Source organism: Balaenoptera musculus, chromosome X (genome assembly GCF_009873245.2).
Source record: "Balaenoptera musculus isolate JJ_BM4_2016_0621 chromosome X, mBalMus1.pri.v3, whole genome shotgun sequence".
NCBI lineage: Eukaryota > Metazoa > Chordata > Mammalia > Artiodactyla > Balaenopteridae > Balaenoptera > Balaenoptera musculus.
In genome coordinates this window covers 93,131,521-93,275,699 of record NC_045806.1, presented here as the reverse complement: position 1 = coordinate 93,275,699, position 144,179 = coordinate 93,131,521, and the positions used below count along the sequence as shown (strand labels likewise).

Sequence of the window (144,179 nt, the reverse complement as noted above, 5' to 3'; positions counted from 1 at the left end):
GTTTAAAATTTTTCATTTATAGTTTCTATTTCTCTGCTGAGATTCCCAATCTTGGCATTCATTTTAGGTATACTTTCCTTCCTTGAGCATAGTTACAATAGCTGCTAAAAGCCCTTGCTTGCTAATTTCAATATGAGTCATTTCAGAGTTGGTCTTCACTGAAGGTTTTTTCTCTAGGGAATGGGTCATATTTTCCTGATACTGCATCTATCACATAGTTTTGGATTGTAACCTGGGCTTCATGAATGTTATATTGTGGGAATTCTGGTTAATGTTATATTTCCTTGGGGAATGTTGATATTTTTGTTTTAACAGGCAATTAAATTGGTTGGACTTCAACTACAAACTCTGACTCCTGGGTGGCAGCTTGATCTCAGTTCAATTCTTTTATCCTCAGCTGAACTTCTTGGAGTCCACTCTGTACCTCTAAAGTTCAGAGGTTAAGAGAGATTTGGGAAGAATTTATACACAGAATTTGTACCTTCTCCTCTTTGCTGCTTTCGTTTCTGAGAGTCTTCCCACACTTTCTAGCAGCTGTGGATGCCCCAAACTCTACCTTGTGGTTACTCAATCCAGAAAACCTGCCAGTTTTCTATCAGAGCATTAGTTGGCTCAATACAGCAAGGACTATGGCCTGCCCTCAGCAAGAAACTGAAAAAAGGAACATCCTTTGCCACTCTCTTTGACCAAGTGTTGATCCACCCTCCAGAATCTGCCTGCATTCTATTGCATTCTAGTCTCTTGATGGAGTTGTTTTTCAAACTTTGTCCAGAGTTTATATTTTTATCTTCAGGAGGGTTGGTCCAATAGGTGTTTAGTTGGTCATTACCAGAAGTAGAACCTATTAGTTTCTCCAAAAATATTTTAAGTTACAGAAATAATGCATGGCTATATTCTTTATTCTCCTTATTAAAATTTCAAATCATATAGACAGAGCGAAGGTCCCTCTTGGCCTTCCTCATCTTATTACCCTACCCCAAGGTAACCACCTCTACCAGTTTGATACACATCCCTCCAAATCTTTCTCTATGAAGTAAAATATATATGTATATATACTAATATAAAAATTGGGGATTTACTTATGTAAATGACATAGGTGGTATAATATGGAGTTTAAGAGCATAGGTTCTAGTGTCAAACTGCCTGAATTCAAATCCCCATTTTAGCACTTACCAGTTATGTATCCTTAGAGAATTTCCTCAAATATTCTGTGCCTCAGTTTTATTATCTGTGAAGTGGGGATAATGATATTGCCTACCTCATAGGCAGGGTTGCAATATGGTAATAATTAATACATATAAAGTACTTGGGACAACGTCTAACATATATTAAGCCCTCAGTAAATGCTAGCCATTATTGTTATTCTGCAACTCACTTCTCCCCCTTAATAATACCCTGAATATTTTTATCCTGCTGCATATTATTACATATTATGGCTGCACCAAGATTTTTTTGCCTATTACCCTACTGATGGACATTCAGGTTGTTTTCACTTTTTTCCCTCTTTTATGAAATAGACCACAATGAATATCCTGATACATGCCTATTTTATGCACATAGAAGAGCTTTCTTCTAAGAATAAATACCTAGAAGTAGAATTGCTGGACCAAAATAAGTGTACATTTCAGTTTTGAATGTAATGTGGAACAAAGCAAATGAATATTTGAGTGATATTCCAATTCTATCAACACTGCTGTCCTTGACAACAAGGATACTCGCTGTGGGAAAAGGGAGGTATAGATGTAAAGTAGAAGAGGTTAATAAAACCCCGTGTCATCCTAAGTATGAATTAGAATGACCAGTATAAACTCACAGGGTATTTTACTTAAACAAAATACACAGTGACCAATCCAGTAGTAATAAGCATTTTTAGTGCTCAGAAAGTGGTCTCAAAATAACACTTTATTTGGAAAATAGGACTTCTTGAAGAAAGAGCTAATCAAAGCCTTTTCAATGGCCTGCAAGGCCCAGCAAGATCTGGTCCCACTGTGGTCCTTATCCTCCATTACTTTCCCCGCCCCTCATTTTTCTTTTGTCACACTCACCCTATTTAATAATGCAAATCACCCCTTGACCCCAGCACTGATTTCCCTTCCACTTCCACTTTTAATTTTTTTCCATGGCACTTAGCATCTTCTAACATACCTATACATACATATGTGTGTGTGTATATATATGTGTGTGTGTATTCATATGTATATGAAGTTTTATATATATAAAACATATCAGTCAAGTATTGCCAAATAATTGTATGTTAACAAACCATCCCAAATCTCAGTGGCTTAAAACAACAATCATTTACCCTCAATCACGTATTTGTTGGTTGACTGTGGGTTGGCTGCAAACTGCAATTTGGGTCTAATTCTCCTTCACTTGCCTCTCATCTGTGGACCAGCAGGCTACCCGGCACTTATCTTTCTCAAGCTTATGGCAAAAGCACAAGAAAGCAAGCCCAACTGCACAAGCCTTTGTTCACATCACCTCCACCAATATCCCATTGGCAAAGGAAGTCTCATGGCCAAAATCAACATAAATGGGATACTGTAGACCAATAGTACACTTTATATCTAGTAGGAGGAACTACAGAGTTACATGGCAAAAAGTATAGATAGAAGGAGGGTGAAAATTTGAAGGCAGTAATTAAATTTACCTCACGAATTGTGTTTATTGTTTATTTTCTGTCTACCTCAATTGGAATATAAGTTTCACAAAGGCATGTTTTGTTCACTGATTATTCTTAATGCCTAGAATAGTACCTGACACCTAATAGGTGCTTAGTAAAGGTTTCTTGAATTAATATGTGAATGAAGTATTCCTGTTAGAATTAATGGCTCCTTTCTCCTTGCTTCCATAGCACCTGGTTTAGATCTCTCAGGTGACACAGTGTATTGGGCCTTGAATGTGGCTTCCTTAGAGGACGCTATAGGACTGTGTATCTATTAGTATGTCCATATTCCCAGCAGCAAGGGGGAAAGGGCAAAGACCTCAAGCCTCAGCTTCCTATCCTGAACCCTGAGAAGGCACTGTAGTTTGGGTGGGCATTGCCTGCTGCTCTACCACCTATGCAATATACTGCTTGCAAAAGCAAAGGGCATTTCTGACTCAAAAAGAACAACTACAATCATAATGTACAATCAGAAGAATGAGAAATGCGGAATTATTCTTTCTATCCCCAAGCAAAAATTATCTGTGCTGTCTCATCCCTGCCAGATTGAGAATCTGACCACTTCTTACCACTCTGCCACATTGGCGCAAGTCATCATCATATCTTTCATGAATTATTGCAGTAGGATTCTAACTGATGTTCTTGCTTCTGTCCTGGCCCACCATAAGTATATTCTTAACACAGGAACCACAGTGACCCTATGAAAACACAAATCAGATAACACTTCTCTGCTCAAAATCCTCCAACAGTTCACCATCTCCCTCATAGTTAAAACCAACATCCTGGTTATGACCTTCAAAGCCCTTCATGATTTGGCCCCGTTCCCTCTCTGACCTCATCTCCCTACCGCTCTCCCCCTCACTCTCTCGTCTCCAGCCGCACCAGTCTCCTTGCTGTTCCTTGACCACAGCAGGTGCTGCCCCGTGTTAGGGCCTTTGAACTTGCTGCTCCTTCTGCCTGGGACACTCTCCTCCTAGATATCCACATGGCTCACTTTCTTGGCCCCTTCAACTGCCACCTTCTCAATAAGTTTATCCTAGACTCGCAAACCTCACCCCACCCTCATCATATGCATTCCCTATCTCCCTCTCCGCTTGATCTAATACGGTATACGTTACCATCCAACATGGTACATATTTGCTTATTTATCTTGTCTATTATTTGTCTCCCCTCCTGCCACTAAAATGTGTGCCTCACGAAGGCAGAGATTTTTGTCCATTCTTTTCTGTTTTGTTAACGGATGCTCTCCACAGCCTATAACAATGCTTGGCACATAGCTGGTGCCCAATAAACACTTGTTGAAAGGATGAATGAATGAAAGAAAGTAGAGGGTAAGTTTTTTATTGGTGACATTTGCTCTTTACTGAATGTACTAGCTCAAACCTAGGATCTCCTTCTATTTTTGGATCAAGTCAGTTATCAAAGTGGTTAAAGGCATGGGCGCTGGAGTACAACAGGCTCCATGTACAAGCTGCATGACTTTGGGCAAGCTACTTAACTTTCCTGAGCCTCAGTTTCCTAATGGGACTCATGAGCCTCAAGTGAGATAATTCATTAAGGTGATAAGACTATCTGCAAAATGGGTCAAAGTATGCTTTGTATGATTTAACTTATATGAAGTATCTAGAATAGTCAAACTCATAGAAGCAGAGAGCAGAACAGTGGTGATTGATAGGAGTGGTGGGGAGGAAGAAATGGGGAGTTCCTAGGACTTCCTAATCGATGGGTGTAAAGTTTTAATAATGCAAGATGAGCACATTCTAGAGATTTGCTGTACAGCTTTGTGTCTATAGTTAACAATATTGTATTGTGCACTTAAAAATGTGTCAAGAAGATAGATCTCATCTGAGTGTTCTTACCACAATAAAATAAAAACTAAAAGAAAGACCCAACAAAAAACCCCAAATACGGAATAGCCCCATAACTGTAAAATAAATTGATTCCTTAATTTAAACTTTCCAACAAAGAAGAAAAAGTGTGCTTTGCAAATGTGGAGAAACAAAATAGGCAAGGTAGCTCAAAACCATTAGGATAAGAGGTCCTAATTTAGATGTCCAGGTCGAATGAACATCTGACCTAACTGGAACCAGGTATCAGAAGCCAACTTCTTTGACTTGTGAGAGTAAACGAAATAAAGCATACTTAGCTCAATGTTGGCACATATTACTATTACAATTATCATTATTCAATAACAATCATTCAAGTACATATGCATTTATTTGAGGTTTAAGGAACTCTACTGCCTAATAAATATTAGATGCTGCGTAAATATTTTTTAATGTACGAAGGAATTCCAATTTGAGCCAGGTTGAGCTGCTTATTAACACATATCTACAGCCCATCAGCAGAATTTTTTTCCTTTGGCACATATGAGCTGTAACACAGACACCAAACATACTTTTCAGGAGCATTGGAGGGCAGGAAAATGGTGAGAATAATACAGTCAGCATTTTTATTTATGTTTCTGAAGCAGCTGAAAAATGGATCAAATTGTTAACATTTCTGGAAAAGAGATAAGACCAAGGACGTACAGAGTAAAGACAAATGTTTTACTGTAATTAGAGTATTTTCAATTCAGTTGAAATCTATCTGACATCAAATATATTTTGGCAATGGAAGAGGGGAACGGGGAGTCCACTTTCAGTGGGAATTCTTGGGGGCGCAGTGTCCTTGATGTGTCAAAACCCAACTGGTACACAAATAGGAAAATTGATATAAAATTGCTTCTGAGACTGCCCTTATGACGCCCAAACAACCAGAAGATCTAGTCAATACAATGACAAAGTCACTTGGAGCTCTTTGCTTGGTTACACATAGTCAAAACATGTATTTGATTTAATTTTTCACTTCTCAGCCAGCTCCTTGGGTGACGGGGGAGACGAAGCCCAATTTTGCTTTCCTTTTCTTTTCTTTTTTTTTTTTTTAAATCTGATGCCTTACTTTTGGAAATGGAAACATCTGAGTCTCAATAGGTCACAATCAATTTGTCATCAAAGCACAAAGAACCCAGAAAGCTGGAGACATTTTGAATGAAACCAAGAATGCCAACCTTCAGCTTTCAGAATCGTTCTTGATGGAGAATCAGCTCACTCTGATTTGCACATAATCACATTCTTATTCTTATTAATAAGTGAACCTTGCATATGAATAGCGCTTTTTGTCCCCTTTGCCCCAAAGGAATCTTTCACGCATTATCTCATTCGCTTCTCAAAACAACTCCTTGAGATTAATTAAGTTAAGTAAAACTCTCCTCCCATTTTACAGATGAGGAAACGGAGGCAGAGAGCCAGTTAGTGAATTCCAGAAGGTCACAGAAGTGTCTAGTGATAGTGTTTAGAGTAGAACCCAAATTTCCTAACTGCTAAAATTAGGAAATTTTCTCTAAACCACAGTGCCTCCTTACACCATGACTACTTTACACATTTTCCTGAACCTGGCCATCATGGCAAGCCTCAGGGAAAGAAAAAGTATTTCTGACAAAACTGTACAAAATTATTTGACTCTTATAAAAGCCTCCTTTAGGGGACTTCCCGGGTGGTCCAGTGGCTAAGACTCCACGCTCCCAATGCAGGGGGCCTGGGTTTGATCCCTGGTTGGGGAACTAGATCCCGCCTGCATGCTGCAACTAAGACCCGGAACATTTATTTAATAAATAAATATTTTTTTAAAAAGCCTCCTTTAAAGACACAAAGATAGAAGGGAAGAGCAAAAAAATGAGAGACAGAGGAAAGGAAAAAAGAGAAAAAAACAGAAGAAAGGGAAAGAAGGGAAGGTGGGTAAGAGAGGGAGGGAGGGAGGGAGAAAAAAAAGAAACTTTGTATTTGCGTCTAATCTGGGTGTTACAGACTGAAAGATACATATATTTTTGTTTCCTATTCTTGAGTTCATGGTGATTTTTTTTCTCTCTCACATGGCTACTGAGATGGAGATTTCCTGATATTTATTTACCTGCTAAGATAAAATGGAGATAGCCCAATAAAAGAAATCTTTTTGCTGTTAAGAAGATACTGTTAACCGGTTTGGGAGTAGAGTCAGGGTAGGCAGAAATGAGAGACTGGTGCTCTGAGAGTCAGGTGCAGTTTGGGTTCATTTTGGGGGTCTTTGTGTTCTTTTGTATTCTTGATAGCAGTTGTGGCTCCTTTTGAACTTCTACATTTGCATGAGGCTTAGAGCTCTTTAATAATAACAAATAAAATATGAAAAAAAGCCTCCTTTAATTAATTAATTCTTCTTCCCAGCCTCCCACCACCTGCCCTTCCCTACCGTCATTCCCTCAGAAACTCATGCAACTGCAAAATCTAATAAGTAATTGCTTTAGGCATGAAGGGCTTTCTCTCAACTGTCTCTCTAATTGGTTGGTTCTTCCCATTTAAAATACAGTTTCTGAATTGTGATGTTGTCTCCTGGATGGAAGCCTGGAACCCAAAAAGGCTATTAGTGGAAAAACTGGTGAAATCCGAATAAAGGCTGGAGTTTAGTTAAGAGTAATATACCAATAACATTAATCTCTTAATTTTGGAAAATGTGCTATAGTTGTGTAAGATGTTGACATTAGGGGAAACTGAGTGAAAGGTATATGGGAACTCTCTGCGTTGTCTTTACAACTTTTCTGTAAATATAAAATTATTCCAAAATAAAAAGTGTATTAAAATATACTTAAAATATCAATGGGAAGAAATATACAAAAATACAGCTAATAAAGAGAGTTGTACTAAAGTAAAAAAAAAAAAAAAAAAGATAAGTGATGTCCATGGAGGGCATGAACTATATATTATCTGTTTTCTTGTGACACCTAATGGGAGAAGTGAGTCCTGGAGAAATGGGGTAGTAAAAAAAAAAAATATATATATATATATATATATATATATATATATATATACTTAAAATAATAAAAAGTGTTTAAAAGACTGTGCTTTTAAAAGGTACAGTAACTTTGAAATTAATCTGTAGTATATCTCACCCAGAACCATATGTATTTTTTAATCTTTTTTTTTTGTATTTTTTAATCATTATCAGTAGCATATTTCTACTTTTTCTTTTACTTTTTTGGTAACTCCCATGTTGGTGGGGGGGGTGAATAAAAAACAGTATCCCCAAATAATTTTCAACCTTTCTTTCTCCTTTGAAACATCGATCATAGTTGCCAGCAAATGCTTCTTGGAGCTGTAAGCACATGGTGTCAGTCTGAAGAATAAGCTTTGTATTGACACTGGAAGTTAAATTAAAGGAGTAGAAATCAGCAGCTGGCTACCCACTGGCTAAAGAAGATAAACAGTGAGTATCACGCACCCCTCCCTACCAACAAGCTGCCTGATCTTTTCCCTAAATCAGTTCATAAGCCATAGACTGAAAGGAAAGAAGATCCTCAAAGCAAATCCCACCTTTAAATAATTTTGTAAACTTATAAACCACCTTCCTTCTTCTTATAAACACACTTCACACCCAGAATCTCCAGTAAAATTCTTCGTTTTCAGCATTTTGCCTCTAAGTGGCACTCGTCAGTATCATGAGGTACTTAATTGTGACAGAGAAAGGGAAATACGTTAAGAAATCTAGATTGGGTTGCTTTGGCACTAATGGTGGTGTAACTTCAGCAGAGTCAATGTTCTTTAGTAAATGGGGAGATAATCTAAAACATGACTAAAGGATACTCATGGTAATGCTGAGCCAGGAACCACATTCTTTCTTAAATTTTCTCCACCCCACCTTTCCTGACTTCCGAGCAAAACTATCAGGAGAAAGAGGAGGAGAAAATAGGCTAAGTGATATACTGTATTTTTACTATAAAGACTCTGTTCCGACAAAACAAGTTCTTTGAGATGCTCTTTCAGTACCTGGGCTCAGCTGCAAGGAACCACCCCCACCCTCCTCTCCCCCTCGGACCGCTCCTTTTGACCAATGAACGCCATGCTTAGGGTCTAATTAGGTAAAAAGGCTTCGAGTTTGCATCTACATAGTTTTTGATATATTAACCAAAGTTACGTTTTCCTCTAGGCGTTTCCTGTTATTCCATTACCTGTCTCCTATGCAGGCTGATTCACTCAGCATCAGCATCCATTGCTTCAGAGTAGGGCCATCACAGCATAAATAATGGGAGAAAGGAAAGAGTCAATTACTGGCTTTTAAAGTTCACATAGAAACCAACCAAATGCCTGTCCGTGTGAGTCTGGATGAGTAAGCTGTGATATCTTCACGTGGTGGAACATTGTACAGCCATCAGAATAAATGATCTAGAGTCATGCACGACAATGTTGATGAAGTTAGCAATATGACATTAGGTGAAAAAAACGAAGTCCAAAACGATTTTCATAAGACATGATACCCTTTTCATAGAATGAAAAACAACCATGGTTTTAAAAATTAAGAAGTACTTTCTGTAAGACATGTAAACGTATTAAAGTTAAATCAACACGAAAGCAAAAGCACGGTGAGCATGGGATTCAGGATCATGATTACATCAGGTAGGGTTGGCAGGGGGATGTAGGGGTGTGGTGGGGGAAGGAACACATGGTTAGATGTAGGTTATTATTAAGGTTCTAAATTTCTAGCTTTTGTTTTGAGCGGGGTTGTTTGGGGTGTCTATTACAATTATTAAAACTAAATAACTAGTTAAGTCAAAGAGGGCCATGTGTGGAACACTGATGAGGTGCCTCTTAAAGCAAGGATGATGAGGAATCCATTTCTGTGAACCTGAGGACTCATTAAACAGCAACAAACTTAGAGCAGAGATAATCATTTGAGAGCGACAGGTTTTGAGTTTCCTTATCCCTTAGCCTGAGTCTCTGGGCATTAAACAGAGGATGTGAGGAAAAGAGTCTTCTGCGCTCCTACATCAATGTAAAGATCTTCCAAATGGGGTAGTCAGAGAGGCAGCAAGGAAAGTGGGAATGAGTCAGCGTAGCGAGCCCCGAGTGAGGGTTCCGTGTCTGACACTTCCCTGGGAGGGATCCTGGGGGCAGGAGGAACCATGAACTTCCGAGCTAGTTTAGGGAACCCGAGAGGAATCTGGTCCTGTGGGCCTGGGAAGGGCACCGGAGTAGCTCGCCATAGTCCAGATTATGTGGAATTGGAAAAAATGTCTACAGATGGGTCTGAGGCAGCCCCATTGAATTTCTTGCAACTCCAAAGAGACAGGGGGGATGTCCTGTGTCCCATGGGCCCGAGGGGCATGGAAGTGGTTGAGGGAGAGCCGGAACTGGGGAAGCCCTGTGGTGGAGAAGAAAGGCCAGTGCAACAGTGGCCTGCTTGAATCTACAGCCAAGGACCAGAGAGGATGCTGCAGGTGCAAGTAGATGCCAGCATCTCCACCGCCAGCCCCCAGCCCCCAGCCCCCCGTATCTTTCCAACACCATTCTGGGCAAATTTGAAACCCTTCAGAGCTTACATACAACTTAGAAGAAAGAGGAGGGGCCAGAAATGATCTAGAGGAACAGAAGTGACTAAGATTGAAAGTCTACTACCTGCCTGAAGGAAGACTTGATATAGAAATGAGGTTTCATTATGGAAGATTTAAGAAGATTACATTTCCTACACAACTGAGCTCATGGCCTGAGATAAGAAACCTCTGCATGTATAAGCTATCTAGTCAATCCCTTTGGATATCTGGGGATATGAGATACGGAGGCAAAACATATAGATTAGCCCAGCCTTTTCGCCATAACTGGCCTTGTGGCCTTTGACAAATCTCTGGGCCTCAGTCTCATTCATATAAAATAAGGGTGATGGCTAGACCGTGACAGTAACTCACTGTGTGACTTTGGACATGTCTCTTTCCTTCTCTGGGTCTGCAGTTCCTCATCTGCAATACAAGGGAAAGAGGTGCAATCTATACATTCCTTTTAGCTCCAACCATCTATAACTTAACTTTCATATGGGCTTCTTTGGACTTTGAATGCGCTAGATACAGCTAATATCCCCTGGTTTCACTAACTCTTAATATGAAGATAACTCTTATTTTTTTCTAAGAAGCTGACAGCCAAATTGAGTTTGTAGAAGGTCATTTATCCACATCTACGGCCTGTCACTCAGATGGCCAGAAACAGCTGAGATGTTAATATTTAACCATGAATAAGCAGCAGGATTCCTCTGCAGAGCTAAATACAGTCAATTTTTGTTATTTTTCTAAATATTATTGGCTTGGCTGTCTCTGCTTGAGAATGGTTTCTAGGGTCATGAATATAATCAGTCAGCCCTCTCCTTCTAATCCAACCTCTAAAGAGAGAAGGTGGGTCTATTTATTTTTTTTAGGAGTCAGTGTATAATTTTTGGCTCCCTGCCTATTCTATTTATTTGCCTGTGAAACACCATGAAGATGGGGAGGTGGTGAGTGAGGAATCTAGGGATAGGCGAGCCAGAGGATTCACTATCAGAGAGTGTGGGGAAAAGGAAAATAGAGGCAGTAGTTCAAACCAAGACCTGTGTAGGCATATGGCCTGCAGTCTTGAACACATGGAGCCACAGATTGGTGGGATAGTGAGCGGGTAAGGGCGTGGGTCTTAGATTCAGCAGCCGTGAATCTGAGTCCTGGCTGTACTCCTTACTATGTATGTGACCTTCCGATTTGTAAAAGATGGGATGACAATAATAATACCTACCTCATAGTGTTGTTCTGAGGCCATTTTATTATTTTTTTAACAGTTTTAATTTTATTTATTTATTTATTTATTTTATGGCTGTGTTGGGTCTTCGTTTCTGTGCGAGGGCTTTCTCTAGTTGCGGCAAGCGGGGGCCACTCTTCATCGCGGTGCGCGGGCCTCTCACTATCGTGGCCTCTCTTGTTGAGGAGCACAGGCTCCAGACGCGCAGGCTCAGTAGTTGTGGCTCACGGGCCCAGTTGCTCCGCGGCATGTGGGATCCTCCCAGACCAGGGCTTGAACCCGTGTCCCCTGCACTGGCAGGCAGATTCTCAACCACTGCGCCACCAGGGAAGCCCTCTGAGGCCATTTATAATACATGTAAACGAATCCATGTAAATCATTCAAAATACATTCAAAAGAATACATGGAAAAGTACTTAGCATCATGCCCAACACACAGTGAGTACCTAATAAATGGTAGGTAGTGTTCTGATTATTAATAATAATGATTATTCCATAGAATTGCAAAGCTAGAAGGAACCCCTGAGGTCACTTAACTCAGTCATTTGATGGTACAGATGGAGAAGCCAAGACCCAGAGAAATGAAGGCACGTGTCTGAAGTCAGACAGCTAACGACAGCACCAGGACTGGTTCCGGTCTCCTGAAGTGGGTTCCTAAGACCTTTTACCCCTTTCACCCCACATGCATAATTTGGCAGAATTGTGATGAGGGTCACTTTGGTCCTTTGTGTCCTTCCACCCATCCTTTCCCCATTCTGGTCCAAATCAAAAGCCTAGGTGGTTCCTATGTGGGGGAGATTTCAATCTCCCAGAGCTGGCCTATCCTTAAGGAAGGTCACGGCCAAGGAGAGTGGCAAGAGCAGCCGGAATTACCTGCTTCCCTGCACACTTCCTGCACACCCACTTCCTGCCAGCCCTTGTACTAGATGCCGTGCTCTCTACCCACGGAACCTGCGGTAATGCCGGTGCTCACGGCTTCAGGGTTGCCATGAGGAAGGAAACAGATTCTTGGTGTCTTTCTCATGAAGATCCTGGGGTGCTTTTATCAGTAAGTTTCTCCTCATCACCACCAGCAATGAAGGTATCATTTTGTGATGTACTTAGGGTGATTTCCAAAATAGTTACTTTCTGGTCCAGCTTGGGTAATAACCAACTAGAAAAGATGCCAGAGGCCCATGGGCACAGGGTACTGAAGGCCTTCTGCTGTGCCAGCTATGAACTCTTTAGCTGTGGATCGTGGGGAACGCTCGAGGGTCCCTTGGGAGGGGCAGGAGCAGTGGAGGCTGCAGGGGACACCTGGGGAAGCTTGAGACAGCAGCACTTTACCCAGCGGCAAGGAACTCTTTCAGTGCTTTAACAATGGTACAGCCGCATCAGAGCGTTCTGTTCAGTCAGCCTGGAGGTACTCAGGGCAGGCTTTAGGCCTGGGGCTGACAAAGAGAACCAGCCAGAGGTGGGGCTGGCACTCTAGAAGCTTACATGTTAGACAGCTGTGCCCACACCAGGGCTCTAAGACATCTGGGCAGAAGGGGAAACCCCTACCTGCTGACACGTGAGCACTTTACAGCAATGCCTTGTCCCCAAGGTTGAGAAGTCTCCTTGCTGCCACTGCCTCCGCCTTCGAGAGCTTCCACTGGCAAACACCTCAGGAGTCTTTAGACATTGTACTTACTACTTTTAGATGAGGAGTCTTTTTTTATTTTTATTTTTAAATTGTGATATAGTTAATTGAACTTTATATTTAAATCAACTTTAATTGAAGTTGATTTATAATACTGTGTTAGTTTCTACTGTACAGTAAAGCGATTCAGTTATATATGTAAAATATATATATTCAGTTATGTATGTGTATATATATATATTTTCAGATTCTTTTCCATTATAGTTTATTACAAGATACTTGTTGTTTATGTATTTGATATATAGTAGTTTGTATCTGCTCACCCCAAACTCCTAATTTATCCCCCCTCCCCAATAGAGGAGGATTTTTTTGCAATGCATTGGTCTGCTATTGTTTTGCGTAGGAACTGAGAAGAAAAGCACTGGTCTGTAGGGGACACCAATATCTTTTTTGACCCTGATGATCTGCCCTAGATTCACTCTCCTTCTCCTTGTCTTATGTGGTAAGGTGTTCCAAGAAATGGCGGTAGCACTAGCTCTCAACGATGACTCTCTGGAGGCATATTTAGTCCCTGTCGTTTTGAAAAAAGTCTAGCTTGTCAAATGGGTGGCCCGAAGATGATAATTAAATTAAATGAAATTAATCCCAAGCACTACCATTATGGGATTGGCTGATTCCATAGGTAGCTAAGACCCACTGACTACCATTTTCCCTGCTGGACTCAATGACATTTTGGTTATGGATGAGTAAGTAGTAAGAGCAGCACAGCCCCGTCCACAGAAGGAACTCTTCTTTACGCGTCGTGTCAATCAAGGGGCAGGACAGAGTCCCCGTGTGTGCTTAGGCCTGCTGGCCTCCCCCCCTGAATGCTCCTTGCTGTGCTGTGCCACAATTAATCAGACTTTCTAGGTTTTAGTTAATTTCAGGACCCCAATAAATTGGTTTGTACTGGCATTAGTCCAGCCCTGATCATTTCACAGCTGTGTGCTTGGGAACTGTGGCAAGTTTGCACAGGACTTAGCAAGCACGGAGCGGGGGGGAGAAAGCATAAAAGGAACTCTTGTTTGGCTTAAGTTCCATTAATATTGGGGAAAGCTGAACTCTAAGTGACAGAAAAGCATGGCTGAGCACGTGGGCTTTGCAGCTGGGAGGGGGTTTCTCTGTGTTTCTTCCACCCTCCCCTCAACCCAGGGTGGATTTGAAAACACTAAAATTAAATAAACCCAAACCTTCGTTTGACATTTCTCTTTGTCTGATTGTTCTCAAGTTTTTGTCTCTGATTTCACAAGAGTCCCCCGAGGAATAAGCACTGGAGCCCATAATCTAGTAAAAGGTTCATTTGGGTTTAGGCTTTTTATTTTTAAAGATATGATTCTTGGAGATTTTATTTTTTTTTCGATTACAGGCAGCTTTTATGACTGAGAGGTTACCAGGAAAATTCAAAGGCAGCGAGACGAGGGGTCCCTAATGAGTATAGACATTGGGGCTGACTATGTAAATTAGCTGCTGTGGAGAATAAGCCCAACAAGCAAGTCTTGCAGGATTTCAGAGGCTCGGCAATGTCTCTGGCACTTGGGTTCTAGAATGTTCTGTGGCCACAGAAACACAGGTTGGAAGGGGCCAACAAGCTGAGTGACTTGGCACCTGGAATATGATTTTACAATCAAAGACTGCTAGAGCTTGAAGGAACAGATGGGGAAACTGAGGCCCACAGGGAGGTCAGGATGTGACCCATCCAAAGCAAAGTCAGGACCAGAGCCCAGAATCCTAATTCTCAGTTCAAGGATCCATCCAGGTTCTGATGCTGCTTCTCTTGTGGCAAGAACATATTTTCTCTAATATGAAAAAGGAAAAAAAAAAAGATTCGGACACTTGGTTACAGGGCCAATGTGAGAGTGGCTGTTTAGATGTTCAGATTTTCTTGGCAAAACTCCCTGGGCGTGCAGATTCTCTGTTAGGTTTTAAAACCATCCAAACACAGGGAAAACTGGAGATGAGTGTTTGACTGTGTCTACATGATGCCTAAACAGACAGTTGATTCAGTCAAAAAATATTATTCATGTTGCTGGTTTGGCAACACAACCCATTTGTGGACTGAAGCGTCCACTTTTTAACTCCTTGAGAGGCAGTATGAGGTAGAAAAAAATGTCTGAGACTGGCTGTCAGAAAGCCAGGCTTCCAGACCCAGTTGAGCCACTTACCCACCCCCTGCCCCCTCCCAGGCCTCAGTTTCTCCCCGCGTTAAGTTAATCAGATTTGGACTAAGTTGTCCCAAAGGTGCTGTAGAGTTTTCACCTTCTAGAATACTGTTCTATGCACACTCAGTCATTTTCCAGTATGGGATGTGAGAAGAGGATGTCCCTACTTGTGGTCTTTGCCATCTGCATTTGAGGTCAGCAGCCCCGCAGTCCTAGTGTGAGAAGAGATTTCTGGATGTAATTCACAGCCTATTTCTATTTCACTCCCAACTTGGCTTCTAAATAGGCAGCTCACTGCTCTCCCTGGTCCCCTCCCTTCTCATAAGGAGAAAAGGAGTGTAGTATTCGGCTGACAGGCAGGACTCAACAGCACGGTCAGGGGGCCTGTACTTTGTCATCTGACCTCGTCAAGCTAGTGCCAACCCTTCATCAGTCCACACCTCCCTCGCACATTACCCATGCCCCCAAACTGGATAATTGGCCTGTGGGATTTTTAAAAAGAGGTAGGGAACAAGGAAGTAGTGTTGACTTAATGATGGGTTCCATGTCAGGTGTTGAATCTGACTTTTTCTCGTTGATTTCTGACTCTTAGCCTGTGAATAAGATCTCCTGGCTCACACCCCTGACCATCCCACTTACTTTGCTGAAGCTTTTTAAAGTGGATCCGAGTGGTGTTCTGGTGCCAGGTCTCATCAGCTTGGGAGAGGCAATGGCGCGCATCTCTTACCAGCTCTGCATTAAGTGACAACATACTGGTAGTTTGAAATCGGCCATGTTGGGGATATTTATATATCAGAAATTGGAAATTGTTATGAATCAGGATTATTTTTCTCCCTAGAGAGCCACTTGTTAGACAGTTATGACTGTACACCATGGTTCAAATTCAAATGGCCCTAGAAGCTAGAAAGGTCATCTGAATGAGTAAAGCAGGCCTGAGGGTAACAAAAGGGACACAGTAAGGAGTGGTGGGGACTGTGGCAATTGATGAGCACATATGCTATGTAAAAGCAGCAGCCACTCCCCTGTTCCAGCCTATGTTACTAGGCAGAGATGTCAGCCCAGTGTTGCCAGCAATTCTAATTTTTCAAGAGGAACTGGAAATCAAGGTTTTTGTGTGAAATCTCCTAATAATAAACATTAAAGATTGTTTGGAACCAATTCAAATTTTGAAAAAAAAAATCCCTGTTCAGTCCAAGCAAAACATGTGTGCAGGCTCTTGTCAGCCTTTGGGTCAGCAGTTTGCCATCTTTGCTCTCTAGATCCTCTGTTTCCTGCTCTTATTCCCTGGGTTATAACGCTGATGCTGAGTCGTCAGCATCATTTCCTAATGAGAAACAAACTTTCTTTCCTTGAGAACTGAAAGATCAGGGAATTTGAATGTGAGAATATCCAGGTGGCTTCTCACGATTCTACTCTGGCTTGTGTCTTGTTTTCTAGTCCATGTGCCATGAAGATGGAGAAGAGGATGTTTGTTAGGCCCAAATCTGCATCTAATATTTTATGATGTTCTCCCGGCACCAGGACCTTACCCGGTGCTGATGCACCTGTGTGTGAAAACAGAGTGACTTCCGTTTTGGCATCAGTCTCTTGACTGTTCCACTTAAAGGCAGGTTGGCACTCTACTCCCCAACTCCCCAACTTACTCCCTGCCTAGGAGAAAAGGGTGGAAAATTGGGCTAGTTATTGGTTTTCTCTTCCTGCTTTTCTCCCCACTCTCTTCTAAAGACAGGGAAACTGAAGCTTGAGTAGCTAATAAAGGACTTTACTGCGTGTGGAATAGCTCTCACATTTGGCCTAAGGAATGGGGGCAGGGAGGAAAAGTGAGGATGGAAAGAACTAATAGGTATCTACTATATGTCAGGCACTGAGCCAGACCCTCCACATATATTAGGCCACTGAACCTCCACAGCAGCATTATCGTCATCCTCTTTTTACATAGAAGGAAACAGACTCAGAAAAGTTATATGACTTGTTGGGACTCAAACCCAGGAATGCTTGATTCTAAAACCATGGTTAAGACAATGAGATAGGCACTTCTGTTGGTTCTGCTGAAGAATAATAGTGGATGCTCTGCTACCTAGCTTTGGAATAAAGGCAAATACTGTGGGAGGTTCATGGCAGTTCTAAAGAACTGTGGGTACCTTGAGGTCCTATAGTAAGCTATCTAAGCAGATGCAATTTAAAGTGATTAAATGCTCTATAGCAATAGAGCTTCTAGGGAAACAGTTTCTATTCCGCCATATTGCATTTTCTATGCACAGTATAACACTTGGGCATACTAGATCTCCAGTTTGTTTTTACAACGTCCCTAGTTAACAAGGTTTACGTACCTTTGTGAGACTGCTTGAAAATTTAGTTAAACTACGTGAAAAATCCTCAGTCAGAAGTGAATGTGTTTTATGCTCTGCCCATTTGACTCATTCATGGTTATTGTGGGCACGCTACAATTTTGAATCAAGGAATACACTCCCTTTCATCTTTTAGATATTTACTATAATCCTGCACAGTATGATGAGTTTACCTCAGTTTTTAAAATAAATATGTTCCCGAAATTTTCCATAAACCAAATTTTGCTGTTTCATTGGCCTTTATGATAAATCTGGAGATGTGCTCCTTTGGGAAGAGAATCACATAAAATGCTCCCACAAATATCTTAAAATCAGTTCAAAGGAAAATCATTTCCTTAAAATACTATTCAGATATAACACAAAGCACAAATAAAAAATATCTTGGGTTATTTTTGTTTGATACAGTAACTGAAAGGCATAAATGGAAAATGACAGCTTAACTAAGAAGAACACATTGAACCAAAAAATAATGGCTTCTATTAATTCTATTTCCAAGATTCTATAAGCTGCTCTGTTTACTTTTCTGGTTTTCATAAAGTATGAGAAAACAGAATTGTTTTTACTGGTGGTATCAGCAGTCAGGATTGGGCAGATTACGCTGCAAAAAGAAGCAACCTCCAAATCTCACAAGCTTAACACACAAAGTCCCATTTATCACTCACTTTAGACTCCCAAAATAATTCTGATGGGGGCTTTGCTCATCTTAGTCACTCAGAAACTCAGGCTTCATTTCAATATATGCATTCATGATTCCTGTGGTAGTGGGCAGGGAATGGGGCAAGTTGTTATGCACTAGCTCTTGGTTTCCATCCTGAAGTAACACATTGCTTTTCCTAAGATTTCAATGGCCAAAGCAAATCAGATGGTAATGCTCAATCCCATAGCAGGAAAGGGGGTAAAGTTCTACCATGAACCTGAAAGGAAGAAAGACGGAAATATTAGATGAACCGCAATAATGACAACCAATTCTGTGTTATAGCACTTTTTAGAAATGATCAACAGGAAGAAAATACAACAAAGACAAAAACTCAGTAACAAACATGAATACACACAAGTGATAAAGGGGCTCATATTCAATACAGCTTAAGGGTCCTAAAAGGTCAACTTCTAAATATTGAATCAAATATTTGATTAATACAAACTTTAGGTTGGTCTGATTTTCTGTATAAAGAAATAAACATACACCATAATATACTCCTCATTAATCTTTATGTGTCCTGCTATTTTATTTGAAAGTTAATCAAATAACCAGAGTTTTCCAGGTTCAAACGGGATAAGAAGCATTTAAAAAGGCTAAAATATGTATTCTCAGAACATTGTTCAGCACTAATCATTCTGTAATACCTCCATTTTCACATTCATTTCTGCCACTTTTGACAACATGGATGGACCTTGAGGGCATTATGCTAAGTGAAATAAGTCAGATAGAGAAAGACAAATACTGTATGATCTCACTTATATGTGGTATCTTTAAAAAAAAAAAAAGCCAAACTTTGAAACAGAGAGTAGAATGGTGGTTGCCAGGAGCTGGGGGATGAGGGAAATGAGGAGATCTGGTCAAAGGGTACAAACTTCCAGTTATAAGATAAATAGGTTCTGGGGATCTAACGCACAGCATGGTGACTATAGTTAGCATATAGTTAAATATATAATATAACTGTATTATATACTTAAAAGTTGCTGAGAGAGTAGATCTTAAATGTTCTCTCCACAGACCAAAAAAAAAATGTAATTATGTGAGGTGATAGACGTGTTAACTAACATTATTGTGGTAATCATTTCACAATATATACATATATCAAATCATCATGTTGTACATCTTAAACAACTCACACAATGTTCTATGTCAATTAAATCACAATAAAGCTGGAAAAAAATAAAATGACTGTGTTCTGCAACACGCTGTATACAAGATCAACACACAACAATTGCATTAATATATACTAGCAGTGAACCCTGGAAACCAAAATTAAAAACACAATAACATTTGCAATTGCTCCAAAGAAAATGAAATATGTAGGTATGAATCTAACAAAACACATACAGAATCTATACGCTGAAAACTAGAAAGCATTGCTATATGAAATCAAAAAAGACCTACAGAAATGGAGAAACATATTGTGTTCATGGATTGGAAGACTCGACAGATTAGAGCTGTCAATTCTTCCTAACTTGATCTATAGGTTTAATGCAATTCCTATCCAAATCTGAGAAGGGTGTACTGTAGACATAGATGAGCTTATTCTAATATTTATACAGAAAGGTACGGGACCCAGAATAGCTAAAACAATCTTGAAAAGGAAGAATAAAGTGGGGGGAACAACTCTACTTGATATTAATCCTACTAATGTCTATAATGATAAAAACTGGGTGCTGTTGATGGAGGGATAGACACAGAGATCGATGAAACAAAAGAGAGAAACCAGAAATAGACCCATACAATACCCAACTGATGTCTGACCAAGGTGTAAGAGCAGTTCAATGAGGGAAGGATAGTTTTTTAAAAAATGATGCTGGAGCAATTGGACATCCATAGGCAAAAAAGTGAACCTCGATCTAAATCTCACACCTTATATAAAAATTAACTCCAAATGGATCATAGGTTTAAATGTAAAACTTAAAACTATAGTACTATAAAATATAGGAAAAAAATTTGGATCTAGGGCTAAGCCAAGCGTCCTTAGACTTAATGTCAAAACAGAATCCATAGGAGGAAAAACTGACAAACTGGACCTCATCAAAATTGAAAACTTTGTTCTATAAAAGCCTATGGGAAGAGGATGAAAAGACAAACTGCAATCTGGGGGAAAGTATTTGCAAACCACGTATGCAACAGAGGATTAGTACCTAAAATATATAAAGAACTCCTAAAATTCAGCTGTAAGAAAACTATCCAATTAGAAGATGTCAAAATACATGAAGAGACATTTCACTGAAAAGGATATACAGATGTTAAATAAACACACGAAAAGATGGTAGCTATCATTAAGCATTAGGGAAATACAGTTTAAAACCACAATGATATATCGCTATACCCCTATCAGAATGGCTAAAATAAAAAATAATGACAACAAGAAATGCAGACAAGTATGTAGAGAAACTGGATCTCTCATTCATTCCTGCTGGGAATATAAATAGTACAGCCACTCTGAAAAGCGTATGGCGGTCCTTACAAAACGAAACATGCACTTACCATACAATCCAGGAACTATACTCTAGGGCATTTATTCCAGAGAAATGAAAACTTAGGTTCATGCAAAATCAGTAGACAAATGTTCATAGCCCCTTTATTTGTAACTGCCGAAATCTGGAATCAATCCAGATGTCCTGCAATAGATGAATGGTTAAATAAGCTGTGATACAGCCATGCCATGGAATACTACTCAGCAGCAAAAGGAACAAACTCTTGATACTGGAACATCTTGAATGGATCTCCAGAGACTTATGTTGAGTGAAAAGAGCCAATTTCAAAAGGTTACCTATGTATGATTTCCATGTAATATTCTTAAATGACAAAATTATAGAGATGAAGAACAGTTTGGTGGTTGCCAGGGAGTAGGAAGAAGAGGAGAGAAGATGAGTAACACTGGAGCCCCTTGTGGTGTTGGCACTGTTTAGCATCTTGACTATGGTGGTGATCACATCAACCTACACGTGATAAAATTTCACAGAGCTATACACACAGGCAGATGGGTGCATATAAAACTGGTGAAATTGGAATAAGGTGGATGGATGGTATTGATGTCAATTCCCTGTTTGTAATATTGTACTATAGTTATGCATGATGTTACCACTGGGAGTGAAGGGTATTTGAGATCCCTCTGAATTATTTCTTACAGTTGCATATAAATCTATGATTATCTCAAAATAAAACATTTTTTAAGAATGAATATGAGATGGTCTATGCTCTAATCTCCATTTAATAAGTAGAGAAAAATAAGGCATAGAGATAATAATCAGTTTAGCTTGAATAAGATCTGGTAGGAAGTCTAGGTTAGGACCCATGTTGGAGTTCCCAATTCAGAAATCAAGACTGGAACTAATACAAGAACCAACAGCATTTACACTAATGAAGAACCTTTTAGAGAATTCCAGCACCCCCTTATACAGTTGCCAAGTGTACAAGAGATCCTGAGCAAAAACTGCCCAGTTGAAAAGAACCATTCGATCATAATAAATCATTTTAAGCTTTTAAGGTTTTGGGATGGTTTGTTATGCAGTAATCAGAGTACTACATCAAGCAAGGGGAGCCAGTGGTTGTAGCCAAATAGATGAGCTCTTAAATCTCAGTGAGTCTACTGATTTTAAATGCTAAGATCCATGTTTGTCCCAGGCTGTTCCCTGAAACCCATTTTCCTGAATACTCTCTCAGCATGTTGAGAGTGATGATGGGGGTTGGGGGATGTAGATACAAAGGAAATTGAACAACCAGTCCTTGGCCTTGAAGAACTCAGTGTAGTGAGACAAAACATCAGTGCCTTAAATGGCTTGAGAACAGTTATAAGGCAACAAATCAGCAAGTTCAAACTAATATAGTACAGCACAGATTGAATGCATGTGGCAATGTAAATGTATGGCTACCCAAGCAGCAGGATGGAGCTAGACATTTTGGGCCCTGAAGGCAACATTTCAGAAAGGGCCCCCCTTTCTTTGTTAACAGTGAAATAATCATCTCCAGCAATTCAGGGGCTAGTTGGGTGATATTAACACTTGTGAAGGAAGAAAAAGGAAGTAACTTCCAGGGACAATTATTCTTGTTTTAAATTTCCTTTGTTCTCTCTTCCAGATGTATGATTTTTTTGGCAAGTTAAAGTTTCCCTGAGCTTCAGTTTCCTCATCTATAGACTGGAGATAACAGCCAGAGAGTAGTAGATTGAAAGTCAGGAAATCTGAACTGGAATCTCAAATCTATCATTTACTAGCTGTGTGACCTTGGATACATTACCTCTCCGGCCCCCTCCTCCGTCAATTTCTTCTTCTGTGACAGGAAGAGGTTGAGCTAAATGGTCCAGAAGGTCCGCACAAACTCTAACACTTGAGGCCACACAGAGATCATTCAGTTTGTTGTGAGAGTTTAAAAAGTAATGAAGCAACATGGATGGACCTAGAGATTGTCATACTGAGTGAAGTAAGTCAGACAGAGAAAGACAAATATCATATGACATTGCTTATATGTGGAATCTAAAAAAAGGGTACAAATAAACTTGTCTACAAAACAGAAATAGAGTTACAGATGTAGAAAACAAACTTACAGTTACCAGAGGGTAAGTGGGGGGAGGGATAAGTTGGGAGATTGGGATTGACATATACACACTACTATATATAAAATAGATAACTAATAAAGTCCTACTGTATAGCACAGGGAACTCTACTCAATACTCTGTAATGGCCTATATGGGAAAAGAATCTAAAAAAGAGTGGATATATGTATACATAAAACTGATTCACTTTGCTGTACATCTGAAAGTAACACAACATTGTAAATCAACTATACTCCAATAAAAAATTAATTAAAAAAAAAGTAATGAAGATGTATATGAAAGTGCTCTTAAATATAAATGGGTACTGTCTCTCAAGGCAACGCTTTCAGGCCCTTAGAGGATTCTGGTAATTCGTTGTAACTATACTTCATCGAATAAACACAAATTTGGACTAGTCTGTCCCAGGCTCACCAAGGCATCAGCAGCGCTATTGTGATTTCAAGGATGGGTTCTTGACCCAACTCAAAATCCTAAGGACTGTTAGAACGGTGATGGCTGTGGTGGGCCACTCTAAGTTTTCTTCAAGACACCTAACAGTTAGTGGAGGCCCTTTCCGTGGGGCTTAGGAGCCCTCTGTGGGCGAAAGCAGGTTTCTAAGTCGTCCCCTGTTCCTCCACACACACACACCCATCTCCATCCTGCCTTTAAGGGCACCAACGCTTGGTCACTTCATTAGCCGCGACGTGGATCTGGGAGACGCCCGGAAATGATAAGCAGCCTGCTAGGGCATAATTTTCGAGGCCAACTCATCCTGCGTCCCGCGCACCGGCTCAGGACCAGGCCAGGTGCACGCAGAGAGGCCGTCGTGCGGGAGGAGAGGGGGTTGCGGGCTTCCAGCGGGGAAGTCAGAGGGTAGCCGGGGTCTTCAGGCCGCGCGCGAGCGGCGGGGAGCTCCTAGGTGCATCCAGCGCAGAGGTGGGTGGAGGGGCCGGAGGAGATGTGCGGTCCCTTTAAGACCCCAACGCTCGCTTAGCCAGAGGAGGGGGGTGCCGTGTGGGCGCTGCGTGATGGGAAAGTCGCCGGCTGAGCCTCACACTTTCTCCCGATTTCTTAACTTTCGGGTCGGGGGAGCGGGGAGAGAGCGGCGGTGGCGGGGCGGAGAAGGGGTGCGGGCTTGCAGCGGCTGCTTGCTTGCGGAATTCCCGCCCGCGCCGAGCGGCCGGCCTCTCGGGCCAAGTGGGGAGCGGGCGGCGGGCGGGCAGGTGGCCCCGGGCCGCCGCGCCCGCGCCTTGGCTCTGCCCCCGGGAGCCGAGCGAGCCGCTGTTCCCTCGTGGTGTGAGGGCGGTGATGTTTTTCCTCCCACCCACTTTTGAGTCCCCCCTCCCCCCTCGCGCGCACTCCAGCTCTCGCCACAACCTGCGAGTCCCCGTCCTCGGAGGAGCGCCCCGGGGAGCTCAGAGCGCTTGCACGCGTGGAAGACGGAGGAGGCCGGTGGCCAGGTCAGTGAGCGGTGTCCGGCGGCCGTTTCCCCTCCCTTCCTTTCCAGCCTTTGCACAGGTGGGCCGTCTTCCCCCAGGGCGCCCAGAACTTCCCCGACCTGCCACCCTAACCCGCTCTCCGCCGCAGCTGCCCGCGGCCCAGCTGGAGGTGGAACCCAGGGCGCCAGACCAAGGCAGGTCGGAGGGCCCCGGATTCGAACTCACCACTCGCCACTCTCGCTCGGCCTGCGTAGTTCCAGGCTCTGGAGCTGCGGGGAGGCCACTTGGGTAGCTAACTAACGGGTTTCTACGGTCCCCTTAGTGATCGCATGTGTCCCGAGCCTTTTGCTGGCTTGCTGAGGTGCCCTGGCCCCGTAGGTAGTTCATACGTGCTCAAGTTAACCCAACAGGGCGGACTGGGCGAGGAGCTCCTCTATGCTCCCTCTGGACATCTGCCTCATTTTCCGGCCCGGACCACTGGGGTCTGGGCTGGAGACGCTAGGCTCGGGGAGCAACGCAGTGTTGCCAGAACTTAGGGCCTAGAAAGCCTGCCTTCTGGTCCCTGCCGGCCCTGCCACTAACTTTATGAGAATGGGCAATTGAGTTCTCTGGGCTCCAGGGTGCCCATTTTGAAGGTGGAGTTGTTGTGGGGAATAAAATGAAATGATAGATAGCAAAGGTGTTTTGCAAGCCAAATGGCGGGGCATTGTTCTTCAGTCATAGCAGCGATGAAGGCATCTCGACTCAGACCAGAGAGACACCCTGGCCTGAAGCTGTCAGTTCACCAGTGAACCGAGCTTTTCTTGTTGGGTGGTAGACCGGGGAGAGGATTTTAGCTGATGGACACGGGCCTGAGAATCCAGTGTCTTCACATTGTTTGTTGGAAAGAGAATTGTTACACTGGAGGCTGTCCCACAGATGATAGCGAATGTGAGATTGCAAGGGCATTGAAGCCTCTTGGCAGGATTAAAGAAACACTGTGGGTCCTGAAGAGCTGGCCGATGTGCTCATCCCTTAGCCTTCCTTTGGGATCGTCTCTGGTTCTGTTCTACCCAGGAGACCTCTCCTGTGAACCGACAGACCCCTGACACTTGATGGCCCAGATTGCCTTGCAGCCCCAGCCTGGCAAGGAGCCCTTGGTCCCTTTGCTTGATGCAAATGAACTTTGTGAATTTCTTGTTTCACGGAGGCACCTTAATGGATACATTCCTTTAGGTTCTGACCTGTTTCTTTTTCTCTTGCGAAGCCCACTCACCCTCTCCCACTCTGCAGTGTTAGTCCCAGAGTTTTGTTTTCTTTGTTGTTTTCTTGTTGGGGCCTGGATGCCCCCAAAATATGTCAATGGCTACATTTCTAAGTAACCTGTAAAAGAGCCAGTGCAAGTTCAACGGCACAACGGCCTGTGTGAAGCAGACAGAGAGTTAATACCGAAATAACTCCAGTTAACTGGGTCAAAGTGTAATTTGAAAAATTAAGGACAGTTTGGCTCTTTGCAAGTGTAAGAGTGGGCATGCTTGCTGAGCAATGCTTGCTGGTGTTTATTGCTGCAGCCCCAACAAATGTCTTGAACTGCCCCCCTCCCCCAAAAGAAAAAGTTAAAGCGATAAAGAGAAATTGAACGGAGACCTGGGGAGGGAACTCTTCCAGGTTTATAGCTCCGCACAGAATACAAAGGCAGGACTTCAGGATCTTGTAAATCAGAAGTGATTATTTATAAAGAGATTCCTTTTCTGATGTTCTACATCCCAGCCGGGGAGGCCACACAGATGACAGGAACGCCAAAAGAGATTAATTGCTCTCTAGTCACCAACTTTTCTCTTTGCTCATACCATTAGTTGAGACCCAAGAAAAGCAAAAAAAAATTCTAAGAGCCGTTTTCTTGCCAGCTTGAATTATGAGGCAATGCTACTGTTCACCGAATCACCCAACTATTGTACAAGAAAAACAACCCGGTTGGTTCTTGCGTGGGGAGACCCGAAAACCGTGGTTTCAGAAATCCCCCCTGAGACCCATTGCGATTGTGATAAATTGGATTTCAGCGGTTAAAAAAAAAAATCTTTCTCATTTGGAGGCTTGGGGGATAAGCTTATTAAAGTAGGCTCAGGAAGAGCCTCGCTGGGATGAGGAGCTGTGTTAAAGCGTTCGTGGAAATGATTTGCTTCAGTGGAACCTGGTAACTCTCAGAGGACAGAGGTAGACATTCCAGTGATTGAAGCTGGGCCAGAAGCTCACAGAGGGGACCAAGACATGAGAACCCAGGTCTTTGGAAGGCTAGGAACACGTCCCAGGAGAATTTATCCTTGTTTAAGGAGCAGGGAGGACGTAGAGAGGCAGACCAGTTCTGCAAATCCTGGCTGATAGCATAACTTATTCTCTATGGACAGTTTTTCTTTGGTTGCATACTCGTAATTTGAAACAATGGATTTTAAATTACCTGGCCAACTTCACAGCGTTTAAAGTAAGAGCCGTGGCATCCACATCATGGCCCAAAGACAATTCAGCTCTCCGGAATGATCATCTTGCATTCCATCCAGCTCGCTATACTCAATATTTAGGTTGGACCCTCTGAAAAGATCGTTGAGCTCAGTTCCCATCCAATGTTAACCCCAGATGGAAATGTGGTGTTTCTCGAATTATTTAAATATTTTCAAATCACCCATTGGAAGAGTTTTGCCAACTCTAAAGTCTATGGAAATGACCTGTGTTTGGATATGAGCTATAGCAAACCTTCCGTGTTCTGAGGCTCAAAAGGTTTAAGATTTCCACCCCTTAGACTGGAAATGCATGTCTCCTATTTTTAAGAATTGTAGGTGCTTTTTTGATGGTCTTTTGCATGGTGATGCAATGTGAACACATTACCTGTTTAAGTTTGCCCACTATCCCTTAAAAATGGTCCATTTTAAATTTCCATTTCACAAGGGACTTCATGTGAGAGGAATATGCCTAAACCATTCAGGTGTTTAAATTGCATCCATTTGCTAATTACATCTATCTTTTCTAACATAAGTACCCAAACCGAAGATCCTTATAGATCTCATAGGAGACACAGAAGAAACATTGATCACTCGTGCCTCATCCCTGAAGGATTAGTAATAACGGTAGTCTTGAAGCTAAGATCAGTTAACTTTCATTTCAGAAATTGTTTGGGTCACTGCCTATTATTTTTGTTTGCCAAAATGGCCATTTTGCAAACCCCAGTTTCCCTTTTCTCCCAAAGAAAATCTCTTGAGAAATCAACTTTAATTCCCTTAGAAATGAGGATTTCAAAATTTATTTTTACTTTCCTATGACTTGCCTGCAAGGATTTAGCCTCAGCGTTGGATAGGAATGTATGTTCATCCACTTGAATTTCTCCCCACAGTCTTTGCAAGACAGGAGAGGCAAGTTCTCTTTTCTTAGCAGAAAAACAATGCTTGCACTTATGTAAACTCTCCAGCACTTTTTCCCCAGCAAGTTAGGAGCCTAAGCATCAGAGATCTCCATCAGTTCCAGAGGATCTGTTCTAAGTCTTTTCTTCTGCTTTCTTCCCAACAGCTTGAGTACACAGGGCCCTGAAAGTTTCAAGTTGCCTTTTGCAGTGGCCAGAATGAGAAAAAAGTGGAAGATGGGAGGCATGAGATACATCTTCTCCTTGTTGCTGTTCTTTCTTTTCCTAGAAGGAAGCAAAACAGAGCAAGTAAAACGTAAGTGTCTTGAGTTTAAAAAACAAGATACTTTCTTGTAATTTCTTTGAAAATGTGATTATAATCTGAAGTGATTGTGATTTAGCCCAAATGTGGCCATGCCATTATTCTAAGAGAAGAAAGTGAATGTTACTGGTTTATGCCTGAGTTGGTAAAAGAATGAGAGCTTTGAATCGGGCTAACTAAATTTGGGGCTGTTTTTCTGATTATCATATAGTTTTCATCTCATAGAACACATGACACATTAGCCTATTTTCCTTTTCCTGTTCTAAACTGTACAAATCTCATTCCATTTTACGTAATTCTTGAAATATCTGACAGATGAGCTGGATTTTTTCCCAAATTTCAGACTCTTCAGCAAAGGTTTTCAGTTTATGAAAAAGAATAACACCAAAAAGAAAAAAGAAAAAAAAAAGAAAAAAGTAGAGCAGGCTCTGCCTCTTCCCTTCTGCTGAAAAACGAAGAAGGAAAAAACCTTCACATGAACTGGGTTGAGATGAAAAATCCTTTGAGGAAATTGAGATTCCAGGGACCGTGAGCAAATTGGATGCCATTTATTGAAAGGAACGTCCCCGCAAAGCCAGGGAATATTTCTAGAAAGTCAGCGATCCGTGTGATGGGCTGACACATTGGAGAAAGCAGAGTGGCAGGAAAGGGGGGTAATTAACCCTCCTCGCAGCCACATTTGGGAGATTTATGAGTAACCGTTGACACCTCTGCTCTTGTTAGGAGCTTTCTGCTTGCCTTTGCCCACTGTGAGCCTCACCTTCTTTGGGCCACTTGCAGTCACCTCTGAGGTGGACCCTGGCCCTAAATTTGAAGGAAAAGCCATCGCTCTAGTTCCCCTTTTTGGCTGCATCAAAAGAAGCACAAAGTGGAACTGGTCCAAGAGGGGCATTCTCTGCTCCACTGAACTTATTCATGAGAAGGAACTGTGCAACTATGCTTGGTAGGAGCTGAAACAGCATCTGAAGCCCATCACTTAAACATTTATCTCCTTTATCAGCATAAGTTAAATATATCAGGCATGAGGCTTGCTGACAGGGAGAACAGTGCCAAACCTGTTCCATTGTTACCTGTGTTTCTGCCCCACTACGATTTTCATAGTAAAGTGAGTCTCCTTCCTGGGAGAAATAGTGCTTTTGATTAGGCTTTTAAACATGAGTAATCCGTGGTGATATCTAGTATGATCGAGGCACAGAAGGAAGTTTAGCAGGACACGGGATCGGTAAGGAAGCTTGGATCAGCCTCTTCTCTTGCAGTCCTCAACCGACCTCCTTCTCCTTCTACTTGAATATGTAGTCGACCTCAGAACCCTCCTCTTCCAGAAGTCCTCCTTGATTTAAGTGGATATGATAGAAAAGTTGTCCATCCATTCTCAGCTAAGCTCACAAGCAGCTGGGCTTAAAAATCCTTCCTCTCTTAGGAAGAAACTTCCCTTCTGGACTTATTGGCAGCATGTGGAAGCTTGCAACTGTTAGAAGACCATCTCTTCTGGGAAGCCTTCCATATTCGTGAAGAATTGAGGAATATTGTCCATGCAACTTAGAGCTTAACTGACAAACCAAAGAAAAATATGATTGAAAAATGATTGACAGACCGCCAAAACTATCACTCTCTGACATTTCCTACTGCTTATGAGCCTGTCCCAAGCCCCTTTGATACTCAGTTGGTGTCAAAATGATCATGTAACAGATGGCCTAGGGGACCAGTTCTGGTCTAGTGCTTCAGGCTTATAGTCAGATAATGAGGCTAAGGTCATGGTCATTCCCTGAATGAGCCACTCAGCATCATTCTTTGTGGCCACACCCAAGCTAACCGTCTCGAAGACATGTGCAAAGTTACCTCCACTAAAAGGAAGCTCTCAAAGCAAATGCCCTAGGTATGCTGCCTTGATACACACACACACACACACACACACACACACACACACACACACACACTCTACATGCACAGAGATTTATATTACAGCTCTAAGAGAAGTTAGAAGCAGTGGGGAATGATTACATAAATGATCCATGTAATGTACTATTATGCTACCATTCAAACACTGCTTATTGAAAATTTGATAGCCCGGGAAAATGCTTATATTAACTTATTTTAAAGTTTCTTAAATTATAAAATTAATAATACTCATTGTACAAAATCATATGAAAGTATCTGAACTTCATAAAGAACCTGTATCTCTCAACACCCATCCCACTCCCCAGGGATGACCGTTACTAATAGTTTGCTGTGTGTTCTTCCAAACTCTTTTCTCTGTGTGTTATAAAAACACATATAAATGTCTGTAGCGTTTTTTCTTTTACAAAAATTGGATAGTATATGTATTTTTTTCTGTAACCTGCTTTTATTCAGCAGTGTGTCCAGGACATCCTTCCATGTCAGAACATTGCAGTGTAACAGTACCATATTCTTTCTAATGTCTACATAGTTCCCAATTATATGAGTGTGCCATGGTTTGTTTAACCAGTCCCTATTTGTAGATATTTAGGTTGTTTCCAGTTTTTGCTATTATTATAAGTAAGGCATTAATGGATGCCTTGAGGCACTTAGGCAAGTATTTGTGAGTAACTGTTAGGTCAAAGTGTATGTTCAGTTTTAATCTTGGTAAGAACTGTCAAATTTCCTTCAAAAAAAGTTGTATCAATTTATGCTTCCACCATCTTTGTATGCATGTCCATTTCTAATTCCTTCACTGAAAGTATTATTAATCTTTGTATTTTAGGGCCAGTTTAATAGGGGAAATAATATTTCAGTTTTGTTGTGATATTTTCCTATTACTGGAGTATCTTTTCAATTATTTTTAATTCAATTGTATTTCTTCACTGAATTGGCTTTCATTTGGGTGCATGTCTTATTGATTTGCAAAAGCTTATTTATTAACATAACATCAAATGTTTTTATTAACTTTTGTATTTCACATATTATTTTCCCAGTCTGCCATTTGATTTAAACTTTGTATAAGTTGTACTTTCCCATACAGAAGTTTTAAATTTTCTTGTAGTCAGATCTGTCGTTCATTTCCTTTATGGCTGCCCTGTGCGGCATGCGGGATCTTAGTTCCCTGACCAGGGATTGAACCCGTGCCCCCTGCAGTGGAAGCGAGGAGTCCTAACCACTGGACCATGAGGGAATTCCCTCCCACTCCATATTCTTGTATTTTCTTCTACTGCTTCCATAATTTGGGGTTTTACCCATAATTCTCTGTTCTATCTGAAATTTATATTCATGCATGGTGTGCAATAGGGAACTAATTTTTTATCTCTGGGTGATAGGTGCACGACTGTTACTTTTGTTCATTTTTGTACTTCTCTTTATTACAAAGTTTCCACAATTGGCAAATACTACTTTTACAACAGGTAAAAGTCCTTTAAAGTAAAAGGGCATCTTGTTTCCCATATTTCTACCGTCGAGTTCTAGAGAAGGGTATAGGTATGGGAGTGGAAGGAGTAAAAAGAGGTTTTTTTTTTTTTAATTAAAAAAAAAAACTAGAAAAACTTCAGGAAACATGTAAGTGTAAGGTTAATAAAGCTTCCCGTCTCTCTTTGTTCCCTGATACCATTTTACGCAAGGAAGCCAAGGTTTTTGATTTTTCACGGGCTGGTTCGAGTGTAAGTTTCTAGGTCAAGGCAGATGCTCTTGTAGCCTGTTTGCTCTCCTGTTTTAGGCATCAGGGTGGAATGAGGGGGAATGCTGTTATGGTCAAAGATGCTCACTCAATTGGTGTAGAATCTGAGGGGGTCTGGAGAAAACGCTTTAATTGCAGAAAGCTGTTTGCACCAGGAAAAGTAGAAGTGGGTGCTACCACTTGCTAGTAGCTAATTAGCCAGAATTCCCTTGCTCTCACAGGAGGGAAAACAGGTTCAGGAACCCAGGAAATACTGACGGTGCATCACAGTGGATGAATGAGCCATTTATGGCTTATATAAAAGTTTGTTACTGTCCAGAAGCAGCAAGGTTTGAGGTCTTTAGCCGGGATAAGGTCTTTGTGTAACTCCATTATGCTCTGTTGTTAAAGTTGTAGTCAAAAGAGGCCAGGAAGCTCTTTTGAAGTTCAAAGAAGCATAACATTCAGTGCTTAATATTCATGCAAATATAGGACAAACAGGCTGAAGGGTTTGCCTCTTTTGGCAATTCTGACTTAGGTAATGAACTATTGATCAAAGTGAGGTCGAAGAATTGAGTTGTTAAGAATATTCAATTACGTATTTCAAATGGACCAGCCTGTGCCAAGGCTGGCAGTCGTCCTGGGGAGAGAAATTGTTCGTGTATTTCATGGCGTCCATTCCTGCTTTATAAGGTGAGTTAGCTGGATCTTCCAAGGGACTAGATTCTCATTCATTTTTCTCCTCAGGAGAAAAGCTTCCAACATTTGTATTTGCTTGAAAATAGGCCTCTGAACTTCCCAGGAAGGGTGAGTCCCCACAAGAGTGAAGGGAAGGAAGAGGATACTTAGAACATTTGAGACATGGGGACCATGGCTTTATGGGGCCTACCCAGCCTCTTTATTGTGAAAGCCAACGAGAAAGGCTTGAGTTTTGCACCTCTAGATTCTCACTTGGACGTTCGAGGTGATTTTTTTGACAAGAGAAAGAAGCTAGCAGAAGAGTAGACCCGTTGACATCTTAGGGGTTTAAATAGATGGAAGTAGAATAGATGAAGAATACCTTAAAATTAGATAGCTTAACGCTTTTCAAAGTATGTTCATAATTATTTTTTATACTGGGCGGGGGCCCAGTGGGGTTGGGTATGGAAGCTCTGGAGTCCATGTAGATCCAAACCCCAGCTCCGTGACTTTCTTACTTCCCTTGGGAACGTTGCTTAATCTTTCCAGCTTCAGTGGTCTTATCAGTACAGTTGGGGAAAAATAGCGCATTGACCGTCAGCATGGTCATTTGAAGAACTGGTGAAACTGCTCACACAGAGTGCTTTGCGACAGTGGCTGGCACACAGTCTTTAAAAAGTGGTAGCGATTCAAGTAACTCTCTTGCAAGCCAAATGATATGATCCCCTTAATTTTCAGATGAGAAACTTGAAACCCAGTGAGGTCAAGTGACTTTGTACAAGGCCAGACAGCAAGTCCAAGGCAGCGCCAGAATGAAAACCCAGGTCTCCAAGTTCAGTGTTCTGTTCACTACACCAGTTTGTGTCTAGCAGTTCTCTGAGGAAGCCAGTGCATTCTCTTGAACAGAAGCCCAGTCCTTTGCACATGGCAGCCACTTAACACATGAGATGAACCGAGTAAATGAATAAAGAACTCTGTAACCAGAATTCCTAAGAGAGGCAGTATACTATTGGGGAGTTCAAAGACAGAGACTAGGGCTAAAGTTATTCTGGAACCTAAATAAGCTAAGCCAAAGGAAATTTGTGAGGAAGGTTAAAAATATGTGCCTTTATGTCCACACGTCTTAGATTTCCCTGACTTCTCAGTAGGATTGGAATGTCCTCATAGTCTAATGGCGAGTGGACTGTGCTTTAAGTCAGGGGAACCTGGTTTCTGGTCAGTTCTGTTGCTTGCTGTGTGGTATTGGTTGAGTCATTCATGCTCTCTCTGAATTAAAGATTCTCTACTCTCTAACTGAGAGGAATTCTTGCTTTCTGGACAGCACACTAAAGGATGCCAGAATAGGGGTTGTGGAGGTGGGACAAGGGAAACCAAGGCTCTGGTTTTAGGTACTTGGAGCACACCCGGACTTTTATCATTGACACAAGATTGTTGCAAAGAGTATTTTATTCATTTAAGATTTATAGCCTGCCTACTTCTAAAAAGATTAGATACAGGTTATATATGAAAGAATAGTTGCAAGATGACTTTTTAAAAGATGAAAAAAAAAATGGAGGCAATCTGAGGAAAGTAGAAAGGGTAGATGTTCTGAACACCTGCTTTGGTACATTATTCACATTCTAAATTGGCTTATGATTCCTGAAGAGATAAAAAGAGAAACTTTCCATTGGTGGGCAAGAGAAAATTACAGTTTCATCTATAGAGATTTATTTCCCACCTCCCACTTACTCAAACAGTATTAATGATGGGATGTTTGCATGAAGCACATTCTGGGTGGTACAAAGACACCAACTGTAACCTTAATTTCATAGAAGAGAGAAGAAGTGTGTTCGGCATTTCTTTATTAACCCTCTGTAAAGAAAGAGGGCAAGTATTAAATTTTAACTCAGTAAAAGTCTTTCTGTAAGTGCTAAGGAAAAGTGGTCCAGATATTTTAACTTTGGATGATATAAGTTAATTGAAGGCTAGAACATGTAAATGTTATACAAATGGTTGTTTAATATGTCTACTAGACTGGATTGTCAATTATCAGGTGCCCTAAGCAAAGTTTATATTAACGTGATTTTTTCTATTTAAAAACAGATGCTCATTTTTTAAAAAAAATATACCTGAGACAACTCTTTATTTATTTATTTTTGGCTTTTGGGTCTTTGTTGCTGCACGTGGGCTTTCTCTGGTTGTGGCGAGCAGGGGCTACTCTTCCTTGCGGGGTGCGGGCTTCTCATTGCGGTAGCTTCTCTTGTTGGTGGAGCATAGGCTCTAGGCGTGCAGGCTTCAGTAGTTGTGGTGCGTGGCCTTCAGTAGTTTTGCCTCGCGGGCTCTAGAGCTCAGGCTCAGTAGTTGTGGCGCACGGGCTTAGCTGCTCTGCGGCATGTACGATCTTCCCGGACCAGGGCTCGAACCCGTGTTCCCTGCATTGGCAGGCGGATTCTTAACCATTGCGCCACCAGGGAAGGCCCATATGCTCATTTTTTAACATTCAGAAGTACATAAAAGTATTAGGAAAACAAAAGTCATTGGTAATCTCAACATTTACGTTAATCATGGTTAATTGGCATATAGACTTCTAGTCTTTTTTTCTATGCTCAGCTGTACATACATATTATTTTATAAAAATGAAGCACTGTCTTGTAGTGAATTTGGTTTATTATGCCAATTAACGACTGATTCTCTAAAATGCACCTGTAGTGGAGATATAACTCATGTTGTCTAAAGCGAAAGCTGAATATTTTAGATGCCAGTTGCAGAACATGCAAAGTTGATTCTGTTGTGAAAAGTTCGAGAGCACAACTTGAATTCTTGACGAAGCAGAAAGTAAACCCCTTTTAGCAGAGACTTGTGCAGCTGAGGTGCTGATAGAAAAAACAATTTGTTTTTTTTCGAAGAAGAGCTTTGATTTTTGCCCAAAGTCCTATGCCAGATGACAAGTAAGAGATGATTTTAGCCAGAAAAATTATTCAGATCAGGTTTCACCAGCTGAACAGCCTTTCTGTAAAAGGATCTCCCATGGCCTCATAGTAAAGACTAATGAGAATACCATCAAGTCCCAGTTATCCATGTTAATGGGAGATAGAAGGGCACAATGAATTGAAATTTCATGGAAAATCTCCATTTCTCAACTTAGCCAATAATGTCGCCTTGTTCAACTGTCAAACCTCTTTGAAATATGGACTCTTTTCTTCTCATTGAGTCTGCCCACCTGCTAATAGAAAAGCTAGTAGAAAAGGCTGGTAGTGGGAAGGCCATGCTGTGCATAGGCCACTCAATATATATTAAGTTGAATTGATTTTGGACGAATGATCCAACAAATAGGAATAAGATAATTAACCCCCAGATAAAGAGGAATAAGCTGTATACTCAAAGTGAAGAACTTGGCTTTTTCCTGACTTTCCTTTTTCATTGGCTTCCACAGCCTGGACGTGAAGTCTTAAAGCCCTGAGGAAATCTGACTGAGACTTCAATTCTAGAAACCCAATTTCCAGAGAAGTAGGACCCTTTTTTTCTGTAGTAACTACGACATCCTGCCCTTCCTCCATTCTGCTTCAAGTTTGATGAATGACAGAAGGAAAGTACTTGGGCTTTTAATTTTTCCTTCACTATTATAGTAGTCTTTTTTTAAAAAAAATAAATTCTTAAGGAATTTGTTTACTTGATTTGTCCTCTCATATAATGAACAGCAAAGATTCATCTCTCCCTTTCTACTGACTGTATGTGTTATAATAAAATAAATATTATTGTAATACTTACATGATGATGTGTCTACGGTAATAGCTCTTATCGAAAACAGCTCGTGGGAATATTTTCTTGCCTTTAGACTGGTGATGAAGTTATTGACCTTTTGACCTAGTCCTGGGTGCTAGACAGTAATGGTTAGGCAAAACATTGATGGCATAGTGGCACATCTCTGTTGTTTACTTTTTGTCATCATTGTTTCTGTTAACAGGGGCCCCTAAAGTAGCAGGGATTGCCACTTTTAATTAGGGCCAGCTGAACCATTTGAAAAATAGCTATGATGATGCAGGTTGAAGGTCCATCTCAAATGTTAGTTGGAATTCCTTTGGGATCAAGTTCTACTCAACAGATACCATGAGTTAGTGGTAAGTCATGAATCCTCCAGCTGGTATCTCTCAGGTACTGGCAAGTGATAAGCTTACTTTTCTTGCCTATATCTCCTAGAAGTTGGCGAGGCATCATTGTTTCAATAAAATCAACTCACTTGTGCTTCTTGTACAAGATGATATACTGGAACTTTAGGTGTGGTCAGTGATGCTGTGTAACTCATGAAGTTCACTCCTGGGTGACGGCAGAAAGTTTTTAAAAGTTCAGACTTATAAGCATGTGCTGAAATGGACTTCATCGTAGTTTCTGAAAATTGATCATTGTTCGGTGTACTCATGGAAAGATCAGCTATAATTGTGCTAACCGCTCAATCTTGGACAGCCATGGTAAAAAAAATGTCTTAAAGATTATATGTAATGAATGTAATTGCTATGTAATTGAAAAAAAATCAGTGTCAGTAATTACAGAAGCATTGTTTAATAGCACCAGTGACGTTACTGTTTAGCTCCTTGTCTCTGCCTTCAGTTCCTGAATTTGCTCCTTCCAGGAATAAGTGGATTTCTGTCTGGGGCATAATTGGCAAAATCCCATGTTTCTGAGGTAATAGGACCAAGGTACTTGATGAAGACCATTATATTTGCATTTATGGTCGGGTTTCTCTCCAAAGTTACTGTTTGAGTAAGATATTTTCATCCTCAAGATGCATAGCTTGTAAGACACTAGTATCGTAATATGAGATAAATGCCATGTGAGTATTATGAGGAAAGTGCTGATAGGTATAAAGAGAATGAAAAAGAACCTTTAGCTGGGGTACTCTTGTCTTCCCAACTAGATTTCATAGCCTTTGAAAGCATGGGCACTATTTCATACTTTATGATTTATCATTGAGATGGATACCAAAAAAATGCAAAATGAAGTCTGCCAGCTGTACCATCTCATATAATCTATTTGAGCATAACTTGACTTCACTACAGACAACACCTGATTCTTTAAAAGGTGAGCAAAGCTGTGTCTCAAAGGTAGGGTGGAAGGGTATTTTGAGAAAAAGTTAGGCCAGAATGTGTGGAAGCCCATTATTTTTCAAGTTCTGAAAGTGGGTGACATGCACCTTACAACCATGTAGCAAGACAGGCAAAATGCTATAGTGGTTCCAATCCTTGGCTCTGAGGCCAGACTATTGAGGTTTGAATTCCAGCTCCATATATTGACTAGTCATGTCAACTTAGGCAAGTTACCAAACCTCCCTGTGCCTCAGATTCCGCATCTGTAAAATGGGGCTAATAATGCGATCTACCTTGTAGGGTTGTGGTGAGAATTTAGTGAATTTATGGATGTGAAACCCTTAGAACAGAGCCTGGCTCATAGGAAGTGTTCAACAAATTTTGTTGTTGTTTTTGTTATTACTATTATCATCATTCTCATCTGGCTCTATGTTTTTCAGGACCTGGTTCCTTGGCTCCTTTTTACATTTATCATCTACTTCCTTAGCCTTTGAGCCAAATTTGAGAAGGAAAATTTAGATCACTCAGTTTCACACATTGTCTAGCAATACTCTTTAGAGGCTGAATTTGGGGCAAACAGAATCTATTGGCTAAAGCAAGTTCTTTGAATTATCTGTGGTTTTCATGAATAGTGGTGAGCTCAGGTATACTGAAAGGATCCATTTAATAGTGTCCATGAAATAACCTGTCTTAAAGATATTTCAGAGAAATGATAGCAACTTGCTTAAAAGGTATATGTAAAGAATACCCTCCTTGTGGCATCGCTGTATACTGTTCCTTTGGAAACAGACTTTCCTGCAAGTTAGAATCTTTAACAATTTGGATGTGAGTATTAAAAATATATAAATGCACTTGAAACCCATTTTTTGATAGCATGTCTTATTTTAGTGCTTGCTTAATCTTTCAGGGGTCCTTATCTTTTATTATCCCATTTCTTTTTCGTCAAGAAAGGAATAAATCACACAGCCATGTAGATCACATCGCTGATAATGAAAGCTCATCCAATTTCATATTTTTAGTAGGTAGATCTGATGTCAACTTCTGAGTGAGCTAATTATTTCTGACAGAATAATCCAGAATCAAATACATAATACACAAGCTTCCATCTTAATTTGCGATGCGGATTTAAATCGACAAAGTAATTTCTAGCTTACTTCCATCCAAGGTAAGTGGCTGAAGAACCATACTAGTAAGACAATTTATGCTAGCCTAATAATGCCACTTAAGTAGGCTCCTTCATGGATTTGCTTCTAAGCATATACTCAGATTCTTTTTGAAATGTCTAGATAAGTTGTATATATGAAATACAAATAACTTAGGTGTTTGTCATTTAGATTATAAATTTATTATAGAGAAACAGTCATTCTCCTCTCACCAACATGTGGAAGTTTGCAAAAGGTGCCTCATTTAGATGTTTGTTTTGGGAAATTCGTGATTGTCTCTCCTCAGTTAAAGATGCAGGGATTGTTAAAAATCTTTCCTACTCCATTCTAGAACACCATGGAGCAGAAGTCTAATTTGTGTGTGTACCAAGAAAATTGTATTCCTAAGACTTGGCTGAAAAATATACAAGTTATGTCTACAAAGTAATTTTGATTTTTCTGAGTTCTTTTAATTAATAAATGGCTTTGAGCACTTGCATTTAGTCCAGGAATATAGCTTAATATAACAATATTAATAATAATAATGGTAATATCATAAAAGGGGAAATAAAAAGTTACTAGAAATGAATATGTATTCAACCTTCCTGATAAAGAAAAAAAGAAATATTGTTTCCACTTCCCTCACCAAATTTGCAAAGTTTTAAGCAATTAAAATATCCTGTGTTCAACATTTTCACACACTGCAATTGGAAAATAAATTAGTGTAGTTTCTCTGGAAGGCAGCTTGACAATGCAGATCAGGAGTTTAAAAGCATTGAAAACCTTTGACCCAATAAATCTACTTCTAAGGATTTATATTAAGAAAATAACCAGTATTGCATACATTGGTTTATATCCAAGAACATATATATTTTTAATTTATTTATATTTTGGCCACACCGCATGGCATGTGGGATCTTAGTTCCCTGACCAGGGATCGAACCCGGGCCCCCTGCAGTGGAAGTGCAGAGCCTTAACCACTGGACTGCCAGGGAAGTCCTTATATACGAAGATATTTTTCATGGAATTTTTTTAAAAAGAAAGAGAAGGAAACAATTTGATAACCCCCAATAGGGGATGGGTTAAGAAATTATGGTTCAACTATGTTAGTGGAGAATCATGTTACTAGGCATGTGGTATGGGGGAAATATTTAATGGCACAAAAACGTCCACAATGTGTTAATTTTAGAATGTAGTTTACAAAATGTATTGGGTTGGCCAAATAGTTCGTTCAGGTTTTCCCATAATGGAAAAACTGTAATGGGAAAACGGAACGAACTTTTTGGCCAACCCAATATACTGTATATGCTGTTAATTTTATAATAAAAAACTTTATACACCTTTATGCACAGAAAAGAGACTAGAGACTAGAAAGAACTTCCAGTTTTTGGTCTGACATGTAAAGAGCTTCGAAGTTGTCACTCCCATAAGCAAAAAGCTTAAGGAAGTGAAAATCAACAACTCCTCTTAAATGAATCAGAAAGTTGAGGTCACAGGGCAAACTGCCTTGTGTTTTTTACTGTGAAAACTGGAAAGACAGGCTAATACAGTTACCACTGATGGATCGTGGTAGGAGCACTTAGCAGGTAATTGACTAATTGCTGGCAAAGGAGCATGTTCTAGCTTGGGAGAGAAAAACTCTTTCTTCATGAGTTTTACCTACAGGATCCCCACCAGGTTCTCAGGTTTGGTGAAAAATTCCTAACTGTTTCAGGTAGAGGAGGAAAAAGGTAACCATTCTGAAATAAGCCCAGAGCTCTTTGTTCTCCATAACTAAGGCCTGGCCTCAAGGGAAGTGATTTTACCAGAGCCTAACTGATTTTTTTAAAAATAAATTTATTTATTTATTTATTTTTATTTTTTTTGACTGCGTTGGGTCTTTGTTGCTGCACGGGGGCTTTCTCTAGCTGCGGCAAGCAGGGGCTACTCCTTGTTCTGGTGCATGGGCTTCTCCTTGCAGTGGCTTCTCTTGTTGCAGAGCATGGGCTCTAGGCACACGGGCTTCCGTAGTTGTGGCACGTGGGCTCAGTAGTTGTGGCATGTGGGCTCAGTAGTTGTGTCTCACGGGCTCTAGAGCACAGGCTCAGTAGTTGTGGTGCACAGGCTTAGTTGCTCCGTGGCATGTGGGATCTTCCCAGCCCAGGGCTCAAACCCGTGTCCCCTGCATTGGCAGGCGGATTCTTAATCACTGTGCCACCAGCAAAGTCCCTGATTTGGGTTTTATCAGAGCCTAACCAACCTGGAAGAAGGAATATATACCCAACTCCACTAACTGTCCTGTCTCACCTACATTGATGGGGAGGAGCAAAGTTAATTAGCACTTTTGAAGGTCACAGCTCAGGGACATGGATCACTAAAAGACTGAGAGCTAATTATACAATTATAGAACACTTCTCCTTCCCCCACAATTTACTACCACATCAATTGGAGTCCTGTATAATAACAGGAGATTGAAAGGACTGCAAGCCTTAGACACTATTTAAGAAGGAGAACTAGGGAAACCCAAAAACAGTGGGGGGGGGATAAACAAAGACACTAGGCAAATTTTAGCCTCTGACACCATGGCTACAAAAAAACAGTAAAATTAGCCTAACTCCTAACTAGATTAACATAGAATCTCACACTAATGCTGTACTTACCTCAGTTACTTTTCCCCAGTACATCGTGTCCGACTTGCAACAAAAAATTACGAGGCATGCTAAAAGACAAAAAAATCAATCTGAAGAGAAAAATCAAGCATCAGAACCAGGCTCAGATATGGCAGATATTTTGAAATTATCAGACTTGGAATTTAAAATAAATAAGATTAAGGTACTAAGAACTCTAATGAAAGAAGTAGGCAAAATGTAAGAGTACATGGGCAATGTAAAGAGAGAGATGAAAACTCTAAGAAACAATCAAAAGGAAATGTGAGAAATCAAAAACACTGTAACAGAAATGAAGAATTCTTTTGATGAGCTCATCAGTACACTGGCCATGATTGAAGAAAGAATCAGTGAGCTAAAGATATGCCAAGAGAAACTTCCCAAGCTGAAAAAAAAATTTAAAAAATTCAACAGAATAGTCAAGAACTGTGGGAAAATTACAAAAGATGTAACGTGTATGTAACAGGAATACCAGAAGGAGAGGAGAAAGGAGCAAAGGAAATATTTGAAGTAATAATGGCTGAGAATTTTCCAAAAGCAATGACAAACAGCAAAGCACAGATCCAGGGAGCTCAGAGAACACAAACCAAGATAAATATGAGAAAACCTACACCTAGGCATATCATATTTAAACTACAGAAAATCAAAGACAAGGAGAACATCTTGAAAGATGCCAGAGAATTTATGTCATAGAGTGTTCTGCCTTTGTTTCCCTCTAAGAGTTTTATAGTGTCTGGCCTTACATTTAGATCTTTAATCCATTTTGAGTTTATTTTTGTGTATGGTGTTAGGTAGTGTTCTAATTTCATTCTTTTACATGTAGCTGTCCAGTTTTCCCAGCACCACTTATTGAAGAGGCTGTCTTTTCTCCATTGTATATTCTTGCCTCCTTTATCAAAAATAAGGGGACCATATGTGCGTGGGTTTATCTCTGGGCTTTCTATCCTGTTCCATTGGTCTATATTTCTGTTTTTGTGCCAGTACCATACTGTCTTGATGACTGTAGCTTTGTAGTATAGTCTGAAGTCTGGGAACCTGATTCCTCCAGCTCCGTTTTTCTTTCTCAAGATTGCTTTGGCTATTCGGGGTCTTTTGTGTTTCCATACAAATTGTGAAATTTTTGGTTCTAGTTCTGAGAAAAATGCCATTGGTAGTTTGATAGGGATTGCGTTGAATCTGTAGGTTGCTTTGGGTAGTATAGTCATTTTCACAATGTTGATTCTTCCAATCCAAGAACAGGGTATATCTCTCCATCTGTTTGTATCATCTTTAATTTCTTTCATCAGTGTCTTATAATTTTCTGCATACAGGTCTTTTGTCTCCTTAGGTAGGTTTATTCCTAGGTATTTTATTCTTTTTGTTGCAGTGGTAAATGGGAGTGTTTCCTTAATTTCTCTTTCAGATTTTTCATCATTCGTGTATAGGAATGCAAGAGATTTCTGTGCATTAATTTTGTATCCTGCTACTTTACCAAATTCGTTGGTTACCTCTAGTAGTTTTCTGGTAGCATCTTTAGGATTCTCTATATGTATTATCATGTCATTTGCAAACAGTGACAGCTTTACTTCTTCTTTTCCAATTTGGATTCCTTTTATTTCTTTTTCTTCCCTGATTGCTGTGGCTAAAACTTCTAAAACTGTAGAAAACTATAGACCCAACACAGCCATAAATAAATAAATAAATAGATAGATAGATAAATAAATAAATTTATTTATTTATTTAAAAAAAATTGTTGAAAGAAAAAAATCCACCAACCTAGAATTCTGTATCCAGCAAAACTGTCCTTCAAAAGTGTATGAGACTTAGGTTGCTTCCATGTCCTGGCTATTGTAAATAGAGCTGCAATGAACATTTTGGTACATGACTCTTTTTGAATTATGGTTTTCTCAGGGTATATGCCCGGTAGTGGGATTGCTGGGTCGTATGGTAGTTCTATTTTTAGTTTTTTAAGGAACCTCCATACTGTTCTCCATAGTGGCTGTATCAATTTACATTCCCACCAACAGTGCAAGAAGATTCCCTTTTCTGCACACCCTCTCCAGCATTTATTGTTTGTAGATTTTTTGATGATGGCCATTCTGACCGGTGTGAGATGATACCTCATTGTAGTTTTGATTTGCATTTCTCTAATGATTAATGATGTTGAGCATTCTTTCATGTGTCTGTTGGCAATCTGTATATCTTCTAGTGGCAAGACGGGAATAAAGACACAGACCTACTAGAGAATGGACTTGAGGATATGGGGAGGGGGAGGGGTGAGATGTGACAGGATGAGAGAGTGTCATGGACATATATACACTACCAAATGTAAAATAGATAGCTAGTGGGAAGCAGCCGCATAGCACAGGGAGATCAGCTCGGTGCTTTGTGACCACCTAGAGGGGTGGGATAGGGAGGGTGGGAGGGAGGGAGATGCAAGAGGGAAGAGATATGGGAACATATGTATGTGTATAACTGATTCACTTTGTTATAAAGCAGAAACTAACACACCATTGTAAAGCAATTATACTTCAATAAAGATGTTTAAAAAAAAAGTGTATGAGAAATACAGATTTTCTCAGACAAACAGAAATTGAAGGAAATTTTCACCAATCAACTTGCCTTGCAAGAAATGTTAAAAGAAATTCTTCAGGAAAAAGGAAAATAATATACGTTAGAAACTCAGATCTATATAAAGAAAGGAAGAGTGTTAGAGAAGGAATAAATGAAGGTTAGAAAAAATCTTTTATTTTTCTTATTCTTAATTCATCTAACAGAATAAAGTTTGTTCAAAATAATAATAGCAACAGTGTACTGAGTGATTATAGTTGATGGAAATGTGAAATGAATGACAACGATTTTATAAAGAATGGGAGAGAGGAATTGGGAATACTCTACTATAAAGTACCTGCAGTAGCTGTGAAGCAGTATAGTGTTATTTGAAAGTGGATTTAGATTAGTGTAAATGTGTACTGTAAACTCTAGGACTACTACTAAATTTAAAAAATAAGTATTATTGATATGCTAAGAGAAGAGAGAAAATAGAATAATAGAAAATACTCAAATAAAGCCAGAGAAAGCAGGAAAAGAGTGGAATACACACACACACGAAGAAAAAAAAATCAAGGGAAATGAATAGAAAATAATTACAAATATGGTCAGTTTTAATCCAACTGTATCAATAATCACTTTAAATGTGAATGGTCTACATACACCAATTAAAAGACAGACTATCAAAGTGGATTATAAAAAAACAAGACCCAACTATATGTTGTCTACAAGAAACACACTTTAAATGTAAAGATACATATAGATTAAAAGTCAAGGGATGGAAAAAGATATAGCATGCTAACACATAGTAATCAAAAGAAAGTGGGAGTAACTATATTACTTTCAGACAAAGTAGACTTCAGAGCAAGGAAAATTATGTGTATACCTAACAGAGCATTAAAATATGTGACACAAAAACTGACAGGACTGCAAGAAGATACAGACAAATCCACTATTATAATTAGAGACTTTTACACACCTCTATTAGTAATTAACAGGATCCAGCAGGCAGAAAATCAGTAATGGTATAGTTAAACTGAACCACACCATCAATCAACTGGATCTAATTGTCATCTACAGAGTATTTCATCCAACAACAGTAGAATACACATTCTTCTCAAGCTCACATGAAACATTCACCAAAATAGACCACATTCATGGGTCATAAAACACACCTTAACAAATTTATAAGAATATAAATTATACAAAGTATGCTCTCAGAACACACTGCAATTAAACTAAAAATCAGTAACAGGAAGATACCTGTAAAATCTCAAAATATTTAGAGATTAAACAATATACTTCCAAATAGCACATAGGTCAAAGAAGTCTCAAGTGAAGTTTCAAAATATTTCGTATTATATGAAAATAAAAATATAATTCATAAAAATTCATGGGATATAGTGAAAGCAGTGCTTAGAGGGAAATTTATAGCATAGAATTAATATATTAGGGAAAAAGAAGACCTAATGTCAATAATCTAAGCTTCCACCTTAGAAAACTAGAAAAAGAAGAGCAAATCAAACCCAAAGTAAGCAGAAGAAAAGAAATTTTAAAAAATTAAAGCAGAAATCAATGAAAGTGAACCAGGAAAACAATAGAGAAAAATCAATGAAGCCAAAAACTGGTTCTTTGAAAAGATCAATAAAATAGATAAACCTCTAGTCAGGTTAGCTAAGAAAAAGAGAGAGAAGGCACAAATTACTAATATCAGAAATGAAAGAAAGGCCATCACTACTACCAAAAGCATAATGAAAAATATTATGAACAACTCCATGCCATCATTGTGATAACTTAGGAAGAATCTTACCAATACCTGGGAAGATACAACCAACCAAAACTCACACAAGAAGAAATAGACAATCTGAATAGGCTTATATCTGTTAAAGAAATTAACAATCTTCCAAAACAGAAAGCACCACACCCAGATGATGTACTGGTGAATTTTACCAAACATTTAAGGAAGAAATAATACCAGTACTACTCTACAATCGGTTTCAGAAGATAGAAGCAGAGAGAACATTCTCTAACTCATTCTGTGAGACCAGTATTACCCTAATACCAAAACCAGATAAAGACATGATAAGAAAGGAAAACTGCAGAGTAATATCTCCCATGCCCAAATCCTCAACAAAATTTTAGCAAATTGAATCAAACAATGTAGGACAAATCCAGTCAAGTGGGATTTATTCCAGGTATGCAAGGCTGTTTCATCATTCAAAAATCAATTAATGTAATCTATCACATCAATAGGCTAAAAAGGAAAAACTACAGGATGATATCAATAGATGCAAAAAAGCCATTTGACAAAAGCCAACACTATACAGCAAACGAGAAATAGAGGGGGACTTCTTCAACTTCATAAAGACCATCTATAAAAAAAATCTACAGCTAATACCACACTTAATGGAGAGAAGCTGTATGTTTTGCCCCTAAGATCAAGAACAAGGCAATGGTGTCCTCTCTCACCATTCCTATTCAGTGTTGTACTGGAAGTCCTAACTAATGCAATAAGGTGGGAAATGGAAATAAAGTGTATACATATTTGGAAGGAAGAAATAAAACTACCTTTGCTAGCAGATGACATGATTATTTTAAAAATCCCAAAGAATCAACCAAAACACCCTCCTAAAATTAACAAGCAATTATAGGAAGGTTTAAGGATATGAGGTTAATATATGAAAGTCAATTGTTTTCCTATATACCATCAATGAACAATTGGAATTTGTAATTAAAAACAATACCATTTACATTAGCACCAAAAAATGAAATACTTAGGTATAAATTTAGCAAAATGTGTATAAGATCTATATGAGGAAAACTACAAAACTCTCAGGAAAGAAATCAAATAACTGGAAAGAGATTCCATGTTCATGGATAGAAAGACTCAGTATTGTTAAGATACCAGTACTTCATGACTTGATCTATAGATTCAATACAATACCATTCAAAATCCCAGCAATTTACTTTATGGAAATCAACAAAGTAACTCTGAAGTTTATATGGAAAGGCAAAAGACCCAAAATTGCCAACACAATATTGAAGAACATCAACAAAGTTAGAGAACTGAAACTACCCAACTTCAAGACTTGCTATGAAGCTATAGTAATTAAGACAATGTGATGTCATTGAAAGAATAGACAAATGGATCAGTGGAGCATAGCCCAGAAATAGACCCACACAAATATTGTCAACTGATCTTCAACAAAAGGAGCAAGGACAATTCATTGGAAAAAGGATACTCTTTTCAACAAATAGTACTGGAACAACTAGACATCTGCATGCAAAAAATGACCATAAAAAATAACTTACAAAGTGGATCAAAGACCTAAAATGCAAAACTATAAAACTTCCAGAAAGTAACATAGGAGAAAATCTAGGTGACCTTGGGTTTGTTAATGAGTTTTCAGATACAACAAAAGTATGCTCCATGAAAGAAAAAATTGATAAACTGGACTTTATTACAAGTGAAAAATTCTGCTGTGCCAAAGACACTGTTAAGAGAGTGAAAAGACAAGCCACAGACTGAGGGAAAATATTTGCAAAATGCATATCTGATAGAGGACTTGTACTGAAAATATACAAGTAACTCTTAAAACTCAGCAATAAGAAAATGAACAATGCAATTAATAAATGGGCAAAAGAGCTAAACAGATACCTCACCAAAGAAGATACATACATGGCAAACAAGTATATGAAAAGATGCTCAATTTCAAATGTCATTAGGGAATTGCAAATTAAAACAACAAATGAGATACCATTGCACACCTATTAGAATGTGGAGACAGTTCCTGCTGTCTCCACATTCATTGCTCGTGGGAATGCAAGATGGTACAGTCACTTTGGAAGACAGTTTGGCAGTTTCTTAAAAAGCTAGATGTAGCCTTACTCTAAAATCCAGCCACCACACTCCCAGGTATTATGCAAATGAGTTGAAAACTTATGCCACACAGAAACCTGCACACAAGTGTTTTTAGCAGCTTTATTCACAATTTCCAAAAATTGGAAGCAACCGAGATGTCCTTCAACAGGTGAATTGAGAAACAAGCTGTACATCCATGCAATGGAATATTATTCAGTGATAAATGAGCTGTCAAGCCATGAAAAGACTTAGAGGAATCTTAAATGCATATTGCTAAGTGAAAGAAGCCAGTCTAAAAAGACTGCATACCCTATGATTCCAACTATATGACATCTTGGAAAAGACAAAACTATAGAGACAGTAAAAAGTCAGTGGTTTTCAGGAGTTGTGGGAGTGGAGTGGGGGAAAGATGAATAGGCAGAGTAGGGGATATTTAGGGCAGTGAAACTATTCTGTATGATACTATAATGGTGGATATATGTCATTATACATTTGTCATAACACATAGAACTATGCAAAGAGTGAGTTCTCATGTAAACTATGCACTTTAATATTAATATATCAGTATCAGTTCATTAATTGTAACAAATGTACCACACTAATGCAAGACGTTAATGCCAGGAAAAAGTGGGGGTGAGGTGAAGAGGGGATATATGGGAACTTTGCGTACTTTCTACTCAGTTTTTTGGTAAGCCTCTGTTGAAAATCAATAGACCCATAAGTGTGGGTCCTTGTCTGTTTTTTGACTCTCCATCCTATTCCATTGGCATATTTGTCTAACCTTTTTCCAACACCACACTATCTTGAAAACTATAGTTTTATATTGCCTTGAAATCACATAGTGTGTGTCTTCCAACATTTTTCTTTTTCAAAATTGTTTTGGCTATGCTGCTTCCTTTGCCTTTCTTTAGAAGATGTAGGACTATTCAGATTATCTATCTTTCCTTGAGTAAGCTTTGGTAATTGTGTCTTTCAAATAATTCATCCATTTCATCTAAGATGTTAACTGGTATAAAATTATTCATAATATCTCCCTTTTATCCTTTTAATATCTGTAGCATCTATAATAAAGACCTCTCTTTTGTCCCTATATTAGTAATTTGCATCTTCTCTCTTTTTATCTTTGTTACTCTTGCTATAAGTTTATCAATTTATTGATTGTCTTAGAGAACCAGGTTTTGGTTTCATTCATTTTTTTCTATTGATTTTGTTTTCAATTTCATTGACTTCTGTTTTTTATTATTCATTCCTTCTATTTTCTTTTGGTTTATTTTGTTCTGCGTTTTTCTAGTTTCTTAAGGCATTGATTTGAGATTGTTCCCCTTTTCTAATATAGGTACTTAGTGATATAAATTTCCCTCTAAGTACTTCTTTAGTTGAATCCCACTAATTTTGATATGTTGTGTTTTTATTTTCTTTTAGTACAGATACTTTCTAATTTCTCTTTTGATTTTTTCCTTCAGTCCACAGGCTATTTATGAATTACCAACATATTAAAAGTGGTTTCTTCTTGTGCTGGAATTGTGTGTATGGAATGTTTCTTTTTCTTCTATATACTTTTACGTTTTTATTTTTTCTTTTTCTGTGTTTTCCAATTTTCTACACTGAGCAGGCATTACCTTTCTAATTAGAAAATAATCAATTATTATAAAATAACACTCTACGTTTTGTAGCACTTTATAATTTACAAAGAGCTTTATCCAATTCTCCAACATTTGCTTGACAAACATATAATCCATATTTCATAGATGCTGAAAATTGAGATTGACAGAGTTAAATGACTTGCTCGATGCCACACAACTAGAGCTAGTTAGGATTCAGACCCAGATTTTCTGACTCCCAGTTCATCGTCCTGAAGAAGTTGGAAATAAAGATTTGAAAAGTAAATTTGAATTTATCTTGTGGGAAGCTGGAAAGAATCACAGAGGGTCTTTGAAGCAATAAGTGACATTTGAGGCATTTATCTCAGTGTAGTTTTAATTTGAATCTCTGATTACTAATGAGGGTGAACATATTTTCCTGTTTATTGCCTGCTCTCATTTCTTCTCTAAATTGCTCTTCATGTGCTTAGATCATTTTTCTATTGGATTGGTTGGTCCTTTACTTATTGATTTGAATGATTGGAAAATATTCCAGATGCTAACACTGTATTTATATTAATAATTTATTTGTTGGAAATATCTTCTTCCTGTTTCTTGCTTATCTGTCTTTTCTTTATTCTTTCAATTTTGATCATCAAGGCAGTATCTACTGGGGAGTGTGTGGGGAAATTAATGTGTTTGCAACAAGAGGTGTCTCAGTTTATTTTGACCTTGTATGATGGGAAGGAGGATGGGAAGCAGGAGATAGAAGAGGATGGGATTGGAAGACAAACCGCATGATTTGGAAATTCATTTACTAGTCATTTGTCAGTTGCTTACATTTATTGGCCACAGTGTGCTGGGCCGTGTGATAGATGGAGAGTGAAGAATAAATGTTTTCTACATTCGAGGACCTTTTACCTTAATGGAGAAATGAGAGATGTAAAATAAGACAAGTAACACAGTATGTGCTCAAGTAACTATGGTATAAGATAAGCTGTGGCTATCAAAGATTATATTCCAGCAAAGGGGAAGGAGACATTACTTTTAGTTAATTGAGAATTGTTTAAGCAAGAAGTCTGTACGTTGAATGAGAACAAGGACTGTGTGTGTTTCTGCTCAGCATTTTATCCCCAGCACTTAGCATAGTGCCTAACAAAGATCAAGTGCCCAAGTATTTGTTTAATGATGGAATGATGTTAGCATGTGTGAACAAAGCCTTTTATAGGGACCTAACACAATGTGTTTAGTTCATCACTCTACACCACCACCAGGCAGCTCTGAGAATGTTCTGATAGATCAGCATTTCAGACCTTAGCTTCCATTTCCAAAGCAAGGGAGCACAACCTTTTCCAAAATGACACACGGCATGCTCCCTTGTCTTACCATTATAATAGCAGTAGTCAAGATTTTGGCTTCACTGTCAGGCAAACCTGAGTTTGAGTCTCATGTCAGTTACTAACTCGTTATATGACTCTTGATTTCCTTCACCTATAAAATGAGACTAATAGTGCCTACCTTACTGGGTCATTGTAGAATCAAATAAGGAAAGCATGTAAAATACTGAGCCATCATATGGGGTTCTATAAATATTCCCTATGCCTCTTCTCTTGATGTACACTAAAATGGATGGAACCTGTGATTGCCTTTGGATTTTGTGATTGGTCCATGTTTTCTAACCGGCATATTCTATCTCCTCCCTCACAGATTCAGAGACATATTGTGTGTTTCAAGACAAGAAGTACAGAGTGGGTGAGAGATGGCATCCTTACCTGGAACCTTATGGGTTGGTTTACTGCGTGAACTGCATCTGCTCTGAGGTACAATCTCCGATGGCATTTGATTTCCTACTTTGCTCCTCAGCATGCAGAGATGCTTTCAAGTGCCTAGATGGCCAGGGAGCATGAGTGATAAAAACGTAAAAGAAGTTAGGAAGCAGATTGTAAGGAAAAATACACATCTCCTGTCTTTTTCTTCTGTTGCCTTTTGGCTTGATTTTCATGGGATCTCGATGAGTATTTGCTATAGATGGATACTTAATGGTCTCTTAGCCAAATGATACAGGGCATGGAAAAAGTGGAGTGGAGGAAAAAGCTCAATGTAATGCCTGGATTGTGAGACAGTATCATTTTTGAATACCACTTTCAAGACTGGCCTTTAGAGAAGAGATTAGGACAGATTATAAACTGGTTCATATGGAGAGTGTATTTTATGTTATTTCAGCCAATGACTGTAATTAGGATTGAGGTTGTGAAACCTTGGCCTGTACCTTGTGAGGATTAGAGTTCCCTTGGCTTGGCCTTGGCTCCAGTCCAGTCACTCAAAGAGGCATTTGGACAGCTTAAATGCCGTCTTTGCAATAGACAAAGCAGGTAGTCCCATCTTTCCATGGCCCTGACCCAGGACCACAGCTATGGTGCATCTTTCCAAACAAGCCTCTACCATCATATACTAGGCCAGGGTTTCTCAGCCTCAGCCCTGTTGACTCTTGGGGACAGATCATTTCTTGCTGTCGGGAGCTGTCCTGTGCATTGTAGGATATTTAGCAGCACCCCTGGCCTCTATCCACTAGAAGCCAGTAGCACCAACCCCAGTTGTGACAACCAAAAATGTCTCCAGACATAGCCAAAGTTACTTGGGGAGCAAAATGGCCCCTGGTAGAGAACCAAGGCATTAAGCCAATTGGGAAAGGAGGCCTTGTACTAGGCCTTGAGGATTGAGAATTCTGAACATATAGAAAGAATTTTCAAGACTAGCCTCTCACTTGAGATCTCATGGATGAACTGCAACTCCTCGCTAGTGCCCAGGCAGAACAGGAGCATTCACTTGCAAGCCTGATTCTTTTGCCATTTGAATAGAAACTTGGGCTTTCAGAATTTTGAGCATGTGGAAACCTAACCTTCAGGCAACATTAGGTGGTCTTAACAGGCCACAGGGCTCTAGAATCAAGACAGACCAAGTTTCCAAGCCTGGCTCTGCCACTTCTGAGCTGTGTTATGTTCAGCAAGTTATCTAACCTCTCTGAGATTCCTTCAACTTCTTCTCCTTTAAAATGGTGTAATGGTATTACCTATTTCATAGGGTTATGGTAAGGATTAAATTCACTAATCCATCTCAGTCACCTAAAACAGTGCTTGGTCACAGTCAATATTCGAGAAATGCTAACTGCATAACATCACTATCATTATGGTTATTATTTTTATTAATCTATTAACTCTAGAACAGAAATCAGTATAAGGCATTAAGGAGGAATCAGTTGAGACCTCAGCCAGGTGCAGTGATTTCTGATATGCTTTGGTGGTCTCGCTTCAAGATGACACCACCTGGCTCTGAGGAGTGTGACATGTAAGGAGGCTCCGTGGTGTTTCCAGACGCAATGCTCCAAAAATTTATTCTAGAAAATACATGAGAAAAGAAAAAGATTTGTGGTAAGGTGATTCAAATTTGGGTTTTAGAAGCCTGCCTCTTTAAATAGCTAGGGCAGTTATTAAATAGAGCATCTGGAGACTGATTAACTGCCTGGTATGGCATGATTGTGTCAGATTCTTGACCCAACGCGTTGGAAATGGACAGCTAACCCTTGGGGGCTGAGGCTTTACTATCTGCAGGGCAGTGAAAATGTTACTGTGATCCCAATGCCAATGGCTCAAGTGCTAGGCATCTTCTCTCTACATCCTCTTCATTACCCTCTCCCCCCACAAGAGCCTGATGGATACAAGTAACCCGTACTTCAAATGAATTATAGATGGCAAATGTTAATGCAAAATTGATTTCCAAAGTCTTCCTTTGTTCTAGCAGTGGCTGAAAGCTGTCAGAGCTAGGGATCTTGTCATTGTAAATCAGGCAGGGACCCAGTCGCCCCCTCCCCCAGTCATACTAGCTAATCAGTTCAATTCCAAACTCTAGCTTGTTCTCAGTAAAATTTTGACTTGAAAAGGAAATGAGAAGAGGAAGCACTCAGTCTTCGGGACCAAGGCAGAGTTATGTGGAATCCAGGATCCACGTGCTAGGGCTATCTCCTTGCCCAGGGGTGGGTAGCAGCTCAAGGGACCCATTGCTCATTAATCCCTTCCTTCCATGACATTGGGCAGGTGATTATGAAATCACACTAGGCTCTTGGAAAAGACGTGAAGAACTGGGGAATGGTAGAAACGTCACAGAGCCAAGTCAGAAGAAGCCTTCCAGTAATTGTGGGAGGCTTTGAAAACTGGGGCAGTAGTGATCCTTAGGAAATCATGCCAGTAAGCTATCAACCAACCCAGCGGAGGTGCTAGTGATGAGAAAAGGAAAGAAAATGCTGATTTCATTCAGTTTCTCGGGAATGTGTTATTCACTGTCTGGGTGAGTCCCTGCATGACTGTTTCCCAAACTGGCATGATCCCAGTGACCTTGAAAAACACTTATTTTGTTATTGTTGTTGCCTCTCTCTTTCAGAACGGGAATGTGCTTTGCAGTCGAGTTAGATGTCCAAGCCTTCATTGCCTCTCTCCCGTGCATATTCCTCATCTTTGCTGCCCTCGCTGCCCAGGTAAACCAGTTCGCCTCTTTCTCTTCTGGCTCTCCCTCTTCCACCAACCCACCCCTTTTCCCTAATTCCCCAGAAGGGGAAACTTCCAGACAGGAATAACAATAGGACACTTTCAGGCAGCGCGTGCACCGGCCTCTAAATACTGTTTATAGCCCAAGTGGGCTCTTCAAGGCTCTAATAAGTTATTGGGTACCCAGTAACAGATTTTCATTAGGCTTTTAATCATTTGAAGGTGGATGTCAACTGGGGGAAGGGAATTGTGGCCCAGAGATTTTTCTTCCATAAACAGCCTCTTCCTGCCGTGGGCAGCAGACACCAGGGGAGTTGTAGCATGGAGGCACGTGTCCTACACAATTAGTGCTGGAATTGCATTTGAGCATAGCTTCTAAATGATGAGGGGCTATTCAAAAAATCAAAGGAGCTGAACCAGTGGGGTTTATGACAGCATAAAGCTGCCTGCCTGCTCCAGACTGTACAGTTATTATGTATACATTGTTCAGAGCAAGGCTAAGGGGAAGGCAGGCAGAGACTTTTTCCCAAGGCTATTAGGACGTCTACCTTCATGGTTTGTGGCTAGGGTGTTTGAGGCAGGGGCTGTGTCAGTGACACTTTGTTCACGTCTGGGGCCTGGCTCCCACACCAGAGGTATGCAAGCACGGAATGATTCAGAGAATGCCCATGGGCCTGACAGCAGAGTCCTAGGTAAGTGATCATCTTGCCATCTAGGTAGTAGAAGCTCTGTAGTCCTGTGAGTTGATTCTGTTTCCCTTGAGGACAGAGTTGGGGTCCATGGGTGGACTTTGGGGGGGGGGTTAGCAAACCTTTTAAAATTGTTTGCAGTTTTTGGTGTAACAATGTATGTGTGTAAATTCCTTTAGAGAAGATCCGTAGCTTTATTGGTATTCCTAAAGGGGTGTTCATGACCCTAAAAACATGAAGAACCACTAGCCTCTGGCATAAATGGTGCTTTTTAAAAGTAGTGAGGCAACCTAAATGTCCATCGACAGATGAATGGATAAAGAAGATGTGGCACATATATACAATGGAATATTACTCAGCCATGAAAAGAAATGAAATGGAGGTATTTGTAATGAGGTGGATGGAGTTAGAGTCTGTCATACAGAGTGAAGTAAGTCAGAAAGAGAAAAACAAATACAGTATGCTAACACATATATATAGAATCTAAGGAAAAAAAAAAAAAGGCCATGAAGAACCTAGTGGCAAGACGGGAATAAAGACACAGACCTACTAGAGAATGGACTTGAGGATATGGGGAGGGGGTGGGGTGAGATGTGACAGGGTGAGAGAGTGTCATGGACATATATACACTACCAAATGTAAAATAGATAGCTAGTGGGAAGCAGCCGCATAGCACAGGGAGATCAGCTCGGTGCTTTGTGACCACCTAGAGGGGTGGGATGGGGAGGGTGGGAGGGAGGGAGATGCAAGAGGGAAGAGATATGGGAACATATTGTATATGTATAACTGATTTACTTTGTTATAAAGCAGAAGCTAACACACCATTGTAAGGCAATTATACTTCAATAAAGATGTTTAAAAAAAAATAAAATAAAATAAAAGTAGTGAGGAACTTCCAGAACTTACAAGAGAGAAACCAAAAGTGTCAGGGCAGAAATGGTAGGAATGAGGCTAGGAATGAGGTTCAGTGACAACTCGGTTAACTGAAATGTTACAGGAATGGAGATTTTGTTGAATAGAGAAGAAACCCCCAAGCCCTTTTTGTCACCACCTTTATAACTTATACTTTCTTACATTGGTAAATACACTCTGATTCTTTGGGATTCTTTCCCAGATGGCAAAAGATCATGCCATGTCACAGGTTTATCATGCTGAGTATTGGTGACCATAGTGTATGCTTCAGGATATGAGAGACTGACTTGGCATATCATCAACCTAAAAGTTGTTCTTTGAAATAAAATAAATCCCTAAATGAAGTTTACCATTCTTGTGTGTGTTTATTTGCTTCTTCTATTTAACCTGGATTACAAGGGTGTAGTATGGGAGGATTCTTTCTTTTTTTTCATCTGGCAGGTTGCCTGTCAAATAGCCTTATAAAAGCTTCTTATCCCAGAAGTCTCTAAAAGTGGTCTAATGTCATAGGAATTGATCTAAATGGCTGTGCAGAAATTGTTCTTTCCTGGGAAGGAGGTTGGGGCAGGGCCCAGACACAGAGCATAGGGTGGAAGCGCACAGAGTGGAAGATGGCTGTCATCTACCCCAGCTGCATAACAGGAAGCAATTACTGAGAAAAAGGGAAAGTATAAGCTAGCAGTTCTTTCGAGAGAAAAAGAAAGTATTAAAAGAATTGAGGTCATAAGTCCCAGAAAAGATAAAATGGAAAGAAATAAACACCATTATCTTTAAGACTTTAAAAGCCCATTTTATGGAGTATAGAAACCAGCTGTTCCTTTCCTTTTCCTTCTTGTTCTTGCAGGTCACTTCCTTGTGAGTTCATTTTTCTTGTTAACTGTAACCTTTAACAGTTCTTTCTGTGGGTAGTGATACTGAAGTTCCCTAATCCTTATACGCAAAAATGTCTTTATTTGGCCCTCATGTTTTTAAAATATTTATTTATTTATTTAGGCTGTGCTGGGTCTTAGTTGTGGCACACGGGATCTTTAGTTGCAGCAGGCAGGATCTTCTTTTTTAGTTGTGGCGTGCAGACTTCTTAGTTGTGGCATGTGAACTCTTAGTTGTGGCATGCATGTGGGATCTAGTTCTCCGATCAGGGATCGAACCTGGGCCCCCTGCATTGGGAGTGCAGAGTCTTAACCACTGGACCGCCAGGGAAGTCTGTTGCCCTCATTTTTGAATGATAATTTGGCTGGGTATAAAATTATAGGTGCACGTTTATTTTCCCTCAGCACTTTGAAGATATTAATAAATGGTTTCTTGACTTCCTTTGTTTGTGGATAAGAAGTCTGCTCTTTGATTATAGTTCTTTCATAGGTAATCTGTCTTCTTCTTCTTCTTCTAGCTTTTAAGATATTCTGTTTTCTTTGATGCACACAATGAGGTGTGTTGATGTATGATTTATTTTTATTTAGCCTGCTCAGCACATGATTTTTTTTTCAGCCAAAGGACTCAAATTTCTCTTCAATTTTAAGTCATTATTTTTGTGAAAATTACCTCTCCTTCTCTCTGTTTGTTCATTCTTAATCTTGTCTTTGGTATATGTCATTGCAGCTCATTTAATTTACACTCTGAGTCTCTTAATGTCTCCTTTATTTTTTCCCCCTAATGATATATTGGAATACTCCCTATAATGATATATTACTTCAACTCTGTCCTCCAATTCGTGAATTCTTTCTCCAGCTTTTTCATGCCTACTATATAGACTATCTGTTGGGTTTTATTTGTTGTTTTATTTTTAATAACTGTATTTTCCCCAATAACTGTATTTTGAATTATTGATATATAAAAATCTACAAATTGCCATTTTATAAACCCCTGTTATTGTTTCTTGGGGTCTTATTCTCTTATTTGTTTCTTTAAGGTATTTAAGTATTTATTTAAAGTCCATTTCTGATTGTTCAAATGTCCATTTTGTTTCAGCTGTGAATTCTCACTTTCATTGGGTTTCTTGATAGCTTTTCTTAGTTCCAGATTTCCCCTAGTTTTCTAAAATTTTTGTTTAAAAACTCATCATCCGTGGGGTTTTTCTCTTGCATAAGTCCTTCCTTTCTTGTGGTAGCATTGTTTCAGGCCTTGTAGTTCACTTAGCACTAAACCAGGTCATAAGCTGGTGTCCCACCTTGGGCTTCCTCATATCTAGATGGTCTGTTTCTACCTCTGTTTTCTTATGCAGGGCTAGTCCCTGATAATGATCTTGGATTGGGACCTCAGCTGCAGCTGCCCATCTTGGGCAATCTGTCCATGTGAGGGAACCACCTTGGGTGGGCAGAGCTATGTCAGCCCCTGTTTACATGTGAGGAGTGTGACTCTAGTCCCCAGCTTTACATAGGAAGCCATTTATAGGCCATAGTTCTTACTCAGCTGTCTGGATATAACTGTCTATTTCTGGTCCCAGCTGCCAGTGGACCATATCACTTTGGCCCCCATTTATTGCTGTACTTTTGCCTGTGTTTTATTTCATAGAGTTTCCTTTTGTTTCTGAGGATGATTTTGCAGTTTTAAAGTTTTATTTATTTATTTATTTATGTTTACTTTTATATTTCGTCTCTCACTCTTCTTTGTTCAGAAAATAGCAGGGCCTTTTCTCATGTGCTCTCTATGCCATATGGAACTGGAATGCAAACCAGCTATTTTTTTTTTCTGTTGAAGATAAAACAAGAATAAACAGGTTTAAACCATAGCAGAGAAGAATGGAGTTTGATAAAAGAAAGAACTTTGGGACACAGTGGTTGTTAAATCCTAGAATAAATGACTAAGGAGAATTTTAGTCTCTTTACTGCATATTTCTGGAAATAAAAAGCTACCCACCCATCTGAGAGAGTTGGCACAGTTTTGCTTTGAGACAGGGCAATGGATGTGATGAGTCCTCTGTATTCCTTCCACCCCAATGATTATTAGACATGAGGAAACTCATGCCTTCAGGGCCACAGGAATGTTTGGTCAAAGGAAGGGGCTCTAGTTTTCTGTCTTAAGACAATGGAAGGCACTGTGATGAAAACGTCTTCACTGAAAAATAGAATATTTAAAGCCAAGATGATGAACAAGTTCTATATCAAAAAGGGAAAACAAACAAGGAAGGCATATATGCAAGGTTTTACATACTATCCTACAGCAGTAGCAACTTCAGGGAGTGTTTACTGGGTAGTGATGGACTTTGTGGGAAGGGTCTACCTGCCATGCCTAGAGCCCATCTTCCGTTGGAGGGAACAGAGGAGACTTCACCCCCTATCTGTTTCTGTGTGTCCCAGGGCTCTTGCTTTCTAAACTTCTTAACCCCCTGAAATTTCCAAGGTTCTCACCTGCATTTGAGGTTGTCTCCTGTAGCTCCTGCTGAACCGTGGAAATCAGAGTATGCAGACTGCTTTTCCAGAATTACCAGAGAGAAATTGATACCATGATATCATGATACCATGATACCATGAAGAGCAAGTGAAAACTTTTTCTCCAGCACTTTCCCAGGCCTCCATGGCAGAGATCAAGTCTTGGTCACATACCACAGCGCTCTACTGGGTCCAGAGGCTGGTGCTACACAGAAGGTAGAACATTCATAATGAAAAAGTCAAGACTGCACAGGAGTTAGAAAGGTCATTAAATTCATCCCAGTCTCTAAGCAGGACTCTCTGTTGTCCCTGATGAAAGATTTGTAGGAATGGAATTCCATATCTTCTCTTTTGGGGGAGTTGAATGGTAAAGGGAGAAGGGGGAGAGAAAGAATATGACTTGCTTCCTTCTGTTCTTTATGTATAATTTTTATCACCAAAAGACGACTTTTATAGTGACCAGGAGCCTAAATCACGATATTATCTAACAGTTTTCTTTCTATTTTTTAAATTTATTTTTATTCTTATTTTATTTATTTTTGGCTGTGTTGGGTCTTCGTTGCTGCATGCGGGCTTTCTCTAGCTGCGGTGAGCGGGGGGCTACTCTTCGTTGCAGTGCGTGGGCTTCTCATTGCGGTGGCTTCTCTTGTTGCGGAGCATGGGCTCTAGTCTGTGGGCTTCAGTAGTTGTGGCTCGCGGGCTCAGTAGTTGTGGCACGTGGGCTTTAGAGCACAGGCTCAGTAGTTGTGGTGTACGGGCTTAGTTGCTCCGCGGCATGTGGGATCTTCCCGGACCAGGGATCGAACCTGTGTCCCCTGCATTGGCAGGCAGATTCTTATCCACTGTGCCACCAGGGAAGCCCCACTAACAGTTTTCTGAAATGGCCATTCCATTAAGAATTTGCTATTCAGAATGAATAAACTTGGGTTCCCTTAGAGGTATTCCAACATTCCCAGGTCATTAAAGAGCTGTTATAAATTTGCCAAAATATCTGATTTGCTCTGTTACCAGAGACCTAATCCAGTGTTTCCTTTTCGGCTAGGTATGAAGAGGTTTAGTTCTATGATATGGTTTTAATAGAGAGAGTGACAGTGTGGTTTTGCCAAGAGAGGCACTCCTCACCCCAGTCTTTCACATTCCAGGCAGGGTAAGGAAATAAGCTTTCCACAGATGCACTATAGTCTGTGTGCTCCCATAAGGAGATGCTGGAAGCCCTATGCCATTTCTCTCTCAGCAGGAGTTGGGTAGTGAGCTAGCTAGTGAATACAGGCATTTCTGCTATAATGCAATATGTGCTTTTCTGAAAATCCTCCCATTCTGCAAAACTGTACACTGAAAAATAACAAGCTTAAGGAAAAAACAGGATTGGAGCAAACAACTCTAAACTTATGCAAGTTTGTAACTAGAGTACTAATAAAACAACTGTACTAATAAAATACTAGCGTGGTTTAAAAAGTCATCTTAGATTTCTAATAAAGAATGTTAACAGTCAGTAGAGACTTCATCCTTTAAAGTGGTGACTTTAGCTTGAAGGAAGGGGGTATAAGGAAAGGTTGAGGCCGCTGAGTTACAGAGACAAGAGAAAAATGCACAAGATCAGAAAGAATCATGTGATAAGCATTTAGAAGACCAAGCATACGGCCAGACTGAGCCAAGAGGGAGAATGTGAGGTGAAAAGGAATAGGATAGACTACTGTGCTCCTTCATGGTTCGCTGATTTCAGTTGTGTTAGTGTACTTGGCATTCAGTTGCTGTCACTTGATGGTACAAAATATGAATTTGCTAAGAAAAATTATGTATGAACCAATGCAATTTCTGTTTTATATCAACATCATTCTCTTATCTACCACTCGCATATGAACAAGTTTGGATTACACAAATCTATACTATAGCAGAAACAGACTACATAAGATAGGAGGTAGCTATATGGCATGTGGCCTTGGACAGTTTAGAATGAGGGTTGCAAGTCACTCAGCCACTCTGAATCTGTTTTTTGGTCTGTAATCGCTGGCCTGTCTGCACATTGTGTTCCGGTACATTTATATAAAAAGGGAGTCTACTTTTAGGACTATGTCTGTCTCCATGTCTGTGACTTCCAGTGTTTTAGGAATCAGGTAGACAGGCCTTTTTTGCTCCCTCCAGTTGTTTGTTTTTTTAAGGGCAAAAGTTCAAGGGGGAGACTTATCTATTTTTAGCTGTGGTAAAGTACACATAACATAAAATTTATGATTTTAAAGTGTACAATTCAGTGGCATTAAGAACATTCACAATGTTGCTGCAATCATCACCACTAGCCTAGTTCCTGAAATTTTTTTACCACCCCAGAACAAAACCCTGTGCCCGTGAAACAGTCATTCCCCATTACCCGTTCTGCTCCAGCCCTCTGGCAACCACTAATTTGCTTTCTGTTTCTATGGATTTTACCATTCTGGACATTTCATATAAATGAAACCATAAAATATGTGGTCTTTTGCATCTGGCTTCTTTCACTTAGCATAATGTTTTTAAGATTTATCTATGTTGTAGCACATATTAGTAATTTATTCCTTTTTATGATTGAATAATATTTCATTGTATGGATATACCACATTTTGTTTATCCATCAATTGATGGGCATTTGAGTTGTTTCCACCTTCTGGCTATTGTGAATAGTGCTATGAACATTCATGTACAAGTTTTTGTGTGGCATATGTTTTCGATTATTTTGGGTATATACCTAGGAGTGGAATTTCTGAGTCATATGGTAATTCTATGTTTGACTTATTGAGAAATCTCTCCCAAATTTTAAAGCTATCCCATCTTCTTTTGATTCATCTCTTTGAGTATCTGCTGCCATCCTCATGGTTGCTTCTGATTGCTGCTGTTGCCATCATTCATGTCTAATCTCCACTGTGCTCTGCTCATTCATTTTGCTCTTTTCTGAATTCTGTATTCACTTGCCTACTGGGTTTGATTGAAAAAGATCAATTCCTTTTACATAGTAACAGCTAATTAGCATATTCTTTTCCCTTTTTTGTAAGGGAACTACAAAAGCCATAGTATACAAGATGATTGATCAAGGGTCATTTCTTTGCCTGCAAAAGATTGGTATTTTTTTTTTTTTTTGGCTGTGCCACATGGCTTGAGTGATCTTAGTTCCCCGACCAGGGATTGAACCCAGGCCCTTGGCAGTGAGAGTGCAGAGTCCTAACCACTGGACTGCCAGGGAATTCCCAAAAGGTTGATATATTAATAAAAACTCTTTCTGGGTCTAGAGCTATCCAAAAGCCTGAGGATTCTGGAATGTTGGTCTCTGGATAGCAGAGGTTTTACTTTATTATTATCACTATCACTGTTAGCATTCTTATACTGATTATTGAGAGGTGGCCACAGAGATATTCACTGTTGATGAGTAGATCCTCCATGTCTGTACTGACTGCCATCTTACCTCTTAGACCTCTTTCACTGTCTTACATGGTTTATTTCCATTGTTTTCCTCATACACTTGGTCTTTGAACACTGCAGAGTATAAAGGGTTAAAACTTCTCCAGGAAAGTGGCATCCCACTTGCCTTCTGCCAGGTGAGGTGATTTTTGTCTCTGGTAAACCCTGGGGATTTAGTTCCTTTTTTAAAAAGAATGTGATTTCCTGTTAGCATTCCAGAAGCCCTTATGCCATACAAGAACAAGACATTTAGGAAAACTATGGCTTTCTGTCATGGTAGAGCAGAACTCTTCTATTTCTTTCAATGGGCGTTAATCAAAGCTGGCCCCACGTAAAGGTGAAGAAGGTGGCACATCATTGAGGGATACTGAAAAGCCCCATTTGTCCCAAATAAATCTCCCATGTGCTTGCTATATTTAAGAAACCTCCACCATTACAATCATTCTTCTGGGTTAAGACATTGTTTCCCAAAGTTTGCTGCAAGGAACACAATTTTATGGGACAATTAATAGGGTTAACTAGAGAAAACATTTATATGGTCAAATAAACTTGAGGGTTTCTGGATTAGAGAAAGTTAGACAGGTTTCTTTTAATGCAGGACTTCTCAAAGCCTTTAGTGTGTTAATATGCACTATGAATCTGTAAGTGAGTGTATGGGATGAAGTATTTTCCAAACTTATTCAGCCATGGGACCTGTTTTTTGTAGAGTACTTATTAGCAGGATTAGTGTTCTTTATTATATGTTTTAGGAAGTCTTGGATTATGCCATTCAATTTCTAAAAGTTGTTTATATTATAGCAATAAGCTTTGGTAAATACAGTATCTTAGTTTGGAGAAGTTCATTAGAGTAGCAAGCCGTTTTAGAACAAGACCCTAAATTAATGTTACTTAAACTTTAGTGTACGTAAAGGGATTTAATAAAATGCAGACTGCCGGGCCCTACACTAAAAATTCTGATTCAGTTGGGCTGTAGTGGGTATTCTGCATTTTAAACAAGCACCTCAAGTAATTCTGTTGCACTTGGATGGGGGACGGCACTATGGTAACAGGGCCCAGGGGAGATCTTGAGGTGAGAGCAGTCCTGGGCAAGATCCTGGGCAAGGCCCTGTGCATCTGCAGAGAGCTGAGGGCAACTTGACAACATTGTTTCTCTGATAATGGGGAGCACAGGCACCCCCAGAAACATACTTTGCCTATGTGACACTCCTCCAGGACCAACCCCGCAGTAACATGTACTCACTGTTCCCTCTGGCTGGTCTCCCTGCTTTCCCAGAGCTCCCACCCAGAGCCTTTCTCTTCTGCCATCTTCCACATTCAGAGCCCCTGGCTGTCAGGTCCAGAAAGAAGGACCCTCCGTGGGGAGCTCACCCCTCTACCCCACCCATTGTCCGTGACTTGTTGTTGGCGAGAAATGAATGGCATTTCTCGGAATTAGCCCAGGAATTTCTGTTGATAAACAAATGAAACTCTCAAAGGGAAAAGCAATCAACATAGTTTGAAATAAAATCAGTGTTTTCAGCTTAGTCTGTTTTCAACTTAGTTTGAAATAAGAGTCACATCTAGGGTATTTTAAGGAAAGGATTAGTAAAATGTCCTTTAGTGAGCTTTCTTCCTGGTTGCAGGGCTGATCCAGAAACCAGGGCCTGCTTTCTGAGTAAGCAGAGCAGGAGATGATTACCTTGGTTTCCCGTGACCTGTCCAGCCAGCATTGTGTCAGGCTCCCCCTCTCCCACCCCACCCTACTTCCCTGCCAAGTTGCCTGATAACCTGAAATGCTATTAAAATCTTACAGCTTCATCTTTTGAATTCAGACTTTGATTCTTGATAAATTCATCTATCTTTGGAGGTGATAACTCTTATTAATCATTTTTAATTTAACTAGCACACAGGATCTAGAAAGCAGAATCTGATGGTAGTGAATGGGGGGGGTGAGTAGGGGAAGATCCTGAGGGCACTAACCTGGGTACCTGGAAGAGTTATGCAGGGGCAGGGGCCGGGGTCGGGGGTGGGGGTAGGGGTGAAGGAGGAGCCTAGGGGATCAGGCTTTACCTTCCCCATAGCCCTGCAGAGGCCAAGCCTCTCTGTAATATCAAGGATAAGTTCTTTATTCGTGGCGGAAGACACAGTGGTTTCTAGGATGAGTTGCTAACTCTCAAGTTTTTCACTTTGGGGTTCTTAACTTAAAACCAATATGTTTCAGAAGTAACCAAATATCCTTGCTATCTGTTGTCTAGAGCCAAAGGGTTTCACTTCAGGGTTTTGGATGCAAAATAACTATAGCCCAAAAGATTTACCAGATTATTTGCAGCCACTAAGATAAATAGCAGCCTTTATTAGACTGATTTTCCTCTGATTTTTGTATCTAGATTTTTTACACCGTCAGCTATTCCCTAAAAGTGATTTTAGAAACTGGCAGATTGAGGGTGACAGTTATTAAAATCTGTTCCAAAATCTACCTCCTCACAGGACTCCATGTTTTGGGCCATAAAGTAGTCTATTTTAGAGATATCTTGATGTGTTGTCTTTTGTCTTCGCCACATACACGTTAAGACCCAGAGAGTGGGCAGTGGTCCAGCAATAGATATGTGACTGCTGAAACAGGGTTTTTTTTCTGTTTTTTTTAGGGCTGTACTCCCTGAATTGGAGAGAGTCTATGAAGTGTATGTACTGTATCTTTAAAGAAAGGGATAAATCAAAGTTGTCTGCAGGAGGGGGAGGAAGAAGGTTGGTTGGATTTTTTTTTTTAATTGGGGAGAAAAGGAAAGACATCAAACTTGGGAGTAGAGGTTACTTTTAAAACAGAGAGATAAGGTGAGTGTCCCTGCAAGCTCGATTTTCTTTCCTTTAGCAAATTCATGCAGCTTTGAATTCTTCACATCCACAAGATCCTGCCTTCAGGGATCTAAGGCCAAACCAGAGTCCACGCTCACCACCCTACCTTTTATAAGCGGTATTCCTTTAGTATTTTAATAGGAGAGAAATGGGGGTTAGGGTTAGGGAGCAAGAGGGGCAGGAGAATGTGGCTTGCTTTTTTCCTCGCTTTCTTTCTCTATTTCCCTTCCTCCCTCTTCCCTCCCTCTCTTCCTTCCTTCTTTTTAAAAAATCTCTTTTTTATTTTAAAAAAATTTTATGGTCACAAAGTATATATAACAAAATTTCCCATTTTAATCACTTTCAATTGTACAGTTCTGTGGGATTAAATACACATACATTGTTGTACGACCATCACCACCATCCATCTCGGGAATTTTTTCATCTTCCCAAACTGAAACGCCATTCTTATAAACCACTCCCCTCCCCCTCCTCCTCCCCCAGCTCCTGGCCACCACCATTCTACTTTCTGTCTCTGAATTTGACTCCTCTAGGAACCTCATATAAGTGGAATCATACAGTATATTTCCTTTTGTGCCTGGCTCATTTCACTTAGCAGAATGTCTTCCAGGTTCATCCATGTTGTAGCATGTCTCTTTTTTAAATGGGGACAAGAATGGAAAAGAAATTTGAGAAGAGGCTGGTGGTAGAGATGAGAAAGCAAAGTCAGGAGATAACCAAGGGGTCTTAGAAGAATCTAGCAAATGGTTTTGTGAGCATATTTTTCATAGGATTAGGAAGACTGCAGAGACCGCATTGTCTTTGACAATGACAGGTCTGACAAGCAGTAACTGCCAGTAATGACTGTGTGAAATGCTGGGTTTTGCAAGACAGACATATTCATTATTAATGTTTCCCAGGGAACTTCAGAGAGCATCACGTATTAGGAGCTGATTACTGGCGGGTTTTGTTATCTTTTGGAGAAATCCTTAGGGGTAGAACTGTATCCCTGTTTCCCTTTACCTGGAGAAGTACATCTCTGAAAGGGCCTCCTCTGAGATTGCTTTCTGAGGGCAATCATGTCTGGAGCTATACAGTATGGTTTTATTGGAAAGATTATTAAAGGATTAGAGTATCAAACCTATGAGGCAATGTTGAAGGAAAAGTGTGATTACTGAGCCTGGTGAAAGAAAGACTAAAGGGACTTCAACAAACTTCAGAAAGATAAATGGGTCTTAGAGGATGCAGATCAGCTTTCTCCTTCCGTCTCCAAACGGGGAGAGTGGGCAAAAATGAGCTTCAGCATAAAAAGTTAGGTACAAGGAAGGATTTCCAGGCTTAAATAAGGGGAGCAGAAGTCTTTTGAAAGTCCGTAGATTATACCTCAAGCTTAATGCTGAGTAAGAGCAAGATGCACCGACATGCACAAATGCATGTAATGAGATTCAATTAACATGAGGTTCAAAACAGACAAAACTAAACTATATTGTTGAGGGAGGTGCATAAATGTCATAAAACTATAATGAAAAGCAAAAGAAGGCATTTGGGGGCATTTGGGGCTTTGACTTCCAAGCTGCAGAGTGCACCAGTGTGTTGGCATCTGGATGAAGCCATCTGGCTTCAGGTCTGTATCACTGACTAGAGGGCCCATTTGGCTTCCAGAATCAGGACCACATTTGGGATGGAGAGAGATCTCCGGTTGTGTGGGTACGACATTCCTCCCGCCCAGGTGAGGCTGTACTGTGCTATCAAGGTGGGGGAGGCAGGAAGGCACACAGCCAGTGAAGAGATGGGGTCTAACCCTGCTCTCCCCCTAATTCAGTGTGGGACTTTCACAGAGCCGGCTAGCGTCTTTGTGCCTGTTTTCTCAACTTGCAAAATGAGAGTGATAATTCCTACCTTCTCTGAAGGTTTGCATTGACAGTGAAAACCAAGTGGATGTGTGAAATTGCTTTGAAAAGTATGAAGAGGTATATATATATATATAGGCAAGGCAGTGTACAGCAGGGGAGAGAAAGAACTTAAATCCCGAGTCCCCAGAGTGCATCGCTAAGAGAGAATGCGGGCAAAGCCTGAAGCTCGGTACTTGTTCCCGTAGAGCCCAATGACAGTAGCCGCGTGCCTACGCACTGACCATATGTCTCCAGCCTCAGGGAAAAGAATCTGAAAAAGAATATATATATATAAACTGAATCACTTTGCTGTACACCTGAAACTAGCACAACATTGTAAATCAACTATACTTCAATTTTTAAAAAATGGTTATAAAATAAAACTAAAAAAAAAAAGCAAAAAAACAGAAAGCTGTGGGGTGTCTAAAGGAAACAGGTGACAGGTTTAATGAGTGTCAGGCAGAAGGGTAAAATAAATGGCATCACCTCTGCCTTTCTTTTCTATTTCTTTCTAATTAGATTTTCAGAGGTGCCCTGAGTGGGGGTGATGCCCAGTAATGCTGATGTTTTTTTTGACTAGGTCTGACCCCTCCCGCTGCCCCCAGTCATAAAAACATTGAGCAGGATTCTTTGTACTGTTGTGTGCTGATTAGGCTGCCATAATTCCTGTTAGCAGGCCAGGGCTGCTTCACTCCCGACTTTCTTACTAATTCACGTTCTGGCTGGAGCCCGTCCTCCAGCACCTTGTGCAGGAGCACAGCACGACCGTACTGCAGGGGGCCTCTCAGACCACCGGGATCAGGGGTAGAAACCATGGCTGTAGTGCTGCTTCCCAACCAGGGAGGATCACCCTACCACCCTCGTGGCTTTGGAAGTGCTGAGGAACTGTTTTGGTCATCACAGTGATTGGGGAATGTCCTTGGCATTTAGTGGGTGGGAACCAGGGATGCTGAATGTTTCACAGTGAGTAGGAACACAGTGCAGTGGAGGAGTAGGAACACCGAAATTCCAGTGGTGACCCTGCTGAGAAACACTGGATAGCAGCCTCACCCAGAGGAGCCCAGGAGAGGGAGTCTCCTGCCAACCAGAGTTGATGGTGCACGTCTACTCATTCATTCATTTACTCCTTCATTCATTCATTTCACTGAGTACAAGCTTGGGGCCAGGTCCCATGTACGGTGCTGAGGTTTCAGAGTCCCTGCCTCAAGGAGCTCACAGTCTAGTGGAGGAGACAGGCGTAACGAGATCATTACAACATAATGTGATGAGTACCCCAGTAGAGGTGTGGATGAAGGCCCATCAGGCAGAGACAGGAGAGAGAGACCCTGTACAAGAGCCGGAAGCCAGGCCCCTAAGAGTCCACATTTGACATCCAAGCTGGGTTCTGAGAGATGAATGGGACTTTGCCAGTTGGAGAAGGGGGAAGGGGAGGGCATGCACAAAGGCATGTGGGGGGGGTGTGTGACTGCAGTGAGTATGGACTGTGCAGGAAGGAAGAGGCTGGAAAGGTCAGGTTGATGGAGGCCTAGTCTCAAAGGACCTCATATGTCCTAGAGTTTGACATTACTCTGTACACCCAGCCCACTGCAGACATTGGGAGGAGGAGACATTTGTGTTTAGTACTCCCAGACATCTTTTTGCACCCCCTTTCCTCTCTCTCAGTCCTCCACATCCTCCCCTCTCTCCCAGCCACTCAGCTCTCCCATTGTCACTGTCACCTGGTGGGAAGGAGGCTGGGTTACCCCTTCCGGGGGGGGGGCTTCGCTCCTTATCAACAGATAAGGTGAATGCGTAACTAAAAGAAATCACAACCGATAGAATTCTAGATGTCAGTGGAGAGACTCTAGGGAGGGGACTTTGAAGAACCGGGCGCTGAGGAGACGGCAGAGAGGCTTCCTTCAGTGGACACGCGCTCAGTGCCAGTGTGCGCGTGTGTGACGTGCGTGTCTGAGTGGGTGAGATTGTGTGTGTGTGCGAGCGGGTAGGTAAGGGAATAATAGTAGTTCCCGCCTCAAGGGACTGTTGTGAGGATTAGATGAATTAGTACATGTAAGGCGCTTAGCACGGGGCCCAGCCCATAGTAAGCCCTCCGTAAATGCAAGCTCTCATCATTATCTTAGAATACAGGGCCAGGGTTCAGTCTGGGAAAGTAGGAACACACTGGCCAAGATGGAGATGAGGCTTTTATGCTAAGACTTAGTGGGCGTGTTTGGCTAGTTTCAAATAGGTGCCTAGACCACATCCTAAGCCTAGAACAATAGAATTTTTCAGCATGTGGCTTATCAAAATGTAAATTTTGGCAAATGGAGCCATAATTTGGTGTCCATTTGGGTTTGTTTTCTCGGTCTCCACTTGGGGCACATGGCGGGTGGGAAGCTGCTATTGTGCAGACCGGGCAGCCCTGCGTGGAGGCCCAGGTCAGCAGGTCTGTCCTCATGTGTGGGAACACAAAATAGAAGCAGCACAGCACTGAGGGCCAGAGCCAGGGAGATGCATTAGAAAGAAATTAACTTGGGAGGGGCTGGATGAGGGAACAAAAGTCTTAGCTGAAGAAGGAATGAGCAAAAGGGGGGAAAAAAGACTGGGAAGGACAGGATACGTAAGATCATCCAGCTGCCCCCAAACTGAACTTCCAATGTTTTCTGTGTTCTTTTTCGAAGAGGGGGTGGCTTGTCCAGCATTCAGTGGAAACTTGTTGATTGACACCGAGTTGGGCACAAGTTCAGTGTGAGTGTGCCTTCAGCTATTTGTTTGATTTTTTAAAATCGCACCCTTTGCAGTTAAGACTGTTTAGTTTCTCCTGGCGCCCTGGGGCAGTGAGTTTAGATTGTTAAAATAGCAGCCATTAACACTCTCTGTGTTATGACACTGTCCTCCCTGCCCCCCTTCGGAGGAATTGGGCACGAGGTTGTTTGACACAAGGGAAATTCTCCTCTCCCCGCTGAGAGAAGCAAGCGGAGGGAGAGCCCTCCTCTGAGTCAGAGCACATTCGCCTAGCCCTCACCCCCAAAGCCTCCAAGCCTGCCTGCCCTCCCCGCCATCCCCACTCACACCGGCCGTGACCCTCACGTACACACAACACTGCACTCACTCACTCACACCCTCACCCACTGCACGAGCTAGAGGAGCCCTGGGGAGCCCTTGTGCCTCTCCCACTGTTCCTTTTGTTTTGCTTTGCTTTATTTGCTTTGTTTTGATTTGAAATCAGTCTTTGGGATTAAATTGGATAATTTTTTTCATGTTATTAGTAGTGCTGTGGAGGGAGCATGTAAGGACTTTCTCCTCAGTGCTGGTCCTGCTTGCTTCTCCCAACTAATAAATACAATACTGACTTTCACTGATCAATCACACTGGCTCTGTCGGACTCTGCATACCATACCTCTTGGGCAAATAGCCCAGGGAGCTCTAAACGATGCATGAATTGCTGGATTATCTAGATTATTCATAGGTCTGTTTAATAGGGAATTTTTCATGAGAGGACTGGGAGGCTTTGGCTTTCCCGAAGGCCCTGGGGAGAGATCAAAGGAGCAGTTGGTGGAGGAAGTGTGGCGTAGCTGAGCACCCTGAGTGGAGCAGTCATGGTGGCCAGAGCAGAGTCCCACTGTCTGCGATGGTCAGCGTTTCTCATAGCTAAACAGACGCAGTAAGCCCAGGCCTAGGGGTCGTGGAGGGGAAGTTCTGTGTTCTCCGGACATCCTTGGGGCATGTTGTCTATACCAGTGCTGTTCGGTAAAACTTTTTGCAATGATGGAAATATTCTACATCTGCACTGTCCAATATGGCAGCCACTGGCACATTTGGTTGTTGGACACTTGAAATGTGACTGGTATGACTGAGGAACTGCAATTTAAATTGTATTTAATGCCAGGGAGTTTAAATGTAAGTAGACACATGTGACCAGTGGCTTCTGTAGTAGATGGCATGACTCTAGACCATTTATTGCATACTTTTCTGCTGCATTAAATTTAAGTTTGTACCTTCCATTTGTCTGTTCAGTGTCTTGCAACTAAACCTCTTGAGGGCAGGAATCATATCCTATGACCACGGAAAATTATATCTTGAAGGGTTTTTTTGTCCAGCCCCCTCCCCTCACATTGGACAAATGGGGAGACTGAGAAAGACTCTATAACTTACCCGAAGCCACGGTGCTCATTATAATTAGGGGAGACTGGAACCCAGGTCTCCCTGCTTCCCGGACTGTGCTTCTGCGCCATCTCCCTTGCAGAGAAGTTTCAAAAGAACAAATAACCTCTTCCTTTCCACTCTTTTCACTGCTTGTAACTGAGATGAATCCCCTGATAACTGAAAATAATCTGGAACCCAAGTATCTTTATCTCCTCATGTGCCAAGGCACCGTGTAGGCTCTGGACAAATGTTTGGGGAATGAATGAATTCTCTAAGCCTTTCCTGTTATGTACTATCTTTTATGTTATATTTTCCAAGAAAATCTGTTGTCTCAGTCAGTGTGTTTGAGTTAGCCAGAGCTCACGTTGTCTCAGCCGAGGGAGACGGGGCCTCTGCTCTGCGGATGTGGCCATGGCTTATGCAGGTGTTCGGGTACAGACCAGAGAACCTTGCAAAGCTGCCTAGCAGGCTGATGAAAATGATGTAGCTCTTGCACTCCAGGCCCCATCTGCATTCTGAATTCTCTAGACTTCATGGTAACCAGGAACATCGGGCATGACTCCGTCCCTTCTCCACTTTTCCTCTGGCCAAACACAATCACCTAAGAACTAAAGGTACCACAAGTAGGACTTGGGCCCCATATCTTACTGGTCACCTTAGAAATGGCGAGAAAACACCCCTCCAAACTAACTTCAGAATCAACTGCTGAAAAGGAAGACAATTTAACTCATAGGTCCAAGCAAAGTATCTGCTCATCTCCCTTCTTCTCTCCCTATTTCCCAGCCCAAGCCTTTACCCCCAACCCAGAGCCACCAACAGTAACTCAGCAATAGCTGAACTGAAGCAAAACCTGTTCACAGTCACCTAAAGCTGAGTTTCAGCTAAGCAGCCGGCTCCTCCAGGCAGCCCTGCCCAGAGCCAGGCCAAGGAAGGGAGCAAATGGCCTGCGTCCCATCTGCAGTGGAATGGCCAGCTCGTTTGCTGGTACCACCTAAAGAAGGAGTGATCCAGTGCTGAGACAGAAGGCTTCCAGGGACCCGCCCAGCCCTAAAAATCTTAAGCCCAAGTATAGTCATTGGATGCCAAGGACACTGGAGAAAGTCTTTGGAGCATGTAGAACACCAAGCCAGTTGGAGTGCCTGCTAAGCCAGCCCAGAATTCCTAGCATTCCAGCCACACCATATACACCCCCACCCCCAGAGGGCAGCCAGTGGCCACAGCAGACGCTGCGTCCAGTGGGCTGAGACCCTCATCAACCCCTCCAAGAGCCTGCTCCTTCACTTAGGGCCGGCCTGCTTGCCCTGTGCTGAGTTCAGGGAGGTGGACAAACCGTACCGCCCAGTTTAGCCTAAGCATCTCACTTGCCATGGAATCTCTAGGCAGTGAATCATTTTGAGCCAGCACTTAAGCAACTTTCCACTGAGTCATCCTGAGGACTGTCAGGTTCACTAATCCTGACATATACTGTGTATATCCTTTGTTCTGATCCTGTCCCCACCCCAATGCTAGGGGAGAGGGGGTACTAAACAACAGAACTATAAAGATGTGCTTATTGGAAGTCATTTGTATCAGGGCTCCCTTTGCTTCTCTATCTCCAAAAAGGCCTGAAGCACTCATTACAATCCTGCCAGTACCAACTCTTGATCTGTGTATGCTCATGGCTACATAGCTACCAAGAGTATGTACTCTTTACTCCGAGTGGCAATGCATGTTGGATTTCTTTTCCAGACACTCCATGGATCCGTTTTCATTTGACTTCTTCTAGACCAGGGGTCGGGAATTTTTTTTTTCTGCAAAGGGCCAGATAATAAATATTTTAGGCTTTGCAGACCATACAGTCTCTGTTACAGCAACTCTTCCACTGTAGTGCGAAAGCAGCCACAAACAATATATAAATGAATGGGTATGGTCCACTAAAACTTTATTTACAAGACAAATTGCAGGTCAGATTTGGCCCATGATCCCTGTTCTAGACACAATGGGCCAAGTCCAGTTAGTAGGGGAGAGACCTACTCTAAGTCCAATTAGAGGGGAGACCTGGTTTCAGCTGCTTGAGGGCCTATGAGTATCACTTTGGGGAAGTGACTCCTGTTTTGTCCTCAGTTCTTTGGGGGAAGAGATATAAAAATCAGAGTATTTTTCATCTTTCCCAGTTTGAATATGAAAGTCCATTCTTGATCAAATATTGGATACCCTATAACAATCAGAATAGGCTGATTATGATGCAGTCACAACCTACAGATCTCAGTGGCTTGAACCAACAAAGGTTTATTCCTACTCACACTGTATGTCTGTCTCAGCTTAGCACATGTCGTTCTCATCCGAAGACCCTGGCTGACAGAGCCTTGCCATCTGGAGATTAGTTCCAGTGGCATGGGAAGGGAACAGAGCAAGTTGTGCCCTGGATCTTAAGGACTTCTGCTCAAAAGTGACACAGATTACTTCTGCTCATGGATCATTGGCTGGAGCAAGCCACGTGGCCACGCTTTGACTTCTAGGGCACAGGGAAGTACAGTGCTGCCGTGTGCCTGGCAGGAGGAGAGCTGGGATATTGATGACTGGCCCTAATGTCTACCACACACTCCAGGAACTCCTTCCCAGGTTTCTTCTTCATGTCCTTCCTTGCCTAGCCCTTAGGTGATCTGGCCTAAGGTCTCTTTTGCCCAACCCTGCCTGGCTTCCCTCCATCCTGCTGGTCATTGGCACTGACACATGGGGAGATAGCTTAGGAACTAAAGCATTGGGACAGTAATCATTCCTTAAAAGGCTGTGGAGACCAGCCATGAGTATGAAGTCAGGACAGGTTCTTCAGGCCTTTGGATCCAAGGACTGATTGCCCTTGGGCAGCAGGTCTGAGAATAGTTGGGCCTCTCAGGTCTCTGGGTTTGATTTTACTTCAGTTTGCTTTTAATGGGAATTTGAATCTGAGAGGAAGTTCTCGGCATATTGACTCTGGGCAGTTCCTGCCCTTCGTGCTATGAAGAGCAGTTGTCAAGATGGAAGAGGGAGGTGGAAAGTGAATTGTAGGAAGTGATAGTAGGTGATATTAATGCAACATTATGGGCTAACATGAAACTTATGGCTCCTGATTTTAGAGGAGAGAGTAAAGACAAAAGAATTAGGATGAGCTAATTGCCCTAACAATCCCCACATCTTAGTGGCTAAACACAGTGCGGCGGTTGCTGTGGGGAGGGGGGTTCTGCTCCATGCAGTAGCACCTCCCCAACTCATGACAGTGAAAAATGTCTCCCGACATTGCCAAACGTCCCCTGGGGGAAAATCACCCTCAGTTGAGAACCACTGCTGTAGTCCCAAAGTATTTGTGATTTTGCATAGATACCTTCACTTCCTTAGGATCCTGGTCTTTAATTATATGTATTTTGCCATTTCTTGTCGACATGGGTTTTGGAGACAAAGGTTATGGTTGGCAGGGAACACAGTTCTAAGATCGCTTGCATTTGTACCCCCGTGGGCCATAGATTGAGGCAGCGTGGCACAAGCACCGTCCTCAAACATTCAGAAGTGGGAGTGAAAAGCCTTCTCAATACTCATTAACCTTTGAGAAGGCAACTCATTTCTAGGGCGTTATTGAAGGTTCCGAAGAAAATGAGCTCTAGGACCAGAAGTCCTAAAGCAGTGCCTCTCAAACTTTAATGTACACATGAATCCCTGGGAATTTGCAGATGCTGATTAAGGAGGTCTGGGCGGGGTCTGAGATTCTGCATTTCTAACTAGCTCTCAGGTGACTCTAATGCTGCTGGTCCCCATACCACATCTCAGTAGAGGGTTGGTGGTCTGTGAGAAGAGGACCTGGCCATCCGATACCATTTTCAGGTTCTGTAGAGGGAATTGTTCTGTTCCAAGATGATTTCATTGGCCCAGTAACTAATAAGGTCACCTGCAGTTTTTTTTTTTAATTTTATTTATTTATTTATTTATTTATGGCTGTGACACCTGCAGTTTTTAAACATCCCCTTTCTCTACCATTCTCAAGAAGACGCAACCCAAGGTTATAGTGCCACCCACCCTTTCTCTCACTGTCCCCAACCGTCTGAGGCTAACATGAGGTGAGGTGGTCACGTACTTCCTTTTGATCAGCCACCTTCTATTTTTTTTTAGACCTTCTGTGTGCCTGAATGTGCGATCGAGAGAGAGTGGTTTCCTTTTCAGAGGCAACAGTGAGAAGAACTTAGGAAAAGCAATTAGAGTGACAAAAAGGATTTTGTGGGGGGGGCCATTTTATCCCAGCTGTAGTTTCAGACAATGCAACCTAGATTTTGAGAGCAATGCCATGTAGCTCCATGTCTTGGGCCCAAGACCTTGGCTCCACTTCTGGTTTGACCACTTCCTAACAGTTTCCTCATCTTTAAAGGGAGATAATAACAATCCCTACCTCATAGGGTGGCCGTAGGGAGAAAAGAGCTAACGAATGTGAACATACAGTGTTAAGCACGAGTCGTTAATGATCAGTTGCTAATGTTATTGGTGCTATTACTGCAGCTATTGGAACTGTGGCCGTCAATTCTTTTCTGCCTCTAAATTGTCCACATATGCCTCACTCCCATCCATGACATTTCTCACTCTGTTCAGTGATTCCCAATCTAGGGTGGGCCGGTGGGTGGAGCTTGAAATTACTCCCACCAGAGACCATGGTCCGCTTGAGAATTGAGGTCCCTTTTTGAGAATCATTGATCCAAAGCAATGATTCAGGCTCATACTGCTTCTCTAGCCTTGGTAGATCCAAAGATGGTAACAAACCTTATTTACTTTTTAATCCCTGACCCCTACGAGCACCTTCCCCTCTAATAACTTTACAGCGAGGAGAGGGGCCATCGTATGAGCACCTGGCTGCCAAAAGAAGAATCCCAATTTCAAACTGGAAATTTGCATGAATCCTTGACATTTCTTTACTATTCGTGCCTCCGTTTCCTGAGGGACAGTCACCACCTTATGGCAATCAGCAGTGGAGTCCTTTTGAATCTAGATTCCCTAACATGTCCTTTCTGTTCTCTGTATTGTGTATGCTTACCTAAGTTCCTCTTTGCCCAGCAGGGACTTTGGCTTTGGCTCTTAAAGGATTTCCTAGGCGGAGAAACATGCTCTTTTCTGTTTTCCTCTAGTAGTTCGGTGACACGGCAGATGTTCCAGCAGCCCCGAGGCTTCATCTGCCACCGCCTTCCCTGCAGCCTCTGCCAATGGCCTCCAGGGACCACTTTCTGAAGCCTGCTGCTAACGCTTTTCCAAACACAACAAAAAGCGTGTTTGGGGATAAGTTTTCTCAATTAATCCTCAAGTACTGAATGCCTCTTTTCTTCCTTTAGTCTGTAATGTGATGGCAATAGGCTCTTTCACTAGCCTCCTGACAGGTCCTGCCTCCAAGCTCAAGGCCTCTCCTCCTGTCATCCCAGAACAGTCTTCCAGAAATGTAAATCTCATCGAATAACTGCACTGCTCAGATCACTTCCCTGGCTTCTGGCTTCTCGTCGTATACAGGAACAATCCAAACTCCTAGGGCCAGACTGTATGTTTCAAGTTAATAGCACTCTACAGTATTTCACACGGGGCGTTTTCTCTTGGTTTGCAGCGCTCACACGTGAAAGAAAGAAAGAAAACAAAAGATGCAGGAGATGCTATGCAGCCGGGTAGGAGAAACATTCAGCTAGGTCTCAGCTGAAGGTTGAGTGACCGGAATTGGGAGAGGGGTCCTGAATTCAGTACTTTATAGTGTCCACGAGATGGCAAATATCCAGATTCTCAAAATATCTAGTTATTAGATGTGGTATAGGACAGTGCTTCCCAAAGGGTGTTCCTGGGATGTTCATAGCTGTTAAACAGATGAGAAAAAAGAGGTCTGGTGGCTCAGGAAAGTCAGCTGGAGAAAATGCTGGGTTGTAGTTAAACGGGTTTCTTTACTGTGGGATTTCTGAGATCCTTTAACATGCCGAAAGGAATATTGTGAACAGAGACTATGGATCTTTTCCCAGCTTTATCTGAAGCACAGAATTTTGTTTTCACAGAGCGTCTTGTGGACAAGTTGTGCTCTGCAGAGCGGACTTGGGAAATGCTGGTGTAGGCAATACAAAGGAATGCTTGACCGCACTCCCCACTGTCTCAGCCAGATGCCTCACATTGTTTCTGTAAATGCTGCTTGAGGGTAGTGACTAATTTGTCCATTTCAAAGGGTCATTGACCTTCAAAAAAAAAAAAAGCCTGGTTCCCAAAGGATTAGAACTAACCAAGTAATAGTAGAACTCATTCTTTATTTAGGGAGAAGAGGGAGGCAGTGAGTGACACACATGCTACCACAAAACCTGTCATTAACAATTAGGCGTCATGCAGAAGAATTGATTTAACATTTTCATCTCAACTGCAAGTCCATTTATGACACCGATGGATAATTAAAAATTAAAAAAAAATCATGTAGTAGCAAAAGAATAAGAGAAACCTATCAGATCCACTGCAGAAGGGGTTCTTTTTGTTGGGTTACACACCCAAGTTCAGATGAACATATGAGATTTGGGAATTAGCCCCTGAAAACAAAGGGATTTGTGTTTTATCTTCTTCCTCAATTGTTGGACTCGATTTTAGCAGGCTTCTCTTGCCCTCAGGTTTTGTGGCTCTGTGTAAAATTAGGAAACCTAAGTTTGAATCCTGGCTTTGGCACTAAATAACGGTGTCCCCTTGGAAGCTCTAGGCCTCATTTCCATCTCTCAAGAGAGAAGGCCATTTCCAGTTTCCTCTTGGAGATATACATGGGAAACCCTAGAAGGCTTATGTAATGAGATTGGAATGGTCCATGAGCTGAATAATGGAGCTGATGATAAAGCTGTTCAGTAAAGTGGAAGAAGACATTTTGACAGGAAAGAACATAGAGGTTCCCTATGAAGATTGGATTATGGGAAGCTTTCACCAGTAACAGCTCTCAGCCCACAGAAAGCTGAAAATAAGCGTGCCTAGCCCTAGAGCCCTAGAAACTGGACTGAGTTGCCTGCAGAGATCCGGCGCTGCTGAGGTGAAACCCACAGGCTCCTCGCTTTGTATTAAAGTAGTGGGGGCACCTCTTTTGGGTCATGGAATGCTTTGAGAATCTAATGGGACCCACGGACCCTCCTGCCAGAAGAATGCATGTACCCTCATACACTCAAAATGCACTTCGGAATCACTTTCGAGAATCCTATTTATTTCTCTCCAGCTCTCTAGGACTTAAATGAAGAAGGACCTCACTCCTGGAGGTGCACACTTATCGCTTAACAAAATTAATAATAGACCCTCAGTATTCGAGTACATGTCACTATTTGGGTGTTTGTCCCTTTGTTCCAGTGCTAGAGCCAGGAGGAGATAGACAGGTCAAGACAGAAGCCCCACCTGCTCTGTACTTGGTGATCACTCGGCAAGCAGTGTCTACCTGTTAGCAGGTGCTAGGCTGTAGGGTACAGACAGGCAGACCATTGGAGTTGCTGCAAGAAATCAGAGTGTGTTTGACGGATAGTGAGGGCTGGGTAGGATGTGAGTAAGCAGAGGGTAGTCTGTGGGCGTGGTTGGGTCTAGCATGAGTCAGGGCAGAGCTGGCAAGGGACACAGTGGGGATGGGGACCGGCTGGTCTGAAGTAGAGTGTTCTTTAGCCGAGGGGATGCGTCTCTGAGATGTGCTTCATCACCCTGGCCGGGCCGTGATCCTGCTTCGTACCCAGAACTTCAGCTCCGGGTGCTCGCCCACAGGCAGGTGACTGACACAGCCAGGCTAGAACTCCTACCTGAAAGGCTGAGGGGTCTTTTCTGAGTTGGCAGAACCCTCATGGGATGTTTAGGCTCTGGACGCCGGACCGCTGGAGCAGACTCAGTTATACATCTCTTTTTGCCTTCAGACGGACTGCACTTGGTAAGCTGGAGATAATCAGAATCAATTGTCCATGTCGCATGTAGCTTCTTTTCTCCCCAGGCCTTTTCAAAAAATAGAATCTGGTTTGTTCCTTCCATGTCCCTGTAAAGTAGAAGCAAGTGAAACGATTACCCCCAACATACACACATGGACTTACCGTACTCACGAATGCAGAAAGTTCTTTAGGAACCGAGGCCCAGAGATGCAAAGGGACAGCGGTCCCATCACACAGCAAGTCAATGGTCCAACCCAGCCAAGAATACACGTGCTCCCTTTCTCCTCCAGATCGAGTGCCCGGCCTGCTGTCACCCCTTGCCTCACGGAGAGATGCTCACCCCTTGCACAAAGCCTCTCCTCAAGCCATCCTTCTCCTCATCTGCCTGACAAGGTGGCATTTTCAGGCAGGGTCAGCTACTGACTGACAGCAGCTGAAACGTGAAAGGAAGTGGGATGAAAAACAGCCTGCAGAGGGGTTCTGGATGAGGAGGGGACGAGCTGGGATCACACCGGGGGTGTGAGCTTTCAGTGCCCTCTTCCCCTCTCTTCTGTCCAGCTGGACCGGCAGATGACTGTTTCCCCTCACTCGGCACCTTCTAGGTTGGGACAGAGTGTTGTGTCTGTCTGTTGAGCTGCAGAGTGATCTGTTGAATCTGCTGCAGGAATTTCCTGGCCCGGGACCCCACCAGGGGTTGGGCCGGGGGTCGTAGTAGGGAGGCCACTAGTCGGGCTGAAGAGTCTCCTTGAAGATTCCAAACGGGAAAGTCCCCCCCCCCCATCGCCCCCTCCTTTAGCTCAGCTGTCTGGCAGACCTACCCCATCTCCCAGGGCGGGTACCCCATGGACAAGATTATGAATTGGGGTCGACCCCCTCCACCCCTCTGTGGTTCTCCCTTTGTCATTTACCTTTCTATTCGTCACCTGCCTCCCTGTCACCAGGGTACCCAGCACCTTCATTTTGTCCAGGCCTGCCCCACACTGATACTCAGCCTTTGTGCCTGCATGGTGGGATGTTTAGTCGTTCAGGATTTTTGGCAACAGCTTTATTTGAGATATAATTCGCATCCTATTTATCCTTTTAAATAGTACGGTTAAATTGGTTTTAGTGCATTTGCAAGATATTGCCATTACCACCACTATCTAATTCCAGAATATTTTCATCATCCCAAAAAGAAGTCCCATACCTGCCAGGAGTCAACTCCCCATTTTCCCTTCCTCTCAGCTCCTGGCATGCGCTGAGCTACTTTCTGTCTCTATGGGATTTGCCTATTGTGGATATTTCATAAATATGGAATCATACAGTATGTGACCTTTTGTGTCTGGCTTCTTTCACTAAGCATAATGTTTTCAAGGTTCATCCATTCTAACTGAATTATATTGCATTGTATGATACACCACATTTTATTTATCAGTTCTTCCACTAATGGACACTGGGTGCTTTCTGCCTTTTGACTATTGTGAATAATGCTGCTCTGAAGATTCGTGTACAAGGATCTGTTTGAGTCTCTGCTTTCAGTTCTCTTGAGTATATACTAGAAGTGGGATTACTGGTTCATATGGTAACTCTAGGTTTAACTTCGGAGGAACTGCCAAGCTTTTCTGCACAGCAGCTGTACCATTTGACACTTTTACATTCCTACCAGCAGTGTACAAAGGTTCCATTTTCTCCACGTCCTTGCCAACACTTATTATTATTTTCTTTTTTATTATAACTGTCCTAGTGGGTGCAAAGTGGTGTCTCACTGTGGTTTTTGTTCTCCTTCCCGCCCCCAAGATTTTGCTCTTTATTGGGGAACTGCTCCAATCTTCAGTATTCATTACTATGAACTTATTAAACCTCTGGGAAAGGCAGGGCCCTACTCTAACTAATGCTTGAAGTTGGGGCCATGTCAGACACTCTGGCAGAGCAGAGGAGAGTTTAGGGACAGAGTGAACTTGCCACCTTTGGAAGCTCTAGCATGGCATGAGCAGTCTGCTCTACCAATCATTTTCCCTTCCCCCAAAGCGACCTTTGAGTGCAGAAGTAGTTAGACAAAGCTTTTCCCTGAAGAGGTGAGACTGCAGCTGGGCCGTGAAGGGTGGACAGAAGGAAAATGGATGAAGGGGGGAAAGGGAGAGGCATTTTAAACTGAAAAATATGAGCTACTTTCCAAAGAACAGCTCAGATACTGAACCAAAACAAAGGTGGAACTCAAACCAATCAACAGGGACTTTTGTTTAGCAGCTCTAGAAAGCATGCAGCAGGAGAGGAGGCTGGAAATGATGGCCAGAATGCAGTGGGAAAGTTGGCTTCTTTGCCCTTCAAGATCACTCAGTCACAAATATACTCGTGACCCTTCTGACTCCTAAATTCACTTCTCTGGGACCCTCAGGAAATCCAAAGCAGAGACTATAGGTTTGATAGATGGCTCTGGCCAGAACTCAGCTGCTTGGCTAAAGAAATCACTCCTGGTGGGCTCCCCACTGAGATAGGGAGATAGGGCAAATGGAGTCAGCTGGAAGTTGAGCCATATAAGGATTCTTAGTGGACGTGATGGGCTCAGAAGTGACTCTCTAGTCACCACTCAGAATCTGGCAATATTTGAGAAGTTCTACAGGGCAGTGAAAGACAGTTGTCTTAGTCAGTTTGGGCTGCTATAACAAAAATATCGTAGACTAATGGCTTAAACAACAAACATTTATTTCTCACAGTCCTAGCGGCTGGAAAGTCCAAGATCAAGGTGCCAGCAGATCTGGTATCTGGTGAGAGACCACTTCCTGGCTTGTGGATAGTCGTCTTCATCCTGTGTCCTCATATGGCTGAGAGCAGAGATCATCTCCCCGTTGTCTCTTCTTATAAGGGCATTAGTCCCATTCATGAGGGCCCCAACTCCCAAAGACCCCCTCCTCAAAGTACCATCACACTGGGGGTTAGGTTTGCAACATATGAATTTGGTGAAGGGGACACAAACATTCAGCCTGTAACAGGCACTGTAAAGACTAGGCAGCCCCAAGCTGCTTTCTGCCTTCCAGAAACCCTATCAATTACAGCCAATAGTAATGTAACAATAACAGCATTCATTGAGCACTAATATGCGTCTGGTACTATGCTGAGCACGATATGGGTCTCACCTCATTTGATCCTCACAACAACCTGTGAGGTAGGTACTATTATCAGCCCCATTTTATCGATGTGTGAACCGAGGCTCAAGAATGTTAAATGACTTGCTCAGCTAATCAGTGGGATCTAATTAATAGTGGAGGTGGAATTTGAACACAATTTGGACACCCTGAAGTAAGGCCTTTCCTCCCGCTAGGACAGCTCTTAGAGGCTGTATTTTCAGTAAACGCCCCTACACTGAGCCTTAAGTTCTGGAATGTTTCACACTCCTTGCCCTGTGCTCTACAACCTCAGTAGAGATAAAGCATCAAAGGCCCAAGTTACAATTTAATTATCTAGAAAAAGAACCTATTTTCAAACATTGTCTTCCATTCTCACCGTGATATGAATTAGTCAATAAGATGAGTGCTAAGCCCCCCTAGCAAGGCCTCAATGTGATGGGACACAGAAGAGTTAAGTTTTTATGGAGGAGGAGAGTTTGGGGAAGATATGAAAATCATAGGTCTCTGCCTAAGGACAGCAGGTCTAGATAAGTCATCATTTTGAGCAACCCAGGGCAAAAAGAAGTGATAGTGTTTGGAGCGCTGACAGGAAGAAATCTAAATGGTAGGCGTCATTGCTTTAGCTCATGGACCCATTTGAAACAATACCTTTGATTTCAGTGAGCATCCCAAAGAAGAACTCACCTGAACCCACATGACCTCAGAGGGTGAGCAAGGTTCTTGGAGGGAAACTATAGATACCCACTGTTTGGGATGCATTAATTCTGCAAGATGTGTCACATCCTTGCTGTATGCTCTGACCTAGCTTGACCAGGATGCTGTGCCCAGCTGTTCTTCCCTCCTTGGAGGAGCACAGGAAGTTTCCCATTAGGACCCTTCTTTGCCTGCTTTCTTCCTAGCTGGGCCAAGGCTCAGATGTCAGCTCAAATTTACACACTTTATTTAAAACAATTTGTTTCAGAGAGCAGTGTAATAGCCCCCCACTCTCCCCAAAGGGGCTAAATAGTGTCTGTAGGAGAGAACCATCTCATTGTAGTCTCACTGGGAACACAAGAGTCCTAGCTAGGGTCTGTCCCACTAGTAGGAATAGAGCTGGCTTCTGTGACCAGCTCTGTAGGATTGATTTTCTATGGTTGGAAGGGACCCAGAATGGTCATCGAGTTTAGCCCCTGACCCTTGAGTTAGAGTTTTTTTTAAAACATAAACTCTTCTAATTTAATTTTTCAGTAGGAAATACATTTGTACCGTTCAAGAATATGAATGCATACGTGTGTATGTGTATATATGATTATATATGTTTTTATTCATAAAGGTATATGTAAAAGTATGCAGTAAGATGTCTAATTCACCCCTGTCCCACATCCATTCAATTCTTACCTTTCTCCTCAAAACGTAGTCCCCCCTTATAACTTTTAGTATTTTCCTATGTATCCTTCCAGATTTTCTTTATGAAAATATAAGCAACTGTGAATACATACTCTTAAAAAAATTATATTCTCTTTACATAAAAGGCAGTATATTATCCGAATCATTTTGCACTTTGTGATTTTTTTCATTTAATGATCTATTTTTCTGTATTAGTGCATAGAGAGCTTACGCATTCTTTTATACAACTACACACTATTTCATTGTATTAATGAGCCAACACATATTTAACCAGATGTCTATTGATGGACACAGAAGTTGTTTCCAATCTTTTGCCATCACGAACAATGGTGCAGTGAATAACTTTTAGATTTTTCACACACACGCAAGTATATCTGTAATGCGACTTCTTAAAAGTAGGATTGCTGGGTCAAAAATACACATATATATATTTTTTATTTGCCACATCAACAACTTTATTTTCTCCCATAGAATTCAGGTATAAGCATGAAAAGTAGATTCGTTTTCAAAACCTTAGTTCTTCTTAAGGCTCATGTTAAGTATCTTCTTTCCACCTAGCTTTGTGCTGGGTACTATGGTATGAACAAAAGAACAGAGCCCATAAACTACAACCTCAAATAGTTTATAAATGGTTTGGAGAAGTAAAACATATCTACATATAACGAGCAGAGAGAATATTAAAGCCATATTTATGACAGAATCCATGTCAAAAGAGTAACTTTTACTTTCACTTTAGATGAAATGATAAGCTTTGGAAACATTTACTTAAAAGACAAGTGTATCCCTCACACTCTTCCTTGGACCTCCTTTTAATTTTTGTTATATACATGTACATTGAGAAAATACATACATTTTAAAATTGAATGATATTGCTAAATTGCCTCCATAGTGTTTGTATCAATTCTCCACAGCCTTGCTGAGAGAGTTTATTAATCAAACTTGGATTTTTGCAAATCTGGTAAGAAAAATGGTTATCTTGGTGTAGTTTTTTTTTAATTGAGGTATAATTGACATATTATATTCGTTTCAGGTGTACAACATAATGGTTCAATATCTGTTTATATTGCAAAATGATCAACTCAATAAGTCTAGTTAACATCTGTCCCCATGTATAGTTACAATTTTTTTTCTTGTGATGAGGACTTTTAAGATTTATTCTCTTAGCAACTTTAAAATATGCAGTACAATATTACTAAGTATACTCACCATGATGTACATTCCATTCCCAACAGCCCCCCACCCCCCTGCATCTGGCAACCACCAATCTGTTCTCTGTATCTACAAGCTTTTTTTTTTTTTTTAAGATTCCGTGTATAAATGAGATCATATAGTATTTGTCTTTCTCTGTCTGACTTATTTCACTTAGCATAATGCCCTCAAGGTCCATCCATGTTGTCGCAAATGGCAAGATTTCATTCTTTTTTTTATGGCTGAATAGTATTCGTGCGTGTGTGTGTGTGTGTGTGTGTGTGTCTCTCTCTCTCTCTCTCTCTCTCTCTCTCTCTCTCTCTCTCTCTCTCTCTCTCTCTCTCTCTCTGTCTGTCTGTCTCAAGGGAATTAAAGGGAACATAACCTCTTCTTCCAAGCCCTTTACCTTCATGTCCATATTACCCTCTCCACCACCACCTCCAGAAGGGACTGTGGCTGTGCTGGGACTACACCACTAGAATGAGAGAGAACCAGACTGGAAACACTGGCATCAGGCTCAGCCATTAAGCATAAAATAGGAACCTGAGTAACAGTAGCAATGGCAAAAGAAGGGAGGGCTCGGAGTCAAGGAGATTAGCAACCATACTTGGGAGCTCTGGACAGGTTTGCATTTATCTCGTAAACACTGGGAGCTGACTTACAAGTGGCCTTTCTGACTAGCCAAGAACTGGCCCACTAAGGAAGTAGAAATTTGAGGGTAGGGAGAGTGGAGAAGAGAGCCACCAGCATGAGGATGTTGGGTTCCAGAGGGTGGGAGGAGGGGTAGTACTAGGAGGGGAGAGAATGGTGTATCAAAGGAAGTGGGAAAGGACCACATTTTGGTAAAACTTGCCAGTTGCTCTGAAGGGGGAAAAATAGCCTGTCACAAGGTTATTCACACTGAGATGTTACTGACAATGTGTATCCTCTCAGAGAAGTTTTGGGATTATAAAATCTGATTGCCAAAAGGCAATCACTAATCCAAAAGAATGAACTTCTAATGATGGCATTTTAGGCATCTGTGAGAGAAAAGGTGGTAGGAGACATTTAGGATAAGGGAGTGTTTTCTGAGCACCCCAGAAATTATAGTTCTGCTTACATATAAGATCATCCCTCATAGGGGAGAAGGAACAGTTCCTTTCGGCAACACAGTTGTAGTCAGATGGCTTAGTGCTGGTCTGCTTACCCGACAGTGTCCTTCCTCCACTCCTCCTCGGAGTGCTGTGTGGGATTTGATGGGAAACGGGAAATGGCAGAGGCTAGAAGCCATGCAACCTGGTCACTTCTGTTGTAGCATTCCCCTGAGGGGTCCTGAAGCCAGCCTTGCTTCAGACTGATTTTCTGCCAGTTTTCGGCCAGGAACACAGAATGTGTTCCAAGGATTGTTGGTTAGAAGCCCAGCCACCTTGGAAAATCTGGGAAGGGAGCGCACAGAGTCCGAGGTGGCTTTTCTTGCCTGTGGAGTTCATTGCATGCTGTGTTAGCCCTCCAAAGATGCAAGGGGGGATTTGAGTTCCATATCCTATTCTTAGATAGAAAAGTCAAGGCCCAAAGAGGTAAAGTGACTTGTTTAAGGTTTTGGGAAGTGGGTACCCAAGCTGGGATTATGACTCAGTGATCCTGCCCCCCTCAGTTTTTAAAAACTTTCTTTTCTTTAGTAAAAATTGTAGATATTTAAGGTATACAACATGCTGATTTGATATACATACACAGATTGAAACGAGTACTACAGTTAAGCTAATTAACATCATCTCCTCCTCGCCTGGTTGCCAACTATTTTTGTGATGAGAGCACCTGAAATCTACTGTCTTAGCAAATTTCCAGTATACAGTGCAGTATTATTAACTATAGCCATCATGCTATACTTTAGATCTCTAGACTTACTCATCCTACATAACTGCAACCTTGTGCCCTTTGACCAATATCTCCCCATTTCTCACACCTCCCTGCCCCGGTAACCACCATTCTAATCTCTGCTTCTATATATTCAGATTTTTTTTAGATTTCACATTTAAGTGAGATTATGCAGTTTTTTTTTCTTTCTGTAACTGGCTTACTTCACTTAGCATAATGTCCTTCAGGTTCAACCATGTTGTTGCAAATGGCAGGATCTCCTTTTAAGGGCTGAATTTTATTTATATATATATATATATATCTCACAATTTTTTAATCCATTCATCCACGAATATGGGGTATGGGATGGACACTTAAGTTGTCTCCATATCTTGGCTACTGTGAATAATGCTGCAATAAACATAGGATACAATAAACATGAGACTGCAGATATCTCTTCCAGGGACTGATTTCATTTCCTTTCTGTCCTCCAGTTTTGACACCCACTGTGTGAAAAGAACAGGAAACTTCAAGGCAGGAAAACTATATTTCTTAGTTGGCTCTTCTATTAATAGCTGTGTGACATGGACCAAACCTTTTGAGGTATCAGTAGCCTCATTTTCATAATTCTCCCCTCACCCCATTAGGGATCTTAGAAGAATGAAATAATAATAAATAGGAAGAAGTTAAGATAAATTTCTTGTGTAAAATTAGCATTAAGCATAACCATAATTGGTTTCCTTTTCTTTGATTCTGTTTTGTCTTCTTCTTTCTTGCTTTCTCTCCATCTCTTGTTGAGTACATTAATGCACTCCAATGAGATCCTGAGAACAATTTCATTGTTTTTTTTCAAACAGTTGTATTGAGGTATAATTTACCCACCATAAAATGGACTCATTTTCATTATAGTTTTGAGTGATGGGAAAGAAAGAATGGTCTCTTTTTAAAAAAATTTTTTTTGAAGTATAGTTGATTTACAATATTGTGTTATTTTCAGGTATACAGCAAATTGATTCAGTTATATGTGTGTGTGTGTGTGTGTGTGTGTGTATATATATTTATATTTCAGGTTATTTTCCATTATAGGTTATTACAAGATATTGAACATAGTTCCTTGTGTTATACCATAAATCCTTGTTGCTTATCTACTTTATGTATAGTAGTTTGTATCTGTTAATCCCATATTCCTAATTTATCCCTCCCCCCCACCTTTCCCCTTTGGTAACCATAAATTTGTTTTCTATGTCTGTTAGTCTGTTTCTGTTTTGTATATAGATTCATTTGTACAGTAATTTTTTTTTACATTCCACATATAAGTAATACCATATAATATTTGTCTTTCTCTGCCTGACTTACTTCAGTTAGTATGATAATCTCTAGGTCCATCCATCTTGCTGCAAATGGCAATATTTCATTCTTTTTTATGGCTGAGTAATATTCCATTGCAAATATATACCACATCTTTTTAAAATTAATTAATTATTAATTAATTAATTTTTGGCTGCGTTGGGTCTTCGTTGCTGCACACCGGCTTTCTCTAAGTTGCGGCGAGCGGGGGCTACTCTTCGTTGTGGTGAGCGGGCTTCTCATTGCAGTGGCTTCTCTTGTTGCGGAGCACGGGCACTAGGTGCATGGGCTTCAGTAGTTGTGGCACGTGGGCTCAGTAGTTGTGGCTGGCTCGTGGGCTCTAGAGTCCAGGCTCAGTAGTTGTGGCGCATGGGCTTAGTAGCTCTGCGGCATGTGGGATCTTCCCGGGCTAGGGCTCGAACCCATCAGGCGGATTCTTAACCACTGCGCCACCAAGGAAGTCCCTATACTACATCTTCTTGAACCAATTGTCTGTTGATGGGCACTTGGGTTGTTTCCATGTCTTGGTTATTGTAAACAGTGCTGCTATGAACATTGGGGTGCATGTATCTTTTCAAATTAGAGTTTTCTCCGGATATCTGCCCGGGAGTGGGATTGCAGGATCATATGATAACTCTATTTTTAATTTTTTAAGGAACCGCCATACTGTTTTCCCTAGTGGCTGCACCAATTTACATTCCCACCAACAATATAGAAGAGTTACCAGGATGGTCTAACTTTTTCAGCCTCCCTCTAATGAAACACACAACTCCGCTAATTTCTGTTCTTCCAGTATCCCACACCACGTACTTTCGAAGCTCTGCTTGTATCTATTGTTAATTGGTACACTGATGGTTAGTTTAACCTGGGCACTTGTTCATTGATATTTGGTGTGTGTATATGTGTGTGTATGTGTGTGCACAGCATGTACTTTAAGGAAGCCCAGTGAAAAGACTTCTCAAACCCATTCACTTAGAGTCAACTCACCAAGTGCATTGACCTTTTTGCTACATGGCAACCCTGTGCCAGACTCCATGGAGAAAGACACGTGTAAGGCGGAGTCCCAAGTCTTCAAAAAGCAATATATACAAATGTATATATGGGTTGGTAGGAAAAAATGGAATTTAGAGACAGAGGACCAGATATCAATTCCCTTTTTCATCACTCCCTACCTTTGTGACTTCAGATAAGTCATTCAACATCAGAGACTTGTCACCCTCAAATGAAAAATGAAGATAAGAATCTGCCTTACTTGCTTCACAGTGTTCTTATGAGGCTCCATTGTAATAATGTATGTGAAAGCTCTTTGTAAATTGTTGGCTAGGTGACTATAATTCGCAAATATGAGTTACAATAGTATTCAAGTGCCAGATGGTGTGCTTCAGACATCAGATGCTTTGAGAGGTGCAGATCGTGGGCTGGAGCTGTTAGGGACTGCTTCATGGAGGAAAGTGGACTTTTGCTGAGCCTTCAGAATCAGACAGGACTTCAATAGGTGGAAAAGAGTGGCAAGGAGGGGGCAATCTTGGTGGAGGGATTAAAAAGAAGCAAAGACTCCAGAGGCTAGAGCAAGCATACAAGCATATACCAAGTGTTATAAAACATGGGAGGGGGTACAGTTACCAGGGTAGTTATAATAGGTGGTTCCTCATCAGAAAAGACTCCCTCCTTCCAGGCAAGTTAATACCTTATTCATCTAACACTGTTAGCTCCATCAAGGCAGGGGCCTTGTCCTTCTTCACTGATCTCTCTCTAGTGCCTGTCACAGTGCTTGGTACGTAGTAGGTGCTCAATAAATGCCCCCAAATTGAAGGAATGGATGGATAGTCACGTGTCACTTGTTATTCCTGTCTGGCTGCTTTAATATTATCTTAAGTCATCAGCCACTGAGTTAGGGACTATTTTTAACTCCCTCTGTGTGGTACAGCCCCATCTGCTGTTGGGATCTGTGAAATGTTTTGCAATGATGCCAATACTCGGTGTGGTTTTTCTCCACCCTGTCCCAGAAGACTCCTTACCCCCAGTGAACAATAAGGTGACCAGCAAGTCGTGTGAGTACAACGGGACCACTTACCAACACGGTGAGCTGTTCATGGCTGAAGGGCTCTTTCAGAACCGGCAACCCAACCAATGCACACAGTGCAGCTGTTCGGTAAGACCCTGTATCTTAATGTCCCTGCTATCCCCTACCCAAATAAGAGCGCTTCCATACTTGTACTTTTAGTTTAAGCCTACACTGTAGGGTGCTTGATTGGAAGATGAATCGCATCTAAATCATGAGCCTTTCTGATCTTAATCAACCCTGATCAACTCTGTTGAAGAGGTCAGACCCAGTCATATCCCGGTCTTAAAACTTTAGGACTGCTTAAAAGGACAAAACTGAGCTGATAATCTTGATCTGTACTTCTTTTCACAATAATTACACCACCAGAGCCTTCATCTGAAGAACTCAGTTATTTGATAAGCCTTGGAAATGCCATGGGTGGAAAAGCCACTGGCACCATCTAGGGCCACTCAGTCCAATTCACAAGAAAATGGGGTGTCTCTTGGTTCCCGTCTCTGAAATATTCCACTAACCAGTCAGTTCCCGGTGCCCTGCAATGAGAAAAGTCTCTCAACAAATGCTTGATCGTGATGATTCCTGTGACATTATTTGTCAAAAGAATTGTATACTTCATGAATAAGGTATACTGGTTACATCATCATCTAATTGTGCGGCCCAGAGAATGTAATAAATAGAACCAGAAAAATGGAGTAAAATGGGTGTTTAAGCTGAAGTATGAGGGGATGAAGTTAGATGTAGAAACAACTTTTCTGCCTATAAAGGGTATGAAACACTGGATTGACAAGGGAAGCTAAAGAATCTCTTTGCTTAGGGATCTTTAGTAAAAATATAGCATCTCAGTAGTCTGGGAGAAGTTGGTTGTAGCCATGCTTCCCTAATGACCTTTCAGGAACCCTTCTAGCTCCAGAACAGTATGCTTCTAAGAACTAAGATCAAGGTTCAAGGAATGATGTTTGGAACATAGAATTTTAGGGAATGAACATTATGCAAGGACAAACATAACCAGCAAGTGCATCTGATCCTCTCCCTTGCCTTGTGCTGGACTGAGCTGTCCGTTCAGATGATCTTTTATAGTTTTGTATCACCCCAAAGAGCTTGTCTACTTGTTTTGGAAGGGAGATTCTAGTGAGTGTTACAGAAGGCAGCTGTTGTGCAAATCTGCATTCCCCCAAAACCCCAACATCCAGCTGAAGCACGATAGGGACCAGAATGGACAGAGAAGGGAGGGGCAAGACTGTATTTGGTGGTTTGGAGGCTCACGGCAGCCCTTACACTGATTACTTTGTTTCATCTTAGACCAGCATGCCTGATGAGAATCGCCATCTCTTCTGTGACTTAGTCTCTGGCATGGAGAAATAGTAAATAGAAAAAATATAACGCATCATAAAAGTTAGGAAGTGCATATAACTGACTATGGAAGAGCATGGGGGAAGGACGTTTGAGCCCCTACTCATCCCAGGTACTGAGCTAAAGCCTTTACACGTACTCCAGCTCCTTCTGACCTTAATTCTGTTTCTCTTTGGCAGGAGGGCAATGTGTACTGTGGTCTCAAGACTTGCCCCAAGTTAACCTGTGCATTCCCAGTCTCTGTTCCTGATTCCTGCTGCCGGGTGTGCAGAGGTAGGTATCCTGTTTCCCAAGACCCCAGGTGCCGCCATCCTGAGTAGCAAGATTTAGAAGAGGAAAATACCTGTCCAGTGTCCTAGGGAAAGGGAATTTTCTATGGTAGCCTTAGATTCGAAGGGTGCTTTCAATCACAAAAGGAAAAAATAAAAGCACTGCTTTTTTTTTTAACATCTTTATTGCAGTATAATTGCTTTACAATGGTGTGTTAGCTTCTGCTTTACAACAAAGTGAATCAGCTATACATATACATATGTTCCCATATCTCTTCCCTCTTGCATCTCCCTCCCTCCCACCCTCCCATCCCACCCCTCTAGGTGGTCACAAAGCACAGAGCTGATCTCCCTGTGCTATGTGGTTGCTTCCCACTAGCTATCTATTTTACGTTTGGTAGTGTATATATGTCCATGCCACTCTCTCACTTTGTCACAGCTTACCCTTCCCCCTCCCCATATCCTCAAGTCCATTCTCTAGTAGGTCTTTTAAGGGTCACTCCCTGAAAGAAACTGCGCTGGGCTGGAGTGCAGCAGGGGGAGAGGGGTGAGAGTCATCTAATGTGAAAGTGAGTATCTTTGTCTCTCCTTCCTTAATCCCTTCTAGCTTGGCCCCTACATTATTGTATTGTAAAACACAGGGCATTTCCATACACAGCCTTAAAAGGAAGAATGGGCCTCCCAAAGCACTGATGTGACCATTTTGAAGATTAGGCAGGGCAGATGTAGGTGTATTTTTTAAATCCCACAGTAAAGTAGTGACAAACGTAATAAAAGCAAAATGGAAGGCATCGTCTTCTCAAATTATATCCAAAATGGAATCATCATCTTCTCAAGCCAGTTTTTTCTTCTTTGGGTTTCATTTCTTTGATGACAGTACCAATTTAGGTTTAGGTTTCCAAGATCAAACATAATCACCTTTAATTTGTCTTTTATTGCCTCTTCTCAAATTACCAAATCTATCAGCAGTCCTCTATATCCCCCCCGTTTTCCCGCTTTCCCTCCTAATTTTGTCTTCTTTCCTTCCATCCAATGTGCTTATTGAATGTCTACTATATGCTTGGCACTGTGCTAGAAGCTGGATACATAGTGGTAAATATAGTAGACATACAGGGCACTGCTAGACTATATGACATCTTTATGTGAATTACAAAAAGGATCCCCTTACTTAAGATACTTGACTGCCATTCGCCAGAAAATCCTTGTGAATGTTCCTCCTTAGCTGAGGCACCCTTGTGCAGGACACAACCTGTGCAACCGTATGTGGCATACATAGCAGCCAAGATATGTTCTTTGCTCTTATGGAACTCACATTTTACCTGAGAAGACAAATAATAAACAAACAAGCAAACAAATACCTAAATATAAACAGTGTGAGTACTGTGAAGGAAATAAACAAAGGACCAAGATAGAAAATAAGAGGTGAAGGCATTTAGGTTGAATTGTCGGAAAGGCCTCTCTGAGATGACATTTAAGCTCAGACTTGAAAGACGAAAAGGAGTCATCCATGCAAAGGTCCTGGGAGGAGAGCATTCCAGGCAGAAAGAAAAGAAAGTTCAAAGGACCAGGCAGGGAAGAGCTTATAGCATTCAAGGAGCCTAGGGACCAGTGTGGTAGGAATATAGTGATTGTGGTCATAACTGGCATGCGATGAGACTGCAGAGGTGAACAGGAAGGAGTCAGACCATGCAGGACCTTCAAGGCCATGGGAAGGGGTTTGGATTTCCATTTTTAAGTGCATTGGGAACCCATTGGAAGGTTGTGCACAGGGCATGACATGATCTAGTTGATGTGTTAAAAGATCTCACTTGTTCTTGTGTCCAGACTAGATTGGAGGGAGGAAATAAGACAAGTGGAGAAACCAGGACGATGGGTTTAGCAGTCTCTCTGGTATGAGAGAGTGGGATTCTGGTCTGGGGACACAGTGTAGAGTAGTGGTTCAGACTGGGGGCCTCTGGAACCAGGCTGCCTTGATTCTAATCCCAGCCCTGCTACTTTCTAGCTGGGTGATCATGAGCCAGGATGTACTCACCTTTCTAATAATCTTTACAGTGACAATAATGTTAGCACCTGCCTCCAAATGGTTGTGAGGTTTAAATGAGATAATGCAGGAAAAGGACCTAGGACACTGTCTCGCATGTAGTGAGAACTAATAACGAAAATTGGACAAATTTGAAATACAGTAGGCCCTCCATATCTGCAAGTGCCACATCCGCAGATTCAACCAACCGTGGTTCCAACATATCGGAGAAAAAAATAAATCCAGAGAGTTCCAAAAAGCAAAACTTGAATTTGCCATGTGCTGGCAACTATTTACATGGTGTTTACATTGTATTCCCAACTATGCATATAGCATTAACATTCTATTAGGTATTATAAGTCATCTAGAGATGATTTAAGTATGTGGGAGGTGCATGTAAGCTATATGAAAATACTATGCAACTTTATATAAGAGACTGAACATCCTTAAATTTTGGTATCCATGAAGGTCCTGGAACCAACTCCTTGCAGATACTGAGGGACGACTGTACATTTAGAGCATTGGTTCTCGGCTATGGGTGCATATTGGAATTATTTTGGTAAATTTATGTCCAGACTGGGGATGGGGGTGGTGGTGAGGGAGGTGATTCCAATGTGCAGCCAAGGTTGAGAGCCACTGAGTTAGAGGGAAAAGATTATAGGATTTGCTGGTAGCAAATAGGTAATTGGCTCCTATACATTGCTGCCAGCTTAATCTTTCAAAGAGATAGCCTTAAGCGTGCTACACCCCTATTCAGAAGTCTTTATGCTGACACATATTGTGCTTACTCTATGCCAGTCACAATTCTGTGCACTTTACAGATATGAACTCATTTAATCCCATGACAACCCTGTGTGGGGAGTGTGATTCTTATCCGCATTTTTTATAGATGATGAAACTGAAGCAGAAGGAGGTTAAGATCCTTGTTCAAGGTCATATAGCCGGTGAGGCAAAGAGCTAAGATTTGAAGCCTGGAAGTCTGGCTCCGGACTCCAGGCTCTTAACCACTCCACTCTGCCACTAAAATGAATGGTTCCCTGTTGCCAGCAGCATACTTGTCAACCCCCCCGACTCTGACAGTGAAGGCCTTTCGTGCTCTAGCCTCAAGTTACATTTATAGGCCCACATTCTTCCATTCTTGCACCGCAGGTTCTACCCACATTGCTCTTGTGTTCTCTTACCTTTGTGCCTTTACTCTCTCCTCCGCCCCTCAATATCTCTCAAACTTTAGTGTGCTTCAGAATCACCTGGAGAACTTGTTGAAATTCAGATCCCTGGAGCACAGCTGCAGAGATTCTGTTTTGGTGGCCTTGGGAAGGGGCCCTGGGAGGTGCATTTAAACAGGGCCCATTGTCCATTCTGATGCAGGTGGTCAATAGACTTTCACTTTGAGAAACCATTCCTAAGGCCACATAGATGACTGGGAGTGGCCTGAAATGATGGTTTTACATCTGAATTTAGTACACTTAAATTGAGCCTATTAAAAGTCTGAAACCTGAGTAAGCCAATGGAAGAGTAACCAATGTCAATCTCTGATTGGTCAGAGCATCTAAGTCCAACCATATGGCAAGCCAGTTTGGGGTGAATGAACAGCAGCCATTTCATGATAAGGCTGGGAGGAAAAGGAGACAAAACGGCTTCGTAGGTTATATCTAACATGTACAGTAACCCTGAGAGGAGGGAATGTTGCCTTCCTCTGGAAAATCCTTTTCCTCCATCTCTGCCTGTGGAAATCCTGCCAGTTCTTGAATACCTAGCTCAAATGCAGCCTCCTCAGATTCTAACACAGGTAGTCCTCAGGTTACATTTGAATAAATACTAGCGGGAAGGCCTTTGTCTCTTCTCTGCCTTCCCACCTTCATTCCAGTTTCTCCACCCCGAAATCCTGCTTCTCCTTCAGAGGCCAGTTTGAATGCCACCTCCTCCAGGAAGCTTTTTTTTTTTAAATCCTATCATTTAGGAGTAAACTCCCTCGTCTCTCAGACTCTTCAGGGCCTCACCTGTGCTTCTCCAGTAGAGTTTATCACCCGGGCACATTTTGTCTTTTATTATGTGTGCCCATGTCTTATCATCGCTACTAATGTGTAAGCTCCTTAAGGCAGAAACTATTTTGGGCTCATCTTTTTTCCCCCCACTGCACCGGGCACAGAGTAGGTGTTATTTGAATGAATGCACACTAGCTTGGAAATATTGCCAGAAAGTTAGTCATGGTTTGAATTATATGCTACTCAAATAGGATATTATTTGTGTTTTTTCTTCCTCTGAATTACTGATTGACTGTGGTAGATGGTACTGGCTATACATTGGTTCATGGTCAGTAGGAAATTACCTATTGTCATTCCCGATCCTCCACATTGTTTTTTCTTCCCTACCTCACTTTAGCACACTCGAATTAATATTTCTTTTACAAAGAAATTACCTTATTCGTAGTACCCGCACATGCATCCTTTTTACTATGCTGTTTGTACCAGCCCTCACAAGTCACTATGGATTTAGTTGCAGCCTAATTTGATTTATGCTTCAGTAAGGCCCTGGATCTTTCCATAGCTGTTTCTCACAGTGTGTGTACTGTCCCTCAGTACAGCTGTGACATTTCTGCCAGTAAAGCTGGGTATTTTGTTCCTCGCCTCCTTTCTCATCTTTGCCCCAACTTAATTTGAGTCTGCTCCAAAAGGAAGAGAGTCCATTTTTTAAAATTGAAGTATAGTTGATTTACAATATTGTGTTAGTTTTGGGTGTACAACAAAGTGATTCAGTTATATATTATATATATATATGATTTTCAGATTATTTTCCATTATAGGTTATTATTAAAGATATTGAATATAGTTTCCTGTGCTATATAGTAAATCCTTGTTGCTTATCTATTTTATGTTAGTAGTTTGTATCTGTTAATCTCATACTCCTAATTTATTCCTCCCCACCCTCTTTCCCCTCTGGTAACCATAAGTTTGTTTTCTATGTCTGTGAGTCTGTTTCTATTTTGTATATAGATTCATTTGTATTATTTTTTTAGATTCTGCAGGTAAGTGATATCATATAATATTTGTCTTTCTCTGTCTGACTTACTTCACTTAGTTTGATAATCTCTAGGTCCATCCATGTTGCTGCAAATGGCAATATTTCATTCTTTTTTATGGCTGGGTAATATTCTGTTATATATAAGTAATGGAATTGTATATATGTGTGTGTGTATATATATATGCTGCATATTCTTAAACCAATCCTCTGTTGATGGGCACTTGGGTTGTTTTCATGTCTTGGCTATTGGAGTGCATATATCTTTTCGAATTAGAGTTTTTGTCTTTTCCAGATATATACCAAGGAGTGGGATTGCTAAATCATATGGTAGCTCTAATTTTAGATTTGTAAGGAACCTCCATACTGTTCTCCATAGTGGCTGCACCAATTTACATTCCCATCCACAGTACACGAGGGTTCCCTTTTCTCCACACCCAGGAGAGTTCATTCTTAGCAGAGGTGTACACGTGGTTACTAATATAACCAGCTAATCGCTACAATCCATTTGTTGGGCTAAGGTGATTTTGTTTGGGGAAAAATAATGTGAAATCTAAACTGAAGAACAATTAATAAAAGAAAGGAAACTGCAAAAAGACATATTATTGCATCCAATCGGCAATATAGTGCAAAGGAGATAGGCTCTGAAGCCAGAAGGACATAGATTTGACCTGGCAGAACTACTGTGCGCTAGTGATGTGACCTTGGGCAAGACACTTAACTATTCAGGACCTCGGTTCTCTCAGGTGTGAAGATGATAATTATAATATCTACAACCTATGGAAAGGTGGTAAAAATTAACTGAGGTGACATAGAAGCTAGGAGAAAGTCCAATACAGAGTTATTGCTTAACAAGTGATCATTATTATATTTTATATAATAATGACTCTATTTATTACCCTGGGGTTAAGTAGAATTGTACCTTCTCTATCTCTGATAGTCTTGCCTTTTTATTTACTTAATCTCCATATACAGAACTATAGTTCCAGTCCTTCTCATGGCAACACATCCTGGGACTAACCGTCTTCTCAACGGTTCTCTTGTCACAATTTAAATTTCTTTTCTTTTTGTTATGTCCTCAGAAGCAATGGGTAAAAGCTAGTTATTATTGATCGTGTATTGCCCCTTCACATACTTGACAATTCATTAAGTTCTCTCTTTGCCTTCTCTTCTCCAGCCTAAATAAACCATTCTCTTTCATCTTTCCCTCTAAAGACTAAATCCTACACTTTCATACAATTGATGCTTTTTTCTCTGTCTTTAATTTCTTTGTATGTTTCAGTTGCATATAATGTGATTGAATCTCCTTTGAAGTCCTTATTTCTGAAGCACCTAGTTATTTTTGTTTCTGTTGAAATGGTGTTTTTAACAAAGATATACCTTGTATAAGCATATTACTCATACAGCAGGCAACCCAGACACACTTCTCCCCTATGCTGGCTGCCCTAATTGCAGGCAAAATACTGCAGAAGAAATAACCTTTTTGAGCGCTGAACTTGCAAACCTTCATATAAAGGGCCCCATTGAAGCAGGCTCTCTGCACTGTCACCAAACACTAATGTGTGCCTTTCTTCCTGGGTCAGGCAGCAATCTTAGCCGTGGATTGAATCTCAACCCTAGCCTCAGTTGTTTAGACATGTCTTTGAGGCTAGGACAGTCAGGAGAGTGTTGGCAGGATGTGTGTCATTGCTGGCATTTCAGCAAACCTCATCTGGACTGGAGGCATAGTGCAAACAGCCACTGGAACCTTAAGGGAAACTTTATCAGAAGAAGAAAATCTCTTCAGAGACTGTACCATGGCCACATTCTGGGCAGGCGGGCCTCACACCCAAACCCACACCCAGCTTCCCTCCACCGTCGATCATTTCTGCTTCTTGTCTTCTTCCTATCTTGCCAAAGCAAAGGGGAAGGCTGTGTTCTTGGACTCTAGGCAAGGGAGACATATTTCGGGTAAGCTATCGGCTGTATTGAGAGCCAAGCCTGCATTTGGTAAGCAGTGTACATATGTGGCACTTACCCTGTGCCAAGCAGGGGTCTAAGCACTTACGTGTGTAACAGCTCATTTGCTCCTCACAACAAAGTAGGGACTATTATTTTCCTCATTTTACAGGTGAGGAAACTGAGGCAGAGAAGTTAAGTGATTTGCCCAAGGATACGTGGTAATAAGTGGCAGAGCTAGAAGTTTAACATTGTTGGCCTGGCTCTGGAGTCCCAGGTTCCTATGGTGTTTGGTGGGAGCCATCCAGAGGAGTGTGACAAGAGCCCCTCCTCCTGCAGGGGGGTAAAGGGAAACAGAGGACATGCGTGGCACACTGGTATAGGCAGATAATCCCAAGAGAGTAACCACACTGCCCATCTTTCCCCATCAAGGCCTCAACCTACCCATTCCCAACCACAGGGGAACACTCTCTTTCTAGGCTCAGAGAGGCCCAAGTGTAAATGTCTACCTTCTTTCATTCAGCAAACATTTGTCGAGCAACCACTGAGTACCTGGCACTGTGCTGGTACTGGAGATACAGTGGTAAACAAAACAGTCCAGGACTGGAACCGGTCCTTGAAGAGTTTAGTGGGGAAGACAGACATTTATCAAATGTCGAGACAGGTAAATATAAAATCGCAACTGTGCCACATGCTGCAAAGGAAAGGTGTTACAAAAGCCAGTAATGGACAGGGGTCGATCTACTCAGAGAGGTGAAGGAAGACTCTAAAGACCATCTCTCCGGCCTCAACTGACACCATATTCCTCTTTGCTCTCTCCATCGCAGGGTGTGGGAGGATTGACTCAAAAGTTGGGGGGATAACTGGTGGCAATCCTATCCTCCCAGGATCCTTGACTTCTGGTCCCACCATGAAACCAGCCACCCTGTGTTGTAGGAGTACCTATACTGTCCTTCCTGCACTGCACCTGCTGCACATACTCAAGTTCAGACTTCACTTCTTAAGGAACTACTTGATCATGTTGGCCAGTGTCTACCATTTCTTACCATGTTATCCAATCTCAGTTCTGCAGCTTGTTTTTAAAGGCCCTCTGTCAAACAATCGGACCCTTCTTTAACCCACTACCCATCCTCATTTCTCTGACACCAACACACACACCTTCTCCACTAGGCTGACACTTCTCTTTTTATAATATGCCATGTTCCTCCCCACCTTCAGCCCTGTTATGTGCCTCTCTTTTTTTTTCACATGCAATATTATATGTTTCAAGTGTACAACATAGCGATTCAACATTTATGTACCTTATGAATTGATCACCACAGTAAGTTTAGTAACCACCTATCACCATACAAAGTTATTACAATATTATTGACTATATTCCCTATGTTGTATATTATATCTCCGTGACTTATTTATTTTATAACTGGAAGTTTGTACCCCTTCATCCCTTTCGTCCATTTCACCCATACCCCACCCCCCCTCCACTCTGGTGACCACTAGTTTGTTCTCTGTATCTATGGGTCAGCTTCTGTTTTGTTTTGTTTTGTTTGTTTGTTTTGTGTTTTAGATTCCACATAGAAGAGATCATATGGCATTTGTCTTTCTCTGTCTGGCTTGTTTCACTTGGCATAATGCCCTCAAGGTCCATCCATGTTGTCACAAATGGCAAGATTTCATTCTTTTTTATGGCTGAATAATATTCCATTGTGTGTGTGTGTGTATCATGTTTTCATTATCTCTTCACCTGTTGATGGACATTTGAGTTGTTTCCATATCTTGGCTATTGTAAATAATGCTGCAATGAACATAAGGGGGCATATATCTTCTCTAATTAGTGCTTTAGTTTTCTTCTGATAAATACCCACAAGTGGAACTGCAGGATTGTATGGTAGTTCTATTTTTAATTTTTGGAGGAACCTCCATATGTTTTCCATAGTGGCTGCACCAATTTACGTTCCCACCAACAGTGCACAAGGGTTTCATTTTCTCCACATCCTCACTGACACATACTGTTTCTTGTCTTCTTGATAATAGTCATTCTGACAGGTGTCAGGTAATATCTCGTTGTGGTTTGATTTGCATTTCCCTGATGATTAGTGATGTTGAGCATCTTTTCCTGTGTCTGTTGGCCTTCTGTATGTCTTCCTTGGAAAAATGCCTGTTCAGGTCCCTTGCTCATTTCTTAATCAGATTATTTTTTTTTGATATTGAGATATGTGAGTTCTTTATATATTTTGGATATTAAACCCATATCAGATAGATCATTTGCAAATATCTTCTCCCATTCAGTAGGCTGCCTTTTCTTTTTGTTGATGGTTCCCTTCTCTATGCAAAGCTTTTTAGTTTGGTGTAGTCCCATTTGTTTATTTTTGCTTTTGTTGCCCTTGCCTGATGAGACTGATCCAAAAAATATTGCTAAGACTGATGTCAAAGAGCATACTGCCTATGTTTTCTTCTAAGAGTTTTATGGTATCAGGTCTTACATTTAAGTCTTTAATATATTTTGAGTTTACTTTTGTATATGGTGTAAGGAAGTGGTCCAGTTTCATTCTCATGCAAGTAGCTGTCCAGTTTTCCCAACATCATTTATTGAAGAGACTGTCTTTCCGCACTGTATATTCTTGGCTCCTTTGTCATAAACTAATTGCCCATATAAGTGTGGGTTTATTTCTGCACTCTTTATTTTTTCCATTGATCTATGTGTCTGTTTTTGTGCCAGTACCATACTATTTTGATTACTTATAGCTTTGTAGTATAGTCTCAAGTCTGGGAGTGTGGTGCCTCCAGCTTTGTTCTTCTTTCTCAAGATTGCTTTGGTTATACTGGGTCTTTTGTGGTTCCATACAAGTTTTAGGATTATTTTTTCTAGTTCTGTGAAAAATGCCATAGTTCTAAGAGTTTCTGGGTGGAGTCTTTAAGGTTTTCTATTTATAGTATCATGTCATCTGGAAATAGTGATGGTTTTACTTCTTCCCTTCCAATTTGGATGTTTTTAGTCTCCCTTCCTTGTCTTATTGCTGTGGTTAGGACTTCCATTACTATGTTGAATAAAAGAGTGGCATTTTGTACTTTGTTGAGGAGTTTTGTATCTATGCTCTTCAGGGATATTAACCTGTAATTTTCTTTTTTTGTGGTGTCTTTGTCTGGTTTTGGTGTCAGGTTAATGCTAGCCTCATAGAATGAATTTGGGAGTGTTCCTTCCTCTTCAGTTTTTTGGAATAGCTTGAGGAAGATAGGTATTAAGTCTTCTTTACATGTTTGGTATAATTCATCTGTGAAACTGTCTGGTCCCGGACTTTTGTTTGTTGGGAGTTCTTTGATTACTGATTCAGTTTCACTGCTAGTGATCGGTCTGTTCAGATTTTCCGTTTCTTCCGGATTCAGTCTTGGGAGATTTGTGTCTCTAGGAATTTATCCATTTTTCCTAGGTTGTCCAATTTGTTGGCATATAATTGTTCATAGTAATCTCTTACGATCTTTTGTATTTCTGTGGTGTCAATTGTAACTTCGCCTCTTTCTTTCTTATTTTATTTATTTGGGCCCTCTCTTTTTTTTCCTTGATGAGTCTGGCTGAAGATTTATTAATTTTGTTTATCTTTCAAGGAACCAGCTCTTAGTTTCATTGATCTTTTCTATTATTTTTTAAGTCTCTATTTCATTTATTTCCACTCTGATCTTTATTCGTTCCTTCTACTAATTTTGGGCTTTGTTCCTCTTTTTTCTCGTTCCTTTAGGTGTAAGGTTAGATTGTTTATTTGACATTTTTCTTGTTTCTTGAGGTAGGCCTGTATCACTATAAAGTTCCCTTTAGAACTTCTTTTGAAGTGTCCCATAGATTTTGGAAAGTTGTGTTGTCAATTTCATTTGTCTCAAGGTATTTTTAAATTTCCTCTTTGATTTTCTTTGTTTAGTAGCATGTTGTCTAGCCTCGACATGTTCGTGTTTTTTTCCACTTTTCTTTGTTTAATTGATTTCTAGTTTCATACCGTTTAGTCAGAAAAGATGCTTGGTATGATTTCAGTCTTCTTAAATTTATTGAGACTTGTTTTGTGACCTAGCATGTGATCACTCTTGGAGAATGTTCCATGTGCATTTGAAAATAACGTGTATTCTGCTGGTGTGGGATAAAATGTTCTGTATATATCTATTAGGTGCATCTGGACTAAAGTGTTATTTAAGACTAGTGTTTCATTATTGATTTTCTGTCTGGATGATCTATCCATTGATGTAAGTTGGGTGTTAAAGTCCTCTACTATTATTGTATTACTGTCAATTTCTCCCTTTTTTGTCTGTTAATATTTGTTTTACATGTTCAGATGTTCCTATGTTGGGAGCATAAATATTGGTGGGTGTTATATCCTCTTGTTGGATTGACCCCTTTATCAATACGTAATGCCTTTTCTGTCTTTTCTTACAGTCTTTGTTTTAAAGGCTATTTTATCTTATATGAGTATTGCTGCCCCAGCTTTCTTTTTGTTTCCATTTGGATGGAATATCTTTTTTCTATTCTTTCACTTTCAGCCTATGTGTTTTTAGGTTTGAAGTGAGTCTCTTATAGGAAGCATATAGATGAGTTCTTTCTTCTCATCCATTCAGCCACCCTATGTATTTTGATTGGAGCATTTAAACCATTTACATTTAAAGGAATTATCGATAGGTACGTACTTAATTGCCATTTTGTTAATTGTTTTTTTGGTTGTTTTTGTAGTTCTCTCTGTTCCTTTCTTCTTTTAATCTCTTCCCTTGTGCTATGATGATTTTCTTTAGTGTGGTGTTTGGGTTCCTTTTTCTTTATTTTTTGTGTATCTATTGTAGGTTTTTGGTTTGTCATTACTATGAGGTTTATATATTGATCTAGATATATAGCAGATTGTTTTAAGCTGATAGTCACTTAAGTTTCAATGCATTCTAAAAGCAATACATTTTTACTGCCCCCCCCCATGTTTTATGTTCTTGATGTCATATTTTACATATTTTTACTTTGTGTATCCATTAACTACTTATTTTAGTTATAGTTGATTTTATAACTTTTGTCTTTTAACCTTCATACTAGCTTTCTAAGTGGCTGATCCACTGTCTTTACTATATATTTGCTTTTACCAGTGAGATTTTTTTTCTTTTATGTATTTTCTCATTTCTAGTTGTGGCCTTTTCTTTTCCACTTAAAGAAGACTGTTTAACATTTCTTGTAAATCCAGTTAGTGATGATGAACTCTTAGTTTTTGCTTGTCTGGGAAATGCTTTATCTCTCAATTCTGAATGATAACCTTGCCAGGAAGAGTATTCTTGGTGGTGAAGTTTTTCCTTTCAACACTTTAAATATATCTTGCCACCCACTTCTGGGTTGCAAATTTTGCTAAAACTTCAGCTGATAACTTTCCCTTATATGTGACTAGTTGTTTTTCTCTTGCTACCTTTAAAATTTTCTCTTTAACTTTTTCCATTTTAATTATGATATGTCTTGGTGTAGATCTCTTTGGATTCATCTTTTTTGGGATTCTCTGTGATTCCTGGACTGGGATATCTGTTTCCTTCCCCAGGTTAGGGAAGTTTTCAGCCATTATGTCTTCAAATAAGTTTTCTGCCCCTTTCTCACTCTCTTCTCCTTCTGGGACCCCTCTAATGTGAATTTTAGTACACTTAAACCTGTAACAAAGGTCCCTTAAACTATCCTCATTTTTAAAAATTGTTTTTTCTTTTTCTGTTCTGCTAGGTTGATTACCACTGCTCTTTCTTCCAGGTCACTGATCCTTCTGTATCATCTAATTTACCCTTGATTTTCTCTAGCGTAGTTTTCATTTCAGTTGTTGTATTTTTGAGCTCTGATTGTTTTTTTTTATATTTTATAATTCTTTGTTGAAGTTCTCACTGTTTTCTTCCATTCTTTTCCCAAGTTCAGTGCACATCTTTATGATTATTACCTTGAACTCTTTATCAGGTAGATTGTTTATCTCTATTTTATTTAAATCTTTTTCTGAGTTTTTGTCTTGTTCTTTTGTTTGAAACATATTCCTTTGTCTCCTCATTTTGCCTAATTATCTGTGTTTATTTCTATGTATTAGGTAGGGATTTCATGTCTCCTGATCTTGGAGAAATGGCCTTATGTAAAAGATGTCTTATGGGACCTAACAGCATGGTTCTCTCTGGTCACCAGAGCCAGATGATCCAGGGGTGTCCCCTGTATGGGCTACATGCAGTTGTGGCAAGGCTAACTGCTACTGGTGCGCTGGTAGGCATGGTTGGCCCCTGGCCTGGCTGGCTGTGCAATCTGGTGGTGTTTAATGCTGCAGGTACACTGGTGGGTAGGGCAGGCCTCAGGCATGGCTGGTTGTGCAACCTGGCGGCTCACGACTGCTATGGGTGCACTGGTGGGTTGGGTGGTCCCCAGCGCTAAGAGGCTAAAGGGAGGATTCTAAAATGGTATCTGCCAGTGCCAGTATCAGCACAGTAGAATGAGCTTACAGTAAGGGCTGCCACCAGCATCTATGTCTCCAGGGGAGTCCCAGTTGCCTCCTGCCTCTCTGGGAGGCTCTCCAAGATCAGCAAGTTGGTCTGACCCAGGTGCCTTTCAAATTGCTGCCTCTGTGCTGGTACTTGGAGTGAATGAATTTTTGCACACACCCTTTAAGAGCAGAGTCTCAGTTTCCTTCAGCCCTCCAGCTCTCCTAAATGTAAGCCCCACTGGTTTTCAAAACCAGATGTTTTGAGTGCTTGTCTTCCTGGTGTGGGAACCCTGGGCTGGGGAGTCCAATGTGGAGCCCTCACTCCTTGGGTAGGACATTTGTGTTTATATCCCTCCCACTTATGGGTCACCTTGCCAGGAGCGTGGGTCCCAACTAGACAGCATCTCCACCCCCTTACCTGTCTCGTTGTGGTTCCTTCTTTATACCTTTAGTTGTGGAAAATCTTTTCTACTAGTCTTCAGGTCACTCTCAGAGATGGTTGCTCTGTAAGTAGCTGTAATTTTGGTATGCCCACGGGAGGTGAGTTCAGGATCTTCTTATGCTGCCATCTTGATCCTACCTCCTGTTCTGTGCCTCTCTTGACTCTTACTCCCCACAAGCTTGGAATAGTTTCCCACCTCTCTTTTACCAATTAGGATCCTACCCTTCTTTCAAGACCCCAGCTGACATTGCATCTCTTCTAAATAGCCTTACCTGATCACTCTAGTCCTCATTGGTCTCCTTGTTAGACCACTTTCAGGGCTTGGTCTGATTGTAGAATACAGCATTTAAAAATATTTCTTGTATTATTCACTGTTTTATGGATCTTGGCTCCTCAACTGGGAAGCTCTATAAGGAAAGGACCATCTTCTTCCTCTGTTTCCCCTAGCATAGTATTAAGTATATAGCTTGTGATGGATTTGTTAAAAGGAAAGAGAGCCACAGTTATGAAAAGCTTTTGACAAGCACTCCAAGTGCAGTCCTGGCTAGGGAGGCAGGAGAAATAACTGACCTCACCATTTACTCATCCCAAGCCCATTTATCCAAAACATCTCCAGTGAGCCCAGCATGAAAATTGAATCTCTTTTTATGAAATTGAGATATTTTTGCTAACTCCTTCAAGGTGACTGAAACTGGAAGCAACTGTTTAAAAGCAATTTGTCAGTGTTCAAGACAACTGCCATTTTACGTAAGACTCTTGATTTCTCTTTCCAAAAAGCAGCAAAATTACACCTCAGACGCCATCTTGGCTGGAACCCAGAGATCTTGAGGGAAGTGGTATGTGAGATATTTTTTTAACATCACAAAAATCTACCAAATTTTTCAAAGTTTTCAAAATCACAGGAAACTAGAGAAAATAACACTCCAAATATAGATCCTCACATATCAGTCTAGAGCTCTTTTTGGTTTGGCCCACATTTTCTACAGAAACACTACCATCTCCTGGTCATAATGATAGGAAGGAAACATTGCTAATGAGAAACACTACTTTGTATGTGTCACCTAAACTTCAAAATGTATTGAAACACTCCAGTCTTTTCATAGCTATAGAAGAGTCTGACTACCACTAGTAATTCCTTTTCAAAAGTGAATCATTCGTGTTCATCTTAGGGACCATCTTAGGGATTTTCTATCCTTGTCTACCTCTCCTCTTCTTCTAAACCCCAACTGGAAGCTTTCTCCTTCTATGGAAACTTTCAGGTGGTTTTTGTTCTCTTTCCATCCTTTGCACTCAGAATTCACCTCCACATGCTTGCTGACTATCACAGGACTCCCACCCCTCTGAGGTCATCATGTTCCTCCTTGGCATGTCTTTTATGTCTAGAATGTTTCTTCTTGGACAGAAAACCCCTCAGACGGTGGATGGGACAGCATTGACTTTCATACTGAGTTTAACAAATTAAGAGTGATGATTCCTAACTGGCCATCTGGGATATCCTGTCAAGGTCAATAATGCCCCATCCTGTTGCTGGGTTGGAGGGTTTTTCATGTGTATATGAGTCTGGCTCTACAATAAAAATAAGAAATTCCCAGTGAAGCATTTCAGAGCAATTATTTCTTCACGGGTGGTTAAAGCCACTCTTCTTTCAGCCTTGTCCTTCTAACTACTTCAAGGGATGCCATGACTGCCCAGAAACACACCGCTGGGTATGCCCATTACTCTTATTAGAATAGTTTTCATGAAATTAGACTTCAACATTTGTGGAAATTAATCTGATTTCTTGACTGACAGTATAAACAGAGGAAAAAGAAACATGAGAAAGAAGAGTGATGTCAGGCAGAGGAATCATATTTGAATATTATCTACATTATAACTGTAAGAACTTACAAAGTCCAGGTCTCCATGGCGCAGGCAAAGTGGAAAATTGATATAACTATCCAGTTGGTTTAAGCAAATTGCTGGAATAGCTACATCCACTTTTCCCTTAGCTTTGGCTATTAAAACCAGACCCACGTCTCCTGCTCCCACCAAGTAGTCCAGTCCTCTTTGGATGGGGCCAGGAAGCCAAAGTGGAAAGAAGAAGGACCTTAAACTGACTGCTTTTCATTTCCAGGTTGACAAGACAGTAAACACTGGTGGATCACTGAGTTTCCCTTTTCCATCCTGCTTGCTATTTTCCATTTATGAATGTGGTAGCACAGGACTGTACTTTATTTGGGTACTTGGATTTTTACCACTCCACTTTATGAGTATGTAAATTGCACTGCCTCCCAAAGAAGCAGATATCTGTCCTCTCAAGCATTACTTTAAGCCAAGAGAGGAAAAGAGGTTTAATTAAAATGCAAACTCCTTTTCTAAATAAAGATGAAAAGGAGGAGAGGACTAGCATAATGATGAGAAATCTAATCATTAGTTTAGAAGGAATGAGCTGAAGGAATCTCTGCAGCCATTTTAATTTTTTTGGTATCTCCAGGACCCTGACTTTAGAAATGATATTGTTGCTTTTCTAGGTGTGGGCATAAATTTTCTCTTTCTGCTAGGCTTCACTTGTTCGTTTAACACAGACGCTTTCCTTTGTTAAATGCATAGTACCCTTGTGAGGTTCCCTTAAGTTGGGTTTTCCCCTATGTAAGCTACTCTTGAGAAGAAGGAAGAAATGGAGGGAAAGGATGGGAAGAAGAGGGAGGGGGAATAATAGCTAACACTGACATAACGGTGTACCAGGCGCTGTTCTAAGCTCTTTGCATATACTGATTCATTTTATCTTCACAACCCTATGGGATAGGTATTACTGTCTCCATTTTATCACCTGAGGCACAGAGAGGTTCATTCACTTGCCCAAAGTCACACAGGTGAGAAGGGGCAGAGCCAGGATTTGGACCCACGCAGTCTGGCTCCAGGCTGTTTTCTTCGCCGTTATTACTATGATGCGTCTCGGCTTGGGGATGTGAAGCAACCTCCGGCACTCTTAACTCTGAGGCTACTGGGAGGAGCAGACTTTGTGATGACTGTGCTCCCGGGGGCCAGATATGCTAACACTTGCAGCAGATTCATTGGGACCACTCCGGGACGCAAAGACCCCATTTCTAACCATGAACTTGGATCTGTTTAACCACGTCTCTGTTGAAAGAGCAGAATGTGGGTCGTGGGCACTGTCTAAGTTTCTTTATTCCCTCTCCCATGATGCCTTCCCGCAAACATATGCACTCTCACAATGCACTTTTAAAAAAACACACATTTCTGATTTTTCTAGATACTTTAGTACTCTTCTTTGGATTTGGCTTGCCACTGTGGCCAGGAGTCCCCCCACCTCCCTTGTCTGTGTCTTAGTATTTCTCAAGCAGATATTTTGTTTAAAATGCTAAGAGCTTGTATTGACAGCCCAGGCAATAAAGTGCTTTATTCGACAACGAGGTATTTTCTAAAAAAAATGACTGTCCACTTTGTGAGACACTGGAGGGCTTCTTCAATACTATATATCATTATTGGGAGCTCACATGTCTACCAATGGCGAATCCTTATACCAGTGTTCTTTAAAGCTTCCCTCAAATTTCAGCATGCTTGCTCCCTCGCCACAGAATTTGTAGAAGTAGATATTTGATGGAAGCCTCCCCAGAGTCATCTGCTTCCATTCCCTCTTTCATCTCCAGCTGGGTATTGAGTACTGGCTGTAAAGCGGCCCACCAGGGAACCTGGCATGTAGTAGGTGGAGATTTCACCATCAGTTTCTTCCTCTCTGCCCTCTCCCACTTTTCCTCAAAAACCCTTAACCATTTGCCTTGATTCTGCTGATTTCAACTTGTTCCTCTGAAAATACAGAGATCAGTTTCCCTTGTCACGGAGATCACTTCCCCCTGTCTCGGGGATTCATTTAAAATTTCTCTCTGCCTTACGATTAGAGTAACCATATAATTTATCCTCCAAACCGAGACACTTTTGAAAGTGAGAGAGGCAATCTTAATAATTATGCCTGCCAGAGAAACAGGCATAAAACTGGGCTGTCCCAGATAAATCGGGACCTATGGGCACCCTATTTATGATGTTGTCTGTGGTTCAGAAGTGGCCACATGCTGGCGTAGTTTTGCTGTCTGAGGTTTATCTTCATGGTATCTCATAATCTCATTGTACACTTAGTCCTTTTGAGAGAACAGGGTTTACTTCTGTGACCTGCTCCGGCCAACCAGAGATTAATGGGAGCAATGGGAGTTATAAACAGTCTGAATTTTAGCCGAGCTCTTGACCATTTTTCAAATACTTGTTCTCCATTTCTCCCATTACCAGAAAGCCAAGCCATTCCATCTCCATAGGGTACCACTCAGAGTATAATTGAGGTTTGAATAAACAACACATGTGGCTTTTAAGGTTAAATGAATATTGTTTGACATACAGTACACTAGAGTTGTTTTTCATTTTGGTTTTAAAAATTGGTTAAAATTACATCTTGTTGCTTCTCGGAATTAACTAGAATCCATCTGTCTCCATTAGAATCATTGTTTTTCTTTTTTTTTTTTTAATGACTTGGCTGAAAAAAGAGGCTTCCTCTCACTCAAGATAATTTGTCCAGTGAATCGGGAAAAAAAAGCACAGAAACAGGTTTTTTTTTAGGGCTTTGGTGCCTACTTTTTTCTTTTATGTATTTTATGTATGTATATCTAAGTTATAATATCTAAGGTATAAGGTATAAGATTGTAAATGGACAGACCTATTTTCAGCTCTCCAGATAGACCCTGCCCCAGTCTAAAGAACCACTAATGTGAACATCTAAGAAGATAATTCAAGTTTAACTATGGTTCATGTATAAAATAACTAAAATGTTGAAACCTTTAGCAGCTACTTATAGAACGTGCAAGCTTAGAGAATGCCATTTTGAAGACTTTGAAAGCTCAAAGGCAATGAAAATACTAGTAGTTCCTACTTGAGAATACACACACACACACACACACACACACACACACACGAAGTAATGGCTCCAGTAGTTTTTGATGAAGTGAAATAGTTCAAATTTAGGTACACATAACTGTCTGCAAATGCTTAGGTGGTTATGACACATTCATCTGAACTTGTATTACGGGGTATTTAATAGTCTGTGTGGTAACTGACTTGCCTCGTTGCTTTGCTATCTTGCCTCTCTGCTTATTTAACAGGGACTGTATGCTTCTATATTGCTTTAAGATTCTGTCTGGACTATTAAGTATTTAAAGATACTCTTTAAAAGCCCTTTTAAGACTCTAGGGTCTAAATGCAATAAATTGAACTTCTTAGAAGGTCATGCTGAATAAACATTTCATGTCAATACCAATCATTAAATCTACATTTAAAAAGGGCATTTGATGAGGAGAGCTATTCTCTCATTTTTCTTTTGTTATTTGTTCTCTTTCGGCTACTTCGATTAGGCTTGAAATCACACACTATAGCATTTACATTTTGTTTTGCCATTTTGCTGGCAAATCTTTTCTGGTTTCAAATCTTCTCTCTGGTCCCATATTTTCATTTGGCTCAGGACATAGCTTAGACCCACCACTGCCAGCTAAAACGGCACAAGTAAATCCAAGTCCATACCCACTCAATCACTGTCGAGGGCAGTGCCATTCCCCAGCTCTCCAGATTGCAACCCTAGAGTCATTTTATACTTTCTCCTTTGCCTTCCTCCTCCTTTACCAAATCTTCCATCAGGGTCTTATCATTTTCTTGTTATCTGCTGTAGTGTGATTCACCCCTTCTTCTCCATCTAGATTCTCATGGCCTGTCACATGTTACTACAATAGCTTCCTGGTTGGCCTCCCAGATTCCAATTGCTCCCCAACCAGTCAGCACTCCCTTGCCTGGATAAGCTTCCACAAATATCATTTATACCATAGGCACCTCTACCTAAAAATTGGTAACGGGATCAAATATGAAGTCTTCAGCCTCTTTTCGAAGTCCATACAGGAATTATTTACCACCCTGTTATCTCAACAACCCGTCCCCCTCCCTTGCTCCCTCCCACCCTCCTTCCTTTCCTTTCTATCTCTCCACCAGCCCCCTTTCTCTTGTTTCACTTCTGAAGTTTCCACTCAAGCCACACCTTGCTTGCTGCGTCCACTATGTGACTTGCTATTTCCAAAGCTCTGGTCCTTTGCAAATGCCGTTCCCTCCAGTTGGCGATAACTTCTGTCCATATGACTGTTTATACCCTGCAGTATCTACTTCTAAAAACATGACTTAACAATTCTTTGGGGATGCTTTCCACGATTACATCTGACTGCTCACTCCACACATTCAATATCTCCTAAGCACGTATATTCCATTTGTGTTTCCAGTTGCTACTCTGTGTGTGTGTTTTTTAGGCTCTTTTCTATATTGATTTCCTGTCACCCCCAAACAAGTTGTAAATGTCTTGAGGGCAAGGGTCCAGCCGTGATTTCTCTTCTCCTTCTGCCTTAGTATCAGGTTTTCCACCCAAGAAGTGTTCAATGTATGTTAACTGACTTTTGGGCATTATTATTTTCTTTTAAAAAAATTTTATTGAACTATAGTTGATTTACAATGTTGTGTTAATTTCTGCTGTGCAGCAAAGCAATTCAGTTATAGATATATATATTATTTTTCATACTCCTTTCCATTATGGTTTATCACAGGATATTGAATATGGTTCCCTGTGCTATACAGTAGGACCTTGTTGTTCATCCATCCTGTGTATACTGTTTTGCATCTGCTAATCCCAAACTCCCAATCTTTCCCTCCCCCACCTCATCTCCCTCTTGGCAACCACAAGTCTGTCCTCTACGTCTGTGAGTCTGTTTCTGTTTCGTGTTGTATTTTAGGTTCCACATATAAGTGATATCATATGGTATTTGTCTAGACTTCTCTTTCTGACTTACTTCACTTAGTATGATAATCTCTAGGTCCATCCATGTTGCTGCAAATTTCCTTCTTTTTTATGGCTGAGTAATATTCCATTGTATGTATGTACCACATCTTCTTTATCCATTCGTCTGTTGATGGACATTTAGGCTGTTTCCATGTCTTGGCTATTGTAAATAGTCCTGCTGTGAACATTGGGGTGCATGTGTCTTTTCGAATTATAGTTTTGTCTGGGTGTATGCTCAGGAGTAGGATTACTGAGCCGTACGGTAATTCTATTTTTAGTTTCTTAAGGAACCTCCATACTGTTCTCCATAGTGGCTACACCAATTTACACTCCCCATCAACAGTGTAAGAGGGTTCCCTTTTCTCCACACCCTCTCCAACATTTAGTATTTGTGGACTTTTTAATGATGGCCATTATGACTTGGGCATTATTTTTTGACATATACAAAGGTGAAAGCATCTTCACTCTTACAAAGTTAGTCAGGGTTTCCAGATAGTCTGAGTGTAATCTTTGTCTACCATCTTTACTCAGACATGGAATAACCAGGAAGAGGCAAATATGCTACTGGCTAAGTACTTAACTCTGTATTTTTTACTGAAGTTCACCTCAGTACATATACTGAGCACCTGATGTGTACCCAGATCACTGACCCCCCACCCCAGAGTTTCTGACTTACTAGGTATGGGGTGGGGTCCAGAATTTTGCATTTCTAACAAGTTCCCAATTAATGCTGATGTTGCTGGTCCGGAGACCACACTTTGAGAACCAGTGATGTAGGTGACACAGAGGGAGGTCTAAGACATGGTCTCTGGTTTCAAGGGATTTACAGTCTCTTTAGGGAGACAAGGCAGGCTCAAGAAACATTTAACAGAAGAAAATATTGTAAACTGGTTTAGTATTCATTCATTCAAGAAGTTTTGAATAAGTACTAACTATGCTCCCAGCACTGTTCTAGGTGCTGCAGGTTACATCAGTGAACATGATATAGACAAAAATCCTCGTTCTCATAGGAGAATTCTAGTGGGAGAAAGCAGACAACAAATAAAATATATAAACTGTAAGATACTGTTGAGTCCTAAGATCAAAAAGCAAAGAGGGGGGATAAGAAGTATCAGAGGGAATTTGAAATTTTAGCTAGGTGATAAGAGAAGGCCTCCCAATTCTATCATTTGATGAGTATTTATTGAGTGACTAATATGTGTCAGGCACCGTTATAGATCATGGTGATACAGCCGTTAATAACACAAATAATAAACCCTGCTCTTATAGAATAGACATACTTATTTGGGAGCCAGGAAATCTGAGATTTGGGTTGTAAGCTCTCATCAACTCGCTATGTGAGTAAATGGCTCCTTGCTCTCTGAGCCTTGGTTTCTCCACCTGTTACATGGAACAGTTGGACAAAATTATGCCTGGAGTCCTGTACATCTCTAAGGCTACAGAATGCTAAGTCCTTTAGGCAATCAGAAGTATGTGAGAGAACTTGAGGAAGACTTTGTAGAGGAGGAAAACCTTCATGGTTTTATAGTCATACAGGAGCTACGGAGTGTGGGAGCTGGGAAAGTAATTTCAGAAGAAAAATAACATGAGCAAAAACATGGAAGCAAGAATGGGGGCCACAGTTTCAATGAAGAGTAAAGAGGTCAAAGGGTTCCCATTGTAGAGTAGCTAAGATAGTTGGGTCGGAGGTAGGTGCTCAGTAAAGATGAGGTGGGGGCTGATAATAGAGAATCTTAGATGGGGACCCACTGAGGGTTTTTTTGATCAGGAAATGATACGATTATATAATCAAAGTGGTGTTTTAAGAAGATGAATGTAGCAATCATAGTTAAATCTTCAAAATTCATAATTTTTTCCATAAGATGATCTTTGAATCATGGAGGTTAAAGCCATGCTATGTTTTATGTCGCTACCCGATGATAATATTGGTATCAAATTAATCTTGAGGTCTTTTTCCAGCCCTAAACCAGTAAGTACTTGAACCAGTAACGCGTTACTAGTTAGAGTTAGGTTTTGAAAGCTTGGGAGATGAATTAGAATAGAAAATTCTTAATGTTTATACATTTTTGTATTCCGTGTTATCCCATGAAATATATGGTTGAATAGATATTGGGTTATCCTCAACCAGGTACACACACACACACACACACACACACACACACATAAATAGTACTCATTTCGAGTGGTGCAAATATCTCTAAGACCGAGCTCTTCCCATCTGCTTGTTTGGTCATAGATAATACAAGGCAGTATTTTTGGAGATTATCCTCTTATTTTTTATCTTTAATCAGCTGAGGAATAGCCATATCTGTTGTGAGTTTGCTTTTCTCAAGGCTGAAAGTAAAATCTTCCCCCTAAAAGCAGTTAGTCTGGAAGACAGCAATGATTGGGATTCACTGTTCAAAAAGTGGGTTGTGGAGACCCAGAGAAAGGTGTCTCAGGCAAAAATAGAAGATATGGGTTACGTAAACACTCTAACCACAGCAAGTTTTACCTTAACTTTCAGATCAAGTCATAACTTCTCAGAGGCATAATGGTGAATTTAACAAACCATGACAGACCAAATCCTCAAAACTCTCACTTTTGAAGGGTAGTTTAAACACAAGTTGAATATGACCTGTAAAAGACTTAACTATCTTCAGAATAAAATAAGCAAATGTGACAATGATGGCTATATTACAGTGGAAAGTGATTATTTTCCCTTTTATTTTCCAAATTCTGTGTAATATTGCTGGATGGTCTGTTTTAGAAAGTGGCAACTTTTTTCAGAGTTGTCTTGAAAAATGAGGCACACCCAGGGAGAAATCTTTCAACATTGCTGTTTGAAGGACAGCCAGAACAGCTAAAATGTGTAAAGAAACTTGGGATCATAGAACCCAAAATGTTACTGGGTCACAGGTTGATATTTTCCCCTTCTATGTATGTATAATTCTTTATTTCTTTTTAATAAACAGGGGATGGAGAATTGTCGTGGGAACATTCTGATGGTGATATCTTCAGGCAACCTGCCAACAGAGAAGCAGTAAGTGTGAATAGCTCAAATAATTCAATCTTTCACAGCATCAGGCCAGACTTCCCTCCCTCCATGGGTACTGTCCCAGCAACGCCATAAAAGGGCCCATCTCTAACACCATTTTTCTTCCCTTTCCTCAGAAGTGTGAATGCCATCATCGCCAACCTGGAACCATTTAAGTGCATTGTATAATTGGTAACTGGGGCCAGGACATGAACATGAAGAAATCATAGCCTAGCCCTTAGGCACCCTTCATCTAGATTAGAAGTTGGTACCCTTTCGGGATGACTTGCCAAATCTTTGTCTTCTGTAAGGAAGGCAAGTCACCACCCCCAGCCTCAACAGTGAGGACCTTCTGTGGGATCGTTAGGTAGGTCAGCCCATCCTTTGGGCACAGGTACCTTGGACATGTCCATAGAAACCTCCCCTAAGCCTTGGGCTCTCAGTCATACAGCTGGAAGAAAGGAAAGGTAGCAGCCAGATTCCCTTTCTCAACCTGCAACATCTTCTCATTTCTATTCTTGGTGCTAATCTCAGAATAAGCCTTACGAGTGGGCATCTCTCTATGTATAGTAGTAGCGTCTCTTATTCCTTTTTATTTTGAAGTAATTAACAAAAGAGAATCCCTCCAAGAAATATATGTCTAAGTAGAGCAACACTTCAAGCCTCTAAAAATCAGAAAAGAAGATGTTCCGGTTCAAAGGATCTATCATATTAAAGGACTTTATATGAGTCCATATGGGATTATATGAAATCATGAGTGTGAAACTTTTGAAAAAGGTAAAACACTATAGAATTTAAAGAATCTTTCATCCAATAAAAAAAGTGTACAAAAAGTACAAAATGTACCAAGGCATTCGTTGCAAATAAATGGGTATTCATCATACCCTCATACAAAAGAAGTAATCAGAGCATTCAACGTAGAATTATTTTCATAAAAGCAAGACAAATGGAGACAACCTAAATGCTATCTATAGGGGTTTGGTTAAACACACCCAATCTATAGGACACCATACATTTGTTAAAAAGAATGTGGGGGCTTCCCTGGTGGCGCAGTGGTTGAGAATCTGCCTGCCAATGCAGGGGACACGGGTTCGAGCCCTGGTCTGGGAAGATCCCACATGCCACGGAGCAACTGGGCCCGTGAGCCACGATTACTGAGCCTGCGCGTCTGGAGCCTGTGCTCCGCAACAAGAGAGGCCGCGATGGTGAGAGGCCCGCGCACCGCGATGAAGAGTGGTCCCCACTTGCCGCAACTAGAGAAAGTCCTCGCACAGAAACGAAGACCCAACACAGTCATAAATAAATAAATAAATAAATAAAAGAACGTGAATTTCTTTTAAAAAAAAAAAGAAGAATGTGGTACGTCAAAATGTAGTAAAGTGGAGGGATCGCCAAGATATAGTATGTAAACAAAACAAGGTGCAGGATACAATTTATACTATCATTTCCTTATGTAAAAATTGTGTGTGCATGTGAGTAAATGCATATGAAAAGATCTAGAAGGTCACATACCAATATATTAATTGTGATACTCTCAGAGGGGTGCAAGTGGGCAGGAGGAAAGGTAGCGTTTGATTTTTTATTTTGTATCTTCTGTATTATTTGATATTTTTCAATGAGCATGAATTAGTTTTGCAATAAATCAAATTTAGATGATTTTTAAAACCTCGGAAATTAGTTCTCAACAAACATTGGATATTAGGGCAAGAGTCTATGGAATTATAGGTCAGGCCCAAGAATCATGAGGGTATGGAAGAAGGCGTAGATCCAGGACCTAATAAAATGATCAGTACCAACATCACAGTGTGGCTAAGGCCATCACATGTGCCACTTCTGACCTGCATGCCCCCAGCTTGCCAACACCCTCAGCAAGGAGATGAAAGGATTTGTATTTGTTTTATTGTCTAGTCATATTCTTTTCTAGACATTCTTGTTTCCAAATGAATGGAGAAGGATTTGTGAATGGAGTGGAGAATAATACTCTGGATATCTCAAAAAAGCAGCACTCCTGCAAGAGAGCGTGGGCTTCCCAGTTTGTGGGTTAACATAGACCCCGAGGAAAGACTTTCTCCATCCAGCAGCGTATCTGCTTTATACTAAGTGAGATTCCTTCCAGATCCTGACGGGAGATGATGTCAGTCTCCCTGTTCTGTGTTGTGAATTTCCTCTTTTCCTCAGCCCCAATTTTTTGTTTTTAATCATGGTAGGAAGTCGAGAGTGGCTAAATTAGTAGCTGTCAACCAGATGCCATTCTAAGCCAAAGTTAGGTCTCAGTCACCTTAAGCTGGGTGCCTTAGCCCCCAACACTAAGCACTATGGCCCCCTCAGTGGTCTTGCTGGTAATGCCATTAATTAGTCTTTCTTCTTGACTTTGTCTCATGCTGCCCCCACCTCCATCATTGTCTTTCAGCCTCATTGTTCTTCCTAAACTGCTGGTCATAGGGCTGGACTTAATCCGATACTTCCCGTAGCAAAAGAGGTCAGATATAGAAGGCAGGGCCTTGAAAGAGTTATAGATTTTCAAAGGAGTTCAAGACTTATCTTTAGAAATGAACATTTGCGCCTGGTAGGCCAAAATGTCCAGATGGTTCCACTTTATTATAAATAAATATTTTCCTTTGTTCTACAAGGGATAGATATTGCGGGATATGATTTAAATAATAAATAGCATCTGTAGTAACACAAAAGTATGTACCTGGCACATAGTTGGCACCCAATAAATATGTGTTGAATGAATGGGCGTGGAAGGTAGAGTGAAATGTATGTGTGTGTGTTGCAAAGGCAGGGGGCGGGGGGGCTTTTCCTTAATGTTAATGCATAGGACTTTGTCCCAAATCAGAGAGAAATTCTTCAAACTTATTAGAAGGTAGGAGAATCCCTTCTGAATAGCATTTGCAGGCCCAACTTTCCACATGGGAGAAAAAAAAAACATTTCTGATTCAGTAGAGTGTCCCTTATAGTAGACTGTTCCTACTCCTAGGGAACCATCACAACCTCGGGTCAACAGAAACACAGCTGATTGGTTTATTTTGCCAAGTGGGCTCAAAACCATCAGTTTAACCAAGTTTTACGAAGTGCACAAAAAGGAGAACCAGTGGTTTAATGATGACTCCTTTGTAAAAACCTGAAATGGTTTCTGTTTGATTTCCAGATCATAGCTTCATATGAACTGGTCCCTGTACCATCGGGGGAAGTGTGTTTGTGTGTGTGTTGGGGGGAGGAATGTGAGGAGAGAGAAATAGGCACGGGGTGGGAAGCCAAAACATGAAAGCAAGCATAATTTTGTTTTGGACAAGAGCCAAACTCCGATTTTGCCCCCAATAGATTACTCAGAGATTTACCATTAGAAACGTGAAAGAATTTGGCATAGAAACAATATGAAACACATAAAAATCCATGTCTCATTCATATTTTCAGAACAATGCTCTGGATAGGAAACTGGCCTAAGTGTCTCCCAGACAGGGATAGTCCTAGGTTACTCCTGACTAAGGTGTAATGTGCTCATGGCTGTGTGGATTAGAATGAATTCTGAAGACATTTTTTTAATTAAACTTTTAATTTTGTGATTAAATGTAGATTCACTTGCAATTGTAAGAGAGAACACAGAGAGATGGCCTGTACCCTTTACCCAGTTTCCCCCAATGGTAACATCTTGCAAAACTGTATCACAGGATCAGAACGAGGAAGGCACTTCTGAGGCCATTTCTAAACTTTCATGTTTTCCTGTTTCTGCTGATAAAACCCTTACCTCTTAGACCTTAGAACAAGTAAAGAAGAAACTCCTGGGTAACTTCTTCAATGGTGGAGATTTTCCAACATCAGGATAGAACTGTGTAACAGCCATCTCAGAAGCCTGAGATATTTGTCAGTCCTTCAAGTCAGTAAATCAAATAATACCAAAATATTGAGCAGAAGAAAACAAAGCCTAGACATATGATTGCTTCTACCTAACTGGTTTTGACCTGCTCTCTCAAACAGCCTGTTCACAGCTGGTTTTAAAGATAAGCTCCAATTTCACTTACAACTCCAAGGCGTTAATGCCTTTTTCTCCTTCGCTATAAGTTCCAAGGTCAGAACGGCCCCTGGTAAGCCTTTTTCATTTGTTCAGGGGAGCGACTCTGAAAGAGCCATTACTCCTAAATCAAAATCACACATCACCACCCCAACCCCGGGGGCCGAAACAGAAGATCCTTTATGTCAGTTATTCTCAACCTTGGCTTCAAATTAGGGTCCCCTGAGGAGTATATAAAAATCCTGATGCCCAGGCCTTACCCCAGACCAATTCCATCGGAATCCCTGGGGGTGGGATTAGTGTTTTTACGGCTCCCCAGGTGATTCTGTGTGCAGCCGAGATGGAGACCAGTGGCGTGTGTGATTGTGAACACTGTAACAGACTTCTATATGGGAGAGAATTTTTCTTTGGAGCAGCTTTTAAGCAAATGTTTGGGGATCCCTGAGCTTAAGCAGATGTGATCTCTCCCACGTCCTCCTCCTCTTCCTCTTCCTCTCTCCTTTCCCGCTCTCCCACTCTCCTGCCGTCTCCAAAAGCTCAACTATCACTCTCACCCCAAATAAAACCCCTCTTCTTCTTGGCCTCAGTTTCTCTGTCTGTAAAATAAAAGACTTAGATGAGGTTTGGGGAGGGCTGGGTTGGCCTCTGATCAAAAGCCCTGAGTTCCTTTTTTGTGTGTCTTGAATCATTTTTCTCCCCTTATCATATGTCCAGGATCAGAGTCCCCGGTACCGAAGAACAGCTTTTCAATTTGTGTTCACTCTCATGAATCAGAGAACTCCTTGTACTTGCAGCTTATACTGGGTCAGCGACCTTCCCTTTCAAATTCTAGCCCCGTCGAACCCCCTCCTTTCAGCATCAGTAGGACACCCACCAGCCAAACTGTCCTCTCTGTGTTCCTTTGGCAAAACTTTGCCAAACTCCAGAAAGGACAGAACAATCTGTAATGGCCTTTGTGGAATGTGAGTGATTGTGGCAGAAAGAGACATATGAGCCATTGTGGGAATGAAAAATATTTGCGCTGAGAATCCTGTCTGTGCGCATGATAATAAATTGACGCAAACTCTTATTTGTGTGAGTTTTTATAGCAATGCACCAGCATGGGCTCTTCTTAGATATAGGATAATGTTCTCTTTCTCTTACTCCAGCTCCTGTTCGCTCTCGCCTTCTCTCACCCATGCCTCCCCACCCCCTAACCAGGAGAGTAATAATAATTCCCAAAGCTAAGTTTGCAACATGTGTGTCTATGGAACATAACTAAAATAAATGTTTTAGGGGATGGTGGGGTCAGGGGATCCCATAACTACCTTCTCAATGTTCCTTGCTATTTCTATCAGTGAATATGAGGATATTCCTTTGTAATTGCCTGCAAAAGCTTCTTTCGTGGGACCCACCCCCTTCCCTTACCCCTGACAGTTACCCCTAAAACACAGTGTTATTGGGCTTTAAGCCTTAAGGTTCTATTCTTCATCCGTTCCATCCTCCTCTAACCCCATTCTACTTCATCTCCTGGGCGAGGGGTGGGTAGCAGAATAGTGGGCTCATCGTGTGTCTTGAACCCTTGCTGAAAGAGCAATGATGGGGTTGTCTGTACTACAAGACTCTAAACTTTCATGAGGGACCGCAGCTTTCCTTCGTCCATTCAACAAGGCTTTGAGGAACACCTTCTAGATGCTGGACACTGTTCTAGGCGCTGGAGATAGAGCAGTGAACACAACAAAAGTTCTCACCTCTGTGGAGCGTACATTCTAGTGCCATCCTGCAGAGTCCATTCTTCTGTCTATAAAACGTCTGGGGTATCTGTGCCCTGCTCTGTGCCCTCATGCCGTTGCCTGCGTTTGGAGTCTCAGTACCTGTTATCCAGACCAGACTCGCCTCCCACCTCTTCCCCCTTTCTGGTTCACCGTACACATTGTCAGGGCTCAATGCTTTTGAAACACAGTTCTGATTTTTTTACATACTTAAAAAAAAATAAATCCCTGAAAGGCTTCTACACCCTCACCTCTATTGCCTACCAAATAAAGTCCTCGCCCCTTAGCCTGTCATTGCAAGTCCTCCGTGATCTGGCTCTAACCCACTTTTGGAATGTTATCCTTCGGCTGTTCCCTTTTATGGACTCTCTGTTCTCTGCTACACCTTCTCAACTTGGAAATCTCTGCCTGGAATATTCCTCACCAAGTCTGCCTGTAAAAAGTCTACTCATGCTTCATGGCCCAGGTCACAAACCCTCCCCAACTAGAAGCTCTCTGTCTCGTCCTAATTTGCACAGCATTTTATCCTTCTTCTGTGGCCTCTATCACACTCTGCCTTGCCTTGCAGGTGACTATGTAAGTTCTTAAACCTGAAGGTGAGATTCTTGGGAGCAGGAAAGGTACTTCACCCTTTTGGGCTATTTTTCTCCCTCAGGAGCTTGTCTGTGAATCTAGGCCAGTCTCCTGCCAGAAGAGAGGGAAATCTCAGCATGCTGCCAGCACTGTTCTTCCGCCACATCCCAATTTCTCTGTTGGTTTCAGTGGACATGCATTTAAGATCAGAGCTCCTCACTAAAAACGATCAAACAGCTTCTAAGGCAGCTAAGTCCATCTCAGTCGTCTCATTGGTAGATTCGGGGGGCTGAATTTGTCCTTTGTCATTTCACAGAGACATTCTTACCACCGCTCGCACTATGATCCCCCACCAAGCCGACAGGCTGGAGGTCTGCCCCGCTTTCCCGGGGCCAGAAGTCACCGGGGAGCACTCATGGATTCGCAGCAAGCATCGGGAACCATCGTGCAGATCGTCATCAATAACAAACACAAGCATGGACAGGGTAAGGGACGTGCTTCTTTGGTACTGCACACTGTCGGGGCTTCAGCAGCCCTGAAAGGACCCTTTCTCCCATGCATATTGGACATTCCCATGTGGATCACTCACCATCCGGTCTACCAAGCGAGTGTGGACAAGTGACTCCCGAGGACTGTTAGGACTTTCCTAAATACAGTCCAAAGACCATAGTTTATATTTCAGGAGTATCTGTCCTTATTAAGGACCAAAGGTGAGAAAGCAGTGAACCTGATGCGCCCTCCAGCATTTTCTCCGTTGCCTCTGGGGGTTGAAGGTCATTTGGGAAAGTTCGCTGGGGCTTTAACAAAATGAAAGGCGGTTTGTTTTCCAGCAGGACACCCAATATTCAGAGGTAGTCGGCTCTAAACGCCTCTAAAGCTCTCATCTGAACCGTAGAGATAGCAATTCTCACCCTTCATTGCCCCAGCTTCTCCTGGCGCTCTTGTTAAAGGCACTTATTCCAGGCTTCCCACTCAGAGATTCTACTTCATAGGAGGAGATTATGCTTAGAAGTGAGTCATCCAGTGAGAAATCCAGAAACCTCCTGGCTGAGCAGCAGCAGGACTGCTCAGGTTAGTACCACCGTTCAGCCCACTCGGCCAAGCACACACGTCCACGGCCTGTTCCTTCCTGCACAGAGTTCTCCAGCCACTGCCGTGCACCCCACCCCCGCCGCCTCCCGGCCAGTAGCGGGGGTTGGGGTGGGGGGAGGAGAAATTCGATCAAACAATTGACTGCTTCTTACTCTTTTAGGCATCCTGTCAACCAGCTCTTCAGAGCAAAAGCTCAGCTGGTTCCTTTTTATGAAACCACAAACATGTTTTGTTTCCTTTAAAGGAAAAACAAATCAAAGGCAGTTCTCTGAATGGGTTAAAAGTAATAAATTATTAAACCAAATGATTGAATAACATGGGTGAAAAACAATCCGTTACAAAGAACTCCTACTATAAATCTCAACAAAGCTGGTCAGGCCAAAGCTAGTTGATCACATCTGTTACTAGTTAGATGTAAATTTCAGATTACAGATAAAAAAATTAAATTGCTTTTGAAACTAACAGGCTTTAAAAAAAGAACATTCAAAATAAAACTCTTAATAAAAAATGGTGAGGTATTAGAAGAATTGGAAATATTTGCTATTGATCTGGGTTTCATTTGAAATTTATTATTTTTAAATTCCAAGGCATTCTGATATGAATTTATGAAATGAGGAGGAGGAGTTAGGTAAAGATGCAGTTTGATTTTCAATCCTAAATTGCCTTCAATAGATTCCATTTGCTCTGAAAGTATTTTAAAGCCTTAAAAAACGTGTGGGGAAATGGTCTTTGAAAATCCTAAATCCCAGAATTTCCACAGGCCTCTTCATTTTCAGGGCAGAGGCTCATCCCTTGATTTCTCCATGTCCTACAAAAGCCCCAGCTGGTTTACATTTATTCATTGACCCCATTGATTTGGATGCAGCCGTTCTCTCCTGACCTTTGTCTATTATAGTTCATTGGAGAGTCACTTGTCCCTATCTTCAACTCCCAACGCCCCAGCTGGATGATCAAAATCATCTTGAGAATTTGTTGGTGGGGAGAAGGCTGTGTTTCCCCCTAGAGAGTTGATCTCACCCTATTGCACTTCAGAGTGTAGGCTCTTACCCAGTCTGGATTATTCCCTTAGTCCAAATGTTTAGGGGAGAGGGGACCTGGCTATATAACCCTGGGGGTCCTGCCTGCCCCGCTCCTTAGCCCTCCTGCTAACAATGTGTTCCTCTGAGATACATCTACTTTGTCCCTTGCTAGAGTTCAAGAGGAGAAGCAGTAGGACCCCACCATTCTTAACTTGAGTCCAGCCTAAATTTTCTTGAAGCAGAGTCTGCACCCACATGATCTCGTTGTCTTGAAGGGTGTGTCACTGTCTGGGGAGGAGAGAGAAGAGGGGTTGGCGGGAGAGAGAACAACACATCTGGTCCATCTTGTCCTGTGATTCCATCAACAGTTTAGATTTCAAGCCCGTATTCTATCTCACTGTACGATTAGGAGCTTCTCTGGCTTAGGTTCTTGGAAATCTTTACATGGATTGACCTGTTAGAGTGCCTAGTCCTCTAGCAGCTCTTGCAGAGGACAGGAAAAGGCAGCCGACATCGTCCATATTTCCTAATATGACCCAGTGGATTTGATGAGAGAAATAGCCCAATGATTCATCCTTCTGAGGCCATTGTCTTGCAGCCAAATCAGTCAGTTCCTAAGAAACGCCCCACGTGGGGCTACTTTTCCCACCCTCGCCCCGCCTTAAGTGATACAACCCACCCTAGAGATGTTGTTGATTGGGATGCCGACAGGTCTCCCTGGGTATGATGAGGTGATGGGAATAATGAGAAACACACCCAGTCCCCGTCATGGCTGGAAATCTCCAGAATGTCTCAGCACTTTCAAAAAAGAGAGAACTCATTCTCAGACCTCCCTATTTGCGGCTCTGTGCAGGTCTTATAATGGAGCTTAGCTCCGTGCCTTACAGTCAAAGCCGGATATGTTTTGGTTGGTTTGCACTGAAGGATGTTCCTGTGACTCCTTCCCTTCATAGGCCCCTCAGCCTGCAGCCCAGATGCTTGCTCTTGCAAACCGCCCCCCACCCCCAGAAAACATGGAGCCGGTGACTTCTCTTCCACTCAGCAAATGTGAGACCACCAAAGGGTATCTCTAGAGCAGTCAGTGATTCGCTGTAGCCAAATCTCTACAGCTACTATGAGGATACAGGACATTGCCAGAAGATTAGAGGCGTAAAAGGCTACCTTTCACCACTTACCCGGGAGGGGTGGGTCCTTTCCTTCTCAATCTTGTCTCAGCATCTTCCTTCCCACTCCAGAGAGTAAGCCAGAACCACTGAGCTCCGTACCCATCTGTGTTAGTAGATCAGATTCTCATAGCATTTGACATTCTGAATGGATTTGCTTCAGGATCTGGGAAAACTTGGCCCTTTGAGAAGACCAGTAGTTTTTGCATCTAGTCTCCCTGGACAGCAAACCTTCCTGGGAGATTTTCATGCCTAGAAGCACATCCACTTGGGCCATCCCAATCCTCTATGGAGCTACAGGTCTGAACACTACATTCTAGCAGAGGTTCCTTATCAGACACCCTGGACAGCTAGAACTCTGATTTCATGCATCCATTCATTCCTCCATTTAAAACATACTATTTGATGGCCTACTATGTGTCAGGCCCTTGTGGGCATCCAGAGGCCTCTGTTGAAGATCCTGAATAGGTGCTGACAGGAGAGCAAGGCACAAGCTGTTTTTTGGTTGCAGAGGCTGCTCTGTAAACACATCTCCACGGGCACAACAAGAACAAAGGATGCTTGATGTCTTAAGGGGTTCAGGGCTTGGGCTCTGAGCACCGGGGCCCATTTCAGCTCCCCAGCCTTTAATTTCCAGTCCTGTGTTCTCTTCCAGTGTGTGTTTCCAATGGAAAGACCTATTCCCACGGCGAGTCCTGGCACCCAAACCTCCGGGCATTTGGCATTGTGGAGTGCGTGCTGTGCACCTGTAATGTCACCAAGCAAGAGTGCAAGAAAATCCACTGCCCCAGTCGATACCCCTGCAAGTATCCTCAAAAAATAGATGGAAAGTGCTGCAAGGTGTGTCCAGGTAAAAAGGCAAAAGGTGCGTTGGTTGGAAGCCCTGCCTTTGGTTGACTGAGATCCCCACATAGTCATTCTCAATGTTCTTTGAGTATCAGAAACATAAGCTGCCATATAATTGTAATGGTAATAGTTCTACTAATAACTGACAACAAGCTACGTTTGCTCCTCTCTTGAAGGGCTGATAAGATGGTTGCTTGGAAGAAAGTGACTTCTCAGAAACAGGCTGGGGATTTACTTGTGTCTACCACACCTTTGGTCCCATGTAGCCCTAAGGGCCGAACTTAAGCCTTGCTTTTCTAAATAGTAGAGAAATTAGGTTATCGTGATTATTAGGAAGGACAATAGCACCCTTTGTTTATATCACCGTTTAACTCATCAAAGCACAATCACCTTCATTTTCTCTTTCAGATAGGACTAGAGACAGGTGAGGCATAGTGGAAGGAGAGTGGGTTCTGGTCCTAATAACTAACTTGCTGGGTGACCTTGGAAGTGTGCCAGATCTTCTCTAGGCTGCATCATCCTCATCTATACAATGAAAAGTTTGGAATAGTTGATATCTAAGCTTCCTTCCAATTCAAAAATCCTATAATGATATTATCATTTCTCTATTAAAGACAAGAAAACGGAGGTGTATAAAGTGAAGTGACTTGCCCAGAGTCACAGAAATAGATAATAAAACCAAGGTTTGGAACCCAGGTCACTTCCAGCCCATTGTTTTTTCCAGGCCAGCAGAAAATGTTGACTGATAAAAAGAAAAAAAGGCAAATCAGTTACTTAAATGTTTGTTTTGACACACGAGCTAGAGAAAAATACAGTCCGTAGTACTGGGGTGACAGAGTACTGGATTGATGATCAAGCATTCTAGCCCTGGCTCTGCTACTGGTTTCCTGTGTGACCTAGAACAAGTCACTTCACCTCTCTGAGCCTCAGTTTCCTTCTCTGCAAAACGAGAGGGTTAGAGTAGATTTCTTAGGGTCTTTCCAGCTCTAACATTCTAGGACTGAATGCATTAATCACTTCCAGGCACATGAGTTTATCGTTTCTTATATCTACCTGCAAAGCACTGTTGTAAACACAGATGAAAAACCAAATGTTTTTAGGGACTGCCCTGGTGGTCCAGTGGTTAAGACTCCACGCTCCCAAGACAGGGGCCCCGGGTTCAATCCCTGGTCAGGGAACTAGAGCCCACATGCCACAACTAAGACTCGGCAAAGCCAAATAAATAAATATTTTTTTAAAAAACAAATGTTTTGGGCTTCCCTGGTGGCGCAGTGGTTGAGAATCTGCCTGCTAATGCAGGGGACACGGGTTCGAGCCCTGGTCTGGGAAGATCCCACATGCCACGGAGCAGCTGGGCCCGTGAGCCACAACTACTGAGCCTGCGCGTCTGGAGCCTGTGCCCCGCAACGGGAGGGGCCGCGATAGTGAAAGGCCCGCGCACCGCGATGAAGAGTGGTCCCCGCACCGCGATGAAGAGTGGCCCCCACTTGCCTCAACTAGAGAAAGCCCTCGCATGAACCGAAGACCCAACACAGCCAAAAATTAAAAAAAATAATAAATAAATAAAAATAAATAAATAAAGTAGCTATAAAAAAGAAAAGTGCTTAAAAAACAAAAAAAACAAAAAAAAACAAATGTTTTTAAGTGTAGGCAGAGAGCTAAATCATTTATTCAATTTAGGCAATTCCTCATGAGTAGCAGACAGACATGAACTTTGTCAGTGTATTCAGTATATATGTATTTTGAGCATCTTCATGTAGGCCAATGGTTCTCAAACTTCTCTGCACATTGGAATACCCCAGGGAGCTTCTAAAAATACCTGTGTCTCTTGGACCAACAACTGAGGACTAGACAGGCCCGGGGATGAGTAGGCCGTCAGTGTGGCTGGACCACCAAGGACCAGAGGGCAGTGTGGAAGGATGCCAGGATGGACAGAGGACAGAAACTAGGACCAGGTGGTCTCTTCTGCTAAAAACAAGACAACAGGCCCAACATGGAGTCAATTTTGCTAAGCCCCAGGTCACCAAATCGAGACAATTAATTTTCACTCTCCCAGAAATGAAATCCTACACCAATCAATCAGGAGTCACCTGATCAGCACTAGTGAGGTCGCCTGCCTGATAGACCCATGCCATCCCTTAAAGGAAAGTGCCCTGGCAATAACCAATCCGCTTGTTTTCCAAATATAACTTCCTTGCTCCTCTTCCCTTCTGCCTGTAAAAGTCTTTCATTTTGTACAGCTCCTTGGAGCTCCTTTCTATCTGTTAGACTAGATGCTGCCCAATTTGAACCAATTTTTGCTCAAATAAACTCTTAAAACTAAAAAAAAAAAAAAATACCTGTGTCATCCCCAGAGATTATGATTTAATTGATTTGAATTGTGGCCTGGGGTTTGGAATTTTAGAAGATCTCCACACAATATTAATTTGCAGACAAGTTTGGGAACCACTGCTGTAGGCCCAGGGTAGTTTATGGTTTTGCTAATCAAAGTGTGGTTTATGGACCAGCGGCACCTGGGAGCTAGTGAGAAAACCAGACTCTCAGGTCCCACCCCAGACCTGCTGCATCAGAATCTGCATTTTAACAAGGTCCCCCAGGTGATTGCAATGCACATTAAAGTTTGAGAAGCACTGATTTATGGCACAAACAAAATCTTTCTTAATGTAACAACCTTCGTCTTCCAGAGTAGGGGCAGGGTGTGGGTAGGAGGGATAGGAGCTATCTGATATGGAGTGGAGAAGTGGGGCATTAAAATTGTTGAGGAAATGTACTCACTAGGGGCACAGAGAGAGCACATTCTGAGGATATGGACATGGCAGCCACCCAGCCACGATGACCTATTGTAACTTCCAAGTCTGCCACCTCACTGGATCCCCAAGCCTTTTAGTGTCACTTGGAAGTAGTTCTACCAGCACAATTTTCTCTCCTGTCAAGGGTCTAATGCCTATCATCATAAAAGTAATACAACAAGATAATTTCAGACACAAACTAATAGTTACCTAAACTATCCAGGTAAGATAAACCCTCCCACTATATAATATTCCAATTTGAATCTCACACCTTCAGACCACATCCCATTTCTTTGTGTGGTTAGGATTGTATTGCTGTATGTGATTCAAATAAGAGTGAAGGAATCAAAAAGGTGTGAGCACAGGACACAGGACAGGCGTTGCCTTTCAGGTGGTGGCATTTATTAAAACCTTTATGTTCATACTCTTTGGCTAAGCAGTTCTACTCCTAGAAATCCAAAGAAAGTGATCAGAGACGTACAGAGATACGCAAGCAAGGATTTTTGCTGCAGTGCTGTTTACAGTAGCGAATTATTGGAAACAAACTGAAAGTCCACCAGTATGGAAATGGTTAAATGAATTATGGTATACCTGTACTGTGGTGTATTATATAGCCATTAAAAATCACTATAGAACAAGATTTAATGGCACAGAAACATATTTGCAATATATCTGTTAAGTATAAAATCTGCAAGCTAGAAAACAATATGTATATTATGATCTAGGTCACACAGAAAACCAGTGGCAGAGCCAGGGCTAGAATGCTTGATCATCAATCCAGTACTCTGTCACCCCAGTACTACGGACTGTATTTTTCTCAAGCTCGTGTGTCAAAACTAACACTTAAGTAACTGATTTGCGTTTTTTTTTTTTTAATCAGTCAACATTTTCTGCTGGCCTGGAAAAAACAATGGGCTGGAAGTGACTTGGGTTCCAAACCTTGGTTTTATTATCTATTTCTGTGACTCTGGGCAAGTCACTTCTTTAATAGAGAAAGCGTTGATAATATGCTTAGCCAAAAAAAAAGACTGGAAGGGCATATGGCAAAATGTAACAGCGGCCATCTTTGGGTGACTGAATGATGGGTAGTTCTTATTTTCTTCTTTTTGTTTCTCTGTATTTTCTAAATTTTCAACAGTAAACGTGTATGACTTTTGTAATTAGAAAAAGTAATAGAGGCTATTATTTAAAAAACTGCCCTCAGAATCCCAATTGGCAATATATTGAAGAGCCTCACTGACAATCTGTTTCTCTGGAAGAGTGGCTTTTCCCGCTTACCTGTGCTGCTCAGACGTGTAGAGATAGAGGACTTACTGGGCAACATGGAAGGAGAGAGTGTCTGTCCCATTCTGTCACCTGCCCTCAGCAAGCCACACATGGATGTCTGCAAATTGAAAGTCTCCCAATAGTCACGTTGCCCTACAAGAGTCACTACACGGAGGCCCGGGTACTCAGCAACTTCAGATCCTCAAGGGGCATGCACTTGTTCATGCAGCACGCAATCTGGAAACACATATGATGGCCTTCTGTGTGCAAGACACTGTTCTAGGCGTTGAGAATAGGGAGATAAAGCAGACAGACCCAGGCTACTTGCCAGTAATGCTCCTTACATTCTAGTGGGAGAAGAAAGGCAATGAACACAAACCGATAAGGTAATTTTCAGTGGTGATGAGTACTGGGAAGAAAAAAACAGACAGGATCAGGTGATAGTGAATGGCACAGGCAGGGTGAAGTGCTTTCAAAAGGCTGGTCAGGGTTGGCTTCTCTGAAGAACGATGTTTGAGTAGAGCTCTGAGTGATGTGAAGGGGTGAGAAAGGGAAGATCGTGACATCCTCAGCCTCTTAGAAAATGACACAGGACACAGAGGAAAAGGAATAAAGGAGTGAGAGGAGAAGAAGATCGACAGAAAAAAAGAACGGTAAATTCAGTTATTCACGTTGAGAAGGGAAAAGAGACAAATAAAATTCACTGATGATCCAGCCAAAAGTTTCATTAGAACAAATGATTGCAGGCCCCTCCAGTAACAAACTAAGGCCAAAATAAAGGATGTGAGTTTCACCTCTCTCTCTCTCTCTTGTCTTTGCTCTGGTGGAGGCTGGCCTTGCTTCACGTGTCAGGGGCCATCTGCACGGTTGTGTAGGACTTCTACTCCCTGAAGGTTCCCCAACTCACCTCTCAACCCCACCATACCACCCCAATATACCTGGAATTCCCATAATGACACACTCCTTTTGGGTTACAGCATAAAAAGCCCCTGGTAAGACTTCAAGTTTGTTTCCTGGGCTGGGATAATACATCTCCTGCATCAGTCATCCCCACTTCCATACGGAGTGGTTTCTCAATTTCTTAGTTCTGGAGGGCTCAGGACAGGAGCATTCTCATGGGAAGTGGGAATGCCCAGAAATTACTTCAGGCATGGCATACTTCCCCAGAAGGAAATGAAAGTAGGTTCACATGCAGTGATTAGGAAGCACCTTGAAGTGGAGGATGTGGCATGAAGAGGTTGCCGAGTAGGTAGTTCGAAAGACACGCTCTGTTTATTTACTCTTAATATTTTCATGTGCCAGCCAGGGTTGAGTCACGAATGGATTTTGTTGTTTTTAGATCCCTTCTGGTGAGTAAATTAAGCTCTTGGAGGGGAGGGGTGGTGGGGCAGGATGACTCTTCAGGACCCTGGGAGAACTTTTAGTGTATGATAGGTACTTCCAGTGCCATCGTGGATTTCACATGGCTGTGATAGCTATAGCTAGTATTAAGCTGGTGAGCAAGATTTAACACATGAACCCGGCTCTCATTCTAAAGGTGGTAATTAAATACATAGAGGTTCCTGTATACTCCATGACCTCCTCCCCCCTCCACCTACTGAAAAGTGCTAGTGCACGTCCCTTCATCACCTAATGCATCACCAAAAAAGACCAGCCCACCGAGTAATTAAATAACTAAAAAGAAAGACAAAAGGAGAAAGAAAGCTTGACTCTAGGATAATCTACGAGTTGAGTAATCCAACCTGGAATCATCCAGAGAAGACTAGGATTTTGTCCTTACGGTGCCAAAATGGTGGTGGGGATGGGAGAGCTAATCAGGTCAGCAAGAGATATGCGACAGCCATATGATTACAACCTCTAGTCCAAGAGCCTCGGATTGGCTACCAGTGAGTCCCCCTAATTAGAGTCACGGGCCCAAAGCACTCAGCACCCAACGCTGACATCACATGTTCTGACAGATGGCTTCTGCACATATCCAGAATTTTTCAGGGTGTCCTCAGCTTGTCTTTGTTGTTCCCTATTTGAGCGTTACACTTTAAGTACACAGCTGAAGAAGGTGCTGATTACGAGGCCAGCAAAGCAAGTTAAGTCACGGATAACCAACCAAGGGAAACTTCTTTCAGTAGGGGGGCTGAGGAAAGAGGAGGGTGGAGCAGGATGGGGAGTAAGAGGGGGCTGGTACCTTTATGCCTGGAAGCTGAAATCCAACAAGTTAGTTTATACTTTAAATGATCCATAGTTGAGGGATTTGACCAATTTTTTTGTGTCTTCCAACCGTTCATTTGGCATAGCATACATATGACTAATCTGACATCTAGGTTTTGGCACTGACGTTGAGCCGGTATTAGCATTCCGCTTACAAACAAATCAAAGAGCGTTCAGAAATGTCAAGCCAATTTGGATAGATCCTTTGGGCAAGTATATGCACATAAATGAGTGTCATAAATGTTTTCTAAGTATACCTAATTGACGTCAGGGAAGCTAACCGAGGCCTTCTGTCAGCCCATTCCTTGGGTCTCTGTTGGCAACATTGAGCTAGCTCAACCATGATCCTGACCCAGCATCGAAAATCCGATGTTCCCTTAAGCGCCCGGCAGATTTGTACCTCGTCACATTCTTCCTCTCTGTGACTATCCACTTCTCATGCGGTGGTGGTGGATCCAGTGTAGCTTTGGGGCCAGTGTTCTGTCATCACGCGGACTTAAAAGTCATGTGCTTCTTTGTGATTTGGTGGCTGTTACAGGGGCAGCCTCAGCTGAGCCAGTGAAATATGGGTGGGCTTTCTATCTCTGTAGGAATGTTCTTGTAGATTGTCCACTTTTGATGCTTGTGTGGTGCTATGAACAAAGAGATGCATAAATGCAGAGGTTTGCTCCTAGTTTTGGAAAACCATGACAAATCTCTACTTGCTTCCTGATTCCAGAAGAACTTCCTGGCCAAAGCTTTGACAGCAAAGGCTACTTCTGTGGAGAAGAAACCATGCCCGTGTATGAGTCTGTGTTCATGGAGGATGGGGAGACCACCAGAAAAATAGCACTGGAGACAGAGAGACCGCCTCAGGTAGAGGTCCACGTTTGGACCATTCGAAAGGGTGAGCCAGACAACATTAATTTCTTGTCAATTTTTTTGTAAGGGGGACACAGGGAAGGAATGGAAGACTCACCTTCATTTTGCTTCAACCTGTTCCTCTGGGTCAGAAGATTTCCCGATTGCTTAGAAACTAACATATGACTCCCACCGTTGCTATTGTGACCTTTAGCTTTAACCAGGACCTGGGCTAAAAAGTAAGTATTGACTGTTGGGTTTTGTTGTCTTTCTCACACAACCAAGGCTGGAGGAGTGCTTCTTAACCCTGGCTGCACATCAGAATCATCTGGGAAGGTTTTTAAATACCAAATCCCTGAGCCTACCTGCAGAGTCTTACTAATTGGCCAAGTGGGGCTTGGGCTTAAGGGTTTGTTCTGAAAGCTCCGCAGGTGATTCTGATGTACAGCCAGGGTTGTAAACTCCCAAACTGTAGTCTACCATTGTTTCCCAGAGGAAGCTCAACAAACATGAAAATGCATTCATTCAGTGCACAGCTGAGTCTCTCAAATCATGCTGGGGACTCTGCAGTAAGACAAATTTAAAACAATATCCCTGCAGCTATTCAAACCATCCCATAGCTACGAGACTAGGGCTGATCTAGTCTGGTCAAGTGTTCTAGGAATCCGAGTGTAGAGGTGAGATTTCAATTGGGAAATAACGCACATCCTTTTTCAATTGGCTCCCGCATAAGGTTCGAGAGTGTTCGAACTTGAGTAAGTTTCAGCATCACACAAGGAGCTGGTTTAAAACACAGTTACTGGGACTTCCCTGGTGGCACAGTGGTTAAGAATCCGCCTGCCAATGCAGGGGACATGGGTTCGATCCCTGGTCCGGGAGGATCCCACATGCCATGGAGCAACTAAGCCCGTGCGCCACAACTACTGAACCTGTGCTCTAGAACCCACTGTGCCACAACTACTGAAGCCCGCGTGCCTAGAGCCCATGCTCCGCAACGAGAAGCCACCACAATGAGAAACCCACACACTGCAACAAAGAGTAGCCCCCGCTCACCGCAACTAGAGAAAGCTCGCGCACAGCAATGAAGACCCAACGCAACCAAGATAGATAAATAAATAAATTTATTTATTTAAAAAAAAAAAACCAGTTACCTGGCCCCATCCAAGAAGTGTGAATTCAGTCAGCCTCCGGTAGGGTCTAAACATTTGTGTTTCTAACAAATAGCCAGGTGATGCTGATACAGGTGGCACTTGGACCCATCCTTTGAGAAACAACTGCTCTAGTACTTTGTGGGCCTTTTTTCTCTCCCTTCTTTCTTTCTTTCCTTTTTTTTTTTAACATCTTTATTGGAGTATAATTGCTTTACAACGGTGTGTTAGTTTCTGCTTTTTAACAAAGTGAATCAGTTATACATATACATATGTTCCCATATCTCGTCCCTCTTGCATCTCCCTCCCTCCCACCCTCCCTATCCCACCCCTCTAGGTGATCACAAAGCAATGAGCTGGTCTCCCTGTGCTATGTGGCTGCTTCCCACTAGCTATCTATTTTACATTTGGTAGTGTATATATGTCCATACCACTCTCTCACTTTGTCCCAGCTTACCCTTCCCCCTCCCTGTATCCTCAAGTCCATTTTCTAGTAGGTCTGTGTCTTTATTCCCGTCTTACCCCTAGGTTCTTCATGACCTTTTTTTTTTCTTAGATTCCATATATATGTGTTAGCATACAGTATTTGTTTTTCTCTTTCTGACTTACTTCACTCTGTATGGCAGACTCTAGGTCCTCTCCACCCCTTTAAAAATATGCTAGAACACACATATAAGGCTCATCCCTGTTTATTTTTGCTCTAGACCCAGGAATGTTGATTTGCCATCTCTAACTCCCTAGCTCCTCTGTAACTGGTCACCAGGACTAAACACTGTTCTGTTGGCTTCCCTAGCGGTGACCTCACTATGCATCCATCGCCCCACATCTCTCGCCTCACAGAAATGCATGCATGTTTTTCAACTTGCTAGTGTCGCCTCTAAATAAGCTCCTGTTCACAGCACTGGGTAATCAAGATCTGTGCATAGTGGACAGAGGAAAACCCAGGCTCTATGTCCGTTGCCTCCTGTAGACCTCTTGAGTATTATTTAAGTGGGCTGGTGACATTGCTCCTTAACTGCAAGGCAGTTTTCAGTTGTTCACGTGTTATTCTGATAAAAGCTGTTCAGGCAAGGTTGAGACTGTGGGAGCCCCCTTATTTTTACTCTGCCCATTTTTATAAGGGAAAGTGAAAGGAGCTGCTTTCTGGTGAGTTCAGGAGTAAGGATGGCTTCTCCATTTACACAAACAACCTGTCTGCAAGACCCGCTGCTGGTTCTCGCTGCCGAGCCAGGAGGGTAGCCCGGTGGCTTGGCAGGGACACAGTCTACCCAGACCAGGGGCAAGGGCAGAATGTCTAATACTGCCTTTGGCTGCAGAAAATCCAACCAGCACCCATGCTGGATTCTCTGTGGCTTTCCCCAGGAGCGGGTCCCACAGTCAGCAGCTCTGTCTCCCTTATCTCTGTCCTCTGGAGAACCGGGGGGAGGTCAGTGAGCCAAGGAAACAAATGGAGTCAATTATAACCCTCGAGCCGTCCAAGTTCCTGGTTAAGCACATTACACAGCCCAGCTCGAGACTCCTAAGCCCCAGTAGTGAGATGATATGCTCAGCCCAAGCAGAAAAAGGGGTTGGTGGTTCCAGATAGAGAGTGCCTGACCACCTGCCCCACTTTGTGCTTGGCCCCAGGCATCCTCCAGCACTTCCATATTGAGAAGATCTCCAAGAGGATGTTTGAGGAGCTCCATCACTTCAAGCTGGTGACCAGGACAACCCTGAGTAAGTCGTGACTCTCTTTACTGCTCCCTGGAAAATACATCCAGTTTTCAATGTCACATAGCCCCAAATAAAGTACCCACTGTGCTCTCACTGAACAGGAGCAATGGTCCATGTCAGCATTAGAGGATGTTCTCTCTCTCTCCTGTGGGTGACTAAACCCAGAGTCTCAAGAGGGTGGGAGGCCTGGTCTATCTGCGGAGACTTCACATCTGGAAGGCTATGTCCTCAGTGGTGGGGATGAGAGAGAAAGAGAGAAGATGACTGCATATCGATTCTTGTGTTGTATCAAAGCTCTGTTTGACTGTTTGGAACTGCCCCGGCTGGTCGTGTTTCTTTAAAAGCACTCAGACACTCAAGCATACTTTCGGCTCTCCCACTTTCTACGCTAGATGGAGCCTGGGACTAGATCCTGCTAGGCACTGCGTGGGGAGGGGCAGGGGGTAAGCACTTCTGGAGGAATAAAAGGCACAGAATTTCTATCCACAGGGAATTCTAATGGGCGAGACAGAACATGAAAATGCCTTCATTATGAATTAGTATACTTCTGAAGGGTTAAATAGCTAAGTGCTCAGGGGAATCTGCAAAGAACAATGAGATGAGAGCCAGGTGGGCTTAGTCGGGGAAGGCTTCAGGGAGGAGGTGGGTTTTGAAAGAGAAGGGTGTGACTGGGCAACAGGTCAGGAAATCAGTCTAGGGAGAAGGTGCAGCCTAAGAGAAGACTCGACAGGAGCAAACAAGAAATGTGGAGGTGGGTGGGTGGGTGTGGGTGAGGAAGAATTACAAAGGCCACATAGGGTGCACAGGAAGATGAGAAGAGTTGGAGGTAGGAAGTAGTTAGAGGGCCTGGAAGGAGCTGGTGAGAAGTGCAGTTAGGAGGCAAGGAGCGTGGGTGCTTGCTGCAAACTTACACACAGTGTAGTGGTGTCAAAATGGGGCTTTGGAAAGATGTCTCTCGGCTGTCAGGTGCATTTATTAAGCACCTACTTTGAGAAGCCATATTCTAAAGAGCCCAGTATGCCATGCTGAGAAGTTGAACTTGGTCTCCAGACCAGAGAACCGCAGTGGGGGGTTTTAAGTAAGCGAATGATGCATTCAGATCTGTTTTTTGGAAAGTGGTACTTGCTGAATGGAGTGGCAGGTGGGCTTTTAGTGAGAGAGCTGGTGATAGTCTGTAGGAAGCTGTTAGACTGTATTAAGTCAGTTAGACAGGGGAGGAGGGGTCCCTGTGAGGGGCCGAGGTTAAACCATCAAGATCCAGATCAAAGAGAGAAATGAGTTTAGAATGACTCCAATATTAACAACTTTATGGACTGGGTGAATAGTAATACCATTCACCAGTGGGAAACTCTGGAGAACGAGCAGGCATTGGTGACAGAAATGAGTTTTACTTGGAACACGTTTAGATTAAGATGCTTGAAGTCCATATGAGCAGCATTATCCAATAGGCAGCTGGACATAGGGTCGATGAGGTCAATTGTTCATTCTTCAGGAGACAGGTAGACAACTAACTGGACAGTAGGAGAATTCAAATGGAGGAGCTGGGAGTTCTTGTAAGGAATACAGAGGCAGAGTCTATAGGATCAATAATGTGACTTTTGAAATGACCAATTAATTTCAAAGAACATATTTTTGTTCGTACTGTGGGCCAGGCACTGTGCTAGGCACTGGGGCACTTGAAAGATGATTTAAACAAAGTCTTCCCGTCACAGTTAGGATTTAGGGTGCATAATGGAGGTAGATGATGTGTGCCTCTGAAGGACGTAGGTAATGAGATGATCCCGCAGGGTCACCTGGGGACAGAGAAGAGCAAGCCTGACTCCTGTATATAGTGTGCCTGTCAGATCCTGGCACACAGTAGGTCTTTGGTAGAAGCTGCTTCCTTGCCCGACCCATCTCTCCTTTCCCATCGAATCCGAGAGAATAGGGAAAAGTGAAGAATCCAAGGGAGAAAGGAGCAGAGAAAGGGAAGCTGTAAGGAAGCGGGGCATGTTCTCCTGTGGCGAGAGAAACAAAAGAGTTTCAACAACGGATCTGGATTAAGAGGCGCTTGCCGACCTTGGACTCGTGGAATTTTCCAGGTTGCAACACCATGAGCACAGGATGGAAAAGACTGAAGAGGGCATCCAGGGTAGACATTTTGTTAGGAATGCTACTCGACAGAGCAAGATGATAGCAGGGGAAGGAAGATCTTACCACTGAGGGACCAGGAAAGTTAGAAAGGGATGGTCCAGAGACATCGGGCGGTTTCCAGGGCTCAGCACGGGTGTGCAGTCAAAACCGCTTGCTCAGTTAGCATGGCAGGAGGGGGGATAGAGAAGTTGGTGAGGACACGCTGGAAGTATGGACAGTTCCAGGGGGCGGGGGAAGAGACAGCAGGGAGTGGAGGGGGACAGGAGCAGGGTTGACAAGGAACGGAAGGGATGCGGCCGTGTTCACCCAGAGCAGAGAGGGATCGCGTGGTGGATGTGAGGCTGGAACTCTCTGCGGAGCCATGGGAGGCTGGAAGGGCTGCTAAAGGTGGTGTGAGGCCAGCGTGTGGGCGTAAGACAAAGCAGAGGGGAGCAGTTTTTAACAAAGGGCGGCAGGAATAGAGAAGAGAGCAGTAAATAATCAAGCAACCCAAACTAATATTCGGGCCTCAAAGAGTAAGCAAAGCCCCAGTAATGCACCAAGTACTGGTCTCCGAAGTGCCTTATTTGACCTGCTGCCAAGTGAGCCACCTAATAGCTAACGACCTGATAGCGGAGCAATTCGAAAATACTAAGTAAACTGTAAAAATCCCAAGAACAATATTGGGCTGGCGAAAAAGTTTGTTCGGGTTTTTCCGTAACATCTTACGAAGACCCGAACAAACTTTTTGGCCACCCCAATACTTAGGTTTTACTCCTGAGGAGGCGGTTCTGTATTATTCTTGGGATTCTTACAAATGCTGTGTGTTGAAGTGAAGACTCCGTGGCCCATTTTCCATATCTGTCCCAAGAAAAGTGTTTCAGGGGCTGTTTTGCTGAAATCACGTGATGCTCGTCTTCCAGCTCCCCTGGCAGGTCCGTGAGTGCGTGGGGAAGGGTGGGGTATATCGGTTCTACACCTCATCGACTCTGCCCTCCTCTCACGTCTCTGGGCCACTTTGTGTTTGCCTTTTAGGCCAGTGGAAGATCTTCACTGAAGGAGAAGCCCAGATCAGCCAGATGTGTTCAAGTCGTGTGTGCCGAACGGAGCTTGAAGATTTGGTCAAGGTTTTGTACCTGGAAAGGTCTGAAAAGGGCCACTGTTAGATGAGACAGACAGTACTGGATAGAGTAAAGCAAGAAAACTCAAGCTGCGGCTGGACTGCAGGCTTACTTTGCTTAAGTCAACAGTGCCCTAAAACCCCAAACTCAAATGCAGTCAATTATTCACGCCATGCACAGCATAACTTGCTCCTTTATTGGAGTGGTGTGTCAGCCCTTAAATGTCTCCTCCAAAGAGACTAGAAGCGTCTTGAATTCTCTGTGGTAGGAAGAGGGCTAGAACGCCACAACCCTGCTCTAGTTTCTGGGAGAATCACATTTCTTTACGGGTTAAAGAGTAAACAAAACCCCCGGGTTTCTATCTAGAAAGTTATTCCAGTGAAAGAGAGAGAAGGGAATTGCTTAGTAGGAGTTTTTTAGTACAGAGAAAATATTTGTATGAAATTCTGCTCTTCAAATTTTAGAATGTCTTGTGTTTTAAAAAAATTAACTCCCCGTCTTCACACACACATGTACACACACACACACATGCACACACACGCACGCACACACAGTGAACTACAGCTTTCATTCTGAGGCAAGGCCAGTGTAGACTCTCCCCTTCTTTCCCTTGCCTGGCTCTCAAGTAGCTTGGAGGTGGTTGGTACCCAGGAGGATGAATAAGGAATTGTGAACAGAAGGCTGTGCCCTTGGGTCTGTGGTATGACTGTTGATGGCACCAACCCTGGGAAAGAACAGGAACACCATTTCCTAGCTGCCTTCACTTTGAGGTGGGAAAGAACTTTTCCATAATGACACACTTCTCTTTTCTCCCTTGAACCTATGGGGCCTCCATAAAGAAGTTAGAATTGGGTAAAATTTTCAGAAACTGAATCCATATAAGACAAAATAGTTACTGAAGAGAGGAGTTGATAGAAGTCAGCAAGGCCAGCCGTATGTTTTCAAGTCAACAAAACTCACCAATTAACAGCTCAGTCCTCGCTTGTTCTCTTGAGGTCACAGTTCTCTAGTCCAAAAATTTCGGTTAGATGATAAAATTCTAGAAGCTTCTTAAGAGGGCGGTTTCCCTTCTTCTCCAGTTATGGGAGTTGGTTTTTACTTGGCAGAGGGGTTCTGTCCTCATGAGCTTCAGTTAGGAGAATTATTGCTCATCTGGGGAAATGGGGATTCCGATAATGATCTAAACCTTCCTACTATTCTCCTCTCATGCACCAAACGTGGATCTGAATCATGGATCCCAGAGAAGGCTGCTCCGAAAATGTCTCTTTGCAGCCTAATACCAGAGCCCAGGTGATCCATTCTGAGGCCTGGCTTTAGAAATCATCTTTGTGGGAAAACTATAAATTCTCCACAGCAGGGATCTCAAGCCTGCCTTCTAGATTTATCTCCTCTGAGGGGGCATGGATGAACTCTAGTGAGTACTTAAATATTAAGGACCGAGAAATCCCGTATTTCCTACTTTGTGACCATAGGTAAGAGGAACATTTTTTCCTTAGTTGACACCAATAGGGAAAAATGTAAAAGGTCCAGTCTTTATGGCAAGCTGGCATGAAGGAGTCTATTCTCATAAAAGAGACATAAGGGCCTGGTGGTCAGGCCTTCAGGGGACGAGCCTCTTAGACACATTCTACTGGGGCGGGGGCGAGGGAAGGAAGGAGGACATCCAGGGCTGAAAGGCCACAGAGCATTATTGGTGGGGGAGGGGTTGGGGGCGTGGTTAAGTAGTTGCTGCCTCCCTCCCAGAGGTGGCAGTATCCCCATAGTGTGGAAACGAGTCACCGGATCCTGAAGCAAAGCGGTGATTTCCCCTTGCGGATGACTCACCGCAAAGCCTTCCCACCCAGGTGTTCTCTGAAAGCTCAACCTTAAGGGAACACCCAGGGAGCTTCCCTAGATAGACTTCTTCCCCCAGGCACTGGGACACACCTTTGCCAAGTTCCGTGTGAAGCAGGAGCTGGGGCGCTGTGCGAGGCCAACTTAGAATCCCTCCAATGTTCAGTGTTGCGTACAGAGTAGGACCGAGAGAGAAGAGGCCAAGCCGCCTGCAGTTAGTAGAGAGGAATGGATGTGGTTCTTCTTGTGTATTTATTTATACCATAAACACTTGGAACAACAAAGCCCATAAGCACCATTTAGCAGTTGTAGCCATTTTCTAGTTAACTCATGTAAACAAGTAAGAGTAACATACCAGTATTACCCTTTCACTCTTCTCACAAGACATGTACCTAAATATGGTACTTATTTATGTAGTCACTGTATTTCTGGATTTTTAAATTAATAAAAAACCTAATTTGGAAAAATCCTGTGCAGGAGTGTTGTGTGAGTGACTGAGTCTGGGCAGCACTGACCTTGGACTGGGTAACAGGTGAGGGGCAGGCCCGGCTTTTGCACACTCAGCTTGACGCCCCTCTCACACTACCGCCTTGTGGTTAGGAGTGAGAACTTTGCAGTCAGCCGACCTTGGTTTTTAATCCCCGCTCTGCACTTAGCAGCTGTGTCAGTCTCCCGAACTATAAAATGGGGATAATAGTAGTACTGTCGCCCTTTGCCTGCAATCTTGCAGTGAGATTTAATTTGGTCAGTTCATGTGAAGTGATCAGACCAGTGTCTTGTGCGCAGTGAGCGTTCATTCATGACCGTGGATGTTCAAAAATGGCATGGCACTGAAAACAGCCATTGATTTATGGCTTCTATTTAGGTTAAGACTTTAAGAGCTTGGGGACAGAAGGCCATTGACTTGGGCTTCAAGAGGGCCTCACTTTGGGTCTGCTGCTCAGTGGCAAATTTGCATAGGGAGCAGGGTAAAAGTGTTGTCGCATATGTTGATCCAAACTAAAGTCCCTCAAACCCCTAACACCAGCTAAATCTCTGCCATCACAGAAGCCAAGATATAAGAGAGCTGCAATGTCAAACAATGTAAGGACAGAAAAGGACGTATTGGTGTTAGCAACACAGAAGTCATTGGTGGTGAAATATTGGAGAAGTGAGAGGAGCAGAGGCCAGAAGTGAGTTGGGGAGATGAGGAATTGGAGACAGCAGCTCAAGGTCACAATTTAGAGATGCTCAATTACGGAGAGTGGAGAGAAAAGGTGAAGGAAGTAGCTGGAAAAGGATATGAGGTCAAAGGAAAGTCTTTGTCTTAAATACGGGAGATATTTGGCCATGTGTGAATACTGCAGGGAGGGGTCCTATAGAGAGGAAGAGGTGGAAGGTGATGGGAAAGGAGGGTGAGCCTGCTGTGTGGGTTACATGAGAAGCCACGCCCCCATGAGGAGCCACGCCCCCACGAGGAGCCCTTGAAACTCAATTCCTGACCCACAGCCTGGACAGCTTTTTAGCCTTTGGTTGCCATCCCCTTACTGTGAATTAGCTATACCTCGTTCCCGTCATCTCTGTTGGCTTGGTCTCTCTTTATACCTGACATACTTTCTTCTGGAATGATGGGCTGTAAATCCCAATATTGCTCCGCCTCCGTTGGGGGAACCCCATGTAAACCAGACACCTTGGCTCCATCTGGCACGCTTCCCTTTTCCTGATCGCCCACATCCAAATTTCATCAAGTCCTATCAATTTGGTCTCCTAAACGTAGCCCATGTTTCTTCCTTTTTGCTCTTATCTTCCTCTCGCAGGGTCTTTTCCTCCCTATAGTCTTTACCCACCCCCGCAAGGAATTCCCAGAAAGCCCTCAAGATCATCTCATAAGGGCACAAGGACAAGTCCTGCCTGCGACCACATTACCCACCCTTTTAGTTCATTCTTGCTTTGGTCCTCCTCTGTGAGAGGTACTGCTGGAAAAAATGGCCATCCACTGCCTCCATCAGAACACGTCTCCTGACGGTCACCACAGCCGCCAACTGTGATATTGCCCGAGGGTGCGCCTCCTGCTGGCCTAGAGGTGCCACCACATCGGTGCTGCTCTGGAGTCCTCAGTGTTCCACAGTGGCACCGTATCCCGTGCACAAGTGGAGAGAGGGCCCTCCCCCTCCCGCTGCGATGTTAAACTTTGCCACCTTACGTTAAACAGTTAACACGTAGTTGATGAGCACGTATATATGGACCAAAGCACAGTCTTCTTGTGCTTCAGAGTCTCCTGGAGTTTCTCAAGGAAACAAGCCTTTAACAAGCCCTTCAGGTTCCACTTTCAGCTCTTCTCAGGGCTCAGTTGCCAATATGGAGAGGTTCTGCTGAACACAGGCACCCTCATTTTATTGTGCTTTGCAGCTATTGCGTATTTTATAAATTAAAGCTTTGTGGCCACCCTGCCTCAAGCATGTCTCTCAGTGCCACTTTTCCAACAGCGTTTGCTCATGCCTTGTCTCTGTGGCACATTTTGGTAATTCTCGCGATATTTCAAGCTTTTTCATTATTATTCTATTTGTGATGGTGATCTGTGATCATCCATCTTTGATATTACTATTGTAAAAAGATTACAACTCACCAAAGGCTCAGAGGGTCGTTAGCATTTTTTAGCAATAAAGTCTTTTTAAATTAAGGTATGCACATTGTTTTTTTAAGACATAATGGTGTTGCACACTTAATAGAGTACAGTATAGTGTAAACATAACTTTCATATGCACTAGGGAAGCAAAAAATTTGTGTAATATGCTTTATTGTCATATTTGCTTTATTGCAGTGGTCTGGAACTGAACCTGCAATATCTCTGAGGTCTGCATGTATAAGCCTGTAAGACAGATGTGAGTCTGTTCCCCTCATCCCTCTTTCCTTTGGTGCACACGTACTGCTTTTATTCCCCAATGAATCCCTCATGCAAATTGACTTCAGGGGGCCCAACCCCACCAGTCGTCTGCCAAACAAGTTCAGATACCTCTGAAACCTCCAAGCGGAAGAGAGAAGTCCTTGAATGCAGAGCCCCAGCTACAGCATGAAGTCTCCCAAATATTTCATACACATTTACAAGTTTGTGCCTTTGTGTATGTTTTCCCACCACTAGTATGTTATTCCCTCTTCTTTGCCTGGCAAACTCCTACTCATCCTTCAAGACCCAGTCCAAATGTCACCTCCTCTCTGGAGCCTTGCCTGCTTCTCCCCGGAGTTTGCCACCATTTTCCATTTCTCCCTATGTACTCTGTCCTCCAACATGCCAAATCCATTATCCAGGTACGTACTATGTCCTTAGTACTTCTGTGCCTTTGCACACAGCTCCATTTGTCTGGAACATTCATCCTCTGATGTCTCTCCTTCATGAACACATACTCATTTTTTAAAACTCACGTTGCTCATCTCAGACTGTCCACCTCTTTCAGGCACAGTTCATTCTTCTCCTAGGAAATAACAACCAAAACACTTACCCTGTGCCAGCCACTGTAGTCATCGATTGACATGTATGTTTTCCCAGTTAATCCTCACCACAGCCCAATGTGATAGGTCCCATTATTGACCTATTTTAGAGATGAGGACATTGAGTGCATTCACCTTTTACATGCCTTCATGTGTTAAAATTTAAAGCATTTGCCCAGCCACAGTCTCCCTGATAAGTCTGGAAAGCTCTGAGAGGGCAGGGACTCAGTGCCCAGCACTTCCAGACATTCAATAAATATTTGCCAAGTGAATAGTCAATGTGATGAGATTCTTTCTCCAGCTGGGAAAGAAAGCAGTCCAGGGATTACTTAAATATCCAAGGGTGAGGCCAGCCTTCAGGACATTTTCTCTGTACCTAAGGAAAACAAATAAAATCTGGGTTAACAAATACAAATGAAAAAGTGTTTGTTTGCCTTGAA

General features: G+C 41.9%; 1 protein-coding gene across 7 annotated transcripts; it reads left to right on the top strand.

Annotated features, from left to right (window-relative positions):
- Window positions 1-23,367: 23,367 nt before the first annotated feature.
- On the top strand, window positions 23,368-140,741 carry CHRDL1 (chordin like 1). 7 transcript variants are annotated; one of them, XM_036840736.1, is made up of 13 exons: window positions 23,368-23,474; window positions 24,033-24,186; window positions 27,642-27,790; window positions 50,604-50,716; window positions 53,331-53,424; window positions 89,390-89,535; window positions 90,975-91,068; window positions 114,730-114,797; window positions 121,444-121,612; window positions 125,057-125,266; window positions 132,226-132,393; window positions 135,122-135,211; window positions 138,356-140,741. In XM_036840736.1, exons 3-13 carry the CDS (start codon window positions 27,694-27,696, stop codon window positions 138,484-138,486), a joined length of 1,380 nt encoding a protein of 459 aa, XP_036696631.1. In that variant the 5' UTR covers window positions 23,368-23,474; window positions 24,033-24,186; window positions 27,642-27,693; the 3' UTR covers window positions 138,487-140,741. The 7 variants fall into 7 exon arrangements, with proteins under 7 accessions (XP_036696631.1, XP_036696630.1, XP_036696632.1 ...); XM_036840735.1 differs by having other exon boundaries at window positions 23,369-23,474; window positions 24,033-24,128; XM_036840737.1 differs by having other exon boundaries at window positions 23,369-23,474; window positions 89,393-89,535.
- Window positions 140,742-144,179: the final 3,438 nt, after the last annotated feature.

Bases quoted from the DNA above. Each gene is read 5' to 3' on its own strand.
- CHRDL1 (XM_036840730.1), top strand. From the start codon at position 23,977: ATGTTTTTCCTCCCACCCACTTTTGAGTCCCCCCTCCCCCCTCGCGCG. The intron at 27,791-50,603 runs GTAAGTGTCTTG...CCTCCCTCACAG, and splicing joins CAAAACAGAGCAAGTAAAAC to ATTCAGAGACATATTGTGTG. The intron at 114,798-121,443 runs GTAAGTGTGAAT...GTCATTTCACAG, and splicing joins AACCTGCCAACAGAGAAGCA to AGACATTCTTACCACCGCTC.